Source organism: Crassostrea angulata, chromosome 1 (genome assembly GCF_025612915.1).
Source record: "Crassostrea angulata isolate pt1a10 chromosome 1, ASM2561291v2, whole genome shotgun sequence".
Taxonomy (NCBI): Eukaryota; Metazoa; Mollusca; class Bivalvia; order Ostreida; family Ostreidae; genus Magallana; species Magallana angulata.
In genome coordinates, this window is record NC_069111.1 from 37,760,793 (window position 1) to 37,903,191 (window position 142,399).

General features: G+C 32.7%; 7 protein-coding genes across 12 annotated transcripts; 2 read left to right on the forward strand and 5 right to left on the reverse strand.

The window, feature by feature from the left end:
- Nucleotides 1-11,318: 11,318 nt before the first annotated feature.
- LOC128168798 (mRNA turnover protein 4 homolog) lies at nt 11,319-21,143 on the reverse strand. Its single transcript, XM_052834963.1, has 8 exons — nt 21,021-21,143; nt 19,518-19,576; nt 18,882-18,985; nt 15,924-16,073; nt 15,413-15,564; nt 14,913-14,989; nt 13,215-13,341; nt 11,319-11,458 (listed from the first exon to the last, which is right to left on the reverse strand). Exons 1-8 carry the CDS (start codon nt 21,046-21,048, stop codon nt 11,379-11,381), a joined length of 777 nt encoding a protein of 258 aa, XP_052690923.1. The 5' UTR covers nt 21,049-21,143; the 3' UTR covers nt 11,319-11,378.
- A 2,813-nt stretch (nt 21,144-23,956) lies between these two features.
- On the forward strand, nt 23,957-30,350 carry LOC128185756 (14-3-3-like protein 2). 3 transcript variants are annotated; one of them, XM_052855435.1, is made up of 6 exons: nt 23,957-24,360; nt 24,877-25,045; nt 25,313-25,438; nt 27,498-27,661; nt 28,886-28,981; nt 29,192-30,350. In XM_052855435.1, exons 1-6 carry the CDS (start codon nt 24,061-24,063, stop codon nt 29,249-29,251), a joined length of 915 nt encoding a protein of 304 aa, XP_052711395.1. In that variant the 5' UTR covers nt 23,957-24,060; the 3' UTR covers nt 29,252-30,350. The 3 variants fall into 3 exon arrangements, with proteins under 3 accessions (XP_052711395.1, XP_052711380.1, XP_052711387.1); XM_052855420.1 differs by lacking the exon at nt 25,313-25,438 and having other exon boundaries at nt 23,958-24,360; XM_052855427.1 differs by lacking the exon at nt 24,877-25,045 and having other exon boundaries at nt 23,959-24,360; nt 25,303-25,438.
- A 937-nt stretch (nt 30,351-31,287) lies between these two features.
- LOC128176212 (major facilitator superfamily domain-containing protein 6-A-like) lies at nt 31,288-42,519 on the reverse strand. Its single transcript, XM_052842369.1, has 7 exons — nt 40,203-42,519; nt 37,590-37,697; nt 36,671-36,832; nt 36,271-36,489; nt 35,342-35,377; nt 32,686-32,717; nt 31,288-31,983 (listed from the first exon to the last, which is right to left on the reverse strand). The coding sequence occupies exons 1-7, from the start codon at nt 41,929-41,931 to the stop codon at nt 31,873-31,875; spliced, it is 2,397 nt and encodes a 798-aa protein (XP_052698329.1). The 5' UTR covers nt 41,932-42,519; the 3' UTR covers nt 31,288-31,872.
- Nucleotides 42,520-43,335: 816 nt separating this feature from the next.
- LOC128176232 (E3 ubiquitin-protein ligase RNF113A-like) lies at nt 43,336-55,026 on the reverse strand. 2 transcript variants are annotated; one of them, XM_052842419.1, is made up of 10 exons: nt 54,895-55,026; nt 54,076-54,155; nt 52,275-52,373; nt 51,832-51,939; nt 50,903-51,012; nt 49,111-49,221; nt 48,808-48,893; nt 47,826-47,919; nt 47,313-47,419; nt 43,336-43,816 (listed from the first exon to the last, which is right to left on the reverse strand). In XM_052842419.1, the coding sequence occupies exons 1-10, from the start codon at nt 54,971-54,973 to the stop codon at nt 43,716-43,718; spliced, it is 975 nt and encodes a 324-aa protein (XP_052698379.1). In that variant the 5' UTR covers nt 54,974-55,026; the 3' UTR covers nt 43,336-43,715. The 2 variants fall into 2 exon arrangements, with proteins under 2 accessions (XP_052698379.1, XP_052698371.1); XM_052842411.1 differs by having other exon boundaries at nt 43,337-43,816; nt 48,808-48,897; nt 49,115-49,221.
- A 69-nt stretch (nt 55,027-55,095) lies between these two features.
- On the forward strand, nt 55,096-72,994 carry LOC128176218 (D-ribitol-5-phosphate cytidylyltransferase-like). Of its 3 annotated transcripts, XM_052842398.1 has the most exons (10): nt 55,096-55,162; nt 55,418-55,553; nt 55,925-56,085; nt 56,921-57,021; nt 57,264-57,413; nt 57,899-58,003; nt 59,139-59,184; nt 59,324-59,409; nt 60,165-60,399; nt 72,277-72,994. In XM_052842398.1, the coding sequence occupies exons 2-10, from the start codon at nt 55,423-55,425 to the stop codon at nt 72,312-72,314; spliced, it is 1,053 nt and encodes a 350-aa protein (XP_052698358.1). In that variant the 5' UTR covers nt 55,096-55,162; nt 55,418-55,422; the 3' UTR covers nt 72,315-72,994. The 3 variants fall into 3 exon arrangements, with proteins under 3 accessions (XP_052698358.1, XP_052698341.1, XP_052698349.1); XM_052842381.1 differs by lacking the exon at nt 72,277-72,994 and having other exon boundaries at nt 60,165-61,154; XM_052842389.1 differs by lacking the exon at nt 72,277-72,994 and having other exon boundaries at nt 55,148-55,203; nt 60,165-61,154.
- A 2,928-nt stretch (nt 72,995-75,922) lies between these two features.
- Nucleotides 75,923-80,571, reverse strand: LOC128162850 (guanine nucleotide-binding protein G(s) subunit alpha-like). The gene is made up of 8 exons (XM_052826262.1): nt 79,981-80,571; nt 78,565-78,637; nt 78,173-78,227; nt 77,786-77,899; nt 77,388-77,485; nt 76,739-77,202; nt 76,464-76,600; nt 75,923-76,273 (listed from the first exon to the last, which is right to left on the reverse strand). The coding sequence occupies exons 1-8, from the start codon at nt 80,147-80,149 to the stop codon at nt 76,088-76,090; spliced, it is 1,296 nt and encodes a 431-aa protein (XP_052682222.1). The 5' UTR covers nt 80,150-80,571; the 3' UTR covers nt 75,923-76,087.
- Nucleotides 80,572-133,802: 53,231 nt separating this feature from the next.
- LOC128191454 (guanine nucleotide-binding protein G(s) subunit alpha-like) lies at nt 133,803-136,575 on the reverse strand. Its single transcript, XM_052863524.1, has 6 exons — nt 136,027-136,575; nt 135,712-135,784; nt 135,431-135,599; nt 135,171-135,268; nt 134,470-135,067; nt 133,803-134,360 (listed from the first exon to the last, which is right to left on the reverse strand). The coding sequence occupies exons 1-6, from the start codon at nt 136,193-136,195 to the stop codon at nt 134,175-134,177; spliced, it is 1,293 nt and encodes a 430-aa protein (XP_052719484.1). The 5' UTR covers nt 136,196-136,575; the 3' UTR covers nt 133,803-134,174.
- Nucleotides 136,576-142,399: the final 5,824 nt, after the last annotated feature.

A 142,399-nucleotide genomic window follows, 5' to 3' on the forward strand; every position in this document is an offset into this window, starting at 1 on the left:
TATGCTAAACAACAACAACAATCATTTATCAAGACACAGAAGTAAACAAATTGTCCATCAACAGTTTCTTTACTAGTCAACAACACTCATTGATCTAGATACATAAGTGAACAAATTATCTATCAACAGTCACAATACTAGTCAAAAACAATTTTATCAAGAGACAAAAGTCAATGAACCAGCAATCAACAGCCATTATACTAGTCAACAACAATCACTGATCTAGAAACAGACGTCAACGAATTATCCAGCAACAGTCACAATACTAGTCAACAACATTCTTTAGTCCAGAGACAAATGTCAACCAACCAGCTATTATGGTAGTCAAATTGTCCATCAACAGTTTCTTTACTAGTCAACAACACTCATTGATCTAGAGACATAAGTGGACAGTCACAATACTAGTCAAAAACAATTTTTATCAAGAGACAAAAGTCAATGAACCAGCAATCAACAGTCATTATACTAGTCAAAACAATCATTCATCTAGAAAGATACGTCAACGATTATCCAGCAACAGTTACAATACGAGTCAACAACATTCCTTAGTCGAGAGACAAATGTCAACCAACCAGCTATTATGGTAGTCAACAACAATCATTTATCCAGAGACAGAAGTCAACGACCCATCCATCAAAGTCACTAAACTAGTCAACAACAATCATTGATCTAGAGACAAAAATCACGAAATTGTCCATCAAGTGTCACAATACAATCAACAACAATCATTGTTCTAGAGATAGAAATCAATGAACCAACCATCAACAATCATTGAACTAATCAACAACAATTCATTAATCCAGACACAGAAGTTAACGAACCAGGCATCAAGAGTCACTATACTAATCAACAACAATCATTTATCCAGAGACAAATGTCACCGAATTATCCATCAACATTCACTTTATTTATCAACAACATTCACTAATCCAGAGACAAATGTCAACAAACCAGACATAAACAGCCATTATACTAGTCAATAATTTACAAAGACACAGAAGTCAACGACCCAGCCATCAACAGTCTAAATACTAGTCAACAACAATCTAGAGACAAAAGTCAACAGTCACCATCCTAACAACAACATTCATTAATCCAGACACAGAAAACAACGAACCAGCCATCTACAGTCACAAACTATTCAACAACAATTCATTAATCCAGAGGCAGATGTCAACGAATTATTCATCAACAGTCACTATACTAGTCAACAACATTCAATAATCCAGACACAGAAGACAACGAAGCAGCCAATAACAGCCATTATGCTAGTCAACAACAATCAATTATAAAGACACAAATTAACAAAACCAATCAACAACAATCATTAATTTAGACATAGAAGTCAACAAACCAGCCAATAACAGCTACAATACTAGTCAACAACAATCATTTATCCAGAGAAAGATGTCAATAAATTATCCATCAACAGTCACTATACTTGTCCACAACATTCATTAGTCCAGAATAAGAAGTCCAAGAACCAGCCATCAACAGTCGCTATACTAGTCAACAACAATTAGTTATCAAGAGACAAAGTCAACGAACCCACCACCAACAGTCATTTTATTAGTCAACAAAATCCATTGCTCTAAACACAAAAGGCACCATACTAATCAACAACAATAATTAATTAAAGAACAAATGTCACCGAATTATCCATCAACAGTCAATATATTAATTAACAACACTCATTAATCCAGAGACAAACAAATTAAAAGTCAACAAACCAGTCATCAACAGTTACAAAACTTGTCAACAACAATTATTTATCCAGAGACAGATGTCATCGTATTATCAATCAACTGTCACTATACTAGTCAACAACATTCATTAGTCCAGAGACAGAAGTCAACGATAAGTCTATAAAGAGAATGCATTAGTCCAGAGACAGAAGTCAATGAACCAGGCATAAACAGTCATTATCTTGTCAGCAACAATCATTTATCCAGATACAGATGTCAACGAATTAACCATCAACAGTCACTACAATAGTCTACAACATTATCAATTCAGAACAGAACACAACAAACACGCAATCAACAGTCATTATAATAGTGAACAACACTAACTCAATTAAGTGAGCTTAAAACTTATCATACTATCCAATTAATATCATCAAACAAAAAAACCCATTCTAGTCAATGACAAAAGTATTGGTTTGCCATAGACATCATGCAGTCCTCGTTCTAGCCAACAACAGCAATGGTATACCATAGACAAGTCAACAATCATAGACATTTATCGTATACGTCAATGAAAATATTCATGGTATATCATTGATATGAGTGCTTGTGCTTGAAAACAACAGTATTGATATATCAAAGACAACAGTCATTGTTCAAGTTAACAAAAACAAAGGATGCAAATGACTACAGTAACTGCACTGGTCAACAACAACAATAGTAAACCATAGACAACAGTCATCGCACTAGCCAACAACATACTCATCGTACTAGACAATAAAAGCAATGGTATATAACACTCATCATTCTAGCAATAAACAGCAATGGTAGACTGCAGATAGCAGTCATTGTACTAGTTAACAACAGCAATAGTATATCATAGTGAGCAATCACTGAACAGCAAATCAAGGTCAATGCATACTCTTAAATCGACAATAATTGTATATCATTGACAACAGCTACCATTCTAGTCAACAACAGCAATGGTATATCAAAGACAACAGTTGTTGACGTAGTAAACAACAGTAATGGTATATCAACGACAACGGTTATCGTTTTAGCTAACAACAGTAATGGTATACCATGGAAAACAGTCAGCATTCAAGTCAACAACAATTTAAGTATACCATGGCCAACAGTCATTGTACTAGTTGACAATAACACTGATGGAATGCTTATATAAAGACAACAGTCATTGTCCTAGTAAAAACAACACTAATTTTACACTATAGACAACAAACCTCGTTCTAGAAAATGATATACCATGAACACAATCATCGTCCTTATAAACAATAGATATGGTATACAATAAACAACAGTAATTTCACTAGCCAACAACAGCTATGATATACCATAGATTACAATCATCATACAAGTCAACAATAGTATTGGTATAGTAGTACTACAAACAACATTCCTCGGACTAGTTAACAACACCATTGATATACCACACACAACAGTCATTGTACATCGTTTTACCCCAAAAGTCACTGTACTACCACTGTACTAACAAAAAAACGAGTAATCGTATACCATAGGCATCAGTCCTCGTAATAGTTAATAGCAGCATTGATATATGATAAACAACAGTAATCGTACTCAATAAAATCAGTAATGGATTACCATATAGAACAGTCATCGTACTTGACAACAATAATAACATTATACCATAGACAACAGGCATCATTAAAGTCAATAGTTGTCATAGACAACAGCATAAAATCAGACCAACAACAGCAATGGTATATCATAGACAACAATTATCATACTAGTCAACAATAGTATTGATGTGTTATACACAACAGTCACTGTACAGCTAACAGCAACAATGACATATCATAGACAACAGTAATCATTCCAGTGAACAACAGCAATGGCGTACCATCGACAACAGATATGGTACTAGTTAACATGAAAGTGATACCAGTCATTGCTCTAGTCAATAACAGCAATGATATACCATAGGCAACTGTCTTTTTCTAGTTAATTACAGCAATGGTTAATCAAAGACAGCCATTATACTAGCCAACAACAACAATTGTATATAATAGACAACAGTTATCGTATTAGTAAAAAACAGCCATGGTAAACCATAGACAACAGTCATCTTTGTAGTCAACAACAGCAATGGTAGACCATAGACAACAGTCCTCATTTTAGCCCACAACAGTAATTGATGTCATGAACAAGTTATTGTACTTGTTATCAACTGCAATGGGTGCCATAGACAAAATTACCACATATCATCAAACACAATAGTGTGTCATAAACAACAGTCATTATTTAACAACAGTATTGGTTTACCATGTTTACCATACACAACAACTATTGCCACCAACAGCAATAGTATACCATAGATAACTGTCCTCATTTTAGCCCACAACAGTTATTGATGTCATGAACAAGTTATTGTACTTGTTATCAACTGCAATGGGTGCCATAGACAAAATTACCACATATCATCAAACACAATAGTGTGTCATAAACAACAGTCATTATTTAACAACAGTATTGGTTTACCATGTTTACCATAGACAACAACCATTGCCACCAACAGCAATGGTATACCATAGATAACTGTCCTCGTGCAAGTCAACAACAGCAGTGGTATGCCATAGACAACAGTCCTCGTACAAGTCAAAAACAGCACTGGTATGTCCTTGTACTAGTCAACAACAGCAGTGGTATGCCATAGAAAGCAGTCTTTTTACTAGTCAACAACAGCAATGGCATGCCAAAGACAGCATCACTTGAACCAGTCAACAACAGCAATGGTATGCCAAAGACAGCTGTCCTTTTATTAGTCAACAACAACATGTGTATGCCAGAGATAACTGTCATTTTGAGAGTCAACAACAGCGATGACATACCATAGACAGCATTTCTAAAACTAGTCAACAACAGCAATGGTATGCTATAGACAGCAGTCCTTTTACTAGTCAACAACAGTAATGGTATGCCATACACAGCATTCCTTGTACTAGTCAACACCAGCAATGGTATGCCAAAGACAGCTGTCCTTTTACTAGTTAACAACAGCAAAGTTATGCCATAGACAGCAGCCCTTGTACTTGTCAACAACAACATTAGTATGCCATAGAAGGCAGTCCTTGAACTAGTCAACAACAGCAATGGTATGCGAAAGACAGCATTCCTTGTACTAGTCAACAACAGCAATGGTATGCCAAAGACAGCTGTTCTTTTACTAGTTAACAACAGCAAAGTTATGCCATAGACAGCAGCCCTTGTACTTGTCAACAACAACATTAGTATGCCATAGAAGGCAGTCCTTGAACTAGTCAACAACAGTTATGGTATGCCATAGACAGCATTCCTTGTACTAGTCAACAACAGCAATGATATGCCAAAGACAGCAGTCCTTGTAATAGACATTGCATGCCATAGACAGCAGTCCTTTTACTAGTCAACAACAGCAATGGCATGCCATAGACAGCATTCCTTGAATTAGTCATCAACAGCATTGGTATGCATAGACAGCAGTCCTTGTACTAGTCAACAACAACAATGGTATACCATAGACAGCAGTTCTTGCACTAGTCAACAACAGCAATGTTTTACCATAGACAGCAGTCCTTGAACTAATCAACAACAGCAATGGTATACCATTGACAGCAGTCCTTGAACTAGACAACAACAGCAATGGTATGCTATACCATAGACAGCAGTCCTTGTTGTAGTCAACAACAGCAATGGTATGCCATAGACAACAGTCCTTGCACTAGTTAACAACAACATTGGTAAGCCATAGACAACTGTCATCGTCAGAGTCAACAACGGTTTACCATAGATAACAGTCATCATTCTAGTCAATGACAAGAGTATTGGTTTGTCATAGACATCATGCAGTCGTCATACTAGCCAACAACAGCAATGGTATACAACAGACAACAGTCACCTTACTATCTAAAAACAACAGTACAATTTTTCAACAACAAAATTTGTGTTCTTAACTTTCATACGATATATCAATTGATACTGTTTTTAGAAAGAACACTATACATGTATGGTCATTGCTATGAAGATTTCAACAATTCGGTGTTTTGGGGAATAAATGATTTTCATTGTTATTTCCTTGACAACGACTCTTTTATGTTGCTCAATAACACTTTAACACATTTATTCTAATGACTCCATCTTCCATAAATAACAACTAGTTGTTCTAAAATGTGTTTAAAACAAGCAAGTCAGCATACCATGATCACCATGGTTTTTTAAATCAATTTTTTTCCCTACCTATTACCATGTAACCATAGCAACAGACATCATTTTTAGCTCACCGAGACGAAGTCAGGGGGAGCTTATGCTATACCCTCGGCGTCGGCGTCGGCGTCCGGACCTGGTTAAAGTTTTTGTTGCAGGTCCTGTATCTAAGCTATTACTTGTCCTATCTTCACCAAACTTGCATGATGCATCTGGACCTACTTATGGACTTGAAAGACTTGGATGCTGAATCTGAGTCCTAAATTTCAGATACTGGAGGAGGTTAAGGTTGTTGGACCAGGTTAAAGTTTTTGTTGCAGGTGCCCTTTGACAGCAATATCTAAGTTACTGCTGATCCGTACTTCACCAAACTTGCATGGATGGTGTGTCTTATGATACTGATGCACCAGACAGGCTTGAGTGCTGAATCTGAGCTTAAGGTTTCGGATGCTGGAGGAGGTTAAGGTTTTTGGAGCAGGTTAAAGTTTTTGTTGCAGGTGCCCTTTGATAGCAATATCTAAGTTACTGCTGGTCCGTACTTCACCAAACTTGCATTGATGGTGTGTCTTATGATACTGATGCACCAGGCAGGCTTGAATGCTGAATCTGAGCTATAGGTTACAGATGCTGAAGGAGGTTAAGGTTTTTAGAGCTGGTTAAAGTTTTTGTTGCAGGTGCCCTCTGATGATTATATCTTAGTTACTACTTGTTCTAACTTCACCAGACTTCCATGGATAGTGCGTCTTATGATACTGATGCACCAGACAGGCTTAAATGCTGAATCTGAGCCATAGGTTTCGGATGCTGGAGAAGGTTAAGGTTTTTTGATCTGGTTAAAGTTTTTAAAACAGGTGCCCTCTGATGATTATTTCTTAGTTATTACTTGTCCTAACTTCACCAGACTTCCATGGATGGTGCATCTTATGATACTGATGCACCTGGCAGGCTTGAATGCTGAGTCTGAGCCATAGGTTTCAGATGCTGGATATGGTTAAGTTTTTTTGAACAGGTCACATGTTTAATAGATAATAGTACTATTTCAAACTTGCATAGTTGATTAAACTGTAATATGAATGAATCACAGAGGAAGCTTCAGATGCAGAGCTTGATCTCCATTATCAAGGATGCTAAAAAATATATCTTAGTTATTACAGGTCCTAACTTCACCAAACTTGAATGGATGGTGTGTCTTATGATACAGATGCACCTGACAGGCATGGATGTTGAATCTGAGCCATAGGTTGCGGATGCTGGAGCAGGTTAAGGTTTCAAATGCTAGTGCCCTCTGATGATGATATCTTAGTTATTACTGGTCTGAACTTCACCAAACTTGCATGGAGATGCGTCTTATGTATACTGATGCACCCGACAGGCTTGAATGCTGAATCTGAGCCATAGGTTTCGGATGCTGGATGAGGTTTAGTTTTTTGGAACAGGTCACATGTTTTATAGATGATAGCTTGCATAGTTGATTTAACTATATTATAAATGAAACGCAGAGGTTGCTTCAGATGCAGAGCCTGATCTCCATTACCAAGGATGCTAAAGAAATCTCCTTTGACCTACCTCACTCAAACCTGCTCGATAGATAGATGTGTTTGTTGATAAATGATATAACATGATTCCTATGATATAGAATTGTATGGTATGAAACAATATTGTTTAATATGATACAATATAATATCATATGTAATATTATAAAAAGTTATATGATATGATATGATATTGAATCAATTTTAAATATTTTATATTATGATATCATATTATGATATCGTTATGTATAGTATTGTATATTATAATATAATATGGTATAATATTATATTGTATTATAAATTTATTATTTTATCACATGATACTATAACATAAGATATTGCAAAATATAATATTGTATCCTATGACACAATATTGTATATTCTATAATATTGTATCATACGATATTGTATAATATGATATAAGTTTCTGTAATATATAATTATATCACATGAAATTGTATAATATGATACTGTAATATTATATAATATCGTATCATACGATATTGTATAATATGATATTGGTTTATAATATGATATATTATCACATCACATGAAATTGTTTTGTATGATATTGTAAAATATATTATTGTATCATATGATACAATATGTATAATATAATATTGTATTATATAATATTTTACTTTATCACATAATATTGTATCATTTGATATGATACAATGTTGTACATATCAAATAATATTGTATCATATGATACAATATCATATTATGTATAAAAAAACGATACAGTATCATACAATATCATACTATTTTATACAATATAATATCATATGTTTCAATGTTATGATGTATTATGTAATATGATATTGTACTATAATACTATATTGTTTTATATATTATGATATTGTATTATGTGATCAAATACAATAACGTATAACACAATACAATGTCATATCATACGTTACAATATCATATCTCATCATTGTTTATTATGGTATTGAATTGTGTTATATGATATATGTTATAAATATGATAGGATGCAATATTTAATTTTATATTATTGCATTGATTAACATATGAACATATGATTATCATACAATTTTTTAACAGATGATATACGATATTGTGTCAAAACAGAATCCATGAATATCCAAGATCATAAAGTATGATTTTCATTTAATATGATAAAGGTGGTTTCATAAAGGTGAAGTCTCATAAGGGTGATGTCTCGTCTCGGTGAGCTTTGTAATCTGTGATTACCTATGTTTCTAATATTAATGCATGTTGTAAAAACAGATATATTATATAACTTCTATTTAAGACTATTACTAGTCAACATTGAGAGTGCGACCACTTCAAAGGGCTCTGCTTAAATAAGGGTCAATAGGATGAAAAGCATTTTAGAGTATTTAGCTTTGATCTTGACCTATAACTAAAAAGTTTTCCAGCTAGCAAAAAACTTTTCATTCAGTCTCATAACCTCTTATATAAACTATATATATTATTCAAGGTTTCTGCACACTCTTTGACCATAAGCACTCTGTGAGTGAAGTATGTGCTAGATTGGACCAAGAGAGAGAAAAGATATGCACCAGACAAATATTTTTCATATTATCTGCTATGACCTTCACACTTCCTGCAACTTGGTTCAAGGTCAATGAATACTTTTAAATCAAAAGCTCTGTTTATGTGAAGTACGAGCCAAATAGGGCTGGTAAGTGGAGAGTGTATATGCTCTGAAAAAGAGATTTTTTGCCTGATCCGATATGACCTTGATCTACAAACTTTATTCACGGTCACTGCACACCCTTTGACCATATGCATTCTGTGTGTGGGGTCCTGGGAATGTACCAAATCGGACCTAGGGGAGAGAAGATATGCTCCGGACAAGGATTTTTCATATAATTCTGCAATGAACTTACGCTTAGACCTAGAAACATGGTTCAAGGTCACTGCACATCCTTTATCCAAAGGCACTTTGTGGTTGAAATTTGAGCCAGATAGGGCCAAGGCTAGGGGGAGAAGATATGCTCCAGAGATCTCGGACGGACGGACGGACGGACGGACGGATAGACTGATCACTATAGGGCACCCGCAGAGCTGGGCTTTTATAACCTCTTTGGTATAAAATTATTTCAGAAAAAACCACCAAAGTATCTTGCAGTTTCTATTGTAACAATTTTCAAATAGATCTATTGATCGACCTACCAATGTTTTGAGTTTCAAATTTACCAATTAATAATAAATTTTAAAATTTTAAAACGTTTCATAGTCTATATGCTGCACTTTTAACTTTCTAAATTACATGTACTTAAGAGTTACGGAGGTTTGCCTTTTCTTTCAATTCTTTGTTACATGGCTACAGATTATCTAAGCAATAATTTTCTGTGTCTTGTTACTTATCTACATCAAATAGTATCAATGTATGCTCACTTTGTTTTTCCTCATTTAAAAATCCACTCCAGTCCTTACTGCCTTTCTTGGTTGCTACTGGTATTGAAATTGGTATTTACACATACAAATATGATTCCCTTTATTTCTTAAGGAAACTATAGTTAATTCATAGTTCTATAGGAATCGACAGGACTGAAATCAACACGCCCCGTTAATCGATTGGTCGAAACCTACAGCGACCTAGGAAAATCATGAACTGCACGAAATAATCATGATGTCAGACTCGAAATTCCTATGGGAGACGATTTGGCTGTTTCGTTTAACTTACATACTGAAGTAAAATACAGTTAATCTAACTTACTTTTTACCATGAAATTATTTATTTGTAAAAAGAAAGATGTAAATATAAACAATAAAATGTTATTTTGATGATCCATGCGGGTTATGAATTTAGCGAAAATTGCAGAAAAAACTTACAGTTAGCGGGTTATGTTTTTGTTTTCTTTTCTTTCAATGTCGCCACCTTCATATACCGCATGAATCGCTAAGAAAGCATTTTATTGTTTAACTGTACGCACTTAAAATTAAAATTTTCTTTTTTTTCATTTCTTCCTTTATATAACTCAATCATCACATTTTGTTAAGCAAATAATAATCTAATGTAAAAAAAAAATAATACTAAAGGAGGGCAATCGTCTCAAATTAGGGTCATAATCACAAAAAGAATATTTCAATAGGTCATATTTCTGCTTAAAAATAAAGTAAATGAATAAATGGTTAACTTTTTGAAAGCAAGTTATTATCATTGAACCATAAACAAAAACTTTGCTCAACATCGGAAAAAGAAACCAGTTTTACAGACTGAAAACCTGTGGGTTCCAATGATACTGATTGATGCAATTTGCATGCGATTTTTAATTCTTCTTTATGGCATGTGTTGGTTTGTTTCTCCAAACTAAAAGTCCTCAGTAATTCCTGTACTTGTTGGCTGACAATTTTCTATTATTAATAGGACTAATAATTATGTTTAATTTACAGCATACAGTTTTTGTTTGAGTGGAATTCTATTGTTTCTTCTTTTTGTGGTTATTGCTTCAGATGCTCTCACAAATAACAATTTAAAATTTGGAGCATAAATGTCCGAGTAGATCATTTAAAGAAACTAGTTTTCATAGGCATGAGCATCCACACTACATAGCAGTTTTTTTTGTCTCAGATGTAGTAGTTATGAATGGAAATTACATAAGCTGTGTATTTCAAATCTAACCAGTAATTGTTCCACAGTCAAAAACACAGGGGATATGTTCCAAGAACCCATATGAACAACTTTATGTTTCCCTGTCACAATGAAAACCTTGTCTTTAAATATCATTTTGTGTTCTTGTGGACACAACATTAAACTATTTTTTTTTATTCAATGAGATAGAGAATTCTGCACCTTGTCATATAATAAATAATATAGTTTTATGAATATATATGCATCTTATCTCATAATGTTTCTTATTTTAAAGAAAAATAAACTAGGAAAGATGAAGATAAAATATTTTTAATAACATTAACAAAAAGACCAGCGCTGAGTCTACTGATGTCACGTCCCTTCCTCATCGCTTGCTTCCTCTTCCTCATCATCTTCCATCCCATCTTCATCTGCTTCATCTCTAGGTTTAGCTACAAATAGATATCAGTTATTGAAATGTCTGGATTGTTCAGGTGAATACAAGTTTTATCAAGGTTTGTAATGATCTGTTATACTCTAAAGGTATTATGTTTCATCATTTTACTTTCATTTTCAATTTTTCTTAGATTTAAGCTTAGATTCAGTATTCAAGTCTGTTTAGTTAAAAAATAACCAAAGCACTATCCATGCTAGGACAAGTAATAACTTAGATATGGGGTCTGCTCCAAAAACTAACTGGACGTTGGTGACTGGGGTATAGTGTATGCCCCCCTAAACTTTAAATAGGTCAGCATAAAAACCCGAAAATTTATCTGTATGTCATGGAAGATGAGAAAAAAGATTCCATATATCACAAAAAGGCCCTAAAAATTAACTGCTCAGCCGCCACTTGTCAGCTTACCAAGATGTTTGTAAAGGGAACGGGAGAGCTCTAGTGGAACAAGCCTTACAATATGCTTATACCTTTTAGCCCCCCTAGCACTCGCTAAAAAACACAATCCAGCTGGCACAGATAAATAAATCCACTAATAAATTATGTATATTTACAAACTGAAGTTTCGTCACTTTGTAATTAAAATGAAATTTCCCAACAAATCTGGACTTTTTAACAATAAATGTACAAGAGAATTCCTTTAACAGGCTATTTCATATGGCAAATGAAAGAAATTGTCATGACAAAAACATGAAAAATATGAAACCAGATTTTAGTATATACATGTATATTCAAATCAGTTCAAACATCTTCTCATGAATCTGGTTAGTGGTTATCCCTGATGCCTTTGTACTATTTGCACAAAGACGGGCATCTACATAATTTTAAAGATTTTAAAGTTTTTAAATAATATTCAAGTTATTATTCAAATATCAAGCCTAGGTGTTTTACAATTAAGAAGCAATCCACAGACATTGTTAACAAGTGCAGCTACTGTACCAGTAAGCCAAGGAACACAACTGGGTATATCCCTCTAACTATTTTTAGAATCGGTAGGACAACAAAGTAGTGCCTTTAAGCAAAATAGTTCCTATACTTTCAGAGTGTATATACATTTATTGGGACATTTTAAATCAGAATGCTTGACACATGTCAGAAAAGAGGATTTTCAATTTTAAAAACAAGTGTCAAAATTGAATTATCATTTGAAGAAAAGAATTGAAATTGTTTGATGTACACCCTTTCCAAAACTGAGAAATTCCCTACTTTTACTTTCATTTTCAGAGTTTTTCAATACAGACGCATTTTGCCGGAAAACGAATCTGACTTCAAACCACGAAATTTTAAAAGGAAAGAGACAATTTGATGAGCTTTCATTCAAGAGGTCCCTCGTTGCTGAACAAAAATTAGGGCCGGAGCTATGAAGCCTAACGTTAACATTACCGCATATGGAAAATACATTAGTGGACTATACCCAACTCTATGCATTAAAGCTTTCAATGTAAGACTTTTATCATTTCTCATACCATTTTAAAATTGAGCACTATATAAGAATTTCCAAGTCAGACAAACACTCAACATCATTCATGGATCAAAACCTGCCAGAAATATGTGTGCAAGTCTATAGTTTTTGCCTCAAATTGACCTTAGGCAATGTTGGCTGGTTTCCAACAGAAGAAATATTAGACATTACTTCAAATTTCTGACAGAGTGATGCCTGCTGACAGGCTAATACCAAGAAACAAATCTGTCAGTAATTCAATTTATAGCTATAACCTTAGATGTACTCACAGATTATTTATATCTTTCCTTACCTTTAATGGTGACTTTGGGAGGTACAATAGGCTCTGGCCTGTCTGCTATCGCCTCCCATTTCCCATTTGAAGACCACATGCCTTCAATTGTAACAAAAAATTCGGCCATCTTGTAACCAAAGAGTTTCTACAAATGAAAATATTTTAAAATGAAAATTCAGTATCAAAATGAAGATAAGATTAAGATCAACCATAAATGGTAACAGGTGTTGTTGCATAACAAATATAGAAAGAAAGAAATCTATTATTTCTGATGAGTGAAAAATACTTTTAAATCAGGAATTATCAGATGTCCATGACCCCCCCCCAAAAAAAAACTATCTGACTTTTATTCTAATAGTTTTTGCACAATCAGTGATAAGAAGTAGCAATTTGGGTTCACATTTGATATAAAGTGTGCTTTGACAAAGTTCAATATCGTAACTGGCCTCAAGAATCTGTCGATTAACTTTTATTTGCCACTAAGTTTTTCCATGAACCTAGGATATAGAAGCTTCACAAATAGAAATGTGTTTTATTTCACTGAAGATAAAATTTACTTGTAAGCGATGTGGAGTTTGGTGTTATTAAGCTAGTACTTTGAATTAAACATAATAATCCCGATAACACCATGCAGAAAAAATTTGAAATTACATGCAATGGAAATGCAATGCTGTCAGAGAATAGTTTCAATGACCATTTACTACGGGAAAATAACACAGAAACTATTTCACGACAAACATTGTCTTGATTATATAAACTGTAGCAGGTTTATATGTTTGAGTTTTACATAAAGAAATACACAAAGGTACAATGTATAATAATTCATTATATATCCCAGTCTCAATACTGCTTACTCCACTTATATTGAAGTCACTTATTTTGAAATTACACTTATTTTGAAATAAATATAAATCCCCAGTTTTAGCCTCTTATTTTCTTGGCATCAAAATAACGGTTAAAATGAAATCAGATATTTTGAAATATCGCTTATATTGAAGCCACTGATCGGTCCCATGAGGTGATAATGAGTTGTTTTTATAACGGTTATATTGAAGTGCTTCCTGGCAGTTGGTGACAGTAATTATGACTGACTGACCATTGATATATAAAAGTGTTAATTAATAAGTTCTCACCTTAAGTGATTTTTATACTGCTTTTACAAAATATAATTCATTCACTGTTGAATTTTTTCTTTCCACGTACATACAGACGTATTGAGGAGACGAAAAATGGGAACCCCACAGAAATGAAAAAAATTATTTTAGGACACTAAAAACGAACTAGTTATAGTTATTGATAAGGAAACAAAGCTTAATTTAAAATAACTAAGAATTTAGGGATTAACCCGAGTACGATGACAATTATTTACGAGCAGAGTTCAGCAGTGATTGAAGCGTTTGAGTTCGATGATTATTCCCCAAAACGTAAAAGAATGTGATCAGGGAATTATAATGAGGTTAAAGATTGTCTTTACTTTCTCCATTAATCTTTCAAAGACTATTTATGTTTAATACATGTATCCATTAGATAAACAACGATCAAATTAATTTGTTCGGGTTTGTTTTTCTTTATTAAAGATCGGGATTGAACTTTTACATAATGGCGGCTTCCTGTCAGTCAATTTCGCATATATTCAATTACGGATATATTGAAATAATTTGAATGGTCCCCTGAATTTCAATATATCCGGAGTAGGCTGTATATGCAATCACTTACCAATATCCTAGCCTGCTCTGGGGTTAGTATGTTGCCTTGTTCACACACTGTGTGGTTCTTGAGTAGTGTTACAACTCCTGTAGCAAAAAAGATATGCAACTTTATTATTATCTGTAAATATAGAACCAATGAAACCTATATCTCCCTTTTTTCACATTATTTATGAATATCTAAATCAGAACCAAATGAAAATCATTCTCGTACTGAGCAAACTGATCACTGGTCCTATCTGATAAATCTTGCACTGTGTTTTTTTTTTTCATCAACTTTGACCCCACTCATGAGATGAGATCATGAGATATGAGATCATACTTATTTCATAAATTTTAAGTTTGAACACTATAAATTAACTAAACAGCAATGAATTTTACTTTTTCCAACTTTAAGTAATCTTACCGGATTGGCTATGTTCTCACTATGAACGAAGCAATCCAAAATGGTTCTCTGTTCATAGTACATGTAGTAGAAATAGAAAAGATGAGTTCATGAACAATTTTCACCTTTTTGTAGACAAGTTGGGAGACCCAGTTGTCGGAGCTGTGGTTCCATGGAGTGAGAGAATTCTGGGATAGGTCCCTCATCTAACATTACCGTCTGTTGACATACATTTCCAGATCTAGCAAAGTCTGCTACCCGATAATTGTCAAAGTAACTGCAAAGTTTATTACAAATCAGTAATTGTGTAATTGAGGTGTTTTTTGTGACAAATACAAATAAAATATTAAGTTCAGTTTAAATGAAATTTTTATTACGTTTTCCATAGACACTGCCTTATGATCAATAAATACCTCCTTACAATTCTTTATTGCATGATGCTATTCTTTAGAACCCTTGCTTAACTATATTTACATGAATAAGGACCTTTTCATATTAAAACTTGAATTAAATTTTCTAAATATATTACAATTCCCATAACAAGCATGCATAATTAGAAAAAACTATGCAATGTATAAATATATGAAATACATTTCTTTTTAACATTCATGTCTGATGACAGACATGGAGACCTACCTGAGGACTTCTTTCTTTGATTTGTTGGTAAACAGCAGTCCTGACTGCCCTCTCAGCTGATTGCTGAGCTTATGTAAGTTATCTTTGTATTCATCTTCTTGTGTCCTTCCTAATGCAAGGGCCATAACTTTGTTCTTCCCAAAGTAAAATCTGTGCAAATTCAACAACAAAGCTTTAAACAAACTAGCATCAATCTTAAACTTTAGGTAGGATGAACAATCAGTGCAAATAATTGATTATCGTTTGAAAATGGTTCTAATAAATCTACTGATTTTGCAATTTGATAGATTTCCTTTTTGGACAAATGTTACCATTGCAAACTTGCATGCATGGAATATTGATCATATTTTACTGAATGTCTTCAAAGATGCAAATTTTCTCATTAAATCAAGTGGGGTTATTTACATTCCCATTCCAAATTCCTTATTTCAAATGCTTAAGTATAATACATGTATCAGCATATTTAACGTTATAAATTTTGTTCCTTAACCACAGTTACTGTCTACTTTTTCTTAACTGACCTACCCATTTCAGTCCCAATGACCCTATATTATAAACCAAAACTTTACAAAATACATGTTATCAGTGATTGTGACAGGTGTGTACCAAATGAAAGGCTGTTTCATTTATTTCTGCAAGACACAAGCTTCTTGTTGCTTTAATCCAAGTCGTTTATTATACAGCCCATAAACTATTCATAATTTTTAAGTTGATCACATTAAACTAAAAAATAATCAAAATGTTAACACAAAAGACTTTCTTCATTTTTGCTCTATTAAATCTTGAGAATCAAGGAGACTTCATTAAAGGACAGGTGACACAATCACAAAAACATTGACCAACAAGTTGAATTGTGAGTAGGATACAATTTCTGCAAAATTTTCCTTGCTACTCCCATCTGTTTCACAGCTACTGCTGAATTACTGAGTTGATAAGACGCGTGACCTCAATATGCATATCTGAAGCCTCTGAGATCGGAAACCTTCGGTGCGACGTAATAGCCGACACACTGCCCATTCGCTGTATCTTTCAACCATAGGGATTTCTGAATTGCTCTTATCTAAAATCTGAAGTCATTAACTTTTGCTCATTGCTATCAAAAGTTTGGGAACCCAGTACATAAACAGAGTTATTCTAAGCTTAGAAACCCCATTTCTGTTTCCTCAGCAATTATGAATAGGAGTAAAAATTGTGACCTGTACTGTTAACTTTTCATTGATCTATATACTTCATGCTGGAAAAAATATGTCCGATGTTGGATTTGTAAAAGATAAAAATCATCAAAACCATGGAATCATTGTTTCTGATGAAAGGATTTTGTTTTGTCAACACATATTAAGTGATAATGTATAGAGACTTTTCGTAACCAGGAATTTCACTGGATCTTAAACCCTAAATAAACCCTAATTAAGTTAATTGGACTTAATAAAGGATTTTTTGATTTAAGAAGTATTACCAGAAATCCTGATACCTGTAAGCAAATATGTTTGTAAATTTCTTTAGTTCCACAAAATCAGGGGTCTACCCTAATCTCAATACTAATAACCGAAACATCTTTTAATTTCACTTTTAGTATGGTATTTGATCATGTTTGTTTTTTGAAATTTAATTAAAAGAACTATATATATACCAATTTTCATAATCAGTAAAGACTGAAACAGTAGTTTTTTAACATAGTATTCAGGTTTTAAAAACGTATTTATCTCAGACTCCTTGAATTTTATCCAAATGTAATTTGATCTTTCTTTTTAATAGTTTATGAAGATCATTTTTTGGTAGTACTTCTGAGTTGTGTATAATTTATTCTCTATTGATCAAACCTAAAAAAGAAACCCCCAAAAACAAGCTGTTATGCACACTGTTTACTTCTTATATACTGACATTGGATTCAGATGGACAATGAATTATTATTTTAACAGCAACACCACTTGTTACAAATAGCACACAAAAAAGGATTTATATTAGGCGATATAATAAAAATCTAACTCATCGTGCTCCCAGTTGAGTTTTTTTAAAGAAAAAAAATATTTAGATTAATATCAACTTATTCAAATCAATGTTTTGGATCTGCAAGATTGGATTGATATGCATATTCAAACAATATATTTCAAACTTAACTGAATACTGACAATCTGAACAAGTGGTTGCCTGTCTGGCTGACAAGATGATAATCTGCAATAAATGGTTATTAATCACAGAATCTTCAGATTCATTCTAATTTAATTACTTTTTTTCAATTCCTATTACCATTATCTTATGTACACAAAATTTCTCAAAAACTCCATTTATCAATAACACAACATGTAATCTTGTACATTCTATAATCTTACTACTTTGTTTTCAGGAGAGGGTTCATACACTAAACTTTTCAATAAAATATATGCTTTTAATAAATTCACTATAATCTGATAGTGCTTTATTTCAAAATCATCATTTGCAACACAGATACACTATCCTGTACGTGTAAATAAACCCTCGTCCATTGCTCTGTTTACTATGTAGCCGATAGCTGACTATGTCATCTTTGACGAATAACGCACAGGAGTTTCTTATCTCATTATAGATCGGCAAAACTCGGAGATCTGCTGCAGCTGGGATTTTCAGCACACTTAATTGAGCTGTGTGTTCTTATCTGATTCTAGTCAAATGGAAAAATTGTTATAAACTGATTTATATTTATCAAAGAAAATGTTTTTAGAAGAAAATGATTTTGTGTCACCTGTCCTTTAACTATTGCACAACCAAATCTCTAATATCAAAGAGATTTCATTCATTTTTGCCTTACAAAATCTCTAGAATCAAGGAGTCCAAGACTTCATGACTCTATCAGCTGACTACCCTCGGCCTCCACCCCATTTTTTGCAAATCCTTCATCCACCCCAGGTACCCATAATAGTGATTATATTTTGGGTCTATGATTGCGGTCATTGCTGACTGTGAAATATAAGGATGTCTCACCGACTTCCTGACCAGGACTGCCGAACCTCCTTCAGGTGCGTGTTCCTCATGTTGTGTACCGAGAACAAGAATATGTGCTTGTATTTATCACAGCATGTCTGGACCTGAAAACGAGTCAAAATGTAGTGCTTTGTTTACAAAACTGTCTTGATACTTAAACCATTAAAAAAATTAAACAGATACATGACTGAGGTATGAAAAATTTGATCATTTCAAAAATTGACTGCATGCAGCATTATTAATTTCAATAATCCCACTCTTGACAGAATACAAATGAAAGAAGCATGTAGTCTATTACAGACTGCTTATCATTCAAGACTTGAATTGCATCATTATACATTGTAATGCAGTGGAATATTTGATAAATAAAGTTGATTGGTTATAACATCTTTATGGTAACTACATGTATTGGCAACTTAAGCAATAATTGCATAATACCAAATGAATGTATCTTATACATTTATGGTGCTTTAGTTAAATTATAAATAAGTTTACAATTTCTTTAAGTAAACCAACTACTCAAGCATAAAACTGGATCAGAACAGGAAAACTCAATTTATGTAGACACATACAGGTATACGTACCAGAACTGGTAATAATATATATTATACCAGGAAATTATATATGTATACTTACATCTTCGATTATCTTCTGTTTAAATTCCAGTCCTTTTTTCTTTGTTTGTGTTAAAGAAACTGAAATATAGTTAGAAAAATTTCATAAATAAACATTTTATTTGTAATTCAATCTTGAGCAATCAACTGTCATATTTTTCCATTCAAATCATCAATCTGACTCTTATCATATGTGTCTATCAAAATCACTCCAACAACTTTTATCATACACTACTTGTATTTAATATTTATATCCTTGATTTTAATGCGTTTTTCCCAGGAATTTTTATCAGATGTCTGTACCTTCTTGAAGACACTGGTCTTTTGCAGATTAAACCTAAGGCTTAGGTAGTCATTAAAATGGCATGGTGATACATATATTAGTAGTACATATTGACCAAAGATTGAATTTTATAATTAGAACAGATAGGAGTGGCAATCACACAAATCAAGGTAAACAAAACAAGCCAATTTGTTGACATGCAATTCCAGGTAAACTTTTAATGGCTTGTAAGGAGATGATTAAGATTGTGTCTAACATTCCTTAGATGTGAAAAAGTTGCAATTTACGGCACAATAAAATTTATGCCAGTTTTGGACTGATTAACCTTATTTTCACAAAAATTCTTTGTAAATGAATAGTACCATTAAATTCTTCATACAATTTACTACTGATATCATTGCTTTACTTGCCTCAAACTTTTTCTTATGATTTTAAACCGTCGCTGGAAAATGAAGTATGTTAAATTCATGTGCAGATTGAGTGTCGACTGTGTCGCCATTTTTGAGGGTTAATTAACAAACATCACTATTTCTCATTTTACAATAAGTGATATGGCCAAATGGAGTGTTTTGAAATTGAAATTTATTCAAAATGTTTTTGAAAATATGATTAACGAGTCTACAGATTCTGTGGCCATAAACTGCACCTTTTTAGGATGCAAGGAACAGTAGCCCCCATGGCGTCTATCCGATTTTTTTTTCACACTGGAAGCTACAGACCTGCAGCTATAGCATGTATAGTGTGCTTTAGTTTTGTTTAAATTGACCTAGTGGTTCTGGTAAAGAAGTTGAAAATTTTGATAGTTTACAGACAACAGCTGACAAATTAACAAAATGTGACCAGGAGAGCACTTTCAGCTAAAGGTGAGCTAAATACCCACAGGCATGTGTTAATGAAAGTGAGCATATATAACTCATTATCAATAATTGCAGCAATGCTGCGACTGCATGAGGAACAATCTATGAATGATGATTTCAAATATCCTCTGATCCTATCGTGAACTACACAATTTTGTTATTATCTATTTGAAGACACAGGAAGTGTACCATATGGTGAAAAGGTATCATCTAAAACACATTTAACAGTACCAGTTTCTTGCCATAAATGAAAAAATATCAACATATCAGGTGTACCATGTATACAGACGTTCAACGTTGTTGTCAGATCAGAATACACAGTTTAAGATATTTTGATTCATATTATAAACTCTCAATAGTTTTTATAACATCATGGACCACATACCCTTTTTATCTCTTTTTGATTTTGGCATTTTTAACGAATTAATGTACTCGTGGTACCCCCACACGTGCTTCTGTTATTCTTTAACCGGAAACTCAATGCTTTGTGGGACTGACTGGTTGTCGAATTAACGGCCCCAACTCGTTTAATTGCCATACTAATTTGACCATAATTTTGTCTGTCTGATATCAATATATTATTTCCGATAATCTTGATAAAACGAATCATCTAGAATTAGATTGTTGTTATTAAATTAAATAAAAGATACAATATATCCAAGAAACCAATTATCAGCGGAATCCGAGGCGAAGGGTAAACTTATAAAATCACTGGAAAAATTATTTTTCTTTTATTGATAGAAACTAAATTTCATATATAGTAAACCTTGCAACTTGCAAGACAAGAACTATATTGGGTGGATGAGTGTTTTTCGTACAGATGCCAAAGCCGGGGGTAGGTGATATGACGTCACAATGCAATGTTAAAAATTCATGCAAAGAAAGGTGATGAAGTTTCTCGGTCAACATTTTGTTTGATACGTGGATCAAAACAAAAATTAAATTTCACTGATTTAATTAAGCATTAAATTCTACTTGTTATGCACTGTTTGACCGACTACAAAAATTCATCTATATCGTTTAAAAAATATCTTGCCAACGTCACAATATGACGCGCCTGAAAAACGTTTCACCCGTTTACATTACACTTAATTTTTTTTTTTTACGAATTAACGTCAGTTTTTTTAAAGGAATAAATTTAATTTCTACTTTGAATACGATATAACATAACTTAGGACAGAATACGCTTTATACTCATATGACATAGGTAGAAATTAAATTCATTTCTTATAATTTAAAAATAGAATTGCCTATAATTGAAAAGAAATGACGTTAATTTGTACAAAATTTTAATGCAACGTCAAGCATGTTTAGCTAATCAAATGACGTGTTATTAATAAGAATGACATTATCAAATAATATTTAATATTGACGTAACGTTTAAATTTTGAACAATGTGATGTCGTTTTAAAGGTCTAATGTCCGGGGTTTTTTTCTACAATTGAAACAGAAAATTAAATTATAAAGAATTCATTAATTCTTCTTACCTGCAGGATTTTATCCAAATGAAAGAAATGCCATATTCTTTTAGATATACAAATACAGCTGTTTTACCGAAATTAAGATCAACAACATATATATGGTCTAAAATCTTTTAAATTTGAATCTGCAAAAATCTGGAATTCTCTATCAGAGTTATTTAGAAACATCACCTCTTTAAATTAATTCAAATCAAACATAAGTAGTCGGTATCGAAACTGTATTCTCTTTTGAGAAGTGGACAGGCATAGCCTACATCCACTTCAGTGGATGTTGCCTATGCCTGTCCACTTCTCAAAAGAAAATATCGAAACTGTTGTGATACTGATATTGTACATTTCATGTTGTAATTATATGCAATGGTATTATCTAGTTGGAAAATAGCTCTTAAGAGCTATAAATGTTTATTGTTTGTAAAAGCCGACTTTAAATAAATACTTTCTATCTTATTCAATAGATACCCCCCAGTTTATACTCATACATATAAATTGGATTAGAACAGTTTAAGCGTAAAATGCCCTAAGCAATTTTATAAAGTATAACTAGTTGGGTACCTAGTGAAATAAATCTTTAATTGTTTGAATTACATTTGTAATTGCAGAAAATTAATTTATAAGGAATGTATTCAACCTATGTTATATGAATATAACATAACTTTGGACAGTTTTTAAAATATATACCGTTTCACCGTTTATAAAGAGTAAACTGTCCCAAGTTTTGTTATATCGTATAACATAGGTTCGAATTAAATTGGAAATAAATTAATTTATGAAATGAATCTGTACATGTATTTATACAGCTGAATGGTGGATGCGATGTGAGTGGGGTGGGAGTAGGGCTACTGCAGAAACATTTACATATATATAATTTTCCATGCTATTAATGAAGATGAATCAGAAAGGAAAACATATAAGCGTATAAGTAAGCCTATCTCTTCTTTTTTTAACCGAAACTGTGAAAAGTTGCTCATTTTGTTTTTGGTTACAGATCTTATCCCTTTCAAACATCACTCTGACACTTAATCAGATCTTGACTGACCTACAGCCCACCCTTCAGTCCCACCCCTTCAACAGGAGGAGGGTGGAATGCATTAGAGCGAGCTGTACTGATGATTACATTTTCATCTTTTGACAATATGAAAAAAAAATATGCTAATTTAAAAATTTTCAATATCAAAAAAATCAAAATCAGAACAAATTAACAAAATAAAAAAACAAAATTCAAAATAACTGAATACGAAATAAAATCTAACGTTATAATACATAAAAAAAGAAGAAACGATGATTACACACGACCTTTTCATACGAGATTGATTTAATGACTGGACAACGTCATACCTTGGAATGTTTACAAATTATTTTTGCATTCCATTTTAACAGCATTTTACGTTGGATGGTATTAAAATGCGGTGGACTAAATGGGCACGGAACCGGATATTTATGCGAAATTAATTTTATATTGGTAATTTATCTAATTGTTAGGTTGCGACACATTGGATCCAATCGTATTTCTTATGCAAAGAGATAAATTATATAATTCTATCTAAAATCGATAATAATATACATCACTATAGAAACGAATACGTCATGGCTACCCTTTGATTTCGATAGAATCCCCAACAGGTCAAACTTGACGCTCGGAATCCAAGGAAAGATAACTCTCACAAGAGAAAAAATAGTCCATCGCAATCCTGTTAGCTTCTATGAAATAAAAGAGTCTCTTAAGTTTCTATAAATTTGAAAATCCATCATATCTATAAAGATTAATTTCTAATTCAAAACTTTTCATAAACTCACTGTTGCAATAGGTAAATTAATTAGCGAATGAATAAATGACGTCATGAGGTGTAATTTAACCTGTCTTCCGCCATACTGGTGTCCGTAGTAGTAAGGCTACATTAGCGAACAACTTTCGAATTTACTTTTACCGCCGACAATACAACAAACATGAGCCTCTCAAGAGAGGAGCTAGCTAACAAGGCAAAGTTGGCCGAACAAGCTGAAAGGTATGATGATATGGCAGACGCCATGAAAAAGCTGGTTGAAAACTACAAACCGCTCACGAACGAGGAACGAAACCTTCTGTCTGTTGCCTACAAGAATGTCGTAGGTGCACGTCGATCATCTTGGAGAGTGATATCCAGTATAGAATCGAAAACAGACTCAAGCGAAAAGAAGCAAGTTATAGCCTCCGCTTACAGAACTAAAATTACTGAAGAACTAAAAAACATTTGCAATGACGTTCTGGTAAGTGTTATGTAGAGAGCATGGCCCTGATTTTAGATATTGAGTGAGGTCAACTACCAAGTGCATAAATTTCATGCATGATTATCTTGGTCTTAACTTTTGTTCATGCCTACGGGATAAATACAGATAAACAATTCTTTGTACACTTTTGATGTAACAGTTTATCTGCAAGACAGATGCAGCTCTAGATGAGTCATGAGTACACAGGGGTTACACACCCTCCTACCAAATATGTGGTTCTATCACACTGCCCTACCAATTGCTCTTTAATGTTTTATTGTTGTATCTTGAAATGTAATAAATTATAGTTTAGAGAGTTTTGGCATGAATTAAAGATATAAAATTTAATGTTTTGATCAATGTTCAAGGGCAATAACCCATGTCACATAAAAGATATGAATGACTAAGACAAGTATTTCATGATGAAATATGTGCACTTCATTTAGCATATGAAGCAATAATAAAAATGTAAGATATAAAATTAAGAATAACCCTTCATTTGAACCATTTTTCCAGGATTTACTTGAGAAATATTTAATAGATGAGGAAACAATGAAGAAATATAAAGATGCTGCCGCAAACAATGAAAACACTGACATGAAAGATAGTTTAGTTTTCTATTTAAAAATGAAAGGAGACTACTATCGCTATTTGGCAGAGGTGTCCACTGATGAAGAAAAGAATGGTAAGAAATTGGGCATGGTTCACAGATGTCCAAGGTATGTCTTTTGCTATGAATCCAATGGGCAAGTTTACATCAAACTTCACTTGCTGCCAAGTTTTTCATCACTTGATGAATCAGATGTTCCAGGAAAAGCTTTCCAGTGTTCCTCTCGTGAATGCTGATAAGCTGTGGATGAGCAAAAGACAAATCGGTACATCTGTGGCTGAAAAAAAATTGTAGTATTTAGACCATTCATAATCTTTTCTGTTTTCTTTCAGCAATTGTTAGATTCTATTATAAAAAATGATGATAACGAGAAGGAAAAAGACAATGAGAGTAGGGTGTTTTACCTGAAAATGAAGGGCGACTATTTCCGCTATCTGGCGGAAGTGTCAGATGGCGAGCAATATCAGGGTAAGGGAGGAGCACCTTGTGTGATCAGACACCACTAACTCTTTCTGTGGGGGAGACTCCCTAATACCATTACTTAGGGCTGAAACGATACACCACAAGAACTGTCTTACAAACCATGTTAGAAGAGAGAGACACATGTCAGATCAAATTGATTAGAATTTAGGTTGTAATTAAAGCTGGACACAACAAGGAAAATTTGGGCCCTTATGAAAAAAACATTTCCACATAAATTTGTGTTAATTTTTTTTGTGGTCAACTAATTTTTTTTTTTATAATTTTAATCATAATATCCTTAACTCAATTTACTCTTCAAGTAACATGTTGGTGAAACAATTCTTGGCAGACAAAATTTTAAGAACAATATTCTTGAAATTTGTAAACTGAAACAATTATCAAAATTTCACCAAATAATGCTATGTTGGACATGTATAACATTGGCTTTTCATAGTATCTGTTGCTACTTACAAATTTTATGAAAATGAAAGAGGATTTCAATACCCATTGAATGAATCTGCTGTGAATCGTTTCACCTCTAGTAATAGCACTGTTGCACAACTCTATCACTTTATTATAACCTCTATATACTTATATTTCTTTTGCTTTTTTGTAGTACATGTATATATACATTTAGAGATCTATATGTAGACATTTTATTTCATTTCATATCTTTTGAAAAAGCAACAAGGTGTAAATGTAGCAGGAAAAAGGGGCTAGGCTTGTGGGTGGGCTCTTAATCATGATTTAGCAGAAAATGATGATTGATTATGAAAGATAAAACATGCATGGCTAGATCTCTATTAATACACAAATTTAAAAGGAAGAAGGGGGTTTAATCTGAGATGAGCATATTTATGATTAGACAGTGGAAGTTTAAATGCATGAGTGAGTTGCTGATTTACTATCACAGTGTTTAATCAGAACAGGAAGCTATTGATTTATTTGTTTCCTTGATTGAAAATAATGTAAATTGTAAGTTTTCAATCATAGTAAATGTTGTGTTCACTGTAGCTTTTACAATGAAAACAAGATAATTTATAGTTCTGTGATGTGTAATCTCTCGAAATCTTAGACTGACATATCGTTAAAACAACTTGGTGCTTGCTTGCTCTAGTTGACAGTGTTTATTAGATCTCATTGTAGTAGGTCTTATTTCTTTACTCTCGCTTTAATAACTGCAATCAAAGAGCGTATTGCTAGTCATATTAGAATAGCAGCTGTAAAATTATTTACTCAATGTCTGTTTAAAAAGCTAAGCAGTTTGATTTTCCATTCCAAAGTTGCCAGACAGTAACATTTTTCTAAATCGAGATGTAAAAATCAATGTAAGTAAAGAGAAAACCTTGTTTTGATTAGTGAGCAAGTTTGAATAGGGAATTTTAAACTGACCACAAATTTTGATGATGGAGTGAATTGCCATCTTTGGGGGATTCTCTTAAAACAACAGGAAATTTGTTTTGAAATTTATATTTTTCACTTGAGTTCCAATTCAAAATGATACCTTTTCCCCAGATGAAAAGAAATGGATCAATGCCAGAAATAAAAAATATATTGAGGGTATTATCCCAATATTTTCCAAAATGTCCTGTCACCAGTACCTAAATAAGGTGCCAGAGCGCCAGAAAAAGGCACTTGATTGAATTTCTAAGGGAAGATGCGACAACCCAAATTTTACTAGCTACTTCTCATCTATATTTAGACATCAGATGCTTTCCAAAATTTAGATATCTTTTAGTGATATACTCCTTAGACAAGTGCTATCTTTATAAATATTGTCTTTCTGAAGAAAGATATTTTCCATTGCTAGATGAATTTATATCAGAAATAATTTTTTTGTGTATTAGACATAGAGATAAGTAAACATTTTCTATGTATTGCTAATTGGTGTTGGAGATTGACTATCTGCATTCATTTTATCAATATATGAAAAATCTATTAATTTATATGAAATGGAGAATATATTAACTGATTGTAAGTAAATGTTTTGTTGTTTTGTTGCTCAGTCATGTTTCATTTGGTTGCCTAACAGACACAATGCTATTGATATGCCATATCATTACAGCTGTGGTTAAGAAGTCAGAGGATGCCTACAAGGAGGCTTACAAAAATGCCAATGACTCCATGGCTCCCACTCACCCTATTCGCTTAGGATTAGCATTGAATTATTCAGTTTTTCATTATGAAATTATGAATAAGCCAGATGAAGCCTGTAAACTGGCTAAAAGGGTGAGTTTTTTTTTTGTGTTATTAGATATTTTCTGTTTAATGTACCGGTATCCTTTGAGAGACTAATACGTGTAAATCGGGCGAGATTTTTTTTTTCATTTAGCTGGTCACAAAGTTCTCAGGAGAATTTTCTGCTGGTTAGATAATATCTTTCACACAGCTGGACTGGACCAATAAAAATTTATATAAATAGGCCGAAACTTAACTGACCCAAAAGGGCAAGGGGCTCTTCAGAAAGTATCACAATTCTAAAAGTCTAAATGAATTAGCAAATTTTATAAATGTTTTGTCCATGAATTTATACCAGTTCTGTTTGTTAGTGAAATGATGACTGCCTGCTTTGGTATTTGTTCACCTTAGATATTGACATTTCATTCAGTAGTACATGTGTAGTTCAAAAAGCTTTGGGCAATAATAAGATAGATTTGTTGAATGATATTATCAAGCTTGTGTTTATGGATTGGTTAGTTTTTGAACATTGCTGAAAGTTCATACAAATATGTTAATCAATATTCAACATCCAGATTTCATCATTATTAAAATTTCTTCCCCTTGGGCATAACAAGATCATTTATGGTTTAGTGTTGTAAGGGGCATGGTCTAAAAATTATCAAAATGAAATCATCAATTTTTCATATTTACAATTTTCAAATAAGGGATTAAGTTCAAAAGTTTAGTCTGTGAATTAAAGCTGAACACCGCTCGTAAATAGGCACTGTCCGCCATATTTCTCTTTAATCACTGCTGTCTCTACAACCCTTATATAAGGGACAGACCTCTAAACAGTTCAAAGTACTTCGCTGTAGAGGTCTCACCTGTGTGGACGTACATTTTGCCTCGCCGTGTTACTCGGTCGCGATGAAATTATCAAATTTTACGCACCTTTTTGAAGCCAGGAAAATACTAACATCAAATAAATTGGTCAATGCATTATTTACGAACAGAAAATGAACATAAGATAAGAAAAAATGTATAAAATCTAAAGACCACGAAAGGAATACTACATGTCGGCCACGAGGTTCAGGTGTGCAATCCGGTGTAACGAAATCGAAGGGTTTATATACCAGGTATCTGTGTGACGGTGCCTATTTACGAGCGGTGTTCAGCTTTAAGGGAATTTTCGAGCCACAATTTTGACCATGATTCTTGAAAAACAAACCTGCCATGAGAGGTCTATGTATGCCTCCCAATTATCTTAACTAAAATATCTCTTTTTGTGTGCAGGCATTTGACGATGCAATCGCAGAACTGGATACACTCAATGAAGAATCTTACAAAGACAGTACCTTGATAATGCAGTTATTACGAGATAACTTGACGGTAAATTTTTAATAACTGAAATCTTTTATCATTTATGAACGACACCTTATTTACTGCTGTTTATAAATGTCTAAATTGAATATGCTTGATTCTTTCAAAATTGAAGATTTAAAAGTTTAAAAAGAGAAGATTTCAGAACCTGCAAAAAGTCTATGACTACAGTATGGCAATAACTAATTTTGTCGGGGTATGTTTTTTTGTTATCTTCAGCTGTGGACCTCTGACGCCAATCAAGACGGCGATGATGACAGAGAAGGAGAGAACAATTGATCATTTGGAAATCATCACTCATAGCCTAAACTATTGTTTGACAGTGGTCAGCACTGGGGACAAACTGGGTGTTTGGACTTCAAGTGTGTGAACGTGATAGTAAATGTTTGATCTGGCAGATGAATTTGTCTAAACGAATGGCGCAGGTTGTACTATGTAGTTCCGTACATCCTAGCTTCTTCTCTCTTCTCCTCCTCTCCTGTCATTTGTATTTGGACAAATTGATTTGCATAGTCAAAAGTTGAAAGATTGGATTAGACTGCATGTCAAAATATTGGACAGTACTATGAACATTACACTGCTATATATTGACATTTATTGTATAACTTTGTTGTACTCTATATTTCCAGTACCTGTCTGTGTTTTAGTCAAGATGTGATTGCTCTTTGGGTTTTTTCTCTCTCACTGTTTTTTGAGTTTGAGGCTTCTTTTTTTCAATTGAGTTAAAAATGATTCAGCTTTTGTTATTTAGCATAATAGTGAGGAATTAATTTTATCTGCATTGACATACATTGATAATGTCTTAAAGAGAAAATATATTGCTATCAAGAATTGTGATAACATAGATTTGTATTGGAAAGCCATGTTCAAAATTGTACGAAAATCAACTGCAATCAACAAAATTTCTCTTCCTGTAAAATGTCAGGTCTGTAGAAAGATAATTTATGATGTCATATAAAACTTAACTTGCCAACTTTAGACCATTTGATGTGAATGGTTTTCATTACCAAAGGAAGCTATGGATGTAGTGTTAGTATAGTGTTATATCTTTTTTTCTTTAGTGCAGAGTGTAGTCCATATGTTGGCATCATTTTTATATGTGCTAATTTTAATGCAATATTTTATATTTCAACATTTTTTTCTCCAAATTTTTTTTGTTATACAAGAAGTGCTGAATTCAATATGTATGTTTTCATGAAAGTGTTGGTTTTTGTAATTTCATTGATGAATCGGTGTTAATCAGTATTGGACTCATTGTGAATGACTATATCATCATTTCTGCTTTTTCAAAACAAAACAAAAAATCTTCTTTCAGCCTAACTGTATTCTAACGAGTAAGACTTGGTATATGAAACAAATAAATGTTTTGTCTACAATCTTTACGAGTGCTTTATTAGAATCTAACCAATATGGTCTGATAATTAATTGAAAATGGTCTAGTTTAGACACTTAGAGGAGGGGATGCTGATTCACTTGGTTTGGCGTTGTAATTGGTGGCAAACGAAACGAATTTTGGAAGGAAAAAAACATCAGTTGCATTGAAAATTGATAACTTCCATGATGGCAAACTTAAATTTATGAAATAAACTTTGAAATAAATGGTGAATTCTAAAATCAGTTGCAGTCGGATTATTACTGCTAATCATAGGCTTTCAAGGGGTACTTCGGAAAGTGGTATTTAGTGTTAAAAACCTTTCTATACACTTATTTGGTTACCGAATTTAGCCCTGGGGATCCTTTAAAATATTTGTTGTATGTATATCATGGAAGGGTAACGCAGGATTTCCTTCAAAATTCGACAACTAATTCCTGCCGCTGCACCCAATTACGTTTGATAAACATAATCATGTTGTTATACAAGTTAATAGCAGAATATTTATTGTCTGCATAGTGTAAGGGATTGCCTAAGTCTGGTGCCTGTATCTGGGGGGAGGGGATGAACAAATAATAGTTAAAGCATTTTGTCAAGCACACGCAAATTGGAGAAGTTTGAAAATAGTAGCTTTGTTTAAAACTCTCGATCAAGTATATATGATAGTTCAAAACTAATTTGCTGAGCATAAAGGAATGAACAAACCAGTCCAGGATATAAGAGTTATCGAACGTTGCTAAGATCGCTCCCAGTTCTACCTGGGATGAGGCCTGAGCGGAATGGATCGTAAACCACTGGCTAGCGAAAATGTAAATCTCTTTAAAAGCAAAGATCAAAGCAGATCGTTTGTAATGACAGATTATTGTCAGTTCCTGATGTCGCCTCTTGGATTCTGAGAGTCAACAGTGCCCTTTCCTTAATTGATATAAAAAAACCCATTAACTCAACTTATATGATTTATTTTTGAAAACAACATAGGTACAGTCTATGGGTATTAACAAAACAATTTGTCAAGAACCGAAATATTGATTCTAAACAAAAAGAAAATAAGTTCTTGCGATTTAGCTGTCAAATCGAGCTACATGATACACATCATAACACATCACTCGTGCATTCCAGACACAACCATTATGAGGCTTGTACCACATGCATTGTGTTCACATCTACTGTCCTTATCATACACATACATGTTGGGGGGAGGGGTATCACATGGTTTGCTTTAAAACCTAGATCAAACTTAAAAGGAAATACTGCCACAAAACGTAAATTTAACACGTACACAATAAATTCTTTTAAAAGTGCACTACATGTACCAATTTAACAATAACTTTCTATAATTTCTACAGATTTTCCTAGCTATAGACTTTGGGCATGATTTGAACAGTTTTAGTTTTTAACCCCATACGCATTTGCTATGCTATGATTAAAACATATGTTATATGAACAACTGACGACGGCAATAAGCTCACGTGAGCTTTCGATGGAGCCGGGAAATGTGAAATGAGCTGAACACTAACGTCACTTCCGCTCAGGGTCGGAAAGGATTTGGATTTCCTTGAGGTTGTTGCTGATACGCCTGCGTAGGCATTTTTGGCGCGTTTCCAAAATCATCCTGCGGTTCTTGTCCATGAGCGAGTTTCTAAATGAGAAAAAAAACAGAATTAAGGAAAAAGTAATGATCTCGACTTTTGCATTCTTCAGAAAACGAAACAAAATACTGAGGTACCGTATACTATCAATAATTGTAGTGTACTATACCACAGAGGAGCTGAATTAATGATTATTTTATTAACGCCTTTTTCCGAAATAGGCAATCAATCATGTAAGTTAACTTCTATAGAAGCAAAGATAAAAACGATTTAATAATACATATAATGGCAGCTCTGTCAATAGAATGCTCTGTCTGTATAATAATTAAGATGTGCTTTAAGTCGTTATTAATTAAAGGCGGCGATTACATCCATGCGCGGGTCCATAATCTTTTTTCGGGGGTTGGGGGTGTGGTTCCAAGGGATTTTTTATTTTCCCGAGGGGGGGGGGATGCATATTTTTGGTAATGTAAAATTTAAGAAATTTGAATTTTTCAGGGGAAATTTTCCCGCCCCCCCCCCCCCCACACTATTCTAGATCCGAGCACTATATTCGTGTTTGCCTGCATAAAATGTACACAAACTATAGATCTCAAGATCATAATATATACATGTATAATGAGCAATCAGTAGCCTTATTAATCGTTTGTATTTTAAAATTTAGACTCTATCATAATGTGTTTAAATCCTGCGACTTTTATTAAGTGAAATTCAATTTAGAAATTCTACGTACAAAATCAAGGATCTCTTACCTCAAGGAAAGCATTGGAATGATCATAGGTTTCTACAACAACAAAAATGGTTTATTCTTTAAAAGAAATTTGAAAAGATGATAAGAATATCTAACAACAAGAGGCCCATGGGCCACATCGCTCACCTGAGGAACAATAGGTATGATAAAGTCAGCTTAATGGAGTCAAAATACAAACAATCTGGACAATGTACAATAATACATGTAGATCCTGTATAAATAAAATCCATTTTTCCCCCTTGGAACTCGGATAGCCCTGATTGCTGCCAATATTTACAAGAGCAGACTTTAATCACCGCTCCTGCACACGTTACGCAGGCAGGGGTGACCGCACAACTACACAACTCAACAGGTACCAACATTTACACAAGCAGGCAGGGATGACCGCACACTTACGCCAACAGCTCAACCTAACGCAAACAAGGACTTCCACACACTTGCGCTAGAAAGGCCTGAACACTAGCAGGGATGACCATACACTAGTGCTCGCCACACTAGTGCTCCGCCGCAACCACCACCAATACAAGCAGGTATGACTGCACACTTGTATTAATGCGATACAGGGCACGAATGACCGCACACTTTGTATCAAAGGTTAGAAAACACGTGAATTAGATAGAGCAGGGATGTTCACACACTCAATCTATCCATAATCCCAAACAGTCACTCACCTTAATGCAATGGACACTGTCCCTATATATGTGCCAGCCTTAAATAATTCATAGCATCTAAAAATTGGAAATCAAAAATAAACAAACTAATCCGGCCTAACCCAAAACTTCTTATGCAGAACAACTTATATACATTGAATATTTATTATTGTATAAAAATAATCATCACAATAATTGGTTAACAGTGGATGCATTAATTAAAATAATCAAGAATCAATAAATCAAGGGCAATAACTCAATACAGTAATACAAAAAGATTCTAATAAAAAAATAGCTGCCTGCTTTAATTTTATAGTCATATCACATGTTGAGTATTGCAAATCTCAAAAAGATCCTTTACAATTGTTTATATATGGGATATTTAGCTACATCAAACTCTGAACCTTCTTGTGAGGCCGAAGAATTGTCCTGGAGCCAAAGTTTTAACAATTATAAAGAATCATATTGCTGATTAGTTTCTGAGAAGAAGATTTTTAAAGATTTACTTTATATATTCCTATGTAAAACTTTAACACCCCCAACCCCCCCCCCCCCCCCCCCCCCATATGGCCTCAACCTACCCCCAGGGATCATGATTTTCACAACTTTGAATCTAAACTACCTGAGGATACTTCCACAAAAGTTTTAGCTTTCCTGGCTGATAAGTTTCTGAGAAGAAGATTTTTAAAGATTTACTCTATATATTCCTATGTAAAACTTCGACCCCCCATTGTGCCCCACCCTACCCCCAGGGATCATGATTTTCACAACTTTGAATCTACACTGATTGAGGATGCTTCCACACAAGTTTCAGCTTTCCTGGCTGATTAGTTTCTGAGCAGAAGATTTTTAAAGATTTACTCTATAAACATGTATTTCTATGTAAAATTTTAACACCCCCCCCCCCAATGTGGCCTCACCCTACCCCCAGGGATCATGATTTTCACAACTTTGAATCTACACTACCTGAGGATGCTTCCACACAAGTTTCAGCTTTCCTGGCTGATTAGTTTCTGAGAAGAAGATTTTTAAAGATTTACTCTATATATTCCTATGTAAAACTTCGACCCCCCATTGTGGCCCCACCCTACCCCCGGGGATCATGAATTTCACAACTTTGAATCTACACTACCTGAGGATGTTTCCACACAAGTTTCAGCTTTCCTGGCTGTTTAGTTTCTGAGAAGAAGATTTTTAAAGATTTACTCTATATATTTCTATGTAAAATTTTGACCCCCCCATTGTGGCCCCACCCTACCCCCGGGGATAATGAATTTCACAACTTTGAATCTACACTACCTGAGGATGCTTCCACACAAGTTTCAGCTTTCCTGGTTTTCTGGTTCTTGAGAAGAAGATTTTTAAAGATTTACTCTATATATTTCTATGTAAAATTTTGACCCCCCATTGTGGCCCCATCCTACCTCCGGGGATAATGAATTTCACAACTTTGAATCTACACCACCTGAGGATGCTTCCACACAAGTTTCAGCTTTCTTGGCTGTTTAGTTTCTGAGAAGAAGATTTATAAAGATTTACTCTATATATTCCTTTGAAAACTTTGACCCCCCATTGTGGCCCCTTCCTACCCCTTGGGGTCATGAATTTCACAACTTTGAATCTACACTACCTGAGGATGCTTCCACACAAGTTTCAGCTTTCCTGGCTTTCTGGTTCTTGAGAAGAAGATTTTTGAAAATTTCTCGAAATTTTTCATTAATTTCTTATTATCTCCCCTTGAAAACGGGTGTGGCCCTTAATTTTCACAACTTTGAATCCCCTTTGCCTAAGGATGATTTGTGCTAAGTTTGGTTGAAATTGGCCGAGTAGTTCTTGAGAAGATGTTGAAAATATGAAAAGTTTACGGACAGACAGACGGACAGACGGACGGACAGACGGACGACAGACAAAATGTGATCAGAATAGCTCACTTGAGCTTTCAGCTCAGGTGAGCTAAAAACTGTCTGAATTTAGATCTTATTAGAGTTGAAAGAAATTTATTCCCACCTGCAGATGTAGTCCCATACAATGGCTGGTTATATCCTAAAACAGAGCAGAATATGAAATATAAATAAATACTAATAGTGCTATATGACAAGAATGCCCCACTCAATGCTGCATTTGTATTTCAACATGCAAAAATTTTTCAAGAGAGCGAATTGAAGAAATGGGTCATTTAAGGTCAAAGAGAATGTCAAGGTCAGAAAGTTATCATGCATAACATTGTAGCCCTCTTAAAATTTTTAAGCTTGAACATTTGATAAGTGTGAATAAAGATCTTTGGTACAATCAAGATAAATCAGAAAATTATCCTCTCCGTATTTAATTGTGTGAAATTTTTCAACCAACAACCACGAACTTGAATTTATTGGCATATTCAAACATGCGCTAAAGCTAAATATGTCAGACAAGCATTTGCAGATCACAGTGGCATGGTCTCCAGGAAATGTTTTTTTTCTTCTCTCGTTTGAGTGCATTTTAGTTTTGTTTTAGAAATTCTTATGGATACAGTTGTCTATGAATGCAACAGGTAATTGTAAAGAATATAGCGTGCCATAGAAATGCAAATATTATTATTATTATTGATCAGTTTTGTGAAGAACAAAGTAAAGTATGGTAAATTGTAGGGCATATGGAAAGCTAAAGTCAGATAATTTTTACACAATGTAATTGCACTAAATCATTTTTATCAGAGTCAAAAGTTTTGTAAAGTATATTTTGAAGAGTTTTTCTGAAATTGAATTAAACATGTAGTGTGATGAATTGCCATACAGAAAACCGAAAAGATAGTTAAAAGATGGACATGTCAAGTCTGAACATGTGCACCATTAGGCAGCAGCCATATACATTTCGGGTCATTCAATAGATCTAAAACAACAGGAGGTGTCCGAGTAGGCCATTATAAAATAGCCTACTCATATTTATCAATAACGTACCAGCATTTAGTTTACTGCTGGATAAATCCCGAGCTATTCCGGATGGAACTCCGTGCGGTGCTAAGTGACAGGTAGGAGACTCCTCCTCCATAAGTTGGTGCTTTTGTTTCCCGCCATAACTGAAAGAACTACGGTCTTCAAAAAGGTACCGCAAAGAGACGTAGAAAACCAGCACCACTAAACACGTGACACCATAAATACGGAAAGTTATCCTACTTCCTGTTGAGAAAAATCGTCATCATCATCATCATCATCATCATCATCATCATCATCATCATCATCATCAAACAATTCAAGTTTTTAAAAATGTGTATCATACATAGATAATGCTTTTTTAAAAATGAATTTGGAATACAAGATGAGTCATATTCTCTAGTAATGACCACGTTTAAAAGCCTACCGTAACCGTAGACCATCAGTCCCCCAAACACTGCGCCGCACCCCCTTCCCAGCCCGTGATGGAGGCCCTGAAGAATTCCCTGGGCCGACGACCGGAGACCCAAAGGGATCGCCTGGGTGACGTAGGAGCAGCAAGACGCCCACACAGCCGCGTGGGTCAGGCCTACAGGACAGATGAGACGGTTATTGTCACAGACTTTTATAAGAATTGATAAAATTGTTTTTTTTTCCTATATAAGGATTGCTAGAGTGTTTTTATTTAGTGTTCTCAACAACTTGTGTGCTATGCACTGTTGAAAGTGCATGATACCGGGTATCTTGAAAACTACATAAGGCAGAATGCGGTCTATTTCTTCGGAAACGTGTTAGTGTATAAAGTTTGAATGTAGAACTAGTTTACAACTCTTCCTCTCGATAGAAATAGTAGACACCAACTTCGCTAGCCAAGTGTCCCATGAAAAAACCCCCGAATCGGACACTTGGCTAGCGAAGATGAATAGACACAGATAAATAAAAATCTGTACGCGTTCAAAATTCATTACAGTATCATTGTCGCAATAAACGAGCATTTCTTAATGTGAAATTGTAGTCCAAACTACTGTAGTCGTATAAACAATTCGTCATGGATTTAATTTCGGTGATTTATACTGTCAACGAAAATAACGAAATTAAATCCTCAACGAACAGTATGTATTGAACTGTAAATATGGAAGTGTTTCAAGAATCTTTAGCGGATCTTACGATAAACAAATATTCGCTAAAATATCAAGATGCAAACAAAAAGAAAAGTTAAAATTAGTCAGATACTGTATAATTATCATCATTAGATTCATTTTTACTCCTGCAAATTTACGCTCTTCCCTCTTTTTTTTACCGCATGAAATTATTAACTTTTACAGCATTCAGTGTCCCCGTTTTACCTTGTACAAACTCAAACGGTAGGACCCACCATGGGTTTGTGAGCCAGGAAATGTACATGAATCGCAACACGTTTCCCACCAGTCCAGCATATAGGACCTTCACGTGACCTGCAAAAGCAATTGTATCAACATAACCAAAAACTCCCGTATATGATCTAACTTCATAGTCAGAAACTAAGCATTTGGACGTAACAGCAGCCTTATTACTATGTTGTTTTTTGCTTGCTCGGCGTATATTTGATCTGATTCATTGACATTCAGATTTATTCACTACCACCAACAGAAAAATAAACCCCTCATAAAACATGGTGATTAGTTGTAGAACTGCTATACTGTGATCATCATGTGGAGAGAAAAAAAAATCAATTTTCCATTCAGTTTGTTTATCGATTAATCTCTAATTCACTTAGTCATTATTTATAGATCATTGGTGTGATAACGCTTGAGCACAAATATCTGAAAAATTTGCATTTTTAAATTGCTAAAAATCCTTAGGATTTCTCTTTGAAAAAGAGCCATTTCTAAAAAACTTTTACAAAGGGAAAATTTATCAATTTTGGGCAAATGACATTTATATAAAATACACTCTGACCTTATTTACCATCAATTTATCTTCCAGGACTTATTGAACGCAAGATTGAACAAATTGTACTACGTACACTATACATGTATCTATCCAAGACTCATCATAGCCAGAAAATGTTTGCTTGTTCAAAGTGTTTGCATAAAGAAAGCATAATGTTTCAAACAGAAAAGAGGATAACAAAAAAGCACGTTATGAATAGGCACTAACTGAATTACATGTACCAATAATTTTCGCATCTATAATTATGGTCTTTTATCTAGAACACCTGAGTATTTTAAGCTTTATGAAATAAACTGCGAGCATCTGATTGATTCATAACATTTTGTGGTATTTCGGTGATTTGAGTCTCTAAAAATAGTAGCAATACTAGAACGAAGTACTAAACGTTTTATTATTGCGTTTGGAATCTTAATTCTTATTTAAAAAAATGAAGATAATACATATAAAATATCCGGAGAGAGGGAGAGGAATTTTATGCGTGGGACAATTCTGAATTATTGACGCTGAAATCCTGTCGGTGCTACGCCACTGATTGTGTCTCGTTTAGTGCTGCAGCACACTAAGGAAAACGGCCTCTCGTGGGATGAGGCTACTAATTCGTCCGCGATTTTCCTAGATTCAGATCTCCCATTGCACTTTACATTTTCCATGCTGCGTGCACATCTTATTTCACATAAACTCCAAGTGTGCTTGCAATTTTTATATTCTTTTGTTTCTAATTAAGGTTTAAACATCTGCTGACAGTGCTATTTTTTCATAACGACGAACACAGTACGCGAAATCGCACGAAATCTTGTTATAGCTCTCAAAAAATTATTTTCAAAATGCTCAAAACAAACTTTTAACATTTTAGCGAATTTTCACCATCATAAATCCGCAAATTGGAAATCTTGCAACAGTTTATAATTCCGCCTGGAATAGAAGGATATAAAATCTACAGAGAAGACATAAACTTAATGAGGAGGACATTGGTGTGTTCGAATCGATGCATTCCAAGACGGCACCTATCGATCAACAGTCCTTCAGCCGACTACCAAACGCATATGACTTAATCATATTTGCAGGAATCGTACTTTTCGATCAGAAGGTCTCTTTTTGTCGTGGGTTTTACAAAGTAACAAGTCACGCAATTTCGATTTCTCTATGCTGCTTTCTCTAACCATTGATCGGTCTGCATGCATAGGAAAACCCTTGATTGCAGAGGCGGTACATTGTATTTGCAAAGATAAAGGTTTTGAAGGTTCACTATCAATCGCAAGAAAAAATTGTATTCTTTTCTTGCAATATTTCTTTTCATACCTGTCGATCCGTGAGGTCATCACCTCATTAACTCGAAAATCGTTAGCGTCTAAAGGTTTGCTCAAAATATACGCTCACATCAAAATGGCAGGTCCTACGCTCATTTCCTTCCGCACACTTTTTTTTATTTGTAAGGAATTCACATGGCTGATTTTATCGGAAATCTGATAATGATTCTAATATTTACCTTATCGGATTTTTTCGAGAGACTTGAGTATCTGAAGCATACAGAAACTATTATTTACAAAAAAAATCGATCGATTTTAAACCACTGTATTTAATTTTAAGGTTAACCTTTGGATTGCTAAGGGAAGCAACTGTCATGTTGTAAGGTTTGAATTTACTTGGTAGGGGTAAATACAAAATTTACCACATGTTATGTTGTAAATTTTGTATTGTGGTCATCTTCGCTAGCCAAGGGTTTCTGATCCGCACCGCTTCTCACGTCAGGGTTCGTGAGAAGCGGTGCGGATCAGAAACCCTTGGCTAGCGAAGATGTATTGTGGTATATTTTGTATTTACACCAACCCAGTAAATTCAAAATTTACAACATGACGCCACTAAATATTGAATTAAACATCCGTCCTGTTTTTGGATGGAATTTTACTTTTTCCTTTCTTATTACCAGCTTATAGGATTGCCTGCAAGTTCTATTTTTTTTGTTCAAAGTTTACCTCTATGCATTTCCCCCCTAAAAAACATAAAAACTAAAAAAGCTCCATACTTACCAAATTTATTAATAATATTTCTGCTAAAGAAGTAAGTAATCAGCTCTGATATATGGTTGAAGACGGAAGCAATGCCGAAAAGCGTGGGACTTCCGCCAATATCTTGTAGATGCCAGAACAGGAAAGTAAAAATTAGACCAATCCCGAAACCCATGAACCAGGCAATGAAAAGCACCGACATGTACTTAAAAGTGGCCAGCATCTTCAACACGGCGTACCATTTCCCAAGGAATGGTTCTTCCTCCTCGTCATCCGGTCCGCCGACATTGGTGTACCCCGAGTTCTTCACAGCATCATCCACCATATCATTGTTGCCCTTCTGCAGAGTGATATGCAAGTTTTTACCATTCACATTTTCGTTCACAGTTCCATCCCCATTCTGGCCGTTTTGGTAAGAAGGGTCTTGATTTTCTATTCGTTCCAAGTTCGATTCACTTGCTTTCGACTCTAAATACCCGATTTCAGCATCTTCGTCGCTCTTGAAAATTCCCTTTGTTTCGGTTTTTTCTCCAGTGATCGCTCCAACGACTTTGTCCTTGACCCTGACAACTATTTCCATCAGCTGAATGTCCTGACCACCGCCATGGCGAGCGTCAAATTTGAGTTGTGTCGCTGTGACAAAGGCACAGCTCATCAGGACCGAAAAGACGGCGAAACAAATCGTGTAGTTCTTTTCAGTCACGTATGTGTACATACAGGGGTGGTTCGGAAAGGTGGACGAATGGTCCAGCGCAAGCCCAACAAAGAACATAGAGAGACCCCATCCCAGGGACCCAAACATCCGCTGCCTACCGTAATTATCCATATCTTCTCCTAGGTATGCTAGGGTGATAGAATCTACAAATGTTATAGCAGGTGCGCTGAAAAATTCACCGATGACAATCAGCAAAAGAAGTTTAAAGAATGTGTCCTGGATGTCACTATTTTTGAAGCATTGCGTGCTGTGGGGAGGACAGGTGTATCCACCCGTGTCTCGTTCGTCGCCGGAAGAAGGGTTGGCCGTGGAAGACGCTTTTGAAGTAGTGGTTGAAGGAGTTGTGCTTGAGACAGTTTTGTTCATTGGTTGTTTGGTCGACAAAGTAGTTGTTGGAGCCACTGATGGTAAACCGCCATCTGGAAACTCTGAGTCTCTTTTAAACCGAGATTGTATATGAATCAGAGCAGCATGTAACATCTCACTATGAGAATAGATAAACTCATCACTTACATCTCTCTTTTCCCTACCAATGACGCCGGTCACCCCTCGGCTGTCAAAACCCTGCGGGGGTCCGTGGAGGGTAGAGTTTCCAAATTCTATGCACTTATAGTGAGGGGGTTTCACAAACGCTATTGCCAGAGTAAACACTATCCAACAAATTAATGAAAATAAAAGCAGCTGTTTTCCTTTCTTGTACCTATCGGCCAAACTTCCCCAGAATGGAGCACTACAGAACTCCACAAAAGGTCGGAACCCGATCAGCATTCCACTCCTCGTGGGGTTCATGGCTAGCTGTTTGAAGTATATGGCAAGCAGAGGAAACAGGGAGCCAAAGGCCGCGAAAAAGAAGAAATAGAACAACTTACAAATCAGCAGGTCCCTGTTTATGTACGAAAACATGTTGTCGATGATGTCCCTTTTGGACTGCTTGTCGTACTCCGTGTTAAGATGTGAACGCACCTTATACTTTTGACTCTCGACCGATGGCGACTTCTCCACGTCACTATCGTCCGAATCCAGCTCTGGGGGCATCTTCAGGTTCTTCTATGACCGATGCCTTGTCCCCACGGTGCACTAATCACAATATTTAATATTCATTCCCAGACTTGTGTTGTTCAGATCAATGTGGCCTTTATACTTGCACGTTGCTCGTCTGGAATGTAACTGTACCGTATCCTATGATATAACGGGGCTCTTCGGCTCGCGAGGAACTACAGAGGCAAAGCGGTCCAGATTGGAATCAGTGCTGAAAGATGCTTGCTTTTTTGGACAGGGCTCAAGAGCACTTACGAAGGAAGAGGCTTAGTAGTATGTTAATGCATTGATTTTACTTAACAGAGCGAGGTCCAAGACTTATCGATGTTCCATTGCTATTTAAATGCAGAGTTTTGCTACAATTCTAACCAGAATGGAGCTAAGCCCGGCTCCGTCATTGATTTTTAGATGGTCTCGTAACGATCAATATGTTAGTTATTAATTTACTAGATATCAATTGCGCCAAATTGGTGAAGAGTTTTAATGAATTAAGCCATATGTTAAAAATTCCACACAAGCTTTCACTCTTATAAAAGTGTTACGTTAAACGATTAAAATACTGCCGGTATTGAGGCAAGGAAGGGTATCGACCGGTAACAAATGTATTCAAATCTAAATATTGGGAAGTACATCCTTGTCATAGACAACCATCACTGCCAGAAAGAAACAAATCATGGAAGAAGCGATAATTGGTACCGGAGATATCTAGTAGTGTTAAGACTCTAATGTGCATCTGTGGCATAAGTTCGCCCACACTAAGCCATTTATAGCTATCAGTGAATACATGTACTACTCAATGTTATTTCATTGTGTGACTATTGATATAAAGGTTAAAAGAACCAACAAAAATTATACCAAAGTTTTGAAAAAAATTATTTTATACTGCTTTGAGTCAGCATAATTTTTATTAGCACAAAGAATCGATTGGTGAGTAAAATAAATTATTGTTCCTGTTTTGCTGTAAATCACATGTGGTATGTCTGCCATAATTACTGACCGTGGAATCGATGCCTTATTTGCAGGGAGGAGGCAACCTCCTCTATCATCTCCCTGTGAGAGGGAAACCGTCATGACTTGTGCAATCAACAGCTGACAGGATAAAACAAAAGGATCTGCCAGTATTTAAATGTCAACTACAGTTTAAGGAGATACGACTTGAACAATGCCTTGGTTTGAGGCTCTAGCTGATAGCACCATTTTGGAAGCTGCCAAGGCTTTTTTTTTTAAACTGTTATCAGCTAATTTCAGCTGTAATAAAATTTCAAAGGTTGCTAAGTATTTGTCTCAGTAATTTTTACTGGAACCTTTTTAAACACAAAAGCATCTCCTTTAACTACAGTCAATCTGCATGGAACTGATATCTCCGTCAGCAATGTCATTTTGAATGTGAGTTGATGTATAAAAGAATACAAAAGAATTAATTTTTTTTTCTACGTGTTTTAATCAGTCCTGTAAATTCAGTTCTTTGAACAGTGCAAGAGATGACAAAATATGCAGAACACATATTGATGTTCTATACCATGAAAACATCATTGTATGCTGTAGTAAAATATTCTCCAGATAGTTCTCTTATGCAGCCATGTAATCAATTCTCTCTCTCCTCTCTCTCTCTCTCTCTCTCTCTCTCTCTCTCTCTCTCTCTCTCTCTGTTGTGGCCTCTAATCTTCAGTATTAAGTATTTTGAACAATTCCTTCATCCCCCTATCATTCTATTGATCCTTGCCTTTTAAATCCACCCCCCCCCCAAAAAAAAAACCCAGTCTTTCCACCCAACCTTCAATCTAATTTTCATCATTAACATCACTTCCCCCTCCCCCTGTGTCTTCTTCGTCAGAGTCCAGTCCTTTTGCTTCTTTGGCCTTCTTTATCTTTGCAATCAAATCTAAACAACAGAAAATAGGCGACATTTATCAGATAACACCATTGATTTTCTCATCACACTGAGAAAACAGTTTTATGGGAGGAAAGCAAACAAGATGATGGCTTAATTTACCAACACAGAATCTAAACTTGGCAAAAATGACTTACAGTAATGCTTCAATAGATTTTGAAGAATATTGAGAAATTGTTATTGCATGTATTATCCTTTGCTACTGTATTCCTGTAGTATTTTATTTAGCTTTAATATTCTATTTGAAGAAAGCATCAAAGTAAACTTATGTTTCTGCCTAATCAATATTCAACACAATGTTTCAATGACATAAAAAAACAAGATCACATAAAAATTTACATACTTCAATTTTATACATGATTTATATATACATTGTATGATAGAATTGTTTATGTTGTTTACTTTACACATGTGCCTTTTTATCCTATTGGGAAAGAAGTACTTTTTGCTCATATTTGATAATTCCATGAGTTTTTGCCACAACAGAAACAAAAAATTTATTCCAACCAGAGACTATGGGGCTAAACGGAGCAACAATGTCTTTTTGGAACAAATAAAATTGAACTTAATGAGAAGGTAGGAGCCAGTTGTTCAAAGTACATGTAAGTATAATTTGAAAAAGCAACAAGGAAATAAATGTGTTAGCATGTAACATGATCAAGTGGTATTCATTTTTGTTTTAGAGAGGTTTCACAGGAATCAAACTTGTATGTGTTATATTTAAAGAAGTTTTTATAAATGACAGGAACACGATGGAGTAAAAATTTATGAAATTAAAGAAAACATAAATGTAGATGCAAAATTATTTGTTGATGATTTAATTTTGTTATTTTCGTTGGCAGTGTTTATCAGCGAAATCAAATCTATGACAAATATTTAACCCAAGTATTCATAAATACAGAGTTGATACACTTTCAGAGATTACTATAGGACAATATTTAATCCCAATGATATTTTATTTGGTTTAAATACAGTGAAATTTTAACCAAATGAATATATGTGCTTCTCCAGTAAATACATAAGAAAGTATTTTTCTCAATAAGTTTAGCTATATTCTGTAAAGTAGTTTCAACAAGCATGAGTTTACTTGTATGTTTAATAATAGGATAAATATGGTAAACATTACTGATAAAATGTTTCCATAAAAATAAAATGCATTAAGATAATCTTTATATTGTATTTGATTAAGTAAAACTACTGAGCAATCATTAAACTTTTAAATCATATTAGCCTCCCTTTCCTTCATACGCGTTTTTAAAAATTGTCCATTCCTAAAATTAAACATTACACTCAAAACTCGATATACAGTGGTAACGGCATATCTAAAGCTAAACATTCTGATGTACTAGCTTGATTCCATATAAATTTTACAAATTAGAGACTTCATGTTCTTCAAAAGACTGATTCAAAGATTGTTTGGTATTTCTTTCCTATGAATTCTTATCATGACCTCTTTATGACCTCCTTGGAGTCATAATTTGAACAAATTAAACCTAGCATAGAGTAAATCAGAAAATAAGTGTAATACATTTAATGTGAATATTACAGACTACTTGATTTTTCATCAAAAGATTTTTAAGCCACCCAACTCTAATTTCCCTTTTTTCTGAATTATCTCCCCTAGGTAGGGAGCAAGATAATTCACTTGAAATAATGTGAAAGCTCTCCACTCAGTGATGCTTTGTGTTGGATTTATTTGCAATGGTTCTTTTAAAACAGATGATGGCAACCAAGATCAAAAAACCTCACTCAAGCCATAGGCTCAGGTGAGCTGAAAAGATGAAAATATCATTAGCTGTGTCTGTTCAGCAAAAAACAAAACATGAACAGAAGTGTCAGCCCCATAGATTCTGACTGAGAAATGTCAGCAATCAAATTAAATCACAAATCAAGCAGTAATTACATGTGGGTGAATGTCCTGAGATTGTGTGATTTTTCAGTGGCTTGGTAATCAGAAAAGTATTAATCTTTAATTCATAATGGTCATGGAAAATAATACCGCTTCATACATCATCTAATCTAAAATCTGTACGATTTCTCTTATCTCTATTGTTTACCGGTAGAACATAAAGGTTTTGCAAACTGGTTTCTGTCACTTTCTCTTACATATTTGGATGGTAAATATCATCTTAAGTGATTAAAAAAGAGGTGTAAAGTAGGAAGAGTATATTTAGTAATTAAGGGAACATAAACTAAAAGAACTAGATGCTGTCATTAGACAGTCATACCCGCACCAAGTGTTTGCCCCCTAAATAACACTGTTTTGTACCAGTTTTAGTAAAAATGAAGTCCACATGCAATTTCCAGTAATTCTTAAAATTTATAATTCTCGAAAAGGATGACATCCCATCCCATAATAGACATGAGCGGCCCTTTATGTACAATTTGACGTTAAACTGTTTGCATGTGAATTTTAAGTTAATCAATAATCTTAACATTTCATGTCATAGAAAGTATGATCTATATAATTATTACAAACAAAATTAAATTATGCCCCCTCCCGTCGGTGGTTGCCGGCTAGAGATTTGCTTCTGTGTGCAAATATCATCATGTGCACAGATTTAGAGAACAGAAGGGGTGGGAGTGAGGGGTCCAGACCCTCCTGAATTGTCTATTCATTAAATCATAAGAGGAGTTCTGGGATCTAGATTTTTTTAGGAGTAATAAACATCAATTTTCTGCTACTATTTGACTCCCTGAATGAAATTTAAATTTTTAAAACCATATTGCACATCTATAGGACAGCCCCAATCATATCCTAAAAGATGACGTAGCTACTCCAAAAGTTGTAAGAGGAGTTCTGGAAACCATACTTTTTTGCAAAAAAAACCAAAATTTTTTGTTGCCAACGATCCCTGTTTAAAAAAAATTCGGAAACCTGATCAAACTTCATAATGACACCCCAAATCATATCCTAGAAGGTCATTTGGCTACTGCAAAAGATGTTGACGTTTTTGAAAAGAGATTTTTTGTAAATAAAGTCATTTTTCAGCCACCACCAGGACAAAATTGAAAAACTCGAAACCTTATTAAACATCTATGGGATACCCGAAAACATACTCCAAGAGATTATTTGTCTATTGTTGAAATGTAGGAGCAGTTTGAGGAAGAAGGTTTTTTGTGAAAAAAAACCCATCATTTTTAACCAATTATTTGACTCCTAGGACTACCAGAGAATTTTTGAAACCTTTTTACAAAACAACACAACACCCCCAATCAAACTCTAAGAGTTCAGTCTGCTGGTTAATAAGATGTCAGAGCAGTTTGAGGAATTAACATAACAGATAGACAGACGGACGGAACAGGGTAACAACAATACACCCAAACTTTCTGTAGAAAGCGCGGGTATAATGATAAATGCTACAAAGAAGAAATTACTTATTTAAAACCAGTCTTATTGAATATCATACAGCAATATTAATTGATTAATTTTCCCCCAGAGAAATAGAAATAATTATAACTTGAAGCATACAAAGCAAATACAAACCTTTGGCAGGGTTAAAAACTCCCATAGTCTGCTCATTGCACACAAAACATCGCTTTGATTTCTTGTACTGGGCAAGAGCGCACTTCTCACAAAAATAGTGCTTACATCTACAAAATCACCAGCAAAATATAAACATACAAATATTGATGTGCTTCTGAAGTATTTTGAAATGTTTTCATTTTAATGAATTATTACATTTTTGTAAATCACCAAAATTTTTACTAGTTGGCTTAAATTTCTATCAAGAAGAGTGGAAAATAATCAAAACAAATGATCCTTTAAACTCCATTTTATAAAGATAAAAAAAAATTCTTTACAAATATGTATAATAACTTATAAGACAACAGATTTTTGTGGACCTAAGAAGAGTAAGTAGGCAGTTAGTGTTATCACACTCAGATTATGTAATCATTCCTGAGTCAAGGGACTGTATTCTACTGATAAACAGTAATGCACCTTTCATTAAGAAGTAATTATCCCCCAGTTCCCCCTTGGGAATTCAATCGCACTCACTTTGTCATTACTGGATTGGTGAAGAATTCACGGCATATGAAGCACTTAAAGGGCATCTCATCCTCATCACTGCTGATCTCGTAGTTACCTTCATCTGTAAGGCATCATAATATAGCCAGGATCATGACAGTGAAATAAGCTCTAGACTGAGATTGAAAATTAATTAAAAATATTGGTACTAGGATAAGGAAAATTCCTTTACTGATACAATGTCTATTCATTCCATAACAATAGAGTTTATAATAATTACAACGCCACCAATATTAATGATAAGTTATTTAACAAAAAATGATAAATTTCCAACTTCATGCCCAATTTTATTCAAATTAAATGAATAAATTTTAAAAGACTCTGAAGGAATTGTTTTTAAAATTATCATGATTTTTAAGACATTTTAAGGCTGTAAAAAGTTATTTCTATGTTTAATGTCACCCGCATACATAGGTTAAAGAGAAATTGTCATTTAAAAAAACCACAAACCCCAATTTTGAATTTTATTTTTTTCAGTTTGATTTTACCTTTTGCAACTACATGTAAAATAATGCAAACTGTAGAAATACTAAATGTTTAAGGCACATCATGTTTTATACTTCAAATATAATCATTTGGATTGTCTTTAAAACTGACAGGGAGAACATTCTACATGTAGCTTGAATACTCTTTTTATTTGTAATAACAGAAATGAAAAAAAATTACCGTACAGAATTTGATTGAATACTTTCTTTGTGTTAATTTTTTCACCCTCCCGGTTAGGTTTGGTATTTTGAAGGTGATGTTAAACTTTTTTAAATTAACTTTGGGTAGCCTAAATGGTCCCTAAATGTTTAGATTTTATCTTTTCTTATATGTGCATGTATTTTACAATTCTTTTTATTCATGTGGTAATAAAACAAGTCAATTTGCTGGAGGTTCAAATAAGTTTTTAACTACTGGTTTTTATATCATACAACAGAAATAAATATTCAAAATCCAGATTTCTTACCAGTCTTGCCATAACGACCTTCATCCATTTCTCTCTCTAGCTGCCATCCATGTTTGTAATCACTTCTGTCATGTAAAAACTTGCAACTGTCTATAAAAAAACAATTAATTTTTTAAATCAAATTTCCATTAAGCAAAATCAATGTATTATAAATTTCCAACATAAATATAATAGAAAGCCAGAAACAAAAAACAATATAAGTATTGTCTTAAGCAGAAACCTTGGTCTATCACGTGAACAAATTAATTAGGAATTTAAATGTGTGTTGGGTGTTTTAGGGTGTTTTTTATGCCCAAAGTTGACTTGCCTCCAAATCCACAGAATCCTGTTTCTTTGTAATCTTTGCAGATGTCGGGCTGATAATCCCATCGAACTGTGGCGCGAAGATGTGCAGGTGCCCTCATGGGACCTTTTCTGAAATGAACAGAAAAGGTGAAGTTTAATTATCTGCAAATCGAGTTAATCTCTCCCATAGGAGATACATTTTACCTCAAATTCACACTTCTCATACCACCCACTCACAAGATTTATACAAATAGTTCCAGTGACTGTCTGTTCATTGAACTTACATCACAGTAGCCCATTTATAAGTGATAATGAAATAAATTTATTCTTTCAGTTGGATTGATTTTACAAATTAAGCAAGGTTAGTGTTGGACTGCATTTTGTGACTCCCTGTCTTATGTGACTTTTTCTATTAATCCCTTGGATGGTCAGATAAGACAGTCTAGACTGTATGTGTTCATACTTTTGAATCTCTTTTGTAACCCATCCCCCTCCCAATTAAGATCTATAATGTCAATGATGAACTGGCAAGTAAAGGACTGATCATTTCTGCCTCAGAAATTTATTCTGTGTACTGTGTCTTGAATGAAATACATGACTGTGCTTCACCAACTGCAAAAAAATTGATTCAGATCATAATTCTATTATATAAATCTATTATATAGACATACCTAACAATGCTGAGTTACCAGCCTTAAGCTGCAGTAGACTGCATGCAGAACCACATCACATGAACCTAACAAAAAGATGGTAACTTATCTTCTCACCAAACAGAAAATTAAACAAAATCTGGTGAAATTATTAGACCTTACTTAGTACATGTATTTGGTGTGTTTCTTAAAGTTAACAGAAAATTGACCTTATGACTTACTAGTTCATGGTTATGCAAAAATAAATTCATCTTTGTTAGGGTTTCTGATACACTACAATCCTCCCAAATCACTATGAGGAACGCAATGTTTGGAACCCTGGGCTACTGAAGATGCAATAAACCATCAACAACTTTGACTCTTCAGTAAGACTTTTTCTTTTTATCAAACCTAACTATGTTAGAAAAGTTTAATAAATATTTTTTTGGTTTACATGTACATTAGATAATTAAATGTGTAAATGTCAAAAATCAGATCACTAGATATCTGGCATCAAGGGCAAGTAAAAGACGCAAGAATTTATGAAGGCAGAGTAAGAAAAAGCTACGCCTGTAAAAGTGGCTGCTAAGACAATGAAAAAGCAGTTGATTGACGTTGTGAAGATGGGCTGTCAGATGAGGATAGAGATACATTGTACAGATAAAAGAAGCAAATTTCTAGAGGTCTGCATCAAACATTTCCTGGATAAGGCACTTTGCAGTTGCTGACTGATTTATCAACATACCTCATTATGAAATGTATATCTTATGTAAACAGATGCTAACTATAACCTCCTACTTGACAATGCATACAGACCCCAAATGCATCAACATGTTTCAACAAACTTGACCATGCAAACAGTCTTTTAGATAAACATATTCACTGTGCAAACTAAGCCTACATACATCATCATACCTCAGACTACACAAACAGAGTCTGAGTCAGTATGTCTTACATGTAGTATGCCTTACTATGCAAACAGAACCTAAATATGTCAACTGAACATGTACCTCACAATGGAAACAGAATCAACATGAATAAACGTACCTGTACATAATCATGTAAACTCAACCTCCAGGAATGTACATGCATACCTCATGATTACATTATGTAAACCAGGTAACATACCCGGTACATGTACCTGAGCCTATGCATATTCATATATCAACTTTTATACATACCTGACCATGCCACTTGATGCATTTCCTTGAGCTGTGTCTTTCTTCTCTATGATCGGAGCATAGTTGTTAATTCCTCTGTATATTTTGTCATCTTCCTGTCCTTTTAAGGCCTAAATTGAAAAAAAAAAACTGACTTATAAAATAATAGATATTGATAATAAAACTAAATTTTTCCAATTTACCAAAGTGTTGATTCATGTAGTGTAGCTTCTTCATTTTTAAAGACTTTCTACAAAGCTGTAAAGGGATGCATCAAGAGCAGTAACTCTTGCAATTATAACTTTAAAAAGAGGTACCAAGAATGTATGTTATATTCTCACTGACTTTGTGTGTCTGAATATAAAACAATGAAGTGTTGAATGAATAACCATCAAGTATTACATAGGAATATCTGCACTTTAGTACTATTTATTTTTATTATACATACTTCAAAGTTTTAAGTTAAAACCAACAGTATGACTTGTTATCTGTCTATATTTTCCCAAATGCCATTCTAAATAAAACAACATTTGTACAACCTCTCTAAATTATACATTGAAATTTATTAGCCCGAATCTATCTACACAATCCATTTTCATGTCAATTGCATTTACAAAAGTCTTTTTTATCTAAACACTCTAAACATGTGACTCAAATCTATTTATTCAAACATACAATAAAAAAAAACCATGCCACACAAAATTATAATTGAAAAATCTCATACATATACTCATTCTTAGAGACCTTTAATTTTTAAATGAATTTTTTTTCTTGTCAAAAAAGATATAATGGAAAGTTATTACAAAAGTATTAATAACAAAATAATTAGAAGTTCATCTTTACTAGCAAAACATATTTTGTGAGGGACAAAAAAGAAAAAGATTCACTGAATTAAAAAAATGCCCAAAAAACAAATAAAATACATCATAGACATGTAAAAGAGTATTTACCTTATTAATTTCCTGAGATTTCTCAAAAATAGCCTGCGCATCTCTGTCCCGATCAGTGTCTATTTCCACTGTAGCAGTGGCTCCCATGTCATCTGGTCCCTCTCGCTTCTACAACACAAAAGTCATGGCTATCAATGCATTAATTGAAAACTATGCAGTCATAATATGCTTATTAAAAAAAACCCACTATACATGTATTTTTTATATTTATGCTGAACATGACCATATTATATAGAAACCAATACATTTACACGTATTTTATCCACCTTGAACTTGATGAATAGACTTTGAATTTTACCAAAAGTTTACCAATAGAGCCATGAAATGGGGATTCCTAAGTGTATGTTGATCAATATAATACAAAAATTAAAAGAAATCATAAAGGTATGAGTATTAATTATTTATTTTTAATTATATACCAGTAAATTTAAAATAAAACTTACTCCTGTTCTACTGGATCTGTAGCTGACTGAGATTTTGTTGTCATCCTCACTTTCACTTCCACTGTAACCAATTTCCTTCCTCTGTCGAAATCCTTTTGTCTGTCAAAGTAATGTAACAGTATCTTTACTGAGTGACAGAATCTAAGTTTAAAAATAACAACAATAAAGAAATCAACTTGGATGAATGATTTCTTTTTCAATTTTTAACAGAAGTATTTTGTAAAAAATATTTTTAATTATTGAAAATAAATGTTGTAAAAAGGTAATATCTGTTGGCTAAAAATTGAAGAATTTTAAGCATCAATACAAAATTAAACAACTGAAAATCATTTTATAAAGATTAATTATTCCAACCAATATCATTTGCTTAAAATTTTCACAAGTTAACAATTTTTACATGTTTAACAAGAGATGTTTGTAAAACACTTATGCCCCCCTCCCTTGGAAACATCTGCAAAGAAAATGAGTTGAAACTGCAAATAACTGAAACATCTAAAAAGAAAACGCGAATGGAAACTGCAAATAACTGGAATTCTTCTAAGTCCAAAAGGCATAACTCTGTTGAAAATTGATTGTACCCAAAATCAAACTTGACCTAGATATCATCATGATAAACCTGTATACCAAATTTCATTTCAATATGTGCATCCTCTGTGAAGAAAATGAACAGAAACTGCAAAAAATTGGAATTTTTCTAAGTCCAAGGGGCATAACTCTGTCGAAAATTGCTCGATCTACTCAACATTGAACTTGACCTAGATATTATCATGATAAACTTGTATACCAAATTTCATATTAATACGTTTACCCTCTGTGAAGACATTGAAAGGAAGCTGTTGGTGGACAGACCGACAGACAGCAGCATAGCAATATACCCTCCCTTCTTCAAAGAGGGGCATAAAAATAAATGTTACTGTTAATCATGTTAAATTGCAAAATTCATACACATTTTCATGTTTACAATAGTTCTAAGTGTATAACACATGTAGAACACCTGGCTAAAAATGTTAAGTATCTGGTCGAGTCACAAACCTTTCCTGTAACAATACAAATGTTCATGTTTTTCTCCTAGTTATCCAAATCAGCTGAAGTTCTGCTATTGTAGGTACCAAGACAATTTTTTGGGGGCACAAACATGATAACAGCAATTGACAAAGACCCTCTAAACATCATAAGAGTACACTGTACATGCCTTCACAATGACAGCTAGCATAGTGAAATTGTTCATCAAAAGTTATTTTATCATAGTTTGATAAACAACATTAAACATTCTAATGGTAAATGACTTCTAAGTTCAAAACAAAATGTGACAAGTTTTACAATTAAACTTTAATATGTTTATAATTTTTTAAATATACATGTATGGCTGCCAAAGTTTCATCTCATTTAACATCACCTTCAATATTCAAAACCTTCGAGGGGGTCAATAAATTTAATAAACAAAATTAAAAAAGAAAAGTGATTTTTATTCTATAACATTAAATCAAATACACTGAGCTTTAAGCTTCTTATTGACTAGCTGTATGATAATTGTTTTAGTGAGTTATAAAGACAATCCCTTTGAGTAACTGATATCTATGATCAATAATTTGACCTAAATGTATCGTATTTCTACAGACTGCAGTATTTTTGTTGCAAAAAGTAAAAGCAATCTGGAATCAAACTGGAAAAAATAACATTGAAAATAGGTTTTCTTTGATTTATTAAAATGATTTCTTCTAAACCTATGAGTCCAGGTGACAGTAAACATTGAATTTATTTGGACAGCCTAACATGTAACCTTTGAACGAAGAAGACTTACCCCTTGAACCAAAGGATTGTGGTGGGACTTTCTTGACTTTTTGATGGCAACATTACCTTCATCATCTGAGTCACTACTACCTGAAAGATAAACATTTGGTAACAGTTAGTTCTTCATATCACATCAGGGAATTATTTAATTGTTGTATCAAAGATTCATATCTATCATAATTCTTTTTAATATAGACCTCTTCGCTGTAACTATCTGCTGCTCTTTTGCATGGAAAAATAACATAGTTTGGTGAAATATAACATAATGACAATTGTTTCAATTACGTCATTTATTTATCTACCTACTAAAACTTTGGCAAAGTATATCAATTCGCCCTGCAAGAGAGCAGTACCGCAGTTATTGTAAAAGGGCCTATTCAAAATGCTAGTTTCAAATGAAAATTGCTGTGATAGCTTGATAAATAGTGTCAGATATAGAAAAAAATAAAAATTTCTGATCTTCAGCATCAACCAAATAGAATTTCAAACTAGGAATGACATGGAAAACACATAACAAAATACGATAGATTTAAGAAAAAGATAAAAGAAAATCACGAAATAAATATCACTAACGTTACCTGTATAATAATGTAAAAGGTCTAAATACTTATTGTTTACGGCAATTCGATGATAGGTCGAATAATCCTTAAGCAACCAGCATGACAACTTGTGAAACACCACGACGAGTTACAAACGTATAGAGCTTTACTACAGAGTACAGTATAGTGAATACATTTTGTAGTCTTCCAAAGAGCTGATTAAGCGGTAAGCATATCATGATTATCAAATGAAAACTATAAGTATAGATATCTATCAAGTTCTATTTTACCGGATGCACTTTTGGCTTTCTGTCGAGATCTTTGAAATTTTGTTCTTTTTTTAAACATTGATCCACCTGATTCGGCCATTTTGATGCGTGTACCGAAGAGTCTGAAGTAAAACCTAATTTCATTGGCTCTAAGTCAACATTTATCCAATAAGAAATCAGATAAGAAAAAACTTAAATTACTTTCGGAAGCTTCTGTCTAAACCATATTCGGGACTTATCTATGTTTAACACTCACAAGACCTTTTGACAGTGACAGACTACAGAAGAGGTCTCTATAATTTAAAACATTTTGAGATTTAGAACGTCAAAGTAAATACTTCGATTCTTGCATTGGATTAAGTATTGTAGGCTACAACACAACCATACGCTTAATCCATGAAAAGAATATGACAAAATGTTGTTGTTTTTTTTTTATATAATAAAATGTAACGTTACATGTTATGTTAATTTCATTATTACCTTAATAGTTTAAGATTAGTAATTCCTGTGTTTTTATGTAATAATTTTCTGTCTTCTATTTAAGATGCCATGGATTTTCCAGTATTTGTAGTTTTACCAGGAAGTGGAGTTGGTTTAAGATTTGGAACACCTTTACCAAAGCAATACACAGACATTAAGAATAAATCATTATTTTTGTACACTGTCCAAGCCTTTCATAGGTATTGTCTATTGAGCTTACATAGAATATTATACAGAAGTTGTTACACAATTTATAAAGAGATAATTAGATGGGTGTTAAATTTAGCAATTTAATTTAATAAGATAATATTTTCCCCAATTGACAGGTAGTAATGATTGTGAGGTTCACAAAATCAATGCAAGAGATAAATTCCTGTCATATACATTATTCATATGGACAAATTAGAATTGTTGTGAATGAATGTGTACCATTGAATGAAAAACAAACTCCTTTTGAAATGATTTTATAATGAACATGTATATGAAAGATTTGTACAGACAATAGGTGTTATTGTATGGATATCTAGGTAATATTTTGATACATTAATTGTTACATTTTTTTATCTGATAGATTTCCATGGATACACACAATAGTAGTGGTTGTCTCTCCAAGCGACATACCCTGGGTACAGAAGCAGCTTGAGGGTAACAATCTGACCAGAGTGAGGATTGTAGCTGGGGCAAAGACCAGGCATAGGTCCATATACAATGGAGTGAAGGCCCTCAAAGATGGTGGGTGAGCTGGAACAGTATACTGGACAGGCATCCAACGATTGCCAGGTCCGAGTTAGGATATATCCAAAGTGCACTTGTATGACTTTGCTATGCATGTATAACCTCCCTCTGACCAAGCATTGTTAGGTTTTATCCTTAAAATATCAGAACAAAACAGAATAAATAAAAAATGTAGGATAATATGTCAAGAAAACTGAATTGCATTAGCTACATGTAGAAGAAATAATCAGGGTTATCTTTCCTGTGCCAATAGCATTATCAAACTCAAATAAAATCAGATGAAAGAGTGTCATAACTCTGTCATAATTTAAAAAAATGGAAAGTTTTGTAATGTACAAAAAATGGAAAGTTTTGTAATGTTTGATATGTTTTACTTTTTATGATATTTCTTACTTCTTGTGCCTAAAAATTGAGAACAAGTGTACTCTCTTAAGTAGTTACTGAATATTTATTTTTTTTAATCATAAATTATGTGTTTCTTCAAATGTCAGATGGTAGAAAATGTCATTTTCCCTATTAATATGTAATTTGTACATGATTTTGATAGATAAAACTTGTTAATTGAATATCAGAATTCAAATATAAAAATATTAATAAAGATTCTTGCAAGGCAGGATAATTTAAGTCATTAATTGTATTTTTAATGAGCCTGAAGCTTACATACATGTATATGATGTGTGGTTTTTTCAAAATCCTCAATAATAATTTACAATAATTCATTTTTATTTGTATAATAAAAATATGCTTATTATGTTTAAAAATGATAAAAACTGGAAATCTCAATCTTCTTACTTTTGTTAATTTATTATTTAAATATTTTTTTGTATTGTAGTGTGTCGTGGGGATGATGTGGTGTTGATTCATGATATTGTTAGAATTCTAGCAGAAGAAAATGTTGTGAAAGATGTGGCTAATGCTGCCAGACTTCATGGTGTAAGTTTATTTGGTATAGCACTATTTCCCTGAACTGCTGATCTACATGTACAGAAACTTTGACATCGGTGGTTCAACACACATAAACTAACAATAAATATCAGAAATAGAAAAACAGAATTTGAAAAATTTTAGCTTAGTTAATGACCATGTCCTTTCAATCAAATCTACATTGTTTACTGGAAAATGCTCCCATGTATTGAATTATATTCTAAATTTGATATGATCTGTGTTTGATCTAGGCATCAGGCATCACTAGACCTTTGACTTCCACCGTGATAGCCAAGAGCAGCGATGGATTTTTGTCAGAATCTCTTGACAGAACCAAATATGTTGCCAGTGAGATGCCCCAGGGATTTCATTTTGATGTCATTAACACTTCCTATGAAAAGGTATTACCTTAGGTTTCATTTCCTGCATTCTTATACTTCTGAATAGGTTTTATAAAAATGAATAACTGAATGTAAGATGAACTTTGTGACACCCTCTAAAGAAATGAACCTGTAAATTCTATGAAATCATTAAATTTTGCAGTTGTTTACTTTTCATGAAATCATTAGGTACCCCTTTCTTGCAAATTTTCTTTTCAGCATATTGTAAAACATAATGTCTCTACAATAATTTCAACTGGCAGATCTATAAAACCTGTCAACAATTTTAGATATAATGAAAGTTGGCCCATGCAAATTTAAATGATTCCACAGTATATTAGATATTATACATTCAATTTACAGGTGTGTGTACAATTTCATCTCACATTTTTTGCTGAAGTATCTGTGTGGATCACTTGAAGAAATGAGATAATTGTCAAATGCATGATTAATTCTAATCACATTGGTAATTTTTTACACAAGAGTTTACCAACTCCTTATTGCAGGCCACTGAGTATGACTTTGAGTTTGGTACAGAATGCCTCCACCTGGCTCTGAAGTACACAGGTACGAAGGCCTGGCTAGTGGAAGGACCAGACTCTCTATGGAAGGTGGGCGGGGATAAAAACTGAAACACAATTCATGAGTGGACTTTGTTTAATTCTGTTTTTAGCTCACCTGAGCTGAAAGCTCAAGTGAGCTTTTCTGATCACATTTTGTCTGTCGTCCATCTGTCCGTAAACTTTTCACATTTTCAACATTTTCTCAAGAACTACTGGGCCAATTTCAACCAAACTTGGCACAAATCATCCTTAGGCAAAGAGGATTCAAAGTTGTAAAAATTAAGGGCCACGCCCTTTTTGAAGGGGAGATTAGAAATCAATGAAAAATTTTGAGAAATTTTCAAAAATCTTCTTCTCAAGAACCATAAAGCCAGGAAAGCTGAAACTTGTGTGGAAGCATCCTCAGGTAGTGTAGATTCAAAGTTGTGAAAATCATGACCCCCGGGGTTAGGGTGGGGCCACAATGGGGTGGGGGTCGACGTTGTACATAAGAATATATTGAGTAAGTCTTTAAAACTCTTCTTCGCAGAAACTATTCACCCAGGAAAGCTGAAACTTGTGTGGAAGCATCCTCAGGTAGTGTAGATTCAAGGTTGTGAAAATAATGACACCCTTGGGAGTAGGGTGGGGCCTACATGGGTTTTACATAGGAATATGTAGAGTATATCTTTAAAAATCTTCTTCTCAGAAACTAATCAGCCAGATGATTCTTTATAATTGTTAAGACTTTGGCCCCAGGACAATTCTTCGGCCTCACAAGAAGGTTCAGAGTTTGATGTAGGTTTATATCCCATATATTAACAATTGTTAAAGATCTTTTTGAGAACTGCAATACTCAACATGTGATATGACTATAAAATCATCCTGTTAGAAAGGGGACTAATGATTATAAACATAAGAATATCCAGGGGGAAAAATGGATTTTATTTATACAGGATCTGCATGTATTATTGTACATTGTCTAGATAGTTTGTATTATGACTCCATTAAGCTGGTTTTATCATACCTATTGTTCCTCAGGTGAGTGATGTGGCCCATGGGCCTCTTGTTTAATATCATGTTAAAAAGGCATAATATGAAATGTAAGTTTCAAAATTGTTTTTCCTTCAATTGTTTGGAAGATGATAATGAATTCATAGTATATGCATGAATTATGTTTACCTCCCTTTAATTCATTTCAAAGGTAACATACAGAAAAGACTTGTTTGCAGCTGAAGGGATTTTAACAGGTCTATACCATATTTTGATTCATTGGTCTATATTTTGTATATCATTCCTTGATATATTTTTCTCCATAAAAATACTTTATACTTCAGTCTTACATTAAAACTAGTTGAATTCATAAATATGAAAATCATTTTACTATAGAAAATCTGTCATCAATATATGTTGAGGAGGGAAGTTCACACCTAAATGATACAGTTATGAACTGTATTGCAGGCAGCGGTCTCAAGGTAATGCTAGTTTCAGTTTAACATGCCTAAATTGATATAAATTTAACTGAACATGGGCAGACTTGCACTCTTGTAGGTTTTTACAATGTTCAATTCTGTATTCTAGCAATGAAATCATCATTTGTGAAAGTGAAACTTTGGTATTTGAAAATGAGGATTTTGTCATGATTTGGTTGATACTGTTTTTAAAAATGTAAGAATTCATTTAATTAATGAAATTCCTTCACAAACATGTAAAGAAATCAATGAATTATTCATTAGATTAGATGCTGCAAAAGGCACCTAAGTAAGATATTGCTCATCAATTATATTGTATATACAGTTGAACTTAGATATCTCGAACACTGATATCTCGCATACAATGGATATGTCAAAGTGATTTGTAAGTCCCAACTACTTATTTTTTTAAGTATTTTACTCTCGATATCTCGAATGCTCGGATATCTCGAAGTTTTTAAACAGTCCCATCTAGTTCGAGATAACGAAGTTTGACTGTATTGTATTTCCTCTTTCATTTAATTCAATTGCCTTTTGAATAGCATTTCCTGAAATTGTTACATGCATTTACTAACTGTAATTAATTAAAGAACAAAGAAATAGTTTTTTTGAAAAAGTTTTCATTGAGATATAATATAATCTGTAGGATATGTACATTGTTAATGTATGTACATGTACTTGTGTGTACCAAACATAATTTTCCCATTTACTGACAGAAATGTTAAACACATTCAAATTATTTTGTTGACTTTTGTCAGCTATCATCTGAAAAGACCCCAAATTGCACAGACTCAGGATTTATCTTCTTTGTACCTCAAAAAAGCTTAGAATTGGAAATCGCAACAAAAATTAAGAAGATCTGTTCCCTGATGAACAAGATTATAGTGGACCATTCTGTAGAAGACAGTGACAGCAGCTTAAATGTGTTGACAGATGAAATGAACAATTCAGAGGAGTCCAGTGGAACAGAGGAATCCAGTGGACAAAATAAAGGTACTCATAACACAGTAAACAAGGTATGTACTAAGTGTTCTTTCTTAACTCGCAAGACAGTAGTTACTGTGGTTGAAATTGACAAGAAGGATGAGAGAAGGGAGACAATTGAGGATATCCGCGACCGGATCCTTGGAGAGAGTCTACCAGACAGTGTGGATATATGTGCAGTTGTGTGTCACAGTCAATCCAACTCTCACAAGGTGGGCAGTTTGGTGGCATCACTTGTAAGAAACCAAGACTCTGGAATGAACTATCAGGTTCTCTATGTGGAGTGATATGAACCCTCCAATTCTGTATGTTAAGTTTTATGATCCACCTTGTTCTTTGTGTGGAGCCATAAAAGCCCATATGAACTAATCGGATCTTGATGTGGAGTCATAATTGTGAACTGTCAGTTTCTCTGTGGGTTACTCTAAATGTTGAGTAATACAAACCAGCGAGATACTCTTTGAGGAAAACAAAGAACCACTAACTTCTCCATGTAGATAGAAATACATCCAATTCCTCTGAACACTGAACAGGCGTTGTATTGCAGAATTTATCATTAGCATTCAGTCCATCCTAAAGCATCCCCATGAATTTGATATTCAAAAGTACACGCAGTTGTCCATGAGTAATGTAATTGATTCATGAAGATAAGGTGCACTAAAGCTGTTCTTTAGTCAGATTTTGCATTTTTACATGCATTGGTCATAACAATGCCCACCTAGAAATGTACTCAGAATATTATAAAGTGAATGTTGTACCAGTCATAGTTTTTGCTTCACTTTTTTTTAATGCATTATGGATGAAGAAACCTATTTATTTTTGAAAATAAAACAGAAATTGGTTTCACTGTAAATGAAAAGATTCTGGTTAGAGACAGTTACAAGCAAATGGATGAAAAAAATAATGACGAAACATCATTAAGAAAGATTCAGGTTTTTCAATCAAAGAATACAATTTTTGTAGACCCAGAAAATATTGATATTAAATGGATATGTGTAGACATACTTTAAAGATCTGCTGGCATTTTCTGAGACCTTAGGCCAGGGTTTGTTTAAATGGTTTAATCAAGCCAAATTGAACCACCCCTCCTCCTTTAAAATAGAAACCAAAATCTGCATATGAAGCCAACGCACGTTGGTTTGAACTCCTTTGCAGCTCGCGTCATATTCGTCCCATTGTTCAAGCTGAGTGTTTTGAACCAGGTATACCCCAACATGTGAAATGGGGTATACATGTATAGTCTTGAAAACTGAGGCTATTCACCCCGGGTTCTTCCTGCTTTATATGAATATATTTTTGTTGTACAAAGACACAGTTGGAAACTTAGAACTCCCTCTACAGATTGCATACAGATAATAAAAAAAAAAAAATTTTTTTTTGGTTTTAATACCAGGTAAGGGTTTTATTATTTTCGATCGTGTATCTTTTTTTTCCGCAATGAATAATGAGTTGGTCATTTTATAATGTATTTGTATCTCAGGGAAAAGATTACTTTGATAAAGCATGGTGTGGAATTAAATCGGTAATTTGATAAAATTCAACAGATTCAACACTAAGTAAGTCAGAAGATAGTCGTTTTGAAGAATCCAGACTCCATAATACCATTTACTTGTTCCCTTATACTATTACAATATACAAGTATGGTAAAGCTAGTAACACGACAGAGAAGTTACACTTTGTGGTGCTTAATTTTCTTTGAAGTGTTGAAGTGTTGATTTGTGTAAGTCAGAAGTAAATATTATTCCACACAGTTGTCAATACTGATATTTAAAACAGATGCAATTAGCACCACGATTGTATTAATACATGTAGTTATATCGCTCTAATTGCAGAATGACGTATTTGGAAAGAATGGTGCAAATAACACACGCATAAACAATTTGACCATACATTTATGCAAATCTTTATCACGATAGGTGTAAATTTTAGCTCGCCTGAACTGCATAACTTTAACGATCCACTTTTGTCCACCGTCGCTCCGTCCATCTGTTAACATTACCGACTTCTTCTCAAGAACCATTTAAGCAATTTCAACCAAACTTGAAGCAAATCCGTAGGTGAAGACAAACATGAATTCTTGAAATTTAGGGTCACACCATTTTCAAAGAGGGAAAATAATCATTGAAAATAGCGTGGATGTCTTGATATATTCTTCTCTAGATCTGCTGCACTAGAAATGACATTATGTACAAAAACTTATTTTCAGGGTTCACACTGACCAATAATGGAACCAAGGAGGGATGCAAAATTTAAAGATAAACTTCGTCTCAAGATTTATAATGCCAGACTAGTTATCTAAGATAGCAAACATCCTGAAAAAGTGGTTAAAAATTGTTTCGACAGTCTCCTCAAACCAATAATTGGCGCTATGAGAAATGCAAAGTTTAACATACGTTTATACCACGAAAAAAAAAACCCATTTGAAATATATTATTCTTGAGATCAATATAGCCTCAGTTTATAAATACATGGAATTTTAAATCGTTACTGAATTATAATGAAATGTTTAAATAATAAGATATTTGTGATTTTTTTTTACTAGACAATAGTTTACAGCTAAATAAAACATCTCTGAAATAATCTGGGTAATTTGTTGACCGCCTCGTCTCCTCAATTACAAATTCATTCTGTCGTGATTTTAAAAATGGATGTTTACTGGTGTTCCGTTAGTTCTTATGTCCCAAATATGAAAACACGTGTTCTTCAATTCATAACATGCATTCCAAATTAACAAAACTAAATATCTAACGTCTACCCATAAATGAAAAACAAAAAACAGATTCAAATCCAATAATTACGTACCTTTTTATTGGCATTGTAAATTCAAATGTCATGTAGTGGCGAATAGTGATCTTTTACTTATTAATCTGTAATTATTGTTTTGACAGAACTTGATAATTGAATATTAATAGCAATGTACTAGCAATTATCTCTGTATCATAAATATTTTTCACAATATTTTTATTTTTAATGACATCAACAGTTGTATACACAACGAACATGTATACCTGTATATGATATTAATTACCAATATTTAGTGATCAGATTAGATCAATATAGACAATAAACATTGCATTTTGACGTCATATATGATAATTTCGTACCATATAATCTATCAGCATTCCCAAGTAGTGTAGATTCAAGATTGTTCAAACTCTGATCTTATTTTCAAAAACTCGAACACCAAAAGGAGCTCAATGTTTAACTTATTAAAGGGACATGGTCACGATTTTGGTCAAAGTCTTTTTTATTATTTACAATGCTTAAGAAAATTATTTCTAATGATCAAATGAAATTTGAGAGTCAGTCATTAAGTTATAAGCAAGATACAGAGCTCACTATTCTTTGTTATGTAAACAAGGCTCATGCCCTGTTTTTGTTTACATAGGTTCAATATACCAGTAAAAATCTTTTTTAAACTAATTTGTGTATCTTCTTATTCATTTTAAGCATAATTAAACAGTTTCTAACGTTTAACACATTCATTTAAGGTATAAAATTGGGCTTTTCACTTCAACATTCAAAATTTAAACAAAAGCTTTGTTTACTTAGTAAAGAATTGTAAACTCTATAACTCGCTTACGACCCTTAAATTGTGGTTGCATATTAAAAATGCCTTACTTAAGCACTGTAAACATTGAAACCGGAAAAATAATTTTTGACCATCTAGAGAAAAAATTAAAATCTTTTATAACAAGATTTACTCTACTAAATTGTCAAGCTTTTTGGTTTCTTTTTTGTATTTGATATTCTAAAGGCAGTCTAAAGCTTTCCTGATCAGTTATGGCTATTGTAGTATGGCGAGCGATGTGGCCCCTATGCCTCTTGTTTATTTTGGTTTCTTAAAACAACACTGCAAATGAAAAATAAGTATGAGATTGCATGCATTGATTTGGATATGGCTCGATCCATCGAATCTTTGTTCATTCTACAATTTGTGGAAACTTTTAAAAATGGGGAATTATAATTATAACTTAACATGATGGCTAACTGTTTAAAGTCTTTGTCTATTTTTTTTAACAGTAGGAAACACAATTCATGTGAATTATCAGTAATATGGTTTTATAATTATTCGCTGGCATCAATTTCTATAGATGTACATGTAGTTGAGGAATAAAGAATCATTCTTTGAGTATTATGAGGTGATTTTTTATGAATGGTATTTTAATCTTTGATCTTTTCACATCATCATATACAGCATATAATTTTTCATAGACATGCACTGTGTGCATGGTATTTTGCCTTGGACAATTATAAAGTACACTGAATAAGGATAACACAATAAATTACATTTCATTATTTTTTTTTGCAAAAAACAACATTTTTACGGATTTATTTGCGGGTGGTGTTTCATTAGATATTAATGACAAGAATTACCCACTGACTTTCTTAAAATACTAAAGCAATATGGCTGTCTTGTGTCATAAAGTATATTGTCTGTATAAACAGAATATGCTTTCTGATTTGTTTTATTATAATGAATTGTAAAAATTATTGCAGGTGTTCTTTTTTCAAAGATTGAAATATTTAAAGAAAAAAGCTTCATTTAAAATATTCTTAAGGAATTAAAGACGAAATCGGATATCGTTTTCAACTTTTGAACTTGAATTGACACGAGCCGAAAATAAACCACCAGAGAGTTGCGTCTAAGCAGGGACGTATATACTAGTATATACGTCTCTGGTCTAAGGTATAAAGTTAGATGAAAACTGACTGTTTTGATTAATATGTTTCTGTATATTCATGCACGGCCAGATGAATTGACCATGCTAAATTTGTCATTCAAAGAATGCATTAATCAATTTTACGTACAAGATGTTAAGCTCAAATCGCTGGTACATGTATTTTGAAGTCCTCTTTGCCGTATCCTTGACCGCAGGAAAGGAAGGTTGCACTTTGATATACCAGTATTAGATAAATATTTTTTAAAACATACATGTAAAAATACAGCTCCTTTTATGGAATTCTTGCTGTATAAGATGACGATGCTGTATTTATTATAAGTTTTTAATTTTGGAATGAGCTGTTAATTTTTCATTTGTTGTTTATTGCAAAAATAAAGTTTGATTACGCACTGGCTACTTTGAAAGACAGAAGCAATCTGGTTGTCTCGTGTTATTTAATAGAATGTCCTTTGCAATAATATACATGTACATGTACGTCAGACCCCCTTGGTCTTCTTCCAAACAAACAAAACAAAAATAAACTTGTGGTTTAGAACAAATAAAAGATTAACAACAAGCATACACACAATATCCTTCAGCTGCTCTATTGCTTATCGCTAAGAAAATTCAAATTTTCTTTTTACTTTTCTCTCCCATATTGTAAGCTATTCTTTCAATTTTTTTGCCCTTCATTTTTACTCTGCTCCATTAGGTTTTTTCTACTGTAAGCTGCTCCTTCATAAATATCGCTTAATATTATGATAAGATATTTTATCAACTTTTACCCATCACATCGTTATAGACACGATTAATTGCTATGAAATCGAGAAAGGCGTTTAAAGCTTAAACAATTCATAAGCTGCAGATAAGTTTCAAAGCTATATTTAACCAAGGACTATTTCCATTCAGAAGGAACTCTTTTCGCTCTATCTGTATTGCTGCATATTCAAAGTCAGTCTAGTTTAATGGTTAGTTTATTGCATACCAGCTACATATCATCAAACACCAATGAGACGCATATCGTTTTCCATTTTATTTGACTATCTACACAATTTCAAATTATGTTTTCAGTAATTTAAAGCTTGTCGTTTATTTCTCATATAAATTATTTGATTCCGCTCATACACATCTTCACTCTCTTTGTAAATGATCGAAAGGGCCTGACTTTTTCATTAACGAATTCGATGTGTACTGTTAATGAGGGGTTTACGGATTAGCTTCAATTCTTTTCTCAGGGGTTTCAACAATTACATGATTTAATGATTTTTTCTTTAGAAAACATTCCGCACAAAAATATAGTTTCTGGCAAAACTTATCTGTTAATTAATTTTAGGTGGATTGTAATTTCTTTATTAATGTTGTGTAATGATGAAATGATAATCTTTCTGTGCTAAATAAATGAATACATTAATAATATAAAAATTATAATCATGTGGACAGTGAACTTAAAATATGACAAGTGAGAAACCTTGTGTTTTGAGCTAACTATAGGTACACGTATATCACGAGGCAACGTTGCATGTATAATAGATAAATAATCTTTGTCGTTTTATTACCATTTGAACCCAAATGACTGTGCAACATGCCGTATTGCATGGTTTTCAATGCTTCTAGATTTATCACTCTCAGTAGTGTTATATACGATATGTAGATTTACAAGTGGAATAAATGTTGCAGTCAATGTACATAGTTCTGACACCTTGATTGATAGTTTAGTGTTGTGAACTATGAAGTAGTATAGATTTTAAGTGTAAAACAACACGTTCCTAGTAGTCATAACAATTGCTTCCATGTAGAACGAAAAATTCAATTATAGTTGCATTATAACACCGAAGAGAAGATTGGGGGGGGGGGGGGGGTAATTTCTCTCTCTCTCTCTCTCTCTCTCTCTCTCTCTCTCTGTGCAAAAAACTTTATTATTTTCTTACAAAATGAATGACCTTTGACGTAAAAAAGATAAAATCTGTATTTTTGTTTGATTATGTTTTTCTTCTGTGTATGACCCCCCCCCCCCCGCGCTTATTTTGAAGGTTTAGGGGAAGTAAGACGAGCCTGCACTTCTGAGGGTTCCGTGATAAGAAACGTGCCATGTTTTCTTTAGCGGAACTCAGTTATGAAATGCAGAAAATTACCAAAATATTTCTTAATAAACTAGATCCGCCCCAATCTGATTAAAACCAAGCCTTCTACTAGCTCCTTTATTTTGATGGTATTGTCCACGCGACCATCAAAATAAATGAGGCAGTAGAAGGTTTGATTTTGACCAGACTGGATCTGCCCTGTTGTAAAATAACTCTCGGTGATTATGTTCTTAATAAGTCGTCATTGCTGATAAAAAAAAAAAAACCACATTTGTTTTCGAGAGCACTGAATCCCCCCCTCCCCTTTTTTTGGACAGGGTGAACAAAGCTATATAAATGATTGATTTTGAAAAAAAAAATCAATTCAGGAAGTTTGCAATAGAAGTCGTAATAGAACACTGTTGTAAACAAGATTTTGTAACGATAAGGGTGTTTCTGACCGATATCTTAGAGTGTCGGATCACCAGGGTAGATTTTCGTTAAGACACAAACTTAAGAACACTTTGATGATGTAGATCATGTTTTTTGTTTAAAAACCTTCGTTGCCATTTTTAGTTTATTTTGCCATCAGTAATATCTGATAATACACAAAAAAGATTAGTTTTTGCTATTGAAAAGGAATATGAAATCTGAGAGGAGCGATAGATGTTAAAGTGCACACAGAGAATTATCTGGCGATGAATCTTTTCATTAAGATTTATGGACGAAAGTACTGGAAATTTGCCGAGGAAAATCAGTCTTTTCCGTCGTAAGATCGTTTGATGAATTTTTCCCTACATGGGGGTACTATTAAATTTGCATCAATATAATGGTATGTCATGCATCTATGACACTCCTCGTGTTAAATTTACTCTAGTGCAACTATTGCACTTAAAGTGCAAGGCGCTTAGATTTCAGACCAATTTCAACAAAATGCAACAAAACAATTTAAGAAGATTTATTTAAATTTCATATTGTAATGTTAAATTCAAAACATTTTACTGCCATGCACACATCAAACATGATTGATACATAAAACCGTTTTCGCACTTTACGAACGTGTATGCGCATGTGAGGTTTTTTTTATGCATATGTATACATAGGTCAAAAAATTTAATCATTCAAATGCTGCGAACACACATATGCAATGGGTTTTAGGGCGAGGAAAATCGACCATATACATGTACGGCTGTTTAAAAATAAAACAATCCAGTTTTTATGCTAGAATTATTTCAATTGTTGCCTATCAAGAAAAAAAACAATTGTAACACTTAAAGCCAACCCAATGCATAGAAACAAGATGGTTTTTTGACATTAAATTCGAGAGAAAATCATTACAGAATCCCATTAATGATATTAGGTTTATTCATGATCCAATCTAATACTCATCTTTAAAAAATAATAAACACTCTATATGATTTACCCAAGTATTTGTATGACAAGAATACGTAGAACTTGCAAAAACATTTTCTATTTCTTTACCTCAGGAGCACATGTATCCGATATATTGATATTTATTGGATGAAAGAAACCTCTTTCCAGTTAAATAATGCCAGAATATATGTAAATTGTATATGCGTACAGGATAAAAAGAAGAAAAATTATCCAGGGTACAGTTCTCTCAGAGAACACGTACGGTTACAAGTTCTCCAGGGTACGAGTGCCCCAGATTACGACTTCTATGGCTAGCATTTACCTTCATATTACCTAACATACTGTATCATTTTAAAATTGAATGACTGAAAAAAAAGAATCTTATTCATGATGTGATACAATCCTATCCCGATCATAGTCATAACTTGACTCTTTTTAAAAAACCGATTCATATCGTAAACGAATCAACGATCACAACGTGTATTCTTTTACAAAAAAAGTTTACAAGATGACCATCATCATCTAATGAGTAATGACATGTTGCATAACCCTAGCCATAATTCCGATGTCATGGTACTTTTATAAGCTAATATAAATGCGTTGAAAAAATTAATCATCCATCGTTGCATATTTTCTCCCAGCTGCTCAGTGAATGGTTGCAGAGTAGCGATCCTGCTAGTAGTTAGTGTTTACAGAGGACTTCAGCCACTGGTCCAAAGTACATAAAACAAACAACCACCATCAAAGCTGTCGTGTCGTTATCGAAGTGCAGTCGTACTTTTATCCGTCGCCGGTTTAGAAAGGTTGTAAGAGGACATGACTATCACAGATAACAGATGTGGGAACTGGCCGACGAACAGTGATGATTACATAAGATGAAGCCTTAATCTGAATTGTAATATTTTGTATACCTTGTTACAGTTTTGATACAATGATTATTTTTAAAGACCAAAGTAGTATCAACTAAGACTCATGAATTTTCCCTCAGTTATAGAAGGGTGGGGGAAGTCCGAGTTTTGGGGGGGGGGTGTGTGTCTAATTTTGGCAAGTTTGTATATGAACACAGTAAAATCGAAAAAAAATATAAAAAGAGGGGATCCAAGACATAATCTTCTACATCTGTGATTGATTATCATATCTAATGTCATGAGTTTTAAGCTATCAAGACTTCTTGGCGATACTGTTATTTTATTAGTAGATAATTCATGAAATATTTTTTCAGATTTATATTTTCCTCCTCTGAAGAACAATTTTTCGAAAGAATATCAATAAAATATTGCTCATATATTCACATTAATTTTTTAGTTTAGAAATACCGGTGTTCCTTGAGTGATTCCAACAAGCTTAGTGGTGTCTGCTTTGGTACATTTTAAAGCTATATGGTCCGATTTTAAGTTTAAAAATTAATTTAATTCTTGTTCAGCCATGCTAATTGAATACATTTGAAAAGTCTGTCTTCTAGGAAAACCTACCCACATAATACAATGAAAAAAGCGCTTGGAAAATTAATTTTTGTTAACAAAAACAATGGTACATAAGTACATATTCCCCTTTGTGCTATATAATGAAAGTTCTTTATTTTTGCTTTGAATGCTTGCAATTAATGATGCAGGATTTTCTGTCGGCGAATGGGAAAAAGGATCTCGATACCACGGAAGCTCTCAATGTAATGGACAGGTTACTGTATTATTTGCAGAATACTTATCACATACAGTAACTATACAACGTATTTAATTTTTGGGAGTTGATTTTAATCAACTTTCCTATGCAGTTACTCAGACAAACCGAAGACAAACCGAAAGTGAAAGTGTTTGGACCTCAGCACAAAACATTGCTGCTGACAAGACTTAGTTCTTGAAAATAATTGATAAATTCGATGTAATGTATGCTAAAGCATTGTTTTTCAAGAAAACTTATTTATGTATACCTTGAAAATAGTCAGATTTTAAATGGTACGAACAATTTAAATACTTTTTGTAGTCGTATGTATTCCTACACCAGAGTTCAATATAGTCTCGTTCAACTCGACGCTCGGCTGTCTCCGTAAATCCTTGTCGGAGATTTACGGTGTCAGCCGAGCGTTTGGTTGAACGATACTAAGAGTTCAATATTGCTTGGATCCATGCAATTTTCGAGAAATATTTCTATTACTGATACATTGTTTGATTGAATTAATTTTATCTTTAAATATTATTTAACATGATTCATAAGGGGGTTTCTCGACATTCTTATCGAAAAAGTACAAAAATTCATTTATAAAAATGTGCGTAATTCAAATCAAATTAGAAACTACATGTACTTGTCATGCAAAATAACATATCATTGATTTTAAAATAAATAAACATCGACAAAATCAACTCCCATCAGTTCTTCAGTACTTTGATTTATATTAACATTGTGCCAATATCTCAAACCTAAAGTATCTAAAATGGTCAATACGGAATGTGTTCTAACTAAACCATTTTTTTTAATTTATAATTTCAAGACCATCCTAAGTTTTCAATTCAGATGAACCATCAAAAGAACAGGTTCCTTACAGCATATTGTTGCAATCGCGTGATACCTATGCTTACCCTAAGACTGAAATGGAGTTTCTCTCTCAGTTAATTTGATAAAAAGCAATACCATGGTTTTCAAAGAACCTTCAGCCATCAATTATGCATTCTTAATTCATTAGAATTGTCAATAACTTTGAATTGTTGTTTGTTATGTAAAACTTCGTTATGATCACTGCGTTCTCCAAATCGTGTTCAAGGACTTAAAAGATGGCATGATTTGGCTACAACCCAATGTTAGTGCAAATTGAGTGGTCTCCTATCACCGCTGCGAGATGATATATTAGGATACACATACTTTTAAAGTAGAACCCTTATTTGTTTTTTTCATATAGTTAGATCTACACCAAGGTCATTGATTTCGTAGCATTGGTACACAGGCTCCAGTATCCTTGTTTTCTTCAAGTTAGTTCTGTTATATGTCAATTTGCAGTCAACACAAACGTCAGTTTCTCATGCATTGTTGATTTAGTTTGAACTGATAGTTGTTCGGTATATATTCAAACAATGAGGTCCGTTATTTTGACCGTTGTCTGCATGTTTCCTGTAATCATTCGGTCAGGTTCCCATTTTTTAAGATCTCAATATCCCCCAACAGAGACGGAGTCAAAAATAAATCAAGGGAGGATCAATGGATTGCGTTTTATCGCCGTTGTTTTCATATTTTAAAGGCATGTAAGCGTAATTTTAAAAACGTATGACAAGTATTAGAGAATGACAAGAAATACGAACGAAAAAAATTGTCATTAGTTAGACGCCCAGTAGCCTCATCTGGCGTGAAAGGGGTTTTAAGCAAAAAAAATTGGTTTAGATTTTATTTAGATATCTTCTGATACGTGCAAAATAAACAACATTGAACAACATTTTAATTTTTTTTCTTACCTGCAAGCAAGACTTCGAAGTAAATTTCAAATGTCTCACTATGAAACGCAATTCTCGTTATGGAACTGTATCAGTCTTTTTTTTTTAATTGGATTTAATTGCATTCAGTAAACTGAACTTTGAAGTTGACATTGCTTATGCTAAATATAACAATAAAGCTATAAATAGTAATAAAAAATTACTTTTGCGTGGAAATGCATGGACTTTCTGATGAAATTTGACCTTTCCTTGACTTTAATTAATATTTTTTGCAAGGATTGTCTTTCTTTAACTATAAATAGCTCGAGTCTATGGTTTCTAGCTTATTGATGAAAAGCAAACTATTCTAAAACCAACAGTCTTTAATTTCAGGAAATGAGTTCTGTAAAAAAATCCATTGTAACAGATGAGCTGCTCTCCCAGATACAGAGCCTCTGATTGGCTGAAAAGAACGGGTAGCCAACTTCCTGTTTCATCAACAGATGGTAAAGCCAATAGCTATAGAGTACATCAATGTTTACTGAATGGAAAATCGAATGGCAATTTCCCACAGAGTAAATACGCCTGTTTGGGTAATAATCGTTCTAATTAGAAAAGAGAAGCATTTAATCTTCTTAATGGACTCTACGGATGAAAAATAAGTAAGGTGTAGGATGAAATGTATCATGATGGTACTTTTTACACGTATACAAAGGACCGGTGCAGAGATGTTTACCTGGTAGATTCAAATTAATTTTAAAATTTTAAATGCGTTGATACAAAAACATTTGAAGGAGGTGTGGAAATATATGCGATGTACAGCATACAAGTATTGCAATTTTACAAATTTTTGCAAATGTACACGAAGTATTATGAAACTTCTCTTGTTACTTTGAAGATAATCAAATGACTGTGAACTAAAATTTTTAATTATTTTCCATGTACCTGAATTGTGGCTTGTAAAATATGATAATAATCAAAGTTGCTGCAGTTAACCAGGGGATCATGTTGTTATTTAACTATGTAATGAATCCTTTTGAGATTTTTTTCCTTAAAACTGTGTTGTGAACATACTGTCCTTTTTGATATAATTAATTCAACAAATAAAATATACACCAAGACTATTATATTTTTATTCCCATAATCTGAATTTTTGTAAAGGACAATACGACTGGTACTTATTATCTAATAATAACACGACTTAATATTGATTAAATTTTACAATGGATGTAATGAATAAACTTGTGCAAATTCAATATATATCTATGTGCAGAACACATGGAATGTTAAAGATGAATGGTTCAGAGTGTCGGGTCCTAGATAATTTTATGGACAAATTACATGTAGGTGTTCGATGTGAAAGTCATTAATTTCGTACACAATTAATAAGATCGATTTAGGATGAATGCATTTTAAGTACTTTTTTATTGCTAAAAGAATTTTTGTGACACGTTCTTGGTGATATTTAACCTACTTCTCTATGCATAAAAAAATAATTACATTATAATGTATGTAATTGGTTTATTTTATCATGAAGGCCAACCCAAGTTCATGGGAAGTAATTAATAAGGGGAATATTTCTATAAAAAGCAAGAAATGAACAATGTTTAGACAACATGACAATTAAAACAGATTTTGCGCAGTTTTGCACGCGAGTAACAAGGCATTTACACTCATGTATACAAATAAATATGTATAAAAAATTGTCACCAGTTTCCAACTTCTAATAGTCGGCTGATATTTGTCATTAGGCCTTGGCAGGTGGAGGGCCAACAAAGTGATGACGTAATGTACTAAGGAGAAATTCTTCCAGTTCCAGTTCTGGATATAGAACGTTGCTGACAAATAAACATAGTAATGCGCAATGCAATCGCCAGGAACAGCCACAGAATCTGTGGTTTCAGACAAGATTGTCCACAGTGAGTGACAGATATAAAGTGTTTACGCCATGAGAACAAGCTAGACTACCTGTCCTTTATCTGGATCTCTCGGTGACTACAAAACGATGGTTCCAATCGAATGGCTACAAGGTCATACGTTTATACATATCGATGTGCGACCGTGCTATCTTGCAATGATATCGGAAACTGGAGGATAGCAGTTGTTGTAGCAGATGTTTTACTGTTATAGGTAGTCCAAATGCGCTGTTTTTCTGTTAACGCTACAAATGGAGATCTTATGTTCACTGGTGAAATGTACGCAATATTCATTTTAGAAAGCGGGTTTATTTGGTAAAACTTAAGTTACCCTTCTAAAGCAAAGATAATCAGTATGCCTAAATAATGACAGCATTTACGAGTAATTCTCTCTATTTATCATTAAAATGTACATGTCAACAACAACAAAAATCAAAACAATTTAAACCATCTTTCCAAAATTATTGAAGAATTAATGTGCATGATGGCATGATTTTTAAACACAGAGTACCGTTACATATTTAGTTTTATATTTAGGTTTTAGGTCAAATTATAATTGCATAAACCTAAATCTGTGTCAGGCAGTCTGATATGACCCGTGCCAGCAAGTTCCTGTGATCCTCATACTATAAATGGGTTTACCATTACCCAGTTTAGGTACACCTAACCTACATTAGATAATTCTCTATATATTCTGGGTTTTTTTTTTAATTATTATTTTTTTACCGCAAGGCTCATGCTCCATAGGGTATTTTAAAAATAAATTGTGAGTGAGGGATAACGTTTTGGCCTTATTTGGATTGGAGGAACATGCATGTTAATGCATGACCTTTAGTCTGTGAATTGTTAATGCAGTGATATACAGTAATATGAATTTGGTATTGTGTCGTTCTATATAAAATAAATGAAATTATATATCTAAAACAACAGATTTAAACACACGTCAAAGGCGTTTTAATGATTAAAACGCAAGGCTTTGATTTAAAAAAAGGTAAGCCTAATCATAACTCTGAATCTGTTCAAATTATGAACGATAAAATGTGTCAATAAATATATGCAACAACAATTCAATTACATAAGACTTATTCCGAGAGAGAATTGTTAGAACAGATTGAAAATAAATAAACCCCCAAAGGTTACTCACATTTTCCCCTTCCTTACCCCGAGCAAAAATCAAATTAATTAGAAAAAACAGGGTTGGCATGAAAGGTTGGAGATGTATCTCGTCATGAAATTGAGAGAGTCCCTAACTAATTACCTTGGACGGTAGACAACTTATCTTTGATCATTTTGTGGATAAAAAGCAAGCAATAACCCCTCTTACAATGCTGAAACCTAAATTCCTGGTATCTTGGTTATTTGTTTATTAATCAATCACTTTTATGCAGCAAATATTAAACCCATAACTATATTATTTTGTGACACTGACGATGGAACCAAATCATGTTCATACAAATTAATTAATTTGCATAATTTATGATTTGTTTCAAAAATTAAATTCGCGATTACTTCCTAATGGCGCCACTGAGTGCCTTACCATTTAATCCGTTTTTCATGACTTGCTGCCAATACTTTTTTTTCAGGTTCGTTTAAATTTTAATTACAACATGCATGCATTCGAATATCAAAGAAGGCGAGGAGTCCAAAGTTGACGAAACTTTAAGCAATATTAACTATTTGCCACTGTCTAGTTCCAGGACCTGTCTCCCTGCAGTTCGATTTTCCCGATAGAGTACAATACCTTCTCATCAGTATTAAAAAACGTTATGCATTGAAATTCAACGAATTACATTTATGATTTAAACACTGTTGGCAAATGACCAAGTTTAAAGAACCATAAATTCAAAAATAAAAGAAAATTAAGAGCAGAGTTTTTTAAAATTCATTTATTAAAGGTAACATGAGCGTAAAATCTCTTGAAAAAATAACCTATACACAAATATAGGTCATAAGTGCACAAAAAGTAATATGTAATAATTGTAAGCACTCATAAAAATATTGACACCTCACACAAAAAGTAAGAGACGGGACAACTGTTTTTTCTCTAGGAAGGAGATGGCTTCACGTTACACACACGGGCATGGAATATTACGTCATGAATTACTTAGTCTAATATTCATTGCTGTGTAATATCAGTCCGCTTTAGTCACACACACTCTGAGTATTCAAACATGGAAGAACATTCACACGCAAAACACTGTCTGACTAGAGAAAATATCACAAGATTAGAAGAAAGTGTACTATGTATTACAGTAATACATGTGCTTTGTGTTTTACATGGAACGGCATCAAATGATACCAAATCGTCTGAGATGGTTCTGTATTATAAGTGTTCGACATCCATTCATGACGCGCTGAACGTTGTTGGTGTCGATTGCGCATGTGTAGAAATATTCACAACTATGTTCATCATGCCAGTTTCTTTCTTGCTTTGTAATTCGCTTTTTCAGGTTAAGTTCTCCTTTCACGATTTTCTGGAAATGGATAAAAATAGGTATTCATTTACAAGACTATTAAATGTTGCAAAGAGCATATTTGTACGGAAAATACAAGATGAACAAACGAAGCATTACAACAGGAAACAAATGATTATCCTTAATGACTGGTCTAATTTACTTGTACTCACGTAAAGCGTTTTATATTGATTCAAGTCAATTTACCTACCATGAAAAGATGCTTGATGTAGACAGCCGTTTTGACAGTATCTGGGTGTACGTCAGAGCGCGAGGCAGTCCGCGATTTCTTTCTAGGCTCTGTATCCTGGTATGGAAAAGCTTCTAGAAACTGAAGCTTTTCAGAAGCTAAAAGAAAAAAGGAATAAAATAAATGTACTTCAATCAACTCATTAAATCTAAAATTTTGATTCTACTAATTTTCTCCAAATGAAAGCTGAGAACACATGTTTGTGAGCTATATTCCAAAAAATGAAGGGAACTTACCTGATGGATTGAATTTGTCAAAGTCAGGAAAGATATCTGGGTATTTCTTTGTAAGTTCTGAAATGTCTCTTCCTCTGGCAATCTTTTCAGCGAGAATGTCTATTTTGTTGATGAAGAGAAGAACAGACACATATTTCAGGAATCGGTTATTCCAGACTTGGTCAAAGTTTTCCAGAGCTTCAAGGAGCCTGTTTTTCTCAGGATCCTCACGAAGAGTTTGGTCGAAACTACTGCAGTCCACAACGAAAAGAATGGCGGTCACACTGTCAAACACTTGGATCCACTTCTTGCGTTCTCCCTGCTGTCCTCCGACGTCATAAACGTCGAATTTGATATGGTTCCCTCCATCTGGCACTTCGAATTCGATGTGTTGAATGGCGGTTGTCATACAGCGACACCGTAATATGTCCTGGTCAGAGGGGATATAAGCCGGACTCTTAATTTCGTGGAGTTTATCCAGGAAACTGAAATTTAAAAATAGCATCCAAAATGTACTCAGTCACATGACTTTTTTTTATATTCTATATGTCACAGGGTGAAAATAGCTTGGCATTGAAATGAACTGTCGAAATGTTGGCAGCATGTTTGCAGGAGATCTGTCAGTCTCCACCTACGATGTTTTTATTCAGAGACCATGAAATGTACTCACTATTTAGCACAGTCGATCAGCTGATACTCATGTGAGCGGCTGTAACAGGCCTGCACTCCAGGGTCATTCCACAGTTTTTCAGCATGATCTAGAAATTCCTATCAAAATAAAAAAAGTTATCATCTATCAAATCCATAAAGTTTTGTTTGAGAATACATGCAATTATTAGATTTTATGCTGCAAAACAAATCTAGTTTAAAATCTACAAAAGCTGGGCGTTGTCATCGATATAGGTATAAGCAGGATTATAAATAAGGTTCTTGTTATGGAGTTATTATTTCCTTAACCCGGTGCAGAATAAAAATGTGCAAATCTAGTGAAGTGTGCAGCGTTTACTATTATTACAAGTACTCTCTTCAGATAAAATAGATTGACGTCATCATTTAAATAATCCTTACGCTTGTTCTGTGTATATCTGGGTTCCCGGCTTCTCTCAGGATAAAGTCTCTACTTTTAACGCTTTCCTCGCATTCCAGTGGTATTTGAAGTTGATGCATAGCCAACAGCAACACCTATTTTTGGTAAAAAAAAAAAATGAAAAATGATAATGTTAAGGTGAGAGATACATGTATGAATCACCATTATTGATCGTAAATTGCTTGAAATCAAAAGGGAGAGAAAAACAACATTCCTTAGATGAAACATGTTTAAAAGTTGTAAGTGATCAACTAGATATGATTGAACTCCTGTGACTGATCAGGTGTTAAAATAAAAACAGTTCATTCACAAAGACCTCATCAATGAAATTTATGTAATTTTAGTTTTTAATGTTGAGGAATGCTTACCACAATTGATTCTTTGATGTTTTTTCTGATATCACATATTTTTTCTGTTCGTTCTCTGTAAGGCAAAAGGAAAAACATGCAATTGATTTTGATCTTGAACAAGTGCAATTGTTTGACCTACTGACTAAAAGGATAAAATACATGAATTCTGTGTACTCTAAGACAGAAACACGGGTTATCCTATTGAAAGTCAGGGAACTCTTTCCTAAAATAATCCAGGAAATGGGTTTGATGGATAGTTAATTGTAGGGGGTTTTATGTTTCTGCAAGAGTGGGGCCGAATTCTCGACTTGCCATCTTATGTAGATCAGGAATGTAAACAATTGTAACTTCTTAATGCAAGGATGACTTTATTGCAATGGAAAAACAAGGTGATGTAACGAATTTTATACCTCATGTTGAAGCCATTGATGTGAATGATTCGCATTTGCTTTGTAATGGTGCTTTTACCAGACTCCCCGGTTCCTAAAATAGATCAAAACAGGAATTATTTATTCATCCGTTTTTTGGATTATAAAAGTCACATGGTACACAAAAGTACAGAAATAAATGAAACCACATTAAATATTCTGAAATTGTGCGATAAAACACCTCGAGAAACGAAAAGTAGACCAGTGCTACACCTGCGACAGCGAAGACTTTGAAAAATGGCTTGATGAAGAAAATTAACATGAAATAAGAATAATTAATTAAAAGTGCCTTTTTCTATAAAAAAAAGGAAAAAGAAACTCATGCTCTGGACACCAGTGAAATGAGAGGTGTAATGAATGACACCTAATTCCACTTGACGTCATCGTTGCTTTAATACACCTGATAAATTTTGTTGTGACATTCGTAATTACATGTTGAGTTGTGTCAAGGTGTTTATCTGATTTTCAATAATAAACCGACGGCGCTTCTTTGATTCAATCCTTTAACAAGACTTTCCACTAATCAGTTCCTCCATTTAAACTAGTGTCTAAGTTCTTTACTGTGTGGTACCGGAAAAAATTGATGACGTCATTGTGATAAATTGTCGTGTAAAAGGCTTACTAGTTACAAAAAGAGTAACGGGTACATGTACAGGCTCCAAGTCTTTCATCCATTCAACCAATGATAAGCGTTTGTCTTGCGATATCCCTTGTATAGTTAGAAATGTTAGCTTGTCAACAAACGACAGATAGGAGTAATCTCGTACAAACACTTAAAAGTTTTTCTGTAAAATGTTATCACCGTATCAAATTCAAAAGTTCAATTGTCTTGCTGTTACAAAACCGTAGAATGAATATCTTCGTAGAAACCTTTGGTACTTTGTTTCAGGATTGCGCAACGAATTTGTGTACTAAATACACGTGCATTGAGAGAAATTTAGAACATATCACGTACAACGATAATGTCCTCAACGTACTTTGACGAGGATGTAAAATATTGGTCAAGTAGTTCATGACAATTTTGTAATAAAAAATACAGATCTCGCTTATCAATAAACAACAAACATATATCAAGTGGCCACTCGAAAGACTGTACCTTGTATTTCCGATATTACGATTGCACCAAATGGGGAGGATACCTTAAAATTATACTAAACCGTATAGGCCTATGATTACAGATCATATTTGGACACGATCTATGTAACCTTATGAACCTAAACATTTTCATATTAAATGATTATCAACTGCTAAAATAACGATTCTACCAGCAACCAGACACATGTAGAACCGGTCGACCACCCAGGTCATTCTCATTTCAGACACCTGGTGTACCTCTCCCTCTATACAACCATGAGGGCTAGTATCGATGGCTCTAGTAAGTTTAACCACTGTTCTTACCTAGCAGAAGAATCTTAAGGCGCTTCAGCTCTTCCTTGTGGTGCTGTTTTAGCAGTTTGCTGATCTGTTTGTTCCGATGTTTTGCCTTCTTTGCGTCCTCCGGGGACTGGTAACAAGTGAATCTCTCGTCACATCCCGTCCCAAAACATGATACTATCCGGTCCTGCATGGCTTTTGTCGATTTTCAAAATATGAGTTATACCTGTCCGTTTAGTATTATATCAGGTCCCAAGTTTTACATTGCAAAATGTTTGCACACAATGTACTGTCAACTGGAAGTAATATTCGAATTTGTTTTTTAGGTGCACACCTTTTTTGTCATTTCTTTTTATTTCCCTGATAACAAACAGTTACACGGAAATATAACAATAGGCTGGTTTTTTCTCTCATTTATCACATAACATTGCGCAGACACAGACTAAAGAAAAAGAAAATTCTCACTATCACAGTTTCAAATCTGTTCAGAATATGTTCAACGTTCAACTTCAATTGGATGAGTTAGTTATGTCCTCAGATCGCTTGTATCATGAACTGAACTGTCGACTCGTGTGTTGACAAGCGCTTATATATCTGCTATCAATGTCAGTGTCATTTAAATGCTGCGCGTTGCTCTCTCTAAGGCTTCCCGGTCCAAATGCGGATATTGATTTCTATTCTAGAAATTATTTAAAGATTTTGTTCCGGTTAAAATGATTTGCAAATTTTAATTTTTTTTCTAAACATGGGATAGTATGCCGTTAAAAATAGCGCAGTAAATTTGTGAAAGAATTAAAACCCAATTAAAATCTTAACAAAAATTATTGTAATACCGTACATCTAAATAACCACTATCTTTCGAGAACCAACTTCCACTTGGAATGTTATTAATGTCTTGGAAAATTTCAACAATTTTTACAAATAAAAAAATATCTGAAAAAGAGAAAAAGGGCTAGCTGGGTATATACTGAAAATATACATGTATATAAAAAGCTTAAGTGGACAGTTGAATGATGTACAAATGTTTTACTAGCTCCCTCATCCAGCGTTACACTGATCATCTATGAGCTTCGTTGCACTGATCACGTAGGTTAGAGGTGTTCCTGGGGTGGAACCCGTACATATAAAATGCGGAATCAAATTCGAACAAGTTGTTAGTTAATTACCCGGATCCAAATTAAATTGTCGTAAAATTACCGCAATTTAAATGAACTGAGTCTATTTACGGACATTTAGAAAGAAGACAGCTGACGGTGAAAATTTTAAACCTCTTCGTGGTGGCATCTCTTCGCACTGAATCCAGAGGGGTCATTAAACTGGCTTTTTTTAAATTTGCGTAGGTATATTGGAAGCATATTCAAATGGGGGTTACGTACATTTTAATGCACACCCTGTGTGTTGCGGCTTAGATCTCTGTTAGAGATTATATCAAAGGAACATCCATGCCACACTCCTGGTGATACGATGCTTTTTCTGCACCCGATTCTTTCGATAGAAAACGACGCCCTGCAATGAAATAAAACATGATCTAATTGATTGCTACGAGACACGCTTTGCAGAGACCATAATTCATAATGTATAGAATATGTCGTGCCAACTAGGTAGGAGCCAATAGTGTCTCTGGATGAAACAGGCCTCGAGTCTAAACTAATAATGAAAGGCGAATATATAGATATTTATTGTAATCCAATGAACTGAATAAGAAAAAAAGCTGATAAATTATATCCCATGATTTGTAACCTTTCAGGAAACTGGCGTTAATTTGTCACCATTATATCCTTTTTGTACGGACAAGGTAACTGCAATTTTGCTACACGTGTCCTGGGTGTCAATAATTAGATATGAAGGTCCGGGATATTTAAGAATCACGAGATTTATGGTTTATTTATAACTTTGTGCAATAAAGAAGTCTTTTGATAAAAAAGGCCGAAGTCTTTAATGTTCCCAGATCAGTAATTTTGCAACGATGGATTTAAGTCATGCAACTTCAAAATACTGTACCGTATAAATGCAGTGGATGATTTTGCCGTCGTACCCTATCGATTTTGATAAAACGATGCATCATCTACCTTTAACAAGGTTTTGATCTAGGCTATTGTATCTGACCTCGGGGCCATAAAACTTAGATGGACTTAATTATGATCTAAGTAAGTCTCAGTTTTCCGATATATTTTATATTTTTTTTTTTTATTTTGTAAAAGTGAGATTGGGATCAAAAGTGAGCTCGTCAAAGAGTCGGTATTTTACTGAAATTAAATAAAAATCAAATTATTAAAGTTGATTAGATTGATCTGTACATGCTATTCTAACCTACCACAAGACGTATGTTTGATAAACAAAACTTGAAAATATTTGATCAGCCTCTATGTAGTTGACAACAGCGGCCCAACTTTACAAATGGCAATGATAGATAGATTAACAATATTTCACCTATTTTGACAAGTTAACCCCATTTGTGTGTTATCATGCCATTAAATGACGATAGAACCGATAAAAATTATGCTTGACGTCCGATACGAACGTCCGAAGATGTGAAAATACTTGATTTTAAAGTACTTCCTAAGGGAAATGTATATTTTGTTTGTTTACTTTTTTATGTAATGCAAGACATTTACATTGTCATAAGGTAAATCATACCATTAAACATCGGATGTCGATCAAGGCAATAAAAGCTTTGTACCACTGTGTAGGGGGTTCTTCCCAGGTGGAGAGTTAGTGTTTGTACACCGCACACATATCCCAGGAACGGCGCGGGGTTCGATTTGTCATCGACGTCATCAGTCAGCAAAGAATGCTTTTAACGCTTGTTCATCTTGTGTAAGAACTACGAACACAGACCCACACATCGAATTTACAAGTCTTGGAGGATCTACAAGAGAAGGGGATAGTCACCATCATTTGGCCACATCTAAATCAGAAACATAGGAGTTTTTGCAAAACGGTGTGCCAAGCGTTATTTGGCATTAAAGTTTCCACAACTTTCCAAAGTGCAAAGTAGTAGATATGTTATAATATAATATATATTATATGATTAAGCGTTTGTAATCAATGAAGTTTTTCCGTGACCATTTCTGGCCGGGTGAACTTGTTTCTTTAAACTTAACGATTGGTATCTTGCATTTAGGTGGAATAACACATCAACACAAAATGGCTGATCTCTGATCGAATCGACATTTCGTTTCGAGTGGATAAAATGTCGGGCTTGTGGTCAGAACATCCCGAATTCGAATCCCGTACTTTTGTTGTTACTTACTGAATTGATTTTTTTTTTTTTGATATTCTTTTTTTATCCCAAATCTGCAAATTTTTTGCTTATTTGACGGATATACAGTTTATTTATAATTATATCTAATCTTTCATATTTAAATGATTCACTGTTGATGGAGTGAAATTTTCCATGTGTGTTATTCCACCTTAATGAACACGTGTCATGATAATTCATATTAGTTCTTTAACAACTATACCAAACAAGTTTTTTCCTTTGCCAACATTTTGCGTCACAAACAAACAACACCAACAGCACCCAAGATACCATTACTACAAATAATTCACAACTGAGAACTAAATTGCATTCATTTACCGAATTTTGTACATTTTATGTCACTCGAATTGCGCACATGCTTCGCCTTTTGTCTATTATTTCATATTAGTATAGGACACCTCAAAATGTTATAGACTTAAACTATGGCTGCGGAAAGTTTAACGCAAGTATTTACACTAAAATTTCACTTCATTTTCTCCCTGTGAAAAACTTTATTTCTTTTTCTCCTTCGCAAATTGCTGCAAAGATGCCGTAAAAAGAACCGTTGTTCCCTTTTAACGACTATCGATGCGCCATAATGGCGGTAATTATCAAAACGTGGCCAGACGCCATTCACGTGATTGTTTTTAACACTATTTGTCTTTTTTATTCTCTGGTGTTAGGATTTATCACGTGCAATCAGACAGCCGCAAAATGAAGCCAACAATGTATCCATAAATACCATTCATTGCTTACTTATATTTTTTAGGGGGAAAAAGACTGTTTAGAATACTAGTATTTTGTTTGTTTACGTTCAAAGATCGAATAAATGCGTATGTGAAATACATGTATGCGTAAAAATTAAAGCATATTTAGTAAAAAATAAGAATTCTTAATGATTCAAGGCCCTATACTGATATACATGTATTTTCATTATGTAACAAATATTTATCGTGATTATTCAATGTTAAGATTACCTATCATTTCATCTGTGTACACAAATCAAAATATAGAGTAAACACGTGTGTCATTTATCTTTGTTCACGTTCTAATCTCTCTCTCTCTCTCTCTCTCTCTCTCTCTCTCTCTCTCTCTCTCTCTCTCTCTCTCTACTTCATATAAAATTTCATTAATAATTTTTATTTTTCTGTTTAAAACTTGCAAAGGGCAACACTTTGAAAGGATATGAGCACCCATACTTAGGTTGATCTTGTCTCGTTGACGCAAACACGATTTAATGGCACACTAAATGCAGTTGTATCTGTAACAGCGATCTGATCAATTTTGTTGACTTCTGTCTAAGGCTTTGATTTTGTAACCACAACATAGGAATGCAACAAATATCGTGGAACTTTCGACTGGTTAGCGTTAATCAAATTGACGGAGTCATCCGATGTAGGGGAACCGTTCTGGAAACTGCCATTGTTGTAGGCGAGTCTCGGTTTTATGTTTCGTTTAAGTTATCTTCCAAGAATTTTTTCTTCCAATTTGCCAATTTACTTTAACGAGAGGGTATTTCATCACTATCTAATGAAGACGTAATGGAGGTTGTCTTTTATTTGACCAATTCCAGGAACAAGTTTAATACTCTACGTTGGCTTACTTCTCCAAGTTTAATTGAATATCAATGCATTTTCAGCACAATTATGTCTTACATGAGTGTACATATACACGTAATATTACTGCAGTTCATTTAACATATTAAAGTTTTACAGTCGTTTTAAGTAGATCAGCTTCTTTCATTACGCATGAAATTTTATGTACATCATTTAGATTTTCCCAGTTGGTGGTGGATTCATTGATAACAGAATTACATGAATGTGTATGGTTATTCCGGGTATATAAAATCATATTCCAAGTAAGGTATTAATTCCAAAACATTTAATATTGTGATCTAGCGTATCATTGAATTGAAAAAAAAACCCATTATAGGAACAATCACATTGGCCGCCAAATAAGACCCGCTTGTCCTAGCTCTCACGTGTTTTCTATCCCAACGGTATTAAATGTAAATTTAGATTACTAGTACATATTTTATGATTCTATGATGTTTAAAACGCAGGGAGGTCTTACGGCGGCCTTGGATCTCATGTATAAGTGATAAAGCGTACTCTTTGAATGTGAGTACATTTATGCTACGGTCATGTTATAAAGCCCACTGCACGGATGCAAATATGCCATTCAAGAAATGCAAAAATACAAAGTTTAACGCCATAATAATGAAAAGGAATTAGAGCAAACATTAATTACACTGTGAAAAATAACATTTTAACATGCCGATCCCCTTATATTGCAGGTGTAAAATAAAAGGTAAATAAAATAAAACTTCATTTGTCAATATATCATCTCATTAACGTCTGTACCCCCCCCCCCCCCCCCCACACACACACTTAACTGTTTCATTCATTTACTTTGTAATTTGCACGCAGGGGTATGTTGCACCCGTCAATATATTAGGTGTACTCTCGGTGTGGTCATAACGGCACAGAAATATGAGTGCTAACACAGCAAGGTATGGTATTCAGTCAATGTTTATGGTGTCAGTATTTACAACTTGATAGTGAGTCACTGCCTTGTGATTTTGAAGTGTGTTTCCCGATTAGGAACAGTCTCCACCCCTAGACCTCTTCCCCTTCCCAAAACCACACAATACCTTCTCATTTGACTATTATATATTTATTGCTCGTCTTAATGAACTTTCATCATCAGTAAATTAATATTGAGCTTAACGGTGAAATCAACTGTCCAGGCGATTCAATCATTACATCGATCGATCTTTTCACGGCAGAACAATGATTTTTTTTTGAAAGGCTGATCTATCATCCTAAAGCTATATATGGGTTCTGTTCTGACAGTTTTTTCCTTTTCAGCATCATTAAAAGGCGCAGACAATGTTAATTTTAATTAAGAATTACAAATTTAGTACAGTACAGGAAAAAATAACTTTTTTTCCAACATGTTACGTGGTGCATACAAAATAAGTTTTTTAATTTTGCAATTTATATTAGACATTGCATAATGTATAAGTACATGTAGGTTTATTTCCTTATCATATTGTGTATTTTGTTTGAAAAAAGAGTGATTTATATATTTCAATAAGGAAATGGGAAATTAAAAAAAATACAGAAATATAACGGGAAAAATATTTTGTACTTAATAAAAAAGTAAGTTCATATTGACATTATATTCACGTTGTTTGTTTGTTTGTTTGGTTTTTTTTTACTACATCTAATGACGATCCTTAAAGATGCTATAAATAAGCATTTCATCCATATTGGATTAATATTATACCCCGATGCCAAGGGGAAAAAAGATCATTTATTGCATATAGTGATATACATTCAATGCGCAGGACAAACGAAATAAGGGACACAGAAATAAGAATTAGAAGCAATTTTCAGACAACATTGCTCTTCCGAGCTGGCAACAAATCACCACAAGTAGTGTTGCGCGCCTAACAGTTGTTATCTAGAGTTTCTATTTCTGTCCCTGGGTAGTCCATTTATAGTAAGTCTAAGTATCATTAGTGATAACACTCCACTCTACCGGATAAGGAAACAAAATGTGTCCTTGAGTGAATAATCCTTATAAAACCCCTCTTTCAGTGACTTGTCTCTGGGCAAACTCAGATAGACACCTTGCTAGAAATAAAAGCTGTTATGATATCTGGTGCATTTTACAGCACCGTATAGTTTTATAGACGCCTTTTAATAAGTTGTTTTTGAAATAACAGGTTTTACCTAGTAATGATTAGATGGACATAAATCTACATCGATTTAAAATTCTTTAAATCTTATGCTGGTTTTTTTTTTATGAAAGGTACATAAAAATATATAAAGTTAAAAGGAAGAAGTTACTAATAACGTTATTTTCAATAACAATTTGTAAATCATGCATGGGGTCCAAACTACTTGTTCACCGCTACTAAATGAATAAAAAGCAACTAAAGTGTGTCTAATACTTCATTGATTTATGAAATAACGACCCGTTTAACTTAAAATAAGGAGGTCGGTACAAAGTTTTGTTAATTTGTACTGATTTTGTACGGTCCTCTCTTTTGGTGGGAGAGGATTGTTCAATTTCAGTCATTCATATTTTGATATTAATATTTTTATTGCAGGGATGATTTTCCTGCATCATGAAATTGAGAAATATTTGCATCCAGGATGCAGCTAGAAAAATGCTTTTTACGTTTGCGTCGTGAATGCAACCAGAAAAATAGATTCATATTTGTATCCTGGATGCAGCTAGAAAAATGCTTCTTATGTTTGCATCCTAGATGCAGCTTGAAAAATGTTTATTATCAGAACTGACTTAAATCTAATTGATTAAAAAAACCAGGATACAGTATAATCTAGGTTTTGATTGGCTAAGTCTGAAGAGAATGCCGAGTCTTTTGTCCTCTGTATCTATCTAATACATCTTTCCTTTTGTCAGATTGATCCGAATTCTCTCAGATTGAATCTTTTATTGCGTTATGGACGTTTTTTACGACTTTCTTCATAAACATTAATGTTACGAATGGTCCCTTTACAGGAAACTTGTAATAAAGACATGATTGTAAACTTGCGAGGGAAATTAGTATGGATTTCATGGTGGAAGATCATTTGTCAGCACCTGCAATTATTCATTATCAGCAAGATATTGCGGTCTATTTATAGGAAAAGAAACACATATGAAGATTTTTATTTTTAGAATAGACATGTCTATATTTGTTTGATGAGGAGGAGTGCTTTGATAAATGAAGTATCGGTATTTTTTTAATAGGAGGAACAAAGATAAATTGGTGTGTGTTTCAGTAAGTGTTGAAATGATAAACACCGCTGTTGTGTTAGAAGACCCTATCATGTTGTATAACAACATTATAAACAATGGACTGGACGTTTTCATTCAAGATTTTTCAGAATTTTAGAAAATAAATATGGAAAGATATCATAATAGTGGCTCTGCGTCATACAATGGAAGGAAAATAACAATTAAAAGCAAATCCGAAATAAAAGGCAACCAAACTGATCATTAATGAATAATGATAATTTTTTAAAGATATTTCAAATGTGGAAATTGGGAAGGTTGTCGTGCAATTATTTTCATAACTGTATTTAAACTAAGGAAATAAAGTGCAAAAAAACTTTTTTTATTCAAAATTCGAACTCAGAGACTATCTATTAACAATTTATTTTTGGTTTAAATAAAAATGCATATGTTTTTAATTTGATATTCGATAACATTTTAAACTTTGAGTACATGCATTTATACTAGGGGGAAGTATCAGATGAATAATTGGGCAGCTGGAAATAGATCAGTTTTCTTTTCCACCAATGAAAACGCTCTAATCCAGAATGCTGATTTTATTTTGACTTCCTCAATCACTTACCATAAAATATTATTGATGAAACTCGGACGTTATGACAAATAGTTTTCGTGAGGGGTGTGCACGTGTATATTGCGACGAAAAGAAAAGAACACAGAAACACGCTAACGGCACACCTAGAGATCAACATTTGATTTCATCGCAGGTTTTCCAGCCCCTCCCGTTTCGTTTAAATTTAATATAGTATCATGCATACAGTGCAAAAAATCTACACTGATATGTGTTATTAGAGCACCCATTGAGGCCATCGACGAGCTTTAGACCAAAGAACAATTAGACCTTTATGTTGAAAATTGCAAAAATTAAGCTTGTAAATTGGCAAGGAGTATCTTTTATCGAGCAAAAAGAGCCAAGTGTTAGATATATCCTGCGATATATCAGGCACTCTTGCGTGTTGCATACAGACAGTTTCAAGGTTGATGTAAAATTAGATTCATAAGAGATTAATCAATCACCACAGGAAGTCTGCATCTAAAAAGAGATGCAACATGTTGTTATCTTATTTTAAAAAAAATACATGTAAGCCAAGGTTAACCTTGAAAGCCTACTTAAATTCAAATTCTACTTTCGGCTTGATATGCATCCAAACATATACAAGTATTATATATATATATATATATATATATATATATATATATATATATATATATATATATATATATATATATATATATACATATATATATATATACCAAAACTAGAAATTTGTATCACAATTCTTATAATACTGCAACAGTTAAATAATGTAACAACAAAGTATGGACTAGTAATTAAAACTTGCATTCGACAGAAATACTGAAAGTTTCAAAAAATCTCTGCTCGAGTCTTGGGACTAGGCTACAATCGATTCCTCCCGTAATTTGTGTCTTTGTTTTGTCAAACTTTTAAATACCCGTGTTGTTTTTTGTAGCCTGACTATACACAATTGTCCGGGCTGTTTATTACTACCATTCACGTTATATTCTGCAAACTAATTGCACTTTTTTTACGAGGTGCGCCATCTGCTCTACCTGTCTAAACGTTTTGATTCTAAAAACGTGTTTTAAACAAGTTATCAAGTTATGCAGAGTTTTATTTGTAATGATATTAAAATTATGTTAAACAACGAAAAAAGCTGTTACCATTCGCACCAAACAGGTAGATGTCAATGATATAATTGTATTAATACCTTTAATGGTTTTTCCATTTCCCCCTCAATTACATAACAGTTATGACATTTTTTTTTTGCATTTGATACATTTTAAACAGACCAACTTTCAAACTGTCACGTGAATTATACATGACTGTATAATAATGGAAATGATATCGAATTTTAACTTCATCCACCTCAGTTTTAATTATACTAAACCAAACGGGGGTTCCCTTTTTTCGGTTTCCGTTGTATTAAATATGGAAATATTAAATGATCTCTGTAACCACGGCAACGGTTGCCCTTAGCATCTTGTTCCTTTTTGCATCAATTTATGCAATAAAAAGAAAATTAAATTAGTTGCTCCACTGCCGGAACCTTTGTATACAATTTTATTTTTGAGGGAATGGGGTGGAGGGGGGGGGTTGTGCTGTGTACTGCTTATACTACACAACAAATATAAAGACACCGCCTCTTTGAATTCAACAAATTTGGTTTCAACTAAATAGTTGATGTATGTTCCACAAAAAGTTTTTGTATACACATTGACAGTTGAACCTGAATGCCTACTGGACAAAATGTGTCAGTTGTTTTTAATATGATAATCCGTTTAGCAATTTTTGAGAAGAGCTGTTACAAATTTGTATGTTGTCTTTTTTTTAAAAACCTAACGAAGATTTTTTGTGTGACTTGTTACGCCGATATGATTGGATGAAGTAAAAATTGCAAATACCAACCCCAATTTCCAAAGAAACATTTTTCTCATCAATCTTATTATCGGTAATAAGAAGTTAGTTTCTGGGTATTCGTATTTCGTTGAGCTGTATAGATATAGGACCCCGATTCTATTCTCTAAATTTGAGGTCGTGGACTGTACCAACGACTTTGAGTTCACAAAGACATATGAAACTTTGGGGTGTGGATAACGACTGTACTTTACTTAGCGTAGGAGGACGTCACGATGATTATGTGTGACAGGACCAGAAATAAACATTCGTCTGGCTTTTACAGAATACAAATGTTAAAACATTATCAACGCAACCAACGTTAATGCACGTCCGAAAAGTGCAAATTTCTTTTCTCTTCAGACAGTTTGTACTGGTAATTTATGACCATAACGGTGCAAGACAATAACAGACGTGAATAATTTGAATAAAGATTATCGTTTATTATTAAAAATTTCATAAACAGAAAAATTATAAAATACTGCAAAGCCAAGTTAACAAAAGACACTTTTGTTTGTTATACGAAAACTGCGTAGAAATCAAAAGGTAAAACTGTGCAGTTCAGTCAACTAAATGCTTACTGAGAAGTCTGATAGGGTGACGGAATGGCATCTATTTGCCTTTTAGTCACCTGTCAGTTGCCTTTTAGTCACATTTCAGTTGACTAAATGGCAAAAATTAGTGAATCTTGTGAATCGTCAATGTCTTAGTGGAGTTGGCTTCTGAGGGAAAGCTCTAATCTGTGAAATGTATAAAACTTTACATTTTCAGAAACAACAATAATACCTACATTTACCCAGGAAATAATACGATAAACAATTATGCCTTGTCAATAATTCAAACTGATTTGAAACAATTTTAAGTTGTACATTATTATTTAAAAAAAAACAATAATGATGGTGTATTCGATGTCTTTGAAGTGCCCAAGAAAAAAAACATGTACATTTTACAAAATGTGTTATTAGTCATTTCAATGCAATTGCTAGAAAAAACTCTTAAATTTGAATTTACACATTTAACCTTAAATATTTGTCGTATCTATGTAGAGATTTTGAAAAACAAAAAAATATATCGGAAAGATTTTTTTTTAAATATTTCACACCAAAAAATGTCAACAACTGACACCTGCAAAACTCTTTTTTTATATGTGATATTGTTTCAAATGTAATACCTGCAGATATCTGTACTGTAAACAGTTTCAAAAACTTAAATTTCTTCCCAACTTAGTTGTACAACAAACGTAATATAATTCCAGAGCCGTCATCTAAAGTCCGGAAATGTTTTAAATTTTAAATATTGACGTTTGTTAATTTATAAATTATTAATTATGTGCATCAGAACATAATTTAATTGTAATTTATTTTTTTATTTAGCTTGTTTTATCTGTGTGATCTGATTATAAATTCGAATCTTAAGCAGCTGATCCCAAATACAAGTCAACATATACCACACGTCAAGGTTTTTGTCTGAATTCCACCAGGTACCAATATATGTCTTTTGTATAAAAAACAGAAATCTGTCATCATATTGATCATGAAATATTAAAATCTCGACCCTTGTCGCACAACGATCTCTAAATAACTCGTCCATGGATTAAAAAAGTTAGATCGACGTAGAAAATACGCTTAGATCTTTCAGAAAGAATTGTCGAGAATGGCACATAAAATTCATACCGTACATGTTGCCCTTTTGCGGCTAGAATGGTTTACTCAATGTATTCTAATCATTGAGGTAAGACAGATTATGTAGATGATGTACTTAAGATAGATTGTAGTTGCATTATTTATTTTACACTGAATGTCAAGTTCACATTCCAAAAACATGATATTTGTCGTAGTTTTTGAATGACACTTTAATCTGGTTGCGTCCGTACCAAACTTTGAACCAATAAGTTTCCATCTGATAGAATAGTTTTTTGTTGGCCAGTATTCATTAAACGAGAAAATACCAGTAGCAAGAAATGCATTCAAACGAAAAGTAACGAATTAAAAATTTCACGATATGTTTGAGTTATCTAAGGAAATGTGACTAAGCTTTAAAAAAAAATTGTAAGCCGTGAAGTTGTATAAAAATGGCCACACTACTTATATTAATTTGTCAACGTCAATGAATTATGACGTCATGTTCTGATACATTCTGCCATAGAGAGTAAGAATGAGTTTTTATACCATTTTTCATAAAACACAAAGCTGGTACACTGGTTCACAATTTTCTAAACGTATGAATAATCATGTTCAAAACTACAGAAATTAAATACGCCTTTATGTGAAAAAATCATGAAATTTTCATTGCCAAAAAATGTTTATGAGAATAAACACGTGGCATTCAAGAACATTTGTTCTCGAGAGTAAAGGATAACCGATATCCTAGTTTTTGTAACTTTTACAATAAAATATGTTCAAACTAACTCTATCCTGATGCTCTTCTATTCATATTAAATCTAGCGAAACATCGTAATAGTAAGTTCCAAATAATCAAAGTATACGCCCTCACTTTTCTTTGTGCGGTGGGAGGGAAAAGCCATGTGACATTTTTGTTCGTCTGATCGCCTAATTTATTTTAGCGCGTTTTAATCAACAATGGTGAAATAAATCATCTCTTTATTAGTCGGGTCATTCCCATTTTAATTTGCACTCTACTGTGTGTTGTCTGATCATTTATCTAGGGCTTTTACGTGTGATTGGTTACAAATGGAGTCCAATGTATTCAGTTACCTTGAAATGGAATTCATTGGAGGTGTTTGCGGAAAACTCAATAAAAAGTTGTTAGGAATCACGGACAAATTAGGAAATGCTTGTTGTGTATTTGTCTTTGCCAGGACAACATTCGAAATACAAGAGCCTTGATTGCACTTATGACACGGTTTCTTGCCGTTGAACATGGTATATATCGTATTCTTCAATAATTCTTGTTTACATTTCCGGATATATATTTGAGTGCGAATTACCTCACATGATTCTGTTACTTTACAGAATCTTTGATATACCGAAAGGATCGAGGAATTCCAATAGAATGTAAAGTAGTTTGAAAACCTTAAAGAAACTCTCGTTGTTTTGAATCACTTAAGAAAAGCAAAACATAGGAAGGTGAAAATCTATGTTTATTTATGTATTTATCATTTTGCCACTTATTGCTGTGTGCATGAATTTATAAAAGGGGAAAACACTGACATAAAGTATGTATACGGGAAAATCTACGTTGTATTAGGTTGTATTAAACTTATGGACTTCTTGCCATTGAATTTAATTTTGATTTTTAAAAAGAATACAAAAAATATACTAACTATATAATAATATAGAATGCATATATATATTAGCTTATTCAGAAGTTCAAGTGTTCAGAAATTTTGGAAAATTGTCCTAGTTGAAGATATTATCGATCACTCCCTTAATGTTTCAAGAATATGGATTACTAATAATCAAATAATAGGAATTTAGACTTGTTTTCTTCATTTTAATTTTCTTCATTTAATTTCACTATATCATTTATATTTGTTTTGTTCTTTTTCTGTAAAACGGAATAAAAAAAAATAATTTAATTACTGCGAAAAACCTGGGGATTCCCCGAGCCACAAAGTGTCGTAATAAAGAACATCTTATGCAGTGTTAGGCACTTAATTAAAAGTTTTGACAATATTTGAAGATTTTTGGTTCTCTACCTGAACAAACTTGCGATTTGCAATTCGTATTATATAACCTTTTTAATTGTTTGGGAGATAATTAAACTTCCTAATTCAGTCACGGAAATCACCAAAGTTTAATCCAAACGCCCTTGAATTTACTTGAATGTCACACTAAAATGAGAACTTTAATGTTCCAAAAGATTAAAGCCCATGTCATATTTTTAAAATGATAAGTACTATCATTTTTTCGCAATGTGTTTTGGCTCTTAAAATGTTGCGTAGAACATATTACGGAATTGTTGTTTCATCATGATTTTCATGGAAGACTTGATTTAATTTTTTAAGGATTTTACAAATTTTATACATGCTAACCAAGATATTACATAAGTTGTTATTTTTAGAATAAATATTCTGAGGCATTTCGTATAATTCTTTTGTTTACATTCTATGAAAGAAACTAGTTAGAACGCGTTTATGTTTCAAATACATCATTACTGGTAGAGAGCCAAAATAAAAACTTTTTCATTTTATGATGAACTTTACTGATTTCTAATTAATAAAAAAAAATGTATTTGTATGGTAGCGAGTTTTTTGACACCAATATTTTTTAAATCAAAAAATGGAAAAAATGAACTGTTTTGTTTGAAAACTGTTCTAAGATTTTTGCTAGCATATCAGATTATTTTGCCAATAACAATATTTGCTACGATATCTACAAAAGAAATACACTATCATAAGACATTGTACAAGGATATCGTAATACAGCAGATCCGTGTTCACAATAAGAAATTACTTGATAATTTATTTCTTTAAGAATTTCTTCTTTGTTTCTTATGCAACTCCAAAAGTTTGAAAATTTATAAGGGGGATTTGTTGTTGTTCATATCCATTGGCCTCAATGGTGAAATAAATAATCAAAGTACTGAAGTAATGACGGGAGTTGATTTTATCGATTCTTATCAATTTTAATATCAACGATATGTTATTTTGCTTGGCTTGAATTACGCACATTTTTGGGAGTTGATTTTAATCAACTCTCCTATGCAGTTACTCTGGCAAACCAAAAGTGATACAGTGTTTGGACCTAAGCACAAATCATCACCGCTGACAAGATTTAGTTCTTGAAAATAATCGATAAATTCGATGTAATGTATCTTGAAGCATTGGTTTTTAAGAAACTTACTGATGAATACCTTGAAAATAGTCAGATGTTAAATAGTACGAACAATTTAGATATGTTTGCAGTCGTATGTATTCATACGCCAGAGTTCAATAAAGTCTCGTTCAACCATCGGCTGTCTCCGTAAATCTCCGACAAGCAGAGGGTCATTCTATTAGAGGTGGCGTCATCAAGCTATCACGTGACCTGGTGTACACATTCTCTTGCTTGTTTGGAGATTAACGGAGACAGCCGAGCATCTTGTTGAAAGAGACTAGAGTTCATTATTGTTTGGATCCATACAATTTTTTGAATTTTTCGATTATTTATACATTTTTTGATGGAATCAATTCTATCTTTAATCATTACACAACACGATTCATACGGGGTTTTTCTCAAAATTCTTGTCGGAAAAGTCCGAGAATTTATATTATAAAAATGTGCGTAATTCAAAGAAAGATTATAAACTACTTGCCAAGCAATGTGACATATCGTTGATTTTAAAATGAACAAGTGAAAAGCTGTCAATGTGACAGCAAACCGGGTTTTCTTTTATGTGAACTGTATCCATAATCCATGTTAACCCGTATCCAGTGAAATGGATAAGGTGAAAGGGTACCCTATATGCAATATTTTGCCAAAAAATGACTAAGTTCAAAAGCTGGTATTTTTTTTCATAAACAATCAGAAATCGAAATCCTAGCAATATGCACACCTCTGACATATGTACAATTGATCTGCAAAAGAACAACTTCCTATCTTGAAAACTGTAGGAGGAGTTATCCGTACAATGAGGGTAACCTATATGCAATATTTTGCCAAAAAATGACTAAGTTCAAAAGCTGGTATTTTTTTCATAAAATATTGGAAATCAAAATCCTAGCAATATGCACACCTCTGATATATGTACAATTGATCTGCAAAAGAACAACTTCCTATCTTGAAAACTGTAGGAGGAGTTATCCGTACAATGAGGGTACCCTATATGCAATATTTTGCCAAAAAATGACTAAGTTCAAAAGCTGGTATTTTTTTCATAGATAATCAGAAATCAAAATCCTAGCAATATGCACACTTCTGATATATGCACAAATGATCTGCAAAAGAACAACTTCCTATCTTGAAAACTGTAGGAGGAGTTATCCGTACAATGAGGGTACCCTATATGCAATATTTTGCCAAAAAATGACTAAGTTCAAAAGCTGGTATTTTTTTCATAAATAATTAGAAATCCAAATCCTAGCAATATGCACACGTCTGATATATGTACAATTGATCTGCAAAAGAACAACTTCCTATCTTGAAAACTGTAGGAGGAGTTATCCGTACAATGAGGGTACCCTATATGCAATATTTTGCCAAAAAATGACTAAGTTCAAAAGCTGGTATTTTTTTCATAAAATATCGGAAATCTAAATCCTAGCAATATGCACACCTCTGATATATGTACAATTGATCTGCAAAAGAACAACTTCCTATCTTGAAAACTGTAGGAGAAGTTATCCGTACAATGAGGGTACCCTATATGCAATATTTTGCCAAAAAATGAATAATCAGAAATCCAAATCCTAGCAATATGCACACCTCTGATATATGTACAATTGATCTGCAAAAGAACAACTTCCTATCTTGAAAACTGTAGGAGGAGTTATCCGTACAATGAGGGTACCCTTTTGGCAGCCGCCCGCCCGCCGTTTTCACCATTTTAATAACCGGATTTTCCGTTGGAAAACCCGGTTAATAAAAATCGATAAAATCAACTCCCGTCAGTACTTCAGTACTTTGATTATAATATGGATTCTCGGATTTTTCCGTCAAGAATTTCGAGAAAACCTCTTATGAGTCATGTTGTGTAATATTTAAAAATAGAATTGATTTCATCAAACTATGTATCGGTAATCGAAATATTTCAAAAAGTGTATGGATCCAACCAATAATGAACTCGTCTCGTTCAACCAGATGATCGGTTATCTCCGTTAATCTCCGACAAGTAAGAGATGCCAGGTCAGTTGATAGCTTGATGATGCGACCTCTAAATAAAGACTGACTCTCTGCTTGTCGTAGATGTACGGAGACAGCCGACGGTTGAACGAGACTATATTGAACTCTGGCGTAGGAATACATACGACTGCAAAAACTTCTAAATTGTTCGTACTATTTAAAATCTGACTATTTCTTAGGTATTTTTAAATAAGTTTCCTTTTTAAAAAATGCTTCAGCGTACATTACATCGAATTTATCGATTATTTTTAAGAACTAAGTCTTGTCAGCGGTGATGATTTGTGCTTAGGTCAAAACACTGTTTCAGTTTTGATTTGCCATAGTAACTGCATAGGAGAGTTGATTAAAATCATCTCCCAAAAAAGGAAAAGAATAGCATTGCCCTTGTTCTTAAAAAATAAAAACAATGCCTGTAACTTCTTTAAAATGAACCAATTCAACTTTCGGAAGAATAATTGGTGTTGATATGACACGCCTAAATTAAGGAATGTGGAGAAAAAATATATTTCAGCAAGGCGTCAGGTAAGTAATGGATATATGCCGAAAACAGTTTTGTATAAAAAAAAAATATCAGATTTTCGAGGGCCGTTAGAGTCGAGAACTATCTGATATTTTTTCATACAGAAGTGTTTGAGGCATAAATCGTATTTAAAACACTGTTATTGAGTTTCATTATTGATTTCCCCGAGACAGTCCGATTTTGAAGGATATCAGTACTGTAACCACTGGTAACGGTCTGATATTAAGAAGTTCACTAATATCGGACTGTCACAGGTAAAATCTATGACTGCTGGAACAAAGGAATGACATCAGATCAATGTTTTAAGAAATTATATTACCCATAAAGACGTTTGGCATTTGAGACAGAAGACATATAAATAAAAAAACTATAATTTCTTTGCGTTTGTGCTATGGATCTGACCAACCTGTGATGTTGATACATATGTTAAAAGTATATTATAGAGTAGTAAAAATATTATTTAGCATAACCGTAAATAATTCTTTGGCAAAACTATAATATACACTGCTGGACTGTCATCAGTTTTGATGCTTCTTCGGTATATGTAACTGGAAGGGCTCCAACGCTTCAACAGAAGTATTTGCTTAATTAATTAAACTATAAATAATAAAAACCAAACATGCAATATTTGTTCCAAATTAACAACGGACACACCTATCTGCAAGTATGTAGGTATTTAGACAGTAGCAGGTCATTTGTAAAAGCTCGTCTTATGATACGGTGCACTAGGACTAATATTAATCAAAATGGCATAAAAACCATACGCGGCGTTCCCTCTTGATTAAGTATCACTGACAGCTTCTTTAATAATTTTCTAAATTTCGCAACAATTGTCTTCACAGGGGGTTGAATCACAAATAAGTTTAAAATAATTATTTTTAAAAAACTATATGCATCCAAAGTCTGCCAGTTAGTTGTTTAATGATGTGACAAACATGTCTCCGGACATAAAAATGATAAGTCGTGTGCACGAAGTTCATGTCTGTTCAGGTTTCAATAAAACTATTTTAATAAGTTTTATCAATGTTTTATAAATGTTTTTATTTACCATAAAATTAATCCTATCAAAATTACTTTTCAGACCACTTAACAAGTTCCTGATCCAGATTAAGAACAAATCGGAGACCTTTCTCATGAGTTATCTTCTACTGTTCCCAATACATATTTACTGTCGTAAATTGACCAAAAGCGATTGAAAATATTTGTAAAGAGAATGTGTTAGACACATTGTATTTTAATTATATATGTGTAGATATTTTAAGATCAGTTCGATATTTTAAAGATATATACAATGTAGATAAATTTAATAGACCATTTTCAGTCATACTTTCTTATTTACATACATTGGGGATATTGGAAAATTTTAAACTAAGAACACTGTGCCGGATAATTATACCTATGCCAGGGTGGCATTTTGGCACCCACTTAAGCTGCATATATCGAAAAATTCAAATATGCCATATGATAGACCATTGCTTAAAGAGTTAACAACCACCTTTGTTACCTTTGTATCTCAACTGTCAGGTGAGATATTTACCTTTCAAAAATAAATTCCTAAAGGAAAATAATTTTTCCCATAGGAAAAACAATATTCCTAAAGGTAATTTGAAATATCCCATCGGAATACAAGAACTTCCTATAGGAATTTCAATTCCGATAGGATTTGATAAAATCCGATAGGAAAACTTAATATACTGTAGGAAAACTACATGTCTGAATCAAATTCCTACAGGAAATACCATTCTCCTATAGGAAATATAATTCCTATAGGACTTTTTAAAAATCCAATAGGATTGTCAATTTTTCCTGTAGGAGAATCAATTCTCCTATGGAATTATCATTTTCCGATTGGATATCAATTTTTAAAGGTAATTATCTCACCTGTCAGGTGAAACACACTAAAAACAAAAATGGTTTTATACTCTCTAGACAATGGTCTATCATTTGGTATACATGGATTTTTCTGAAACTGCATCTGCCACCTTGGCACTGGCATAATTATCCGGGACAGTGTTTAAGGTTAAACAATAATTTGATTAACATTTTGTAAAACTATTTACTGGCAATATTTGATACAACAGCATATCTATGTATTTATCAATTTTCCTCCAAAAGCTAAGACAATACAAGGTCACTTTACATTTTCTTCATAAACACGAATTTTAAAAACTCCTGTTCTTTTTTTTATAGTTGTGTCTATGTGACTTTGCAATACCAGCAAGTTTATTTGAGTCAAGGGCGCTAAACCTAATTCTATTCATAGCAGTTGTAAAGTATAATTGATGTCATGCAAATACTAGTAGATAATCTTTGTGTAAATTCACATTGACTTTGGTTTATTTCTACCACAGGGATTAAATGGATCTTTAACAGATAGTCCAGTAACCTGGAGACGTCACGTGAGAATTCCTAATTGACAAGCCATAATTAATGAATGTAAGTGCGATGTCCTGTAAACTCTAAGAGAAAAACGTGTTAAATTTACGCGTGTTCATTTACAATGCCTTCAAGATGATGAAATGTGCAATTCTACACCTTTTATTTCCCAATATGTAATGATTTTATGGTATTATACATGAACGTCAATGGAATTCAAATATATCTTAAATCAATGACCCAGAGTTTACTAAATGTCCGCTATAATTTGGCACGGTAGGTTGAAAGAGTAGTCGTTGTTCCATAAATCCTTCTTTAAACTTTAAGATGAAATATTATACATTTGTATCAAAGACGTTTGATGACATCGCTAACATTTGGTTCATGTATGTGTAGGTCAAACTGATCTTTACCGAATTTACATATCTATGAGGTGTGCGATCGTATTCTAAATGATGGCGTCATTTTTGCTATTCGACATTCTATTTATATCAGCATTGAAACCTAAGACTAAACAGATTTCTGAGAGTAATGTTCGATCTGTTCTGATGCACGCGGGGAGAACGATGAACCCAGTTTTAAAATCAAAAGGTCAGTTATTTTTTCGCTCAAAAACAGCAGTTATGGCATCCGATATTTGAAAGGGGGAAAATTCTGAAAATAAAACACTGTAAGATAAGTTAATTTTCCCCTGTTTTATTAATAAGTACAGAAATAAATTATTTGAAAATCATCAATTTGTTCTCTTATTATATTAAACGATCCGTAGACTGTTAAACGATGTTAAACGAAGCCATATGCTTTTGTAATGAAAGTTAGGTGACACTATAGATCATTTTCTCTCTCTCTTTTCAATGATAGAAACTTCATGTAATAAAACGGTCCAACCCGTCATACCTAAAAAATGTACTATTCAACCACATATAAGAAAATTCAATTTTACCGCGAGTAATTCTATAAAGAAATTTAAAACAGTACAATACAATTTACCAACAATCAGCGAAAACCAGGTCTTACACGAAAAAAAGTAGGTTATATTTCGACCGAAATCACAACAAAACCCTGAATTTAGCAAATTTCAGTCCCTTTTTCATACCATGACACTGATAAAATGCTCACAAAGTGTTCTCCTAAAGAAACGGTGACTCAGGTTAAATTAATTGAGGTGAAATATATGTATGGTCAGATATATACGTAGTAAGAACTATTTTTTACCTTGTACGTGATTGGGGCCACATAAAAAATTAAACAAAATGATTAATCTGATTTTAATAAAGTTATATATATCACATGAACATGTATTTAATCTAGCAGAATGTCTGTTGCATGGAGGTCCATCTCTGTTAATTTTAAAATTAAAATATATTTATATGTACAAGTCGATAAAAAAAGACAATGCATTTACTGTACGTCCTGAATAAGTGGGTTGAGGATGATTTAAAAAATATATACTCAGTATATTATTATCCATATATAAAACATTGACCTCGTAACACTAGATATATAGTTAATTTTTACTAGACTAAGTGCTTTAAGGTGGAATAACACATCATCACAAAATGGCTGACCGCTGATCGAAACGACATTTTGTTTTATAAAAAGGATTTTATGGACTGAAACTTACTCCATAGCCGAGTGGATAAAGTGTCGGACTTGTGATCCGTACATCCCAAGTTCGAATCCCGCAGGGGCTTTTGTTGTTACTTACTGGAATAATCATTTTAGATATTTATTTTTTTTCCCCAAACTGCAAATTTTTCGCTTATTTGACATTTGTACAGTTTATTTATCATTATATCTTTCATTAACCAAAAACTTCCTGTTAATTTGAGTGACTTTTTCCAGGTGTTTATTCCACCTTAATTAATACATGTACATTCAACTTACACCCAAGGATAAATCCCTTTCATTAAAACCGGGGTTATTGCCGGTGACCTTTAATATAAGGTAAAACCTATTTTACGATTTTGATTTACTAATAAAGTTCTTGAGAGTGACATGTTGTCACAAACATGCATTTGAATTTAGCGCTGTAAACCATTCACAGCAATGAATAGAGCAATGTCCTATAGACGGTTGGCGAAGTTCCTAAAAAAATCCTGGCTTTAGCATTTCAATTATAATTAGTTCTTATAGGGATATGGCATATAAGATACGTGTCAAAAATTAGGTCCTGTTTTTACAATTTGACATAACTAATAATATTATCTTCTAAAATATTATCTTCTAAAATGTCCCATGCACTGCGGTGTTTCAGTTTTATAAACAGCCGAAAATACGTTTGAAAAAAGGAACTATAATGCGTACAGGCATTTGTAATCTAACTAGATTTTATCATCTTTGACTTGACTTAATCTTAATTCATAAATTGCTGGATTATATGTCATATGCTAAACTTCTAATGTATGGCTTAATATTCAAAAGGCCTATTTTGTCTCCAGCAGAAGAAGCAACGACGAAATAATGCGTTTTATTGGCTGACGAGTCAGTCAATGACAAATTGGAAACAAAAAGCTGTTTCCATATACAAACTAGATTTTGCATTTATCTCTGCTAGTAGTGTTAAAATTGTAGTTAATTAAAGTCATAAATTTGGTTTACATCTGTATATACTTTTGAAATTTGTCACTTCTGACGCGTTGCGCCATAAAAGAACTTGAAAATGAAAAGTTCATATATATGTATTATGTTACTTGTCATGTCACCTATGCATAAAAAAGTGCGTTGTATTTTTTCTTCTGATGTCATTTAGTACTTTAGTCTTGTATTCCTTTTGCCTTTTGCCAAGACCAACTTCCCATGCTATACAAGAAACCTGCACCCCATAAAAGCCCCATTCTCATTTATAAACCCCGTTTTTCATGCTACAAACCTCATTTCTTACACTGACATTCCATTTTATATATTGCTGTTTCCAATATAATTTACATACAGTTTTCATATAGGGTTTGTACCGTTACCAACACAACATATATGAAACGTCAACTGACTGAATGAATTTTTATTTTGAAATTGCAAATGCATTCATGATTGGAATCATTTTGAAGTTTAAATCTTGTTCTTACTTGTAAAACAACATTTACCCAAGTAGAATATCGAAAAGCCCAATTCAATATATGTAAAAATTTAAAACATATATGTATTTAGCATTTCCTACTTACATAATACTAGTATTCGGTTTGAAGAAAGCAATGTTTTTGTAAGACTAGATAAGAACAGTTTAATAACTCAGTACTTTCGAGTTTTCCCTCAGTTCCACCAAGAGAACATCTGTTCAGTGCTTTCAGACTTTAAAAGGTGACGGTATCTTATCCTTCCAACACATACTACATGCGTAATTTGGAATCCTTTAATGCTTAAACACTCCTAGTCTTTTACCTCTAAAAGCTGGCATTAGGCGAAAGAACTTGATTTAACATATTTAGTTAAGATCAGCTGTCTAAACTTAAAAGAAGAGATCCCTTTTTTGTATTCAAACATGTCTGTGCAAAGCTGCGTACGTATTTAAATGAGATTATTGCTACATTGCAAGCTACGTTTTGGTATCATAAAAACAATTGCTATCTATATCGTTCATTTACATAATTCCTCCTTTTTTCAGGGTCTAGGTCGAATGTTTGATTTAACTGCCGTCTAAAGTAAAGGTTATATGATTACATTTGCCGAATTATGAATAATTACGAAACTAAATGCTGCCCATATTAAAGGTAAAGATTACTGCAAATAAGAACTACAGAAATTCCGCACTTCAAAAGCAAATGTAAAGGTGTTTTCTATCATTAACAGTACCCTTGTCATCTGTGAAAAAAAGAAGCCATGGCAAACTTTATTTCATTGAGCATAAAAAGTCATTTGTCAAAATTTCAGTGGCTGAATTTTATGAACATAGGAAACAAAGACGCTAACATCTTAATCATTGCATGAAAAAACTGCCATATATATGTACTCAAAATCTTTATGGTCGCCAAACTTGGTCCATTATTTTTTGACCGGAAGTTAACATGATTTCGTATATTAATCAAAATTCAAGACATGCAAGCCTGTTGCTCAAGAATATAAACAGTTTATGACAATAAGAAAAAAAATCTATTTGATTCATGGTTTCGAGGGGGAAAGACCTCCACTGTCACTATTCAGTAGTTTTGGAAGCACCTGTTTTGGTAAAATAATAGACTTCTTGTAAAAGCAACAAGTACATGTAAACACTAAAACGAAATTAAAGTAAGAAAATTGATTAAAACTAGTATATTGGTGAGACTGAAACATCCTTTACACTCATAAGAAATTTGGTTGAAAGAGGTACAAAATAAACTATTTTTGGTCTGAACCGACTTCAAATTTAGCTTAATTAAACATGCGCAAGACTTATGGTGACTTTTTGATTATGGTATGCTAGCATATGAACATCTAAGAACATTAGGTACAAGATGACAATTAAATATTGTGTTGCTTGTGGTTTGTAAATGTAAAATTAAGAAATTCAACATTTGAATAAAAAAATATATATATAGGGCAGACGCTGGTATAGTGCAGAACGATGAAATAATAAATTCATATATTTTGCATAAGGGATTCATTAAACATGCAATATCTTTGATTAATACTCCAACAGCCAGGCCTAACAGCCACCATCCTTGAGGCTGAGAATATAGTTGGGGAAAGTTGGAGATGGTGTGGTCAAAAGATGAACAGGATGTTCAAAAACATTTTATGGGCTGTTAAAAAAACAACCTATACAATGCATACATGTATATGCATGTACTCATCGCCTACAGCATCTTACGGAATGTCAGCCGCGCTTTAATGATAGCAAGACGAGTTTTGCCCCGTGGATCCGTACACTTCAGAATTCATGTCAACAACAAAACTAGGAACATTTATGACGTAAAATAAATGTATATAGCCTTGGGGGCCTTTTTTGGTGAGGTATTTATTATATAATCTTTTAGTTTGAATGAATCATTGCAAATCGGTAGACTAATTGCGTGATTAGAAGCTAATACACAAGTACAGTATGTTAGAGTTATTAATATTTTTTTTATGTTATGCGTTGTATTATTAAAAGCATGATTAAAATGAATTGTATTAATGTTAGTAATATTTTCAGATCAGTTTAAATTGTTAATTGCAAGATTTTTGATTTTATGATATTTCATTAAAATTCATTTCTTGGCTTTTGTGTAAGTAGATGTTTAAGTAGATAGTTTTGATTTGTCCACTTTGAGATATAAACCCGAAATGAGTCGTCAAATTCACAAAATTCTTTACAATTAAACAAAAAGAAAGGTATGTGACTTTTTGAAGAAAATGTGGTCGTTCACTGATATTTCTTAGAAGACCACCATGGAGCACGTTGTCTTACCGCAGAGAAAGGTAGAAACCATTTCAAAGGTAGCCCCAGAACTTTCACCGATCTCGTTTCTCCGAACTAATTTTTTTTGAAAGCAGAACAAAACGTTAAACATCATTCAAACTTTTATTTCTTTGACCTAATCTTTGCTGACAGCAACGGTTTTTTAAGAATGGTTCTTTAAAAAGAAATTTTAAATAGTCAAACGACATTAAAGTGTTGCTAAAGTGCATATTAAATGTATAAATTGTGATATTACTTTATGACATGGTGACCAACATGTTAAATAATTATCATTTATAGTTTCTAAATGGAATATTATTTAATTGAAAAGGTCAGAAACATCCTGTAACGAAATATTCGAACAATTTACAAAATGTCTGAAAACAGCATTTAAGATATCTAATAGATGTAAAAAGATAAGTCAATTTTTTTGGCATCGACTTACAAAACAGTAAGTATTACGACCTATTTTTTAATTTTAACGAGTCGACGAGTTTTGCAATTCGAAAAAAGATCAATTTATAAGATATATAATAGACCATATTATGAAACAGCAATCCAATTGTTGATGACGACATAAGTCTGAGAATGTCTACGGAGACGTTCGAGTTTTATTAAGTCCACCCTACAGTTAAGCAAGTAGTATAAGTCTAAAAATTAGTATTAAGGTGTTTTTCTACTGAGAATTATTCAACAAAAATTGAAATTTGATTGGTTTTTTTAAATAAATGGTACTTGAAGGTCAACAAAAGGCAAAAATTTGAATAAGTAGGTGGTTAGTTTAATGCTATGATCCCTTAAAAAGGGAGAGGCCAGTCTATAATGTGAACAAAAAGACTCCTGATAAATCCTAGGGATGGTTATTTATTCACTGAGTAAGTTGTTAACATGTTGTATTTAAACTGTATATTTAATGTAAAGCAACAAAGTACTTGCTGCATAGAATGTTTTATCTTTGATATTGTTTGTCTTTACCTTTGTTGTAATGTTTACAATTAAATGTTTTATTTACAAGTAACTATTCTTCCAAACACTTTATTCCTTTTTTTTATTTTAAATTATTAGGTATCATTTCCCTGTGCTTATTTTCAAGTTCATTTTATTTTCTTTGTGTTTCCTGCTTAACGCAGTTACAATCTAATCAAATCGGAATTATTATGTCCTTTTTGACACACCCTTTGTTTACATTGTTTTCGATATACAGATTATGTCAAATTGAAATGTTTTTTTTAAAGCATTTATCTATAGAAAACAAAATGATATGTTTATTTGAGTTTTAGTAGAATGAAAACCGGTAATTGTGTGTATTTTTTAAAATCAGGAAAGATTTTATAGTTTGAGAGAATATGTGTCATTTCACACGGTGATTTGTTAAGCCCTAGATACAATGATTTTAAACAAATAATGAATTCTTGTTAGTAACCCTGTTTGATCATATATCAAATTTAAAAATGTTTTGCTTTTGACTGAAAATTTTTCTCCCAAATAGATAAGTCTAATGGGTTTTGATTTTATTACTTCAGTATTTCTATAACATTAATTAGGATTTAATGTAGATTAGGGAATTGTTCAATGAACAACAAATTGTGTTTGGGTATTGTATGATATAGCAGGTTATTTCATCTAGAGAAAGGTCTTCATATATAGCAAGAATCGTGGATCTTAAAGTATTATTCGAGACCACTGTAGTATGTAAAGTCATTTTTTTTAAATTCTGAATTATTTTCTCCCTCCAGAGGAGTAATGTAACGTGGAATACTTTTATTTTACACATGTTAACAAATGGATTAACGATTTAAATTGTATTTGGAAAGGAGTAAAACAATGACGTTATGGCAAAAGGTTTAATTTAGGGAATCAGGCAAGCATGCAGATGACTTTTTAAAAATTGCTTGTCTATAGTACCTTAAGTGATCAAATGCAATACAAAACCTGCTCCACTAGGAAGCAAATGTATGTATTGTATTCTTGCAACATGCACCGAAACTTTAAAATATTGAGCCAAACTGAAATGTCTTTGAAGTAAAATTCCATAAAAATTAAGTAAAGTGCTCTTAAAGGATTTACTTCAGTCCAAAAATACAGCTGTTCTATCATTTCCTAAGATTACGACTGGTCATAGTCAATGTCTTCTACTTTCAAGCTTGTCGTTCCAGCTACTTAGTTCAAAAGTCGAAAGTACTTCTTCAACTTATGTTACATGTCTTTTTCTTGTTAAATTGCCACTTTTTATAGAAACTTGTGTCTAAGATACAGTCATGTTCTGTGAATTAATTGTAATGCATTGCTTTTTGCTAGTAGAAATATATCTTTTTATACTTATTGTTAAATGTTTGTGCATTGACTCTACTTTTGATAAATTTTGGTAAATTTGATACATTAAATTACTCCTTACTCATAGAAGGGATTTCGTTCACTTTTAGCTGCAAATGTAAAATCTAATCAATGCTACATACATGTATATGGATTATCAAAAACAACACCGGAATTTAAAATATTTATATAATTCTGTTCCTTTTTTTCAACATAAGGTATTTAATTTATTTGATATAAATAAAATGAAATAATAAATCGTCTATGATATTTTTTTTAAGTGTATGATATACAACCGATGTTTATTTCTTCACATTAGAACCATTTTAACAAGAGCTTTGACTTTGGGTAGTCAGTGTCAAACAGAAATGTGACGTAGGCCTGTCTATTTCATTTTAAGCCACTCAGCCATGGCTTTTTGAAATGTATAAGATTTGTTTGGCTTTAGAGCTAAGACTACGCAAACAGTGTATATTTCACTTTTATTCTGAAACTAGCGACATGTTTAACTTTTTGACGCAAGAGTTTGATAGTTACGTCCCATTAAAAGTCCAAGGTTTTGTTAAAATGTTTCTAAACTCCAATACAGTTTACTATTCATACGCATCATAATTTGCTTCTCCGTGTTGTTTTATAAATGGTGATTTATATTTTAAAAAAATTTAAAAAAAAAGTTATTACATCAGTTATTACATCTGTATCAAGTCCTGTTATGTTGATGATGTATTTTTAACATAATTCATCAAGAACACTGGATTGATGTAAAGACACTTAAAAGCCGTCGCAAACAGAAGCATTTTCTTTGTTTTCATTAATTGATTCATAAACAAGATGCCTCTAGATTGATGTCGGTTTAGTTGTGGTAAGGTAAATCATGTCTCGTGTCAAATAGATAGCAGCAAAATATCTGAAAAGCCAGTTTAACGTGTCATTAACACTTTTGTTTTTTTTCAAATGATAAGTAATGTTTTTAACCGCATTTTATTCCAATGACAAAGACATTGTTTAATCTTAAATGCTCTATTTTATAAAATACGTTCAAAGTATTTTCTGGCGTTTAAAAAGAAAGACAACAAAACGGTTCTTCAATATTACGAGTTATAGAACAATTTAAAGTTACTCGAAAGAAAAGAGATACATAAAGATATGAAGAATGTAATGCTTTGTTTCAATAGCATGTTTTAATACTTTAATATTGCACAAGACACCCCCCTTGTTATTTACTATATGACCAATTTTGCCGTCCCTTAACACCCAGAACCACTGACCCACGGGTCATGAAACTGACAATTTAGTAGAGGTTAATTTACTTATCCCTTTGCCCAATGATCCTCCCTCCTGAAATCTCATCCAAAAAAACACTAGGTCATATAAACAGGGTAAACATTTTTCATTAGTCTGATAGAGGCTTACTCTTTGTCAAAACCATGTTTTTGTTTGTCTGCTGATACTCAACGGCAAAAACGGATTGCAATAGGTTGCCTTAGTGACTCAGGAAACCTGAATTTTTCTAGGCTTATATTGTATTCCAATATGATATAGGATGTAGATATTGATATTATTAAAAGTTGTCTTCATTGTGTGCATAGTTTACTCGGTAACATATTTAGCAAAGGTGGACACACCGTGTTATTTATAGATGTAACCCTGTATTTTGTCATACACCGAGAAACCACAGACCCCTATGGTAAACAAGACAGCTGCTAGGAATGATTTATACATGTTTCGTTCTAACTATTTCAAGACCTTAGACTATTTAAAAAATACACACCTGAAATAATATCTTAACATTGCTGCGAACGTAAACAGGCGGGTTTTATTAAAAACTATCCCAGAGCATATTCTTGTTAGTATTTCAAGACACAAACTCGTAAACAGAATTATACTGAGATATTTCCATATTTTCAATAAATTACACTGTTATTCTTAATATCTTATTTGTTTGTTTGCAATTTTACAGTGTGTTATAATTTGGGTTAAAAGTAAAATGTCTTTATTCAAATTGCTAATCGTATATCTACATTATTCTTACATGTATAAAATGTTAAAACTAGTTAAACGGGCACATGATTGATACATATTTGTGTTCTTAATGACATCGAATTTCATACTAGCTCCCAAAGATAAACATCTATATCATTTTCTTTTCTTTGTTTGACCTTTTGTAATGCTACGAGGCATTCATAAGAGGGCGTTCAGCAACTGATATCCTGTTCCGACCGGACGTTAATATATGTGACCTTTCTGCCAACATGACAAAATAATAAATCCTGAAATACTTTAATAAAAAATTAAAAAAGGATTGAGAAATACTAAAATTAAAAAATTTCAAAAAATATAAATGCATTAGAAAGATATAAAAGATTAAAAAGAACGTTCTCTTATAATACATGTACGGTTCACTCATCATGATTATATAATTCTTCTATACATATTCTTATATAACTTAAATGAATAACATTTGACATTGCTGAAATTTATCATTTAGTTTATATAGATATACATTGCGGTTTTTGGGCGAAATCTATTTTGCTACAAAGATTAATTACTGGTAATTTTCAGCTGAATGATAGCACAGATGCACACACTATCACACGTTAAAGTAAAGGATTGAGAATGTGTCTTGACGTGTTAAAAAACACATAGATTACTTTACAGACTTGCTTTTGCTCGTGATATTTTAAATCATTATATAAATAACTGTATGTAACCATGTGAAATAATAAATGTTTTTCGCACCTGGACTATTTTAATTTAAACAAAGATTTTAATATTTACACTCTGTCATTATTTGACGCAACATCATTTTTATGATTTTCTAGATATTTTTATTTCAAAATTCTAAACGACGTTGCAGAAATACTGTTTATCGTTTGATCACTTAAAAACAGGAGGTTATTTACTCACAATCTGTCAAATAATTTTTTATTTTACATACTTTGTTTCATTTTAAAATCTTTATTCACAAGATCAAAATCCATGCATTTTACAAACAAACAAAATAGGATTAGCATATAAATCTAAACAGAAGGCTTGATTAAGATAAGAAATGCCAGTAGCTTCACATTTAGTAAGATTTGAAAAAATGTGCAGATTTGCATCGATTTTCACGCAATCCAACATAAAATTGCTTGAAAATCATAGAATACAAAAAATGCAGGATATTCGTGTGGAATCAATATCGTAAATAATATTAATGAACGAAATTTGATATTTTGCGATTTTTTAAAATATCAATTGTTTTGTGGGTGTATTTTTAAATAACAAAACTTTATCCAAATGAAACCACAAATCACTCATCAGCGAAGTTTTAGCTGAACCGAAATTTCGTTGAAGTATTCCCTGTTGTTTATGAATATAAATGGTAAAACACCATATAAAACGAGAGAGAAGCCACAATCGTAAAATTGAATTGCCGTTAACGCTTTAGAATTTATGATTCGTCTAATAAAGCTATCGAAATTAAATGTTGATTACATAAGTTAAAGATCATGATACCACTTTGGGTATGATGATCCTTGTCAAATACAAACAATTGCAATTTCTTTAGTTATACGTGTAATACTATTGTTTATAAAACGGTAAGATTTTTGTTTGTCTTGTGTCATGGTTTGATGCTCATTGATATGTGCATCCTTTTGCTAACAAGACATCGTCATTTATTTTTTTTCCTTATTTTTTTTTAAGGGTTCGTTGGAAGTCAGCCGAGTTCAATGCATGCAATTGCACTTTACTTGAATGGTAAACAAAGGCAGGTCCCGACAACTGCATTTGTTTTTGCACTCTTTAACCTAGTAAAATCTGCAATTAAATCTTTAATGACAATACCAGGAGACCAACTGGTAACCACACGCATTGCAATAAGTATTCTAGAACAGACAGAACCTGTCCTTTCTATCTGTATCTGAGGTTATTAACTTTCCCAATAAATGTTAAAATTTAACACCAAAACGCAGTCACAAACAGACGGCTAAAAATAGACATTCATACATACATCTAAATATTGGCAACATAGATGCCTCAACAACAGACGTGAAACCTATGATAATCATGGACCTTGTCATTTTAATCAATTATGTAAATAGATTATATATAATTTGAGTACTTGTAATGGCTTTGTCTTATAGAACTATAACATATCTTTGAACTTCAGTACTTTAACACTTACTTGTATTTGTAAATCAATTAAGACGAGTAATCAAGTAAGTAATTGTACATGATTGGGATGTTAAACTACGCCCCATTATAAGTTAAATATGTTATATTGTATACTTGTGTCTTGATGATACAAAACAATGAAATACATTAAAGAATACGGCGTATTGTATATGAACCATAAGTAAATCTATACATTTGTTGTTGTCAACATCTTTAAATGCGAGCACTTCGCAGAAGATTTTTGGTGAAACCCAGCAAATGCGAATCATTTTTAATAGAATTAAGTTGCGAAATATCGATATGTAAAGCACAATTTATAACTTGACGTTGTTAACGAAAAAGCAAATTTGTCATGGCTATGTTTTATGTTAACTGCATAATTCTGATAACGTTGCTTTACAACATATTTGGATCTGAATCCTGAAAATCTCTAGATTCGACCCGCAGATTTAGATTTGAACCTGACCCTCGAATCTTTGGTGTATGTGTACATCTACTTTGATTTTTATTGCTTATTTGCAATTAGATTTATGAATGAATAGTTTTTTATTCAAGAAAAGCAAAGGTTTGCTGTCACTGGGCGAGAGGTTGCTGGGTTTCAAACATTCAAACTGTCCATTATATAAACCGGATGACGACTCTGCATATATTCGCTAAATTAGAACAAAACAACCAAAGATGTATATGCGATAACGTACGTAACAACAATACTATTCTGTTAGGCCCATCACTACCATCCCGTTCTCCTGGAAAAAAATAATATCACCCCTAAATGTCTTGCACCGGTACTTACAGTCTTTGGTTTAATTAATAATAGATAATTAGACAGATGTTTGAAATAAACTAAATCAACTTCAAAAAATCCTAGTGTGCACCTCTCTATTACACATTTAAGTAAAAAATTTACAATTTATTGTATTACATTTACATTGATTCATCATTGCATCAAAATAGCTATGCAAATGTAATTTGTTAAACTAAAACAATATGCAACTTTGTCATATCAAGTTGCCAAAAATACATATACATGTATATTTAATGTGTACTATTCGAAACGCACAGAACACCACAAAATCATAAAATCAAATGTGCACCGAAAAAAAGAGACTGTAACTGATTCTTTATTAGATTGTCAAGAAATTTAATCAAATATATTGCATTGTCAAGTCAAATTATCTTAGCATATATATTCTCTGATTGATATGCTTTTTTAACACGTGTGTCTTGTGTAAATAATTTCAATGAAGATTAAGTTTAAGCGTACAATCAATAGTGAAGAATTCCTCACATCGAAGAATTCCTTGACGTCATAGTTTATCTTGTTTTGTAAACAGTAAGCTGACAGTAATTAACTAAACACAATAACGAATTGACCTACGTCCGCTTAGTTTCTTTAAATAACTGACATTTCAATCAAAATTAAAACGTTTGGTTCAAGTTCTGATATGCCAACAAATTAAAAATTAAAATAATACATCAATGAGCATAGAAATACATATCGTCTCTCTGTACTGTAGCTATCAATACTAACATTAACTAGAGCAAAGCTCGTTGCAAAGCAACGAGTGGGTCTTCCGTTAATGTCGGAAGTAAAGCTGAAAGTTCCTGTAAGAAGCAGAGCTCTTAAACCAGTAACAAGAGAAAGTAAAATAAAAAGATGAAAAAATCAAATAATTCCTGGTACGACTTAACAAAATCCGAATGATTTTAAGTACTAATTAACAAAAACCTTCTTGATTTTAAGAACAACTTAACAAAAAAAATCCGAATGTGTCTAAGTAAGACTTAACAATTATTTTTGGTACGAGTTAATTTTACTATTAACATTACGCTATTTTTTAAACCAAGGACGCGGAAACAAAATTTCCGGAAAAATCAATTTTTAAACCCCGATATCTCTGTAATGCATCGTCCGATTTTCAAACGGATTTCAGTTATGAACTCAGCATGTAAATTGCTGTAAGATACGTACGTAAAATTTTTAAAATTGAAAAACATGAAAATGCAAAAAAATTAGTTTTGCTTCCGGTTTCGACCGGAAGTGTCCGAATTAAGTTTCCAGCCTTATGTCATAAGGAAAACGATAGTTCTACCTTCTCTGTAAATCTCATAGCTTTATCTTAAATCAGAAATGAGAAAAGCTCCGGACAAAATCACTTTTTAAAACGTGAAAAACGTCAATATCTGACGAAATTGATGACGTCATCAAAATTTTTTTTCATATCATAGAGATCTTTTAGATACACATTAAACCTGTAAATTTCAAAACAATCGATGCAAGCGTTTTTGAAATATTTGAGTTGGAAAAAAAATAAAAAGAATAATAATAATAAGAATAAGAACTAGAGCAAAGCTCGTTGCACAGCAACGAGTGGGTCTTCCGTTAATGTCGGAAGTAAAGCTCGAAGTTCCTTTCAGAAGCAGAGCTCTTAAACCGATAACAAGAGTAACTCAAATAAAAAGATGAAAAAAATCGAATTATTCCTGGTACGATTTAACAAAATCCGAATGATTTTAAGTACGAATTAACAAAAACCTTTTTGATTTCAAGAACGACTTAACAAAAAAAATCCAAATATGTTCAAGTACGACTTAACAATAATTTTTGGTACGAGTTAATTTTACTATAAACATTACGCTATTTTTTCAAACCAAGGACGCGGAAACAAAATTTCCGGAAAAATCAATTTTTAAACCCCGATATCTCTGTAATGCATCGTACGATTTTTAAACGGATTTCAGTTTCGTACTCAGCATGAAAATTACTGTAAGATACGTACGTTAAATCTTTAAAATCAAAAAACATGAAAATTGAAAAAAAAATGGTTTTGCTTCCGGTTTCGACCGGAAGTGTCCGAATTGAGTTTCCAGCCTTATGTCATAAGTAAAATGGTAGTTCTTCCTTCCCTGTAAAACTCGTGGCTTTATCTTGAATCAAAAAGGAGAAAAGCTCCGGACAAAATCACTTTTTAAAACGTGAAAAACGTCAATATCTGACGAATGTGATGACGTCATCAAATATTTTTTTCATATCATAGAGATCTTTCAAAAACACATATATCCTGAAAATATCAAAGCAATCGATGCAAGCGTTTTTGAAATAATTGAGTTGGAAAAAAAATAAAAAGAATAATAATAATAAGAATAAGAAACTAGAGCAAAGCTCGTTGCAAAGCAACGAGTGGGTCTTCCGTTAATGTCGAAAGTAAAGCTGGAAGTTCCTGTAAGAAGCACAGCTCTTAAACTAATAACAAGAGTAACTAAAATAAAAAGATGAAAAAATCGAATATTCTTGGTACGACTTAACAAAAACGAATGATTTAAAGTACGACTTAACAAAAACCTTCTTGATTTGAAGAACGACTTAACAAAAAAAATTCGAATGTGTTCAAGTACGACTTAACAATTATTTTTGGTACGAGTTAATTTTACTTTGAACATTACGCTATTTTTTAAACCAAGGACGCGGAAAGAAAATTTCCGGAAAAATCAATTTTTAAACCCCGATATCTCTATAATGCATCTTTCGATTTTCAAACGGATTTCAGTTTCGTATTCAGCATGACCAACTCTACAAACCTCATAAACATTTGAAGTTGAAACGAAAAATTCGAAAATTTGAAAATTTTAAAACACTTCCGGTTTGGACCGGAAGTGTCGGAAACTAAATTCCAGCCTTATGTCCAAATAAAAACGATAAATGCTTCAACACAGAAAATTCCAAGTCTCTATCTTTAAGCGTTTTTGAAAAACGCCCTGGACAAAATCACTTTTTTAAAATTTAAAAATTGACGTAACGTAAAAATGGAAGTGACGTTGTAGTTGAAAATTTTACATCTTTGAGGGACAATGATGCTTCATAATCCCTGAAAGTTTCATGTAAATCCGTTGAAAACTTTTTGAGATATTAAGCTTTAAAAAAGTCAGAAAAATAAAGAAAAAGAATAATAATAATAATAATAAAAAGAAACAATAGAATAACAAGAGGGTCTTCCGTTGGAAACGGAAGACCCTAAAAAAAGAAACCGTAGAAAAACAAAAGGGTCTTCCCTTGGAAACGGAAGACCCTAAAAAAAAGAAACCGTAGAAAAACAAAAGGGTCTTCCGTTGGAAACGGAAGACCCTAATAACAAAACTTAAAGGACAAGAAGCCATACCGTTTTATTACTTACACAAAATGTTTAAAGCTAACTTAAGGATCTTTGTCTCATCATTACCGTTGGTAAACAAAAATCTTACAGTTATATTATGTTTTTGTAATTTACTCCTACATTTTCACAATGTCTTCTCATTAATACTAGTAATTGGCTGCGAAAATAAAGTTAATGTGATTTATGTGTGTAGCTGACCAGGAATGCCCCCTGTGCCCATTAGTGGGAGGATAGAAAACGACCTTCGTGGTCTTTTATCACGTTTTTTTTTTTTTGGTGAAATTTAATGCATTCAGTTTCGTTTCTATTTTATAAATGTTCCCTTAAAATATCAGTAACGTAAACCTTTCAAACTCTCCATGGCGCAGTATATAACAAAATTGTAAAAAATGACAAGGCTCCAATATGCTTTAATAGACAAATACAATTAAAGTTAGAGTCTTCTTTTTCTCTTGTAAATAAACGCTTGAGACTGTATTAAGCTAATATAAAACCAATTCTTCATTAAAAGTTGAATAAAAATTGATTTGGGGACTTATTTATATGATGGTTCTGCAAACTTTGTATTGATCTCTAAATGATTTGTAATAATAAAAATCAACCCAACAACCTTCAATTATACCAAGTCTTACTATCTCAAGCAACATATGCTGCGATCCCTTTATTCCCATTTAATTCACTTGAGAGGGTATTATATAAGATTACGACTAGTATATAATTATATTCTCGTCATTTTTGTACTTGAAGGTAATCTTTAAGTAAATTGAAATAATATAACAAAATATAATTCTTTTATAAAAGCGTTGATAATCATTGGGTTTCATTATAAATGAGAGCGGAAATATGGAACAAATTTTCAGTCAAACAGAATAGAAATGATTGGAAAAAAACGTGATATATCAGAGTAAAATGCATTGTACTGATAATTCAATCTATACTTTATTCCCTCATAAAATACACAAAAATGAAAAGAAAATATAACAAAAGTTAAAACTTGTTATTCTCTTTAAAAAATGCTGGTAGGATTTCACAAAATGAACTGGAATTACTTTAACCACGCGAAATATAGCCACATAACATATATAGTTGTGGTTTTTTGACAAGCAATAAAACGCTGGGAATTTATCACACTGCTTCATCGCATCTTTCTACAGCAAAAAATATTCTCATTTATCCAAGGAGGTATTGCATATCCTAACATACATTTTTTTCAACTAATAACTTGTTTTACTCGGCCAATCATATATCATAGCCGTCATGTTATTTTAGCGTTGTTCCTTAATTAGACCATTTGACATTCTCTTTATAACATTAATGCCACTAAATTTGTCTTTGCCTTTGGTGGAGGATTCTAATTCTTATTGTTTGAGTTCTTGTGGAGCTTATAAAATGTCTTAAAATTTTAAATTATTTTCCTTCTCTATAATTCATTAGAACCGGTTTGCACCTGAATTACATAATATCACATCTTTATCTCTAACTTTTTCACAACACAAACAATATCAACTGATTTTGAAATAAAGGCTTTTCAAAATAAGACGACGATGATAAACTTAAAAAAGAGAACACATAAAATGTTGATCAGAAAAGTTTTTCGTTCTAGAGGCATGGTTTAGAATTGTTTTAGCTCAATGCTATTGGACATGCATTTTGAACCCTATATGAGTTTGCAAAATGTCTCGGTCTTGATATATGGTGGTAACACAAGTATGACCTTAACGAATGTCTCTTCACCAAGCGCTCAGAATCAGGAGTGAAAGTTGTGGATCTTCAAAATGAAAGATGTTAGATATTCTCTTGTCAATGACTCAGTTTTTGAAAGACCCTGTTAAGGTCGACATCTGGAAAGGTAAAAAGAAAATAATTCGACATTTATTTAACAGCAAACAATGCTTATATCAAACAATGCTTATATCAAACAATGATTATATCAAACAATGATTATATCAAACAATGATTATAGCAATCACCACCTTGAAGAAAGTTCATTGAACACTTTCCTATTGCAGACAGGTTTGAAAGAAACGTCGATGATATGTAGAGAGGAGTAAGAGGGTGTTTTGCAAAATATTTTCCAAAAAAATGTATTTAAAATATAGGTGCAAAGATATTATTGGTAAGCTTTTATACCATTGAAACTGTGTGCTCCATCAAAGCTAAGCATTTCGATGGAACACACACACAGGCATAGTTTGTTGATTCGACAATTTACAAAAGTATCAGCAAATTGCCTGTTTGTCATAGCCGAGCATTTTGTTCATTAATTCCTAATTTACTCAAAATAAGCATAGTTATGCAAAAATAGTCAAACCACAACAATAACTTCTAGTGTTTATTTTAAGAAATCATATAGTTTCGTTTTTTTTCTAATTATGTAAAAATGGAGAAACCAGAATTATATTGCTCAACTTTTTTATGTGAATAACGTTTATTTATAGTGTCTGAAAAAATATATATCACTTTCAGACTTGTATCTACAATTTTTTCTGGGAAATTTTTTAGTATACAAAATAACACTTCGCAATGATACCTGTAACTTAATTTAATTGTAATTTAATCATTTCTACAAAGTTTAATATTAACTAGATTTTTTTTACACATAATTACAACAAATCATTGTTCTCTTACATGTACGTTGATAAAATAACGTAATAGTCAAATCATAAACATGTTTCAGTAAATTCATTTTTTTATAATTATATTATCGACACCGGATAATTTCTCAAACGACACTGCACACTTTTATTTCTTATAAGGTTTGTTACTGGCTGACTACAAAATATATCGAGTTGATCAATCTCATAGATGGCGAGGCGAAGCATAAACATGTCTCAGTACAGTCAATTTTTTTTATAATATATAATATTACCGACACCGGATAATTCCTCAAACAACACTGCACACTATTATAACTTTAATATAAGGTTTGTTACTGACTGACTACATATCAATCTCACAGATGGAAAGGCGAAGCCGAGCCGTCGATGAAATTTATCAACCCAATATATTTCTGTAGTCAGTCAGTAACAAACCTAATAAGTGTTTTGTTTTCCCGAGGACTATCAAGCTACACATTTAATTAATAAAAAAAAAGCGACGATCTACGCAAACCCATATATACATGTTCAAGTTGCCTAACATCTTGTCCAATTTAACTCATTTCAACTCTTTAAAATTATCAATCTCACCTTCCAAATACTCTTTAAAAATCTTCGCTTCATTAATGTTTACATACAATGTTTTGTTGCTATTCAGAAAAGTACATTGTCTCCATTACGTCTGCAGAGATTCCAGCAAATCTCGATGCTGCTATTTTGTTCTGCTTCAGACACAACAATGTGTCGTCAATATTCAAAGGGTAACTACTTAGATTTTAAAGAATGTCAAAGGGCAACTACTCCAAATATTTTAAGAACTTACGGAATGCATTTTCTGTATTGAATAAATATAAAATGTCGAAATGGTTAAGCGAAGCGTCGGCCAATGACGGCTATATTGCCGAATACTAAATATCACTGAACAAAGATAGAGATACATGTATGTGGGGCAGTCACATGCTATATTTAAATCAAAGAAAGTGTGACATATCAGTAGGACAACTACTTGTTTTATGAAAACATAATCATGCTTTAATGTTATCTATAAATGGTGGATCCCTTAGAAATATTATTTTATTGTATGGTATTGTAAAAGTAATTCTTTGTGTTTTCAATATCTTAATCTCATCTTTTTGTTGAAATATACCAAATGTTTAAAAACTATATGATATCTGACTTCTTAAATCTTCGTGTAAGCTAAGTTTATACTTCGAAGAGTGGTGACGATTACCAATTACGCCGAAGCGACTTTTAGGATCACTCTCGCGGAATGAAGAACCGAAGTGTACCACCTTTAGACAATCATTCAGACATGGCCAAGGATTATATACCATAGACGATATAAAATATGTATGTGTCATTTGTAAGATGTTTACTTGGTTCGTTATTAATGTTATAAACTTTTATACATTTATACATTATTTTATTAAAGGTTTATAACATTCTCATCACGCCATTCTGAGCCTTAATACATCACTGTCATTCACCACTTGTTCGGAGAAATGCATTTATTTGCATTCTTTTAATGACCTCCCAATTTGCATGCTTTTATGATTTTAACACCTGTAAACAAAATTAAACTCAAGCTATTTGAAGACAGAGCAAATGTCATACCTGTGGAAAGTATAGAAAAATGGCATAATAAAGAGCAGAGTAGAATTTCATAATTCCAAAGCCTTTTGAACACAAAGGCCATCTTTGTTTTATGTTGTTCTTGTGGATAGGGTTGGATTTGAATTTAATAAAGAAAAGAATTTTAGAAACTTTAGAAATTTTAGAAGAATGTGTTGTTGTTGTTATCGATGGTGTGTTTTCAGTATTCAAAAAATATTGGTCCCTAAATAATTTTTCGTGACTATAATGTCTAGGAACCATTTGCCTGTGTCACAGAGAGAGAGAGAGAGAGAGAGAGAGAGAGAGAGAGAGAGAAAGAGAGAGAGAGAGAGAGAGAGAGAGAGTTAAAAACATAATTCATAATTCCAAAGCCTTTTGAACACATAGGCCATCTTTCTTTCATGTTGTTCTTGTGGATAGGGTTGAATTTGGATTTATTAAAGAAAAGAATTTTAAAAACTTTAAAAATTTTAGAAGAATGTGTTGTTGTTGTTATCGATGGTGTGTTTTCAGTATTCAAAAAATATTGGTCCCTAAATAATTTTTCGTGACTATAATGTCTAGGAACCATTTGCCTGTGTCACACAGAGAGAGAGAGAGAGAGAGAGAGAGAGAGAGAAAGAGAGAGAGAGAGAGAGAGAGTTAAAAACATAATTCATAATTCCAAAGCCTTTTGAACACATAGGCCATCTTTCTTTCATGTTGTTCTTGTGGATAGGGTTGAATTTGGATTTATTAAAGAAAAGAATTTTAGAAACTTTAGAAATGTTAGAAGATTGTGTTGTTGTTATTATTGATGGTGTGTTTTCAGTATTCAAAAAATAATGGACCCTAAATCATTTTTCGTAACTATAATGTCTTGGAACCATTTGCCTGTGTCAGAGAGAGAGAGAGAGAGAGAGAGAGAGAGAGAGAGAGAGAGAGAGAGAGAGAGAGAGATGGTTAAAAACATCTTTAAAGTAGCTTGTACTTACACTGCAAGAATAGAACTCTGTTTCTTTATGTAGGCTATATCTGAATAACTAGAGTAATTTTAAGGCATGAAGTAAAAATTATGACACATTTAAAACCTCTTCAATTAATTTTATTCTTCTTTGTCTTCATTGCACATATACGTAGCGCAAATGTTCAGACAATCTTTCACTTCCAAAGAATGCTTTTAATCAGAATGTCATGTTGTCCTCATTTTCTGTACCTTTTTAATTTTATTCCTTAAAAGTTAACCTAACACCTGTTCCATCTTCGCTCAACTGCCCTCCAACAATTGGGCGGGGTAGTTTTGTTTGAGGCTTCTCATATCTGTTTAGTGTCACCTTCAATTTAGCATGCAGAATGTGACACAAGGGTAATTTATCTTTTAAATGTAACATCGAAGCCTTTTTTACTTGGCTCTATAGTAAAGTATTTCATAACAGCCAAAAATAATATCAAATACAGTTATGTGTTACGAATTTCGATATCTTTAGAGAAAAATAGTATCGTTCTTTTCTTATCAAACGAACTATATATTAACGTATCAAATAAACTATTAGTAAATGATCCTTTTTTTTTTTCAAGATCTTAAAACTTGTAATATCTACATATTCAAAAACAAAAGAAAAACCCAGTTTTTCGCAGTTTTTGTTTTAATTCTTCAAATTCCTCCGATATTTTTTTCATGAAGATGATATTTCTTTTGTTAATCATAAAAACAGTTCCATTTAGATATTTATCAATTCCCGAGTACATGTATTTTTGAGCAAGAAGTTTTCTTTAGAACGTAAAAAACCTTTTTTGATACAAGTATCTGATAACAAATAATTTTCTCTGACATTTAGAAATACTTCTTTTAGTGCAACACTAATGTGAGAACGCTTCTAAGAAGAAATGAAACATCTGACCCCATGCCCAACATAACAAACTTAGATACGAGTCTGCTTTATCATTAATCTTTGCTGTCATTTTCGACATTTGACACTAGAAACTCAAAAAACATATTTTCTTAAAAAAGAAAACTTAGAGTGAATAACAACAACGTTCAAGATGCTGGATAAATTCCAACTATTTCTGCTTAAGAATTTGAATCTTTTTTTCTATATTTATCCAGAAGTCTTCTCAAATAGTTTTAAAATCTAGTCCTATTAAAGTTATTTGATATTGATCCAAGAAACCTAGAATTAATCGAGTCTTAAACGTTAAATTGCTTTCAAATATGAGTACCCAGAAGTGATAAAAATAATATGTAGATATAACCCTTTTTAAAAATTTTAAAACAAATTTTATACAATTTTCAGCCATTGGAGCAATTTCATGGTCTGCTTTAAAAGCCTTGTTTGTCCAAGGGATAAAACTTTAAGTTTTTGTAGATTAGTAGCATTTATTACGTTTGTCTTCTTGCATCATATGTAGTTCGAAATTCACAACACTAGTTTGTTCAGATGAAGAAAAAAAAACTACCGAATTACCATAATCTTTAGCAATGCTAAATGGACCCAAATGTTTATCTCAATAAATCATAAAGAACGCCTCCTGAGGTTGTTACTGTTTCGGTCAATTTTTCCTCGTCCTTAATGTTGTTCCATTTTAATACAACCGAAAAGTATCTATAAATTGGCGAAAAATGAAGTAATCGACCAATTACCTTGAATACAAACGCTTTATCTTGTAATCTTGAATATGCATGTACGTTCGAAAAATGACTTGATCAACCATTATTTTTATGCGTATCCACAAATATTTCTATTATAAAAGCAAATATGACGATAAATATAATCAATACAATCTGCTTCAAAAATTAATAACATGACTCATGCAAAGATACAGGGCAACAATTATGTTTATTTGGTACTTGATTTGAGTAAGATGCTAGTAAACGAAAATTAGGCTGTGAGATTTTTTTACTGTTGCTATTGTTAACACTTTTTCTTATTATTAACAGTTGTTTGATTATTTAATATATTAAGTATTTTTTTAAAATATAAAATCAGATCACAAAATCTTCTACATATCTTAAACTTGATATGATGGGTTTAACTAGCCACAATTTCATTTTATCATTCAATTTTACTTTTTAAAATTTTGTAACAGCCTTACCTTACTTCAAAGTAAATAAACTCTTTGATGATTTCATCTTGACTGCCAGATTCTGCCTTTATCGAATAAAATCTTTTTATAGCCAGAATTGGACATTAAATGGGTAATACATGCATCCTAAAGTCGTCATTTCCAAACATGAAGAAAAATAACCTTACCAGGTTTTATACAACATTTTAATAAATGATATGAATAAATGACGACGAAGTTTTAAATTGCATTATTACATGTACTTCGTTGCACTGCAAGTCAACAACTGTTGACACTTCTTGACACAGCTAATATGGCTAAACACGAAGTCAACACCACGAGGAACGCTCCGATGTGTTTAAAGCGTTCGCCGAGTACTAATGAATTAGTTTCTACAGTACTCAGTCAGTTAATCTATCTTTTTCTTAATGTTCGTGGAAAATGAAATGTCCAACCGTCCTTTGTGCAGAAAAAAATACCATACCTACTTAAAACATGATGGTTTATGAGGTTGTTTTTCCTTCCGTTACTTCAATATATATTAGGTAAAAAGACGTTTATTTTGTGATATACACATGTACAGCAATCTGAAAGAAAACTAAAAAATTTATATATTTTGATATATCATTCACAGGAATATGAAATTTGAAACGTTTAGGCATCTACAATAAAACATAGGTTGAGATCTGTAGAGAGTTTTTGCGTAAACTTACACCAATGTTAGAAAGAGAATAATTGGGGTTTAAATCATTACATTTACATTTTATTACACTTAAAAACAACATTTATTCTACAAATCTTGTATCTCATTTGTTAATTAAACGATTTTCGTTGAAAATAAAAGGTTATTTAAGGTTACCTACGGGGAAAGGGGGGGGGGGGGGCGGGCTTCCTAAAATGTTATTTCAATGGCGATACCAATCAATTAACCTTTTTATGAAACTTAAGTCGGTACGAATAAATCATTGAACGAGATATATGTATATTTAGATAGCAAGTATTGTCATGAAAAAAAATAAACTCTATGTCAGGAGACTCCACATAATAGTTTAATTACACGTTTGGTGGCATGATGCGAAAAATTGCTGATGAAAACAGTGATTAAATCAGTATCTATCATATCCTCAGTGAGTCACGTGATTAAGGAAGTAACGGGGTTCCTTTCATGCTAGATTTCGGTCAGTGAAGATGCATTTTTACTGAGGTCAAAGCGAAATAGAAAAGGAGAGGTAAATATATTAATTAACAACTTGGAACCTTGGTGGTTCAATGCTTTGGTGGCTCATAAAATATCCTTTTACCATTGGATAAAGCGAAGACATCAAGGTCAGCTAGAATACATGATGAAGACATTTATGGCAGGCATCAAGAAACAATTGGAAAAACAAAACATCACATCTCATCCAGAATCTGTATAAAGGATCAAGTGAATACAAATAGCATGTTTCACATGATGGCGTTCAATCGGGGTTATAACGTGTATACAGAGTTGATCTCCAAGTCAGAAGCATAATAGCAGTACACCAAATATGGCCTCAAATTATGTTTTTTTTTTAATTGATCATTCCATGTACTCTGAACGATGGGTAAGTGACAAATACATTTAATGTTCTTCGCTTATGGGCAAAATTTTTACTCATGGCCCCAAGCAAGCTTAATTTTAGCAAACCAAACCTACAAAAAATTAACACACATGCAATTGCATGTCCTTGGGCCCGATGGCAGTAAGCTATAAGTTGGCATCGGACGTGAAATTTCTGTCTTATTTAAACACTGTTTTGTTACTATTTTTGATACACTACTGTTATGTGCATTACGACGATCACGTACTATTTCAAATACCTCCTTTTCCTATGGTTAAGAGCTGTCAAGTGGAATGTAAAAACCTGCAATTTGTGAATTTACTATTTGTGAAATCGTTTATTTTCGCTCTTTGTTTTTCGCAATTAATAATTAACTAGTATGATTGGGGCACGTTGCAGCGAGACTTTCCTTAACTCTCAGCGTTTTGTACAGGCCTGGATCTAATTATGGCAATACATTGGGTGTATTCATATGGAGCATTTCTAATTTGGTTTGCAAACTCATTTGCTACTTGATCTTCATATTTAAAAAATATTATTGTGATTGTCAAAATTAAAAAATAATAGATCTTACTTGAATGACAGCGATCAAGTCTAGATATTATTGAGAAAGAATTAAAAAAAAAGGAAATGAGTAAATGTAAACAAGTTATGATATGATTGATAAGTTCATACTTGTTATTAATGAACAACAGGTTATCGATAAAGTTTTTTACATTGTGCTTCATCAAAAATTATCATATGATAATTCGTCTAGACAATGTGTTTCAATTAAGATATACATTGTTATATATAGTTTCAGGAAAAAAATATCATTTTTTAAATTGGCAACCTTTTAATCCTTTTTTGCTTGAGATCTGACAGAAATTCAGTTATGATTATATATTTTTTTTCTTGATGAATATCGATCTTAAGACTACATTGAAGTTAAGAGTACATAATTGCGAAAGTTAAACCTGTGCTGTGAATAAAACATGTCAGAATATCTTATTCATATAATAAAAAATATTCAGCTTGATAAATCGTATTTTCAGTAATATGCTATTAAAATAATAGCACAATATAAGAAATAGAATAGAAATTAAAATTTGGTTTGGCTACTACACAGTTGTACCAGTTTTTACCATCTTTTTTAAATCTCCTCTCTTTGTTATAAATCAAAATTTATTACTATATAATGGAGACATAGTCTGCATTCTATTTTGTTTGATATTTTTTAACATTAAATGCCTTAAATAAAATAAAATGTTTTGGATTTCTAGACGGTAAAACATCAATGCTGGATAGACGTTTTTGATCAAATTTATTTTTATTAGTTTTTTTTCTCATTAAGTAAATAATGTCAATTTAATTTGTAGGATAATTGATTGAAGATTCATTGCCACAATAGTGTGCTCTTCCGAAAAAATCGAATAAGCTATTTTTATCGTTGCTGAAACTTCAAATGCAGTACGGATGAATTTTGAAAGCACAATCTATTTTAATTGTCTACCTCAAGACGGCTTTACTTTTGCATCTTATTAAACTTTTGTCCTTAAGGACAAAAAAATGTGATTGCAATTATACATATTCATAAAGTATCTGTAAAACTTCAATACATGCAAATTTAAACTTAAATAATGAAGAATAATGTTTAAGCTTATTTCATAATCAAATTCTAATGTATTCTTAAATCTTTTTAAATTTCTTAACGTTCAAAATTCAACGGCTCACATATCCGATTTGAAAGAGGCTACCAATTGCTTTAAAATTTATAGAAACATGCTGCAAAGATTCAAGTCCAATACGAACGAATTTTAGTTATTCAAGTTGAACGCACATTGCAAGACTAATTAAACTACTTTAAAGATTCCAATCAAAATAAGACGTAGAAACCGGCCAATAGATGAGCCAATGAACAAGATAAAGGATCTTATTTTACCATCAATTACTTAATCGACAAACACAAATCAAAGGGTATTTGCTAAACTGAAGTTAAGAACGAATGATCTTGAAAAAATATGAATGAACAGAATGCAACAGACATAATCAAAGGATAATAATTTTCATTGAGGATTGACTTGATTTGTGAAAGCTGATGCCATGCTTTGAATTTTATTGCTAAACTAAAGATCTTTACAGAAATTTCAAACAGAATTGCCATTGATAATTCAGTTTTCAGAAAACTTTAAATTGTAGATTAATTTTACTTACAATGTATTATAAAACGTTCACGTTTTATCAAACAATTTATAGGTAAAATGAGTAGTCAAATCTATACCTTTGTTTACGTAGCTACTATATGTAACCTGGCAATTTATATGCCGGATTTTGCTTTACAAAATATTAATAATATTCATCATTGCCTTTGCTTTATATATTTTCATTTTCTATCCTTTATGCCGGGTTAGTTTTGTATTGTTCTCCAAATTGAAGTATGTACATGTAAGTTGGAAAATTGCCAAAAAAAATTCAACAATTTTAAAATAGTTTGTGTATTGATTGCAAGCCGTACTAATTTCCGCTGTAAGGCAGCCTTCTTTTAATTAATGAAAAAAATGATACAAATTGAAAATAGGGATGGAAATAATACGCATTTTGCCGTCATACGAGTACATGTATTTAAAAACCTAGTTTCTCAAATTTTCAAAAGCGCACTAGGTCGTAGGGTACAACTTCTCATGATACCTCTAATTGTCTGGTATAATGTATCAAATCTGTCAAGGTTAGTAGGTTCGTTTCCGAAAGCCTTCTTTTAGGACAGTTCCACTGTCTATATACGAAGAATCATTACTATATATTTTGATCATAAAACGAAAAGTATAGAATTTCAGCTACCAGAATCTGATATATGAACAGAGTAGTGCTCAAATTAAATTTAATGAATATTTCATCTTTGAATTTGGGTTAAAATAAGTTAAAATGTCAACGATAAGCTAATTCATTAAAACAACCAAAATATGAGCCCTTGCTATTAGGTCAAAACAAGTCTTGTCTTCATAATGTCATTTTACACCAAGCACTTACTTGCATATATCCCCCCTTCCCCTTAAAGCTTGATAACACATATCGATATACGTTTTGTGTTAATTGCTTATTTCTAATGTAGTTATATACATATATTTGGGTCGATGCCTAAAACATTTACAAGTAGAAAATCTTTACTTTTACTTTTACAATATCATCCATACTTTTTAAGTTTAATTTTATGTAGAGATTGATGTTTAAAAATAGACAAAAATTGGAAAACTTTGATGTGTTTATTCAACAAGTTTGATATTAATTTATGCATCACATTCCTTGGTTCTAATGAGAAATTGATTGAATTGTTAAATGTGCTTTGTATATCTTGAAGTGTGCACTTTTCAAATAGGTCGGTTTTATATAGAAACATATCAAGGTAAAAAAAATGAAACTTGGTTTTTATTGCATATCGTTATTTTCGTTCAAAGCCGAACATACTTTAGAACAAAATAACAGATTACCTTTTAAAATGATTATGATTATTTCAAAACCGCTTTTTTACAATAGACATTGCATTTAGCATTTCTTAGTTTAATAAAAAGAATTCAAAGGCTACTCCTTTTTGGAAAAAAATTCTACTTTGTATGTGAAAAAATATTGTAAGTATGATCAAAGGTGACTGAAAGGTCAAATGGGTCTAGTGTTAATAAATGTGCGATAACTAGCTAATGTTTTGTATTATATGACATGATTGGGTGCATTTTTTGCATGCTTTATTATACAACTATTAAATGGGGTTGCGGGCAACATTGATTATATTAGCCCCCCGAGGGACGAATTATTGCCCAGCGCGTTACTGCAATTTGAAACAAAAATTGCATTTACAAAAAGTTAGTCGATATTTTGAGAGGGTATGAAGGTTCCTTTCAGAAGTTTTAAAATTCTGAACAAAGGAAAATATAGAATTTGTAAGCTGGTAAATATGAGCAGAGATATTTAAAACACATGAACTAATACCGTATCTAATAGGTGCAACCTTGTCTCTCTTTTCTACACTTAAGTACTGTCAAAGATTCTTTGTCAAAAGGTCAGCAGTTATAGATCTACAAAATTCCTCTGACAAGCTCATTAAAGAAGGCACAATTGTCCATCAAGCACGAACAACATGATATGCAAATATAATTAGAAAGGTAACATTCGCGTGAACCCTTTTAGCCTTGTTTTAAAGCTGTTTGAAATAGTCAAAAGATTGCGTTCGACATGTTTTATTCCACTTTATTGTCCGTGGAAGTGAAACGAACACGGCGTTGATTTCATGTTCGCTGTTCTCTGTTTGTGTGGCAAAGGGTGGGGGTGTTTATTTCAGATGATGTCATAGAAGGTATAGTTTTGAAACCCAGTTCCCTAAACAACGGTTCTGAACTTTTGGCATGGGTTTGTTGTTGTGTTATTGTTTCCTGGTTGTTAGTGAAGGTCTTTACAAATGATATCTTGTGTTTAGCAATGTTTTGTTCATTGGTTTTCTACTGAAGTACAACAGAACTTCTGTGGTATGGGTGTTTGTCATAAGCAGGTCGCGTACTTATTAAAGTTTAATACCAAAAATAGTCATGTTTGATGTCAAAATTAAACTGTCATAAGACAAAAATATTAAAGAACAAAGGCAATGTCAAATGGCAAATTGATGCTTATGGAATATCGATGTTCTTATTTGAACTGCATTTTTCATTTTCAGAAAAAAATGAGTGAACAAATTGATTTGATTTCAATTTCAAAACTTAACGACTGTTTTAATCAAACCGTTAAAAGATGTTACCATTGTCATATTGTTGTCACAAAGCAGACAATATAAAACGGAGAGAGGAGTAGACTTGACGTTTGTTGTTAACTCGTGCACAGGAACACCTGACAAGAAAACTTTAAATTCAAATTTTACGATCAAATTGACACCTTTTTGAATTAAATCAAATTAGATTAAAATAAAATATATATTACACTGTATATATATAACGCAAAGCATTTGTACTTTTACAAGAAAGAATAAACAATACTGTCCTCGGCATATCAAACTCTGTTCGCACTTTTTAACCCCACATTAATTATATTGGAAATCAAACGAAGGACAGAGGCGTCTAAAGTATTTCAACGAAGCTTATATGATGAACTATTATGCACAATTAACGCTTCACAACCGTATTAATTGCTTGTTTTAATGATTTTTAAAGATTACACGCATACTTGCGGTTTAAATGGTTTTTATTTTTGCAGATTAATGAAGAAAAATTAATTAAGTCAATTTCGAAGCAAAAACAAAAAACAGAAGAGGAAGAAAATGAACATCTAAGTGAGAGCTACTTAACGTACTCCGAAGAAGGATACAAAAAGAAATTTATATAAGAAAACAAGGAAAGGTAAATGATATATATATGTTTGTTATTAATATTCATTTCCAATACTAAAGAAATATTTCAAAGATAATGATCCTCCTTCTCTCCTTTTTAATCTCAAAACTTGAAAAATTTAAATTCTCTCTGCTGTTATTTTCGTAGAAGTCTCTTTTGTTCTAATTGCTTCTGCAAATCACGTGCAAGTGAAACATCAACGTGAATCTAAATCTGTAAGAATTGAAGCTCAGAATAGACGAGTAAATCATAGAAAGGTAAATTCATCATTGAGTGTGCGCACCCAACTTGCTTTTTGAAATAATGCATCTATTTAATACCTATGATTGAAAGGAAAAGTATTGATTCTTTTCTCCTTTTCTTTTATTTTGAAAACCAAACACACATATTTTCATATATTTTTATTGTATTGAAATTGCTTGATTCTTTTTCTTTTTTTATTAAGAATAAGTACCATTAAGAAAAAGACCAAAATAGTTTCAACCTCAGTACGAAAGGCTTTTCTCGGTGCAGAGGGGTAACGAATTGCAACTGACATTAATTTGTCAGAGGGCGACATCAGAGTTGAATTTATTTGACATCATAACATGCTCTTTCCCCACCTTAAGTGACACAAATTTGCACATTAAAGAATTTTAGTCATCACAAAACACCAAATCAATTATTGTTTCAAGAACAAAAGTTGTCCATTTGTCAATTCTTATGTCCAGGAATGTCAAGGTATGTCAAACAAACATTTGGGAAAAACTGGCACTTGCTTTAATAAAACTAAATATAATATATTAATTGAAATTTTATCTGATCTGATCTTCCGTTTTTTCTTTCTATATGTAGATAAATTTGTCATATTGTAAAACTTTACTACAATGAATGAGTTTTAAACAAATCATAATTTACAGTATCACAAATGTATGAATCTTTTTATGCTTTTAGTCCATTTGTCACGGTGTGAAACGTACATGTACATGTAGCTTTCGGGCTAATTATAAATATTATGTTAATGGAATTTTTATGACTTTGAGTTCATTTTTTACCTTTTTTATATCAAGTTTGTCACCTCCGTTAGCATATTTGGTAATTCTGCAACACTAAGGTGTATTAGTATTAAAAAAAATCTGTTTAATGGAATCAGACCTTCTGTAGTGATGCATTCTAATCAAACACCTGCAAAAGAGTATTCTAGAAAAATTCGATATACAAATATAAAAGGTATAACTGTGTAATTATAACTAATGATAAGCGTATAGGCTTGTTTGAGGTTCATAAGTCTCGGTCCAACAACAGCAATAACAGCCAGAGTTGGCCCAAAAGTAGTCTTGAAAGGGGAGAAAATATCCCGTACAGTGCAACACACATATATTAAGACGACTTTTCGTTAACATCAGGGTATCGATTTTTAAACATACATTTGTTGAAAGCCATTTGCTGTTAACATTTCACCAATAATGTACTCATATGTACTTACAAATAAAGAGAAAACTACTTGCAAAGCTTATTTTACTGTTAACAATGATCATATTAAGTTTTCAGTATTATAATGTTTTAAATAAAATAAAGTTAATTACCAAAAACCGTATAAAATAGTATTAACAATATCTTTAAAATCTTTAAAAGACGTATTGTGCAATAGCCATTCAAATACACTGCCTAAAGGTTGTTAGAGCTAGGCTTGAGTTCGTAGCCCGCCATCTGCAACCCTGTTAAGTAGAACTTTTGTTTCTACATTAAATGATTGACACATCTTGATTAGCGCTGGACCTTAAAATCTACTTCTCCATGTGTTCTACCTAAAAGTCAAGTAGTGCAAATTGTAAAACGAAATTGAAGTAGATGAAACTAATCATTGCCTGTTATTTTCCACAATGAATAAAGGTCAAAGGGATTCCCTTTATAGGCCACTAGTTAATTCAAGTATTAGATCAAATTATCTCGAATTTACCACTTTTATCAAAATCGCTAAAAGCATTATGAGCTGCATATTCTCATGTTGGAAATTTTTATTGTAGAATTAGTATAATTAAGTACTCAAATGACCAGCAAGATTAGGGTTTACAAACTTCTATTTGTTGTTTTATTGTGAAAAAAGCTGTAAGTCAAACAGAATTGTCATATTAGGATATTTTGGCAGCATTTTAATGCTGCTATTTCTGCTCTAACTGATTAAAAATGATTCATTTTTAGCGTGGAATAGTTGTATATTTAAATGAAGAACAGCATTTCATCCAGGTTGAAAAAAGTTATTATACATGAATAACAGCTGTTAAAATACAAATTAAAATGTTGAATCTGTTGATAAATAAATTGTTGAATAAAAAATGACTTTAAAGACCAAGTTTGAAATATATATTCCTCAAGTCAAATGTGTAAGTGGCAGAATTATCGTCACGTTTCTCTTTAAACACTTTAATATATAGTTCATCGTGTTAAAATCCTTTCTTCATTTGTATCTCTAGTTAATTATTTTTATTATAATAAGATATGTTTAAATTTAACAAAAATAATTCTGAACAATTTCATTGCTAACGTATAAGAATGCATGGGTTTATTCTCTGCAAAAGGGGATCGTATATCTGGACACATTGTAAGTCCTTTAAAAGTGAAAACACATTCTATGACCAAATATTGCAAAGCTTTAACGATCTACTTTCTAATATGTTTGGGGGAAATTTCAAAATACCCAGTCCCTCTTTCAACTGACCTAAAGAATCTTGATGTAAGTTTATCAAGTATCAAGGTGACTTAAAGCATTATCTGTCATCAACCCGGCAATGTTTATAAATGCAAACAGAACTTTGTTCTGTCTACCACGGCCTGATCTTACGGGGTCATGCTTTGGGTTTATTCCGCACTGCACTTAAGTTAGTGCGCCAAACAATAAACCCATAGGTTGTATAAAAAAGGTGCTAACATGACCATGTTTACCTGTTTATTCTCTTGTTGAGTTTTTATGTTGTATTTACCAAACCACTCTCCAAATATAACACCGGTTAACCATTATTACAAAATCATATTTTGTCCATAACGAAAGATGATCAAATATTTGTTCAGCGGAAAGCAAACAATAAACAATTTTATGACTTTTAAGTCAGATTCAGCCGAGAGACTGTTTGTTTTGTTATTGAACATACATTCGTTTATATATATATATATATATATATATATATATATATATATATATATATATATATATATATATATATATATATATATATATATATATATAAATATATATAATGTTAATGATTATAGTTATTTTCTAAACGAGATAAAAATAATGATTTCATTGGTTAAAGCTAATGAGTTATTTGAACTTTATGTGATAAGTTTCCTATTATATGGCTTTAACATTATTTTTAACCTTAGAACATTATGCATTCTATGTGATGGTCTTTGAGATTGAAGTTTCAAGGTCATTTGTATACTCCAATACCAAACTGGTCATCATATTGATTATAGTTTACTATGGCCACAAAAAAGGGGTCTCTGATAAGCAAAAAACAATGTTATTTCATAGCTCAAACGTAATATGAATACGATAAGAAAAAATGATTGTTTTTATCATTTTATTTTAAACAACATGAGTGTAAATACTAAAAATAATAATTGTAAAAAAAAAATGCAGTGCAAATATCAACTTCAAATAAATAGAGTGGATTATTTTTTAAGGTAGGTCGCACAGACTAGCTTTATCCTCTTAATATTGCTCACTTTCATGCATTTGCTGTTCGTCTTAAAAACGCTGATTCTACAACACATTCAGTAGCATTATTAGCGTTGCAGCTCTACAAATGGCCCCAGGAGAATTGTGTATATTTTTTGCAAAATGTCAGAACTTCGTTTTAGCTGTAAGCGGTGTCTCTCATCTGTCAGATGATTAAAGAACGAAGACATCAAACAAGATAAATGCTTCTCCGAGAGTCAAATAATTCCAAATCGCCTTAAATGGTTCTGAATAATGAGAGTACGGCATCCGTTTAACACTCTTTGGACATTATCAGTGTCTATTGCGCATGTGTAGTAATATTCACAACTGTGCTCATCATGCCAGTCCTTGTTATGAGGGGTGATTCGTTTCTTCAAGTTGATTTCACCTTTCACAATTTTCTGCAAGCATAGAGAGTACACTTATAATATAACGCAGTTTTTAAGTTAAGTAAATAGATTCATCAAAATACATGTGAATTGATATACATGACCATTAATTAACTCTTACCATGAAAAGATGTTTGATGTATACAGCTGTTTTTATGGTGTCCGGATGAACATCAGATCTCGTAGACTTTGACTTTTTTCTATGGTCATTTTCAAAACTCGGATAAGCCTCTAGGAACTGGCTTATGTCAGATTCGGAGGGAACAAATTGACCAAAGTCAGGAAAAATATCAGGATACAAATCAGTAAGTTCTGAGATATCACGTCCTCTTGCAATCTTTTCTGCCAGGACATCTATTTTGTTGATGAAGAGAAGAACAGACACATATTTCAGGAATCGGTTATTCCAGACTTGGTCAAAGTTTTCAAGAGCTTCAAGAAGTCTGTTTTTCTCGGGATCCTCACGAAGAGTTTGGTCGAAACTACTACAGTCCACAACAAAAAGAATGGCGGTCACACTGTCAAACACTTGGATCCACTTCTTGCGTTCTCCTTGCTGTCCTCCGACATCATACACATTGAACCTAACCTGATGGCCTCCATCGGGAACCTCGAACTCAATGTTCTGAATTGATGTGGTCACACTGCGGCACCTGAGTATATCCTGATCGGAAGGAACGTAGGCAGGGCTTCTGATTTCTTGGAGTTTGTCTAAAAAGCTTTTAAAGACAAAAAAATTCTGTTAATTTAAATCCTCTCTCATTGTTAAATGTTAATATCAATGGTATAAAATATAAGTTCTCGTGAATATGCAATACTTACTATTTGGCACAGTCTATGAGGTGAAATTCATGTGATCGTTCATAACACTTCTGTACTCCTGGATCCTCCCATAACTTCTCGGAGTGATCTAGAAATTCCTGTAAATATTTAAAAATTTTGATATAATAAACATCTTTAAACGGAAGAGAGACCCCCAAAAAGGAAAACTGTCATTCAATTTTGACTCAAAGATGAAAATTTTCTTAAATGTGTCAGAATCGGAAAATTATCAAAGCATGTTTTCGTGGGAGTAGACTTACATTTGTTATGTGAGCATCCGGGTTCCCTGCGTCCTTCAGTATAAAGTCTCGGCTTTTCTCGCTCTCCGCGAGTTCAAAGGGAATCTCCAACTGATGCATGGCAGAGAGAAGCACCACAATGGATTCTTTAATATTTTTTCGGATATCACAAATTTTTTCCACTCTTTCTCTGTAACAGATAAACAAGCCTATAAACTGAAGTTCCTTAATTATGACCCAACTTATTCCCCTCAAATGTAAATCATGTTTTTTATTTTCACTTTTGGTGAAAAAAAACTTACTTCATATCAAATCCATTTATATGGATAATCCTCATTTGCTTTGTAATGGTGGTCTTGCCTGACTCCCCAGTACCTGCAAATCCAACAAATTAAGTTAACGCGAGTTAAAACTAGTTTAATAAAGTAAACATAAATTGTATCTACGTAGTATAAAACTAGAGCAAACATTTTTTAAAGGTAACGTGTTTATGTTTAATAAGCAAGAGGCCATTTATCAACTGTGCACATATAAAAACTTAATTGTCAAAAACGTTCGTTAACAACCAGTTAAAATACATGCATGTATTGGGTATCAAAATTTACGTGACATCTTACCAAGCAGAAGAATCTTCAAGCGTTTCAGCTCTTCTTTCTGGTGCTGTTTAAGCAGTTTGCTGATCTGTTTGTTTCTTTGTTTTGCCCTCTTAGCCTCCTCCACAGACTGGTAACAGCTGAATTTATCCTCACAGGCTGAACTAAAGCAGGACATGGTTCTGTCGTGCATACTGGAATACTCGGCCAACCTCCGGTGGACAACCTCTTTTCAAACACATCTGCAAGAATAACTGCTGCCGATAATCCTACATCGCAGATTTATAGATCGTAGATGCAATGTCAAGAATGTATCTAATTCTCCGAAGTATTCAATTATTTGTTCGCGTTATCTATCAATCTCAACAATGCACTGATATAGATGTCTTCTGTTTACAGGACTCTCTATTTGCACGCAGCAATAATCCTGTAAACAGTTTTGTCTAGAAAACAAATTTTCAAACTGCACTTCTTCTCTAATACTTTTGTTTCGGAGTGCAAAACAAATGTGTTTTCTTCGTTTGCCGTATCACGAAACACGTCCTCTCTCTAGCATTGATTGTATTTCAACTGGCTTCACGCTGTGTTGACGTGAATTTTATAGAAGGCCCGTTTTTTTAAATAAGTCAACCAAGGTTGTGGTGATAAATTATGCATGTACCTCCCATTAGCCCTCTCGTTTTTACGACAATAAATTTGTCATTGTGTATGATTAACCTGGGCAGGTTACTTCAGAAAATGGTGACTTAATCTGTAATGATCACCTGTATTTTTAATTTTTCTTTTAAATATTGATCAAGTTTGACTTCTAAATAAGTGAAAGCGATGACACCTTTTGATGTATGGTCATGTATGTTTGGTGCCCTGACGTAAAACAAATGCTTGTAAAATGAACAGAAGAGGGAGTAGAGGGATAGACTGAAATCCAGTAATTTTGAACTGAACGGTGAAATCTTTAACCAAATTATCACGTGTTTGACCCTTGAAAACATTTTTAGTAAGACTTGGGTTAAAGAAATGTTGTTAAAGGAGCGAATGTTTGGGGGACGTAGATCATCATAACAGTTAGCCATGACACGAAAGTGGAGGAGTGATTGAAATAACTTCGTGTCCAGTGTAAATACTCCTGAGTCAGGTGTGTTTAGACATGAGGGACTCTCCTATGGGATGAGCCAACTTAGTATGCTGGGAATGCAAAGGCACGAACTGTCAACAGATATCTATGTCAGTGTGGCATACTTATCATATGATACAAATACCCTCACTGAACGATATGTCAACAAATTACAAATGATTAAAACTTCAAGCTTTAAACGCTTGGTGATATTAAAGCTACACATATTCATGAGTTGTATATTTGAAAATAACTCGGCATTTATTTAAAAGAAATATAACTGAGCTTTGGATTATATAGAAGTAGCAAAAAAGTTATAATTGTACATGACAATGAAAAATGTGGTGAAAATGTGTAGCATGAAAACATAAAAATCAGCCTCAAAGTACATAAATAACAAAACACAGAAAACAGAAGTTTATGTATTAATATATAAAAATACATAAAACGTTGCAACAAGAGAATTCATTCGGACTATCTAATAATCCTTGAATAATTGATATTTTGTGCAAAGTTTAACTAAACTCCACGAATCGTACAAAATAGGTGTTTTTCTTTACAAAATGATCATAAATATAGATTAGAACGTACTATAATGATCCTATAGGTAACACAGTAGACAAGCTTTGATTAGTAGTAAACTCAAACGTCCTTGGACAATGTTGTGTCTATGTATTCAACATTATTTCATCTCTCACCCACATTAGTGATATTACTATTTACACCGATTATAAAGCAGAGGTTTGAGTTAATATCTAATGGTAGATGCATTTAGTCTTATGTAGTGATTAGTGTTATAGTTACCACTTGACTATAAAGAGGAGTTAAACAATCAATGTTTGTTCATTAACTTATATTAGTTAAAAGATCGTTTACATACTGTAATTGAACTAAGGAAGACAACCCTATTCGGAGATCATCATTTGGCTCAATTGCAATTAAATCCACATCTCAATAAAGAAAATAAAATATCTAGCTTTATAAAAAGGGTTTAGTTTTTTACTTACAAAATAAGCCACTTTTAATTTGCAAAACACAATACTTCAGCAAAGATCAGATACTATAATCAATTGAAGACTAACAATTTTTAAGCTTTGAATGGTAACTGTATGAAATACTTAATATTTTTCAGAAATACTTATTGTTTTAAATTTTCGATATTGGATCTATCTATATCACATACTATCATGCTATGATCACATGCCAAATGCATGGCACCACGGACTTCCTTGTGAAAAAGTGTTTACTTGCAGAAAAAGAAAAAAATAGTAAAAATCAATTGACTCTTTCATTGTCATTTGACTGCAACGAAGCAGCTTATGGTAGATTAAGTCAAAAATGTAATAAACTGAAGTCTTAGAACTTTACGACAACAATTATCGACTTCAGGAACAAGACTGACGAGTTGCGAAAGAGACCGAATAAAAAAATGCGAAAGTTTGTTGAACCGAAGTAAACAACAAATATTAGAAAACCCTTATCTAAATAAGGCTCAAGTCTTTTATAATTATTATTATTTGTTACTTTGATTTCTAAAACTTGAACAAACTTGTTTTGGAATCATTGTTACAAATTTCTTGACCTTGTATTGCAAAACCGTTAAAAACATGTCCCATTTGATTCATTGATCGTATATTAAAATGCGTTTATTTCATCAGTTGTTTACAAGAGATTTCTCACCATAGATTTTGGACAAATATAATCGAAGTTGCTGAAGACATGAATATTATTGTTACAGATTGTAAACCATGCTTTTTAACTGCTAGGTCACAGGAAACTCAGTTCTAAGCTTAATCCAATCTAAGACGAACCAAAATTGCAAACGCATTTTTGTGAGCATTTCCAACAAGTTGAAAAATCTATATTACATCCCCTCTCATAGAACATGATATAAATACAGGGTTAAACTATTATCTTTCAACGTTCGAGCTGAATGTTCATAACTTCATTATATTTAATGGCACAGCATCAGTTACATCTGATGTGCTCAAGGTTTAATGTGATGGGAACCGAGTCCATTTTGTACAAAATTTCAATATCCATTGATTCAAATACTGAAAGCGTTAAAGGTTCAATTGTTCATTTATTCAAATCTCAATATTATGAAGCAATGGTTTCTGATACACCGGCTAAGCTCATGTTAAATGCTTAATGTTGTTCAAGGTCGCAGCATTACAATAACGACACCTGAATGATATACACGTATTTTTTATTTTATCAAGATATAATGAAAACAGATTCATACACATCTTCCATCTATTCTAAAACAGTTCACTCCATACAAAAATAATTTTTATTGATAAGTGTTTATCATTTCGCATGACCTATTTGTTTTCTGTTTTGAAAATTATATTTGTTGGAAAAAAAGGAAGAATCTATTTTGATAATTGTCATTATTTGTAAATTAGGGTACTTTAAGATCGTCATATAAAAAATGATCAAATTACCAACGGTAATCATCTATGATTTTCTCATTTAACAATAAACGAAAACTGTGCATTAATTGCACAAAACGGAGCTTATAGTCGTGATCCATAAACGGTATCAGCTAAAGAAAGTGAAACATTAAGAAGATGGGGGAATAAGATGGCGCAAATGCCCATTCGGTTTAGTAGTGAAATACAATTTTGAATTTATGTTTCTCCAATTAAATCTATTCAAATATATTATAATAAAACTTTGCAAAAGCAAAATTTCTAACTATAGTCAGTTTTTAATATATTTAACAAAAAAAAGAAGAAAAAAAATATTGTCGGAAATTATGGTGGTATCGAACCCGTAACATAAAAACCCTAGATATATAAGGTTAGCTTATGCCAGGTGCTCTAACCACTGAGCCATTTCAGACACAACAAAGTGTGCTTTTTAAATATTATGTGTGACTAAGGTCACGAACTACCGTACTTGTATTATTTTTTCAAAACGTTCAATTGTTGGGATACAAAATGATATTTTTAATGTATAGTGGGTCATCTCTCCACGTTTTTGTTGATTGAAATCGGTTTGTTTTCCAATCGACCTTAATTAGACTATGAGAAAAATATGGAGCAAAGACCCACTCTATAAAAGAAAATGCCCTGAAGTTCTAAAAAATGACAGTATTTGCAGGTTTTGATACGTACACGCCTGTTTGAGTCAACATATTCCAAGTATTGAACATACCTATAGGTTAAATATCAATAATTCGTTAAATATATATTGTTTTCAATGATTTAAAAAAAACATCAGATTTATTGATACTTTAATTTTTCAGTAGCCTGTCCGACCGCGTATGGGCATTTTACACGCCTTATCCACCCATCTTCTTATTATTTAATGCATCATCCGAACCATTATCATTTAAACAGTCTTTCCCCAAATAGGTCAATAAACATGGGTTGTTTGTATCGTTGACTGAAGTGTCCTGTGTCCTTGACTTAACTTATATGTTTCGTGTAACATGCCACAAAAGGAGATGGCATAGGATGAAGCTTCAAACAACTGAAAAGTGATTGAAAGGTAACTAAAGGTTGACTGAATGACTCTGTAATTTAATCACCTTCGCCGATCTATCTGTTAACATCCAGTTGACTAATTGGCACGAAATTTCATTTTGGAGAGAGAGAGAGAGAGAGAGAGAGAGAGAGAGAGAGAGAGAGAGAGAGAGAGAGATTGGGTTAAAGGCTGCTTGCAGAAAAATCAGGACACAATGATGAACTCCAAAGAATGGCAGTTGCTGCAGCGTAGAATGGCATCCAAAAGACTTGAATAAATCCCCATGATTACAGACGGAACGCACAGGTGGTGTGGTTCTATTGCAATATTTAAAAATATAATTGGTTATTTAGAGTATTTAACGTGTTTGCTTTGATATGTATTACAACAGATATTTTTTACGCGTATTTTCGTTCATATTTATATGTAAATTGTATTTGTCTGAGCATAATACTCGATAGATCTATAAACGATATATCATTTATTTTACAATTATTTTTCAGTGCGTTGTATCTTAATTAAAGTTTGAAATTATATTAAGTTTTAAGAAGGTCTTTATTGATGGATTTATGTAAGAAATGACATATTTGTGAAAAATAGAGATATAATCGATTACTTTATCTGGTTTATATGTTTATATGAATCTGATAAAACGAAATTTTTTTCAAACAGAAATATCGTGTTCATCTGTTTAGCTCCGAATGCAAAGAATATCAGAGTATAAAATAACATCCACGCTTTATAGCATCAAAGTTGTTTTTTCCTTACATAAAATAATGTCCGATATAAGATAATTATCTTTATAATAAGAATTAAGCAGGTTTAATACGGCGTCAGTTTCATAACGAAAGATAAAGCAGAAAAAACTAGAAAAACTTTAGTTATTTCCACAGATGTAGAAATCTCTTCAATTGGTGTTCAGCTGCATATTGTCAAAATAAATAATATCTTAAAACCCATAGTTTTTAGAGTACATTTAAAATCTCAATTAACCTTGTACATTCCAATTATAATTTGAATTATTCTCCAACGTAATTAAGGATGCTATAAACTTGTTTCTTTCGTAGCTTTATACATAGCCCTACCAAGCTCGACTTCATGGCTTTGGGAGGGGTTACTCTTTCATCCTACACACAGGCTTGTCAGCTTGAAAGATGGACCTATAAATCACGTCACACACCTGTACATTGCCCCTAGAAGTCCTTAATAAAAGTGAAGAAATGTTTGTCAAATATATTAAGTTATAATTACATACCTACAGCCCTCCTTCCATGTTACTACCTGCCTAATGAGGAAGCCATTAAAATGCCAACTAATTAAAAAGTCGGAGATATCTTCAAATGTAAAGCATATATTTTTCCCCAGGGGCATCTAGCTTTGGTCTCGAACAGCTATGACCTTGAACTATGAACTAATATTTTTGAGTCCCCCGTTTTTCATTGTTTTAAATTTTTGTTACGAAATTGGTTCATAGAAATTAAATGATAACTAATGTGTATTCATTTAAAAAAAAATAAAAGCATCGCAAACCAATAACCTTAACATTGTCATCTGTGTCATTCAAAATCATTTCAGAAAAAAATGACATAAATTTAGGACATAAATTGATGCACATCACGGTCTTCAAAAGTAATGGGGATTCTAAATAGATTCGACAAAAAGTAACGGGGATTCTAAATAGATTCGACAAAAATAAAACGCCATGTGATAAAGAATCATGCAAATTGTGATAGCACGAACTTGGTGCGGGGGAGGAGGATGGTTCCTAACTCATAAAATTAATGTAAATTTGATTAATGGTTTAAAGGT

Coding starts and splice junctions, on each gene's coding strand:
- LOC128176212 (XM_052842369.1), bottom strand. CDS start 41,931: ATGCCCCCAGAGCTGGATTCGGACGATAGTGACGTGGAGAAGTCGCCA. Junction 37,698..40,202: donor AAATATTATTAATAAATTTG/GTAAGTATGGAG, acceptor TTGCTTTTGCAG/GTCACGTGAAGGTCCTATAT. Junction 36,833..37,589: donor ACCGTTTGAGTTTGTACAAG/GTAAAACGGGGA, acceptor TCTGTCCTGTAG/GCCTGACCCACGCGGCTGTG.
- LOC128176232 (XM_052842419.1), bottom strand. CDS start 54,973: ATGGCCGAATCAGGTGGATCAATGTTTAAAAAAAGAACAAAATTTCAA. Junction 54,156..54,894: donor GAAAGCCAAAAGTGCATCCG/GTAAAATAGAAC, acceptor TTTATCTTTCAG/GTAGTAGTGACTCAGATGAT. Junction 49,222..50,902: donor GCATCAAGTGGCATGGTCAG/GTATGTATAAAA, acceptor TGTTCATTTCAG/AAAAGGTCCCATGAGGGCAC.
- LOC128176218 (XM_052842381.1), top strand. CDS start 55,423: ATGGATTTTCCAGTATTTGTAGTTTTACCAGGAAGTGGAGTTGGTTTA. Junction 55,554..55,924: donor ACTGTCCAAGCCTTTCATAG/GTATTGTCTATT, acceptor TTTATCTGATAG/ATTTCCATGGATACACACAA. Junction 59,410..60,164: donor TTGCAGGCAGCGGTCTCAAG/GTAATGCTAGTT, acceptor GACTTTTGTCAG/CTATCATCTGAAAAGACCCC.
- LOC128191454 (XM_052863524.1), bottom strand. CDS start 136,195: ATGCACGACAGAACCATGTCCTGCTTTAGTTCAGCCTGTGAGGATAAA. Junction 135,600..135,711: donor ATAAATGGATTTGATATGAA/GTAAGTTTTTTT, acceptor TATCTGTTACAG/AGAAAGAGTGGAAAAAATTT. Junction 135,068..135,170: donor CTCATAGACTGTGCCAAATA/GTAAGTATTGCA, acceptor TGTCTTTAAAAG/CTTTTTAGACAAACTCCAAG.
- LOC128162850 (XM_052826262.1), bottom strand. CDS start 80,149: ATGCAGGACCGGATAGTATCATGTTTTGGGACGGGATGTGACGAGAGA. Junction 77,486..77,785: donor CAGATATACACAGAACAAGC/GTAAGGATTATT, acceptor TTATTTTGATAG/GAATTTCTAGATCATGCTGA. Junction 76,274..76,463: donor ACATCAAGCATCTTTTCATG/GTAGGTAAATTG, acceptor ATCCATTTCCAG/AAAATCGTGAAAGGAGAACT.
- LOC128168798 (XM_052834963.1), bottom strand. CDS start 21,048: ATGCCAAAATCAAAAAGAGATAAAAAGG. Junction 18,986..19,517: donor AACAGAAGATAATCGAAGAT/GTAAGTATACAT, acceptor ACTCGTTTTCAG/GTCCAGACATGCTGTGATAA. Junction 16,074..18,881: donor CAGTCCTGGTCAGGAAGTCG/GTGAGACATCCT, acceptor GAATTTGCACAG/ATTTTACTTTGGGAAGAACA.
- LOC128185756 (XM_052855435.1), top strand. CDS start 24,061: ATGAGCCTCTCAAGAGAGGAGCTAGCTAACAAGGCAAAGTTGGCCGAA. Junction 24,361..24,876: donor ACATTTGCAATGACGTTCTG/GTAAGTGTTATG, acceptor CCATTTTTCCAG/GATTTACTTGAGAAATATTT. Junction 25,439..27,497: donor AGATGGCGAGCAATATCAGG/GTAAGGGAGGAG, acceptor ATATCATTACAG/CTGTGGTTAAGAAGTCAGAG.